This window comes from Lathamus discolor, chromosome 6 (genome assembly GCF_037157495.1).
Source record: "Lathamus discolor isolate bLatDis1 chromosome 6, bLatDis1.hap1, whole genome shotgun sequence".
NCBI classification, from domain to species: domain Eukaryota; kingdom Metazoa; phylum Chordata; class Aves; order Psittaciformes; family Psittacidae; genus Lathamus; species Lathamus discolor.
The window spans coordinates 46,746,871-46,856,333 of NC_088889.1; the positions used below are offsets into that span (position 1 = coordinate 46,746,871).

The following is a 109,463-nucleotide window of genomic DNA, read 5'->3' on the forward strand; positions in this document are numbered from 1 at the left end:
CTGTGAGGCTGTAATTTGGAAGCTCAGTGATCAAGGCCTAGGATGGATTATTCTAAATTGAATTGTATTTGATTCTAGCTTTCACAAATGTTTTCTTACTGGTTACAACTGATTAAGTAATTCTTGCTGTTCGTCTGATCCATTTCTAATTTGAGGAATTCTATTATTGCTGGGTGTAATCATTACATGGACTAGTAACTATTGATACTTGAGCTTTTAACTGATGATTTGAAAATGCAACTTCACCAGAGAAAGGAAACGGGCAAAGGGATTGACCAACAAAATGAGAGGTTAACAAAGAATATTACAAGACCATGTGAAGACCAGATGTGAGAACGTGACTGCATTAAACATGGTTTCATAAAAATTAGAAATCTAGTGTTAGATCTGGGAGAGATCTACCGTAACATCATGGATAGTGCAAAATCTTCTGGTTTTGAACACAAAAAAAAAAAAGATACGTAAGAGGGGCGCTTTTTTTGTTGTTGGTTTTGGGATTTTTCTTGGTTTTTTGGTTTTGACAAGTCAAACTCAATTGTTGGGGTTTATAAATTAAACCCAAAACTGAAGTTAATTCACAGATTATAGTCTGTGGACCACGGATTTAGTGGCCAGTTTCTAAAGAGGTTTCATAAAAATATCCCAAGTAGTCCTTGCAATATAGCAATTAATACTCAGTATTTTGTATTGCTGTTTTTTGAACCTCTTAGCTTACTGTCATGGGTCACTGTGCACTCCTGTTTTAGAATGGAAAGACTCTTCTCTGCAGGGTTATATCATCACTTCCATCGCTGGCAAACACTGACCTATGTAATGTAATTTAATAGCTTGGAAACAGACATCACATGTAACTGGATGAGAACAGAAAATAATCCCATGTTTCAGACCTTTAACTTGAGGTTGGTGAGTGTGTGCATGCACACACAGTGGGATCTGGCTAAGTTCTGTTTGGAGTACTGTGTAATGAGGATGATGTGAAGTATTTGATTTTACCTAGAAACAAAAGAAAGAGACAAGTCAGCTCCTCAAGAAGCTTGTAGCTCTAGGTATCTATGCCCTGAATTCAGAAAATTGGGAATCTTTGAGAAGATGACTTTCACTGACAGAGTAAGCCTCTCAGCCTCAGCTAAGTGTCAATTTGTCAGACTCCAGACACATCTCAGCACCCAGGAACAGTTATTTCATGTTTGGCATTTACTGCTTGCTTTATTGATTTTATTTTTTTTTAAACCATCAACAAAAAACTCTTGCAATTTCTGATTTTGAGTAATATATACAATCATAGAATACTTAGGGTTGGAAAAGACCTTAAGATCACCTAGTTCCAACTCCCCTGTCATGGGCAGGGACACCTTCCACTAGACCAGGTTCAAGCCCTGTCCAACCTGGCCTTGAAAACTGCCAGGGATGGAGCATTCACAGCCTCCCTGGGCAACCCATTCCAGTGCCTCACCACCCTAACAGGAAAGAATTTCCTCCTTATATCCAATCTAAACTTCCTTTGCTTAAGTTTTAACCCATTACCCCTTGTCCTGTCACTACAGTCCCTGATGAAGAGTCCCTCCCCAGCATCCTTATAGGCCCCCTTCAAATACTGGAAAGCTGCTATGAGGTCTCCACGCAGCCTTCTCTTCTCCAGGCTGAACAGCCCCAACTTTCTCAGCCTGTCTTCATACGGGAGGTGCTCCAGTCCCCTGATCATCCTCATGGCCCTCCTCTGGACTTGTTCCAACAGTTCCATGTCCTTTTTATGCTGAGGACACCAGAACTGCACACAATACTCCAGGTGAGGTCTCACAAGAGCAGAGTAGAGGGGCAGGATCACCTCCTTCGACCTGCTGGTCACGCTCCTTTTGATGCAGCCCAGGGTATGGCTAAGCCCAAGATGTATCAGGTTATGATAAGCTGCCCAAAAAGCTCAGTGTTTGGTGGGAGCTAGGTGGAAAGGAAAGAAAAAACAGAAAAGCTCTTTTTCCTTCCCAGGCCTAGATGGTAGATAATCAAATAACTCCTAAATGTAAGCCATTGCACTATGATCTCCTGTCTAAAAAATGAAACGTTTTAGAAGGACATATGTAGCCACTTTCCATGATGATGAGCAAACTTGCAATAAGATAGTTCTGACTTCCATGTACAAGGTGCAGATATTAATGAACTTGCTAACAGGGGAAAATACTAGGAGGGTTCGGATGATAGAACCATACTTAGCGGGATGAACAATAAATAATTTGAAAGAGAAGGAATTGTCCTTTTAAACATAGATCCAGTATTGTTCAATCAAGTCTGTTTCTTCAGTCAGTGCTGTAATTGTAAGCCTGTTGAGATGATTGAGCTTCTTGTTGCATGCAAAACTAGCTTTGAATTATGGGCTAATCTTCCTTACTCCAATATTGCAACCTGCCAGACCCTTTCTGTATGAGCGCTCTCCTACTACTGCATTTGTAGAAAACAAATCCATTTATGTGTATTAAAGATCTCCTCCCCAGTGGAAGAGGTAACTTGCAGTTTTGTATCCCATGTAAACTGCAAGTAGTTTGGTGAATTCATTCTTTCAGATTGAGGCTATGAGACTAATTTCATTACTTCTGAAGTAAAATACATCACTGCTGTCAGCAGCTATCACTGCCCTTTTGCCAGAGGTGACTGTCCCTTCCTACCTGTTATTGTGCTTAGGTGCTTTTCTGAGTTGCTTTAGATGAAGAAGTGTTACAGTGACTTGATTTTTCCTGTGTTTTTCTATAGCTTTTTCATTTGTGTGCCATCTTCAGCTTTCTCTGCCCACATACAGATTTTTTACAGGCTGTGTATTTGATGATTATAGCTGCTGATTACATGTTATAAATGCATAATTAATCATACATTACATTATAAATAGTATTTAAAAGTTGTATTGCAAGGGCCAAAAGAGTGTGCAATATTGTATCTCTCTTGAATATGGTAATGCTGAGACATTTTCTGTTGTGTGAGCATCCAGCCACAGGCTGACCAATCCAAAGAATTGGTTTCTGACTATGAGATGGTTTTACCTTATTTTTTCCTCTGTCTCTTGCTTGTTTGCATACGTCTGTAAGACAGGTACTGGGATGAACTCCCTAGTACATTATAGGGCAACTCTTTCCAAGGGATTGGGGGAAACACACCAAACCCTGAAGCTCCAAACAACTCTTGGTTTGTTCTTACCCTAACAATCACATCAGTAATACAGTTAAATAGTTTCAACAGTTGTTGAAACCAACATGGTGGAACAAATTAGTTTGGAAGGGTTGTCACTGCTGGCTTTCAGCAGTGCTAGAAATGCTGTTGAGTCACCAGCTATGCAGGATCCACTCTTGTTTTCCACGACATTACAGCTCTGTGTTAAAAACACTGGTTATGAAGGAGAGAGGGTTTTTTTCCTTTCAGGGCTACTTGAGTGAGGAAATGACTGTTTCTTCTTCCTTAGGCTTGGTGGTCCCCAGTAAGTTCTTAGAAACCTGGAAACAGGTGGAGGCATGAGATGTGGAAATAGTGATCCTTGAGATGAAAAGGTACAGTGTGGGACAGAAGTTAAATTTTGTGTGTGTAGAATAACAGGAATGGAGAGGGAAGAGCAGAGGAAGAGGAGCATTGCCTGTGCCCCCTTCATAGAATTAACTTCTTCAGGATGAGCTGACAAGTTGCTAGAGTAGTCACAGGGCTTTTGAGCCTCATTGTGTACCCCTTAATAAATACACGAAGTCTGTTATAGTCCAGGTCTTGGCTCTAACATAATAGTCACTGCCTCTGAAATCCACCAACATTTCTCTTTGTACATAGCGCTTCTCTGGGATTTGTACAGATGAATACCTTATTGATTGATATTGGAGGTTGACTGCTCTCCGGACATTTCAATTAACACTGTTCCAAAGTGGCAGTGGTATTCAGAGTTCTAAATAATTTTAGCTTGTGGCAGACTTGCAAAGACATCTCAGCGTTAGCTATGTTAGTAAAATAAACCTGTATTTCTAAAGTCACGGTTGTGAAGAAGTATCCAGAAGGCTTTAGTGCATTTGCAGCTGGTTGCCCAGAGAGGCGGACAGGTCTCCATCCTTGGAAGCGTCTGGAACTCACTTAGACACGTCCCTGAGTAACATGCTCAAACTGGCCCTGCTTTGAGTAGGTAGGGTCGGACAAGGCGATCTCCGGAAGTCACTTACAGCATCAGCAATTCTGTAACTTTTTCTTAATCAAGAAGATTAATATTTTAGAGAAGCAAGAGAGGAGCTCAGAGAAGTGGTGCACGTGATTTTGTACCTGCTAAATCTGCTCTCCAATTCGGAGGCAAATCCTACCATTAATGCTTGGTTATTTCAACTGCCACAGAAGGATTGTCATTTTAGTCATGTCATCGTTATACCTCAGTATTTTTCACTGACAGAATTATTAAAATATGAATATATTTCATGAACAAAGGCTTCAATACAAGCAATAGGTATTCGCATAGTATGAGGTGAGGGGGAAAGCTATCCCAGCTGTTAGTAAGCTTAAAAATATGCACAGGTGTTTGCATAAGGACTGAACAGCTGCTTCACACGCTCTTTGGCACAGAAAATGTTTTCCCAGAGTTGCTAACTAAGATAGTTTAGTAAAAAAAATAAAGTAAATAAACTGGGCCCTCCAAACCTTTTCCAGATTACCAGTCTAGTTTAAAAGCACCTCTGAAACCTGGCTGGAATCCGAGGCAAGCTTCCTGAGCGAAGCCAGGCAAAAATGCCTGGGCAGAGCATACTTTGAAGGCACACACACACATGCTCAGACTGAAGCATCAGCATCAGGGTGGGACTGCAGGGTTAGGACACCCACGTCCAGAGTTAGCAGCTAGCAATGGCTGTGGCTCTGGGACCCTGTACCTACTACAAAATTTACACTGTGCCCAGTCTCCAGAGCCAAAGGATGGGTGGGGAGTTGAGAAGATTGAGTCATTCCCCTTCATGCCTCTCCTAAAAAATCAAAGTAATGTTCCTACAAACAAACATCCATCCTGGTTTTAGACAGACTCTTGTCTCAAGTGGTTAAAGTCAGAATCGATTTTAACTGTGTAATTGCCAGTTCACACTTCTGTTTCTCTCTTACAAAGTTCAGGATAATGAAATAGTCTAAAGCCTCGGTGATTTTTGTGTTTCTAGAAAAGTCAAAATCACCTGAACTGCACTGTTTGCTTGCCAAGTACCTTGGTGTCTATGGATGCCTGCTAGCTCACCTCCAGCCAGTTCTGAAGCGGGAATTGGCTCATCAGCTTACTCAGTAACATGCTGATCATGACTCAAGTCCTTCCTGCACTATCCTTGGTGACTTCATGCTCTCTGTACCTTTTCTCTCCATTGATCTACCAGTCCTTCCAAAAAATGCATATCTATTTACTGAAATCTCTCTTCTCTTTAGACCTGTCACCTCTTTGCTTTCCTCTCTGTCAGCCTGGTATTTCTGAACTGACACAAACATTCATGAGGGGGGCAGCAGTGCTGACCCGCTGACGCTGTTGTTTTGCTATGTACATTAAATGCAGAGCTCATTTCTCGGTAAACACTGCCATGAGGCCTTACATTAAGTGTAAGTAAAGCAGAAGGGGTTTGCCCCAAGAGCAACAAAAAACCCTGTAAAGCAACCCTTCCAGGAGGATGGGAAGGGAGCTGAGGGAAGGTGGGAGTGGTTGTACTTTTCCATGCGATTGCTCCCCGGTCTTGCATTAATATACCTTTGGGCAGGAGGAACGGTCACACAGGCCTCAGCCCTGTCAGCCACTGGAGCTGTAGGACTTGCTCTCACTTCACACCCTGAACTTGTGGCCCATAGGTATCTATTGAAACTCCTTTGCCACAATAGTTATCTCCATGCTCTCTTCAGCTACTCTCCTTCTACCTTTCAATCCTCGAACATACACATTTACATTTAGAGGGAAAAGTAGGATGAGAATTGTAGCGGATTTGTATTGTAGCAGTGTGTTAGGAAAGTCACTATTTTTAGAAGAATTAAAAAAACTAGGGTTAAGAGTAGTTTCAGATCTCTAAACTAACCTTTACAATGTTCTTTGTCCAGTCCAAGTATTTCTAATTGGCTGTGCGTATGCTAAAGCATGATCTAGAAGCAGCCTTTAATATACCCCTAAGGTTTGGGCTTCAGTTGTATCTCAAGCGCAAAGCTACCTGCACTTGACAACTGCTTTTTTCAAGTCCCTGATCCCTTGATGTGTATTTTTTCACACTCTTCCTAAGCACCTGCACATCAAAATCTGCTTTTAATCTTCAGAGGACAGTGCAAAAGCCTTCCCTTTCATGGAGCAGGCAACCTTTACATAACACAGTGGAGGCTTGTTGTGGACCTGGACAGAACACCATATGGGCTTGCTCTTCAATTCACAAGTAGCATTCAGTAAATCAGGGATGGTTTCTATTAACATCATTTATCCACAAATGAACCTTTAGCAAATGCAGGCTTCCTTAGCGGGCTGTTGCTTAAAGAACTGTCCTTTGCAAGATACCAAAGTGATAGAGAGTTATAAATGGTGAAGGTAGATCCTGCTATGCATGTGGACCTCTTCTGGGATTATGTGCCTTCTGAAAAGTTTGCATGTGTGAAAGGTCTCACTTTGTGTAATCAATGATTATATTGTAGAAAAGATCTTTAAGCATGCCTGGTTCAAAACTCTGTGTGTGGTAACTGGATGTAAGAACATTCAAATGAAACTGCTCCCATGTGTTGCAAAGGTCATTTAGGAAAGCTTGACATCAGGAGTGATTCATGTCTGCAAAAACAGAGCGACTGACATACTGTCACAACATCACTTGAGATGAAAGTCTTGGCTGTCAGAACATTTGGTGAATACGCTGCCAGGACTTGGTGGAACTTCGACATCTGTGATGCAGCCCAAGGGGAATTTCAGTTTGCATATTTACACGGATGGTCAGGTGGCACCTCATCAGCTGCAGCCCGTGGTTTTGCAATGATTTTTTTGTCTGTTTTACATGGTGTAGTTAGGGCTTAACTACCCCTCTGACTTGGAAGATCAGCTCTACTTGCAGTAATCCCACCGGCTGCTTACACGTTTGGATAGTCACCAGACCTCAGACAGCTTCTGAAACATGGCTGGTAATAACATGCTAATGTGATTTTTCAGTGAGTTCTTTGCTTCCCTTTCTAGACAGTAAGAAGCTCGTCAAGAACGCATCTACAGCAAGAGCCGAAAGAGGATCATGAAAGGTTGCCAGTTCACTCTTTTCTTGACATGTTACAAAAGTGGAGAAAGCTAGTCAAGAGGAGGTAGGTATCAACAGGTGCTTCTTGGTGTCAGTGGACGTAGCTAGAACACAGAAGTATTCAAAAGCCTGCCATGTCATCATGTATCATCACAATACCTTCTCTGTTTATGATACTGACTGTTAGTGACAGTTGACAGTAATTTGTGATGTCAAATCAGAACTAAAGCAAAGATTCTTCCCAAACGTTGGGGTTTTTTATAGTATCCTCCAAGTGAATTATATGTTGGAATATAGCAACTTATAGTTGTCATAGATATTAGGCATCAAGGATGTAAAATTGCTCAAAATGTTAACCGGGCTTATACACAATGTGGTGAATGCAAGTTATTGCTGAGTGCAGAGTCTTGGTTTCTTCCAAAAATTTAAGCTTGCTGAAGACTTTTCTGGCCTGGAAATATGTCAGTGAGCAAGCAGCAGTTTATCAGTCAGGTAGATAACATTGTAGACAATGTCTTAAAATACCTTACTGACAATATTCTTCAGGTGAAATATGAGGAGTTATTCAGGGCTGATGCTAAACATCAATTGTATAAGGTTGCTTCCAGTTTTTCAAGCCATTAATGGACTAGAATGAGAAAGCTGAGATGGGATTTATGTTGGCAATGCCTCTCCCATCACCAAGTATGTCCCAGAAATGTGAGGTTTTTGGTGGATTTTGTTTGTTTGTTTTGGTTTTGGTAGGTTGGGTGGGTTTTTTGGTGGGGTTTTGGGTTTTCCTTGGTTTGGTTTTGGTTTTTTTCCACTTACTTGTCTGCTTACATAGAGTGTTACTTGAGCAGCAGATGGACATGGTTAAGCTCTTATACTGTTTGCAAGCTGTAGCATTAGAAAGAAATCAACTTTGGGAACATTTGTAGATGTGTCTCCTCTATATGCATGCTGCTTATAGAGTCCTTAGGGTCCTTTTGTCAGGGTCACGGCCAGCTTTTTAGGAGATCTGTTATGAGCTTTGAATCTTTGACAACAAACATCAGACAAGAACATGGTCAATACTATTTGTAGTCTTACAGGTTCCCGCGGTGTGAATTGAAGCCTCCTGATGTTTTTTGTTAGTCTAGTAGTGACAGCGTTACATTGCATCAGGCACCCCAACAATAAAATTGCAATCTTGTGCTAAGATGTACAGACCATGACAGAGTTTTCTACCAACCATCCTCTAGGAGCAAAGAGAAAAAACTTGCCAAAAAAAAAAAAGCACCTCCTAAACAATGGTTCAGGGAAAAGAACGCATATAGCAAGGTTTACAACAATAATGTCCCAAAATTCGGTAGTTATCAGGTTAGAGGGCAGTGCACCTTCAGCTTGTGTTCCCAGCAGAGTAAATTGAGCCTTCCTTTTGAAATTATGAGGTCTGATTAGATGGGCTCCCTGATCTCTCATTCTGTTTTTATACCAGCTTTTCTTCCTGCCTCAGAACTTCCATTGTGACCCCAGCCACCATTTAGTGTTTTCATTAAGTACATTATTAAGCAGTACCTGCACAGCTTCAGGTGCTGCAAGGCTAATCCAGACTCCTACCACTCCCCCTACATATCCTGCTAGGCCAGATGAGAGCTCCCCACATGCTTCCTATGCCACCAAAGCTCCCAAATCTTACTTTAATCTTCAAAAATTGGATCACGACACAACAACCTGGCAAGCAGCACTGTCAATGTGTGACCCTCCTGTGTCACACATTGTATTCCAATGGCCTTGTTGTGCTCTATTTTTAACTCGCTCTCAGACTGTGGTCCCAATTCCACTTTCCCTCTTTGTTTAGTCCAGTACATCCATTCCAGCTGGTAATGGGCCTCTGAGTTTGTCATTGCTCAGTGAATGAACCACATTGACAGTGTTTTTGTAAGTTGCATGGAGAAACTCTGTTGGGCTTTTCCTCCTTTACTCCCTCTGCTGTAAGAATCTTGCATAAATTTTAGTGTCACTTAGTCACACATGAATAAGACTCTTTCAGTGCCATGAAAAAAAGTCAGTTATGAAAACAGCTTTAATTTCCCTTAAATCCAGTAGAAGCTGTATATATTCATTTTATCTCTGGGTCAGCCCTTTAGCTAACAGAACTTCTTATTTAGGTGCTGTTACTGCGCTATACATTTTGAGTGAATACTTTTCTTAAGCAAAACTGTGTAACTGCATGGATTTCAATGTATGGGTTGAGGAATGTCAACAGAGAAACACACTGAATATTTCCAAAATTGCTTTAACCCATAAGTGGTTAATGTTAACATTTGTCTAGTGCCAATAAAGTTAAATTTATATGGCACATAATTTAGGAAATTGAGTAGGCAGAGAGCTGGTGGATGCCTTCTCGGCTAAAAAAACCCTTCACTTTCCGTTAAAACGCTCACACACATTTGTCATAGCAACCTTGAAGGTGGCCATAATGCTAAGCAAAATAAACAGTGCTAGCATAATGTTCACTGTAATAACATGTCTCATGAGCTAGTTCAGTACTCCTTTTTATTACCTTATTTTCATTGCTCATTCACTGTGGTGGAGTTCTGTTTTGTGGTTTAATCATTATGACATCATTTTCCTTTCTTAATTTAAAGCTGCTGCCCTTTTCCTGTCGTTCCATGCCACTTCTTTACTATGTGCACGTATCCCTCTTAACTTGCTTTATTTTTTAATAGTGAGTTCATAGAAGTTCTCTATTAGTTCCCAGTAAAGATAAACGGTTGGATAAGTTTTGGATAAATCTAACTAGACAATGCTTTGTCATTAGAAGGGAAAAAACAAAAGCCACATGAGGAAAAAAAAACCCCACATGAAGGATTAACAGGAAAAGGGCAATACAGTTAACAAAGTATTACAAGACAAAATGCATAGAAAAGTTAATCGAAGTCCATCATAGTCACACCTATGCAAAAAGAAAAAACAACAAAGAAACAAAAAAACAACCCACAAAACAAAAAAAAAACAAAAAAAAACAAAAAAAACCAAAAACCAAACAACCTTAACATTTGGAAGTTTATAGCTAATGTTCATTGAATTTCATAAGTCATGGTCGAAGCACCCAGTATTTTGCACAAATCCTGAGTTTAAAGTAGAAAAACTGTTCTCTATCCCAGTTTTCTTTTATCCCCCTCTTCTCTTCCTTTCATAGATGAAGAAACCCAGGTCAAAGTGAACATGTTTACAGAACAACATACCAGAGATTTCCAGCTGATGGACAATTGCTACTCTATGTGCCTTCCCAGTCACTCCTCATATATATGGCAAAATCCCTGCTGACATTACCTGGGAAAGGCCACCTGCCAGGTTAGGACTGAGGAATAAGGATGCAGGGCTAGCACCCTATTTTACTCCTTTCACCTTTCAATAATTGACATGAATTAAATTACTTGCTTATTTTTAAGCAGCATATAGGTACTGTATGGACACAAAAACATTAAAAATCTATTTCACTCTTTTGCCTAGAAAAAAACATGCTAGTTCATCATACTGGTGGCTATTTTTATCTGGTAACCCCCCTCATCTGAGAGATGGCTCATCTAGAAGAAAAGAAATATTCACTTTTCAAAAACCCTCTGAGTCATATTCACTCAATTCTATGCAAACTTGGGAAAAACGGCAGTTTTAAAAAGGTTTTGTATTGTCCATCCTCTGATATTCTGTCCAAGAATCTGTGTATAAACCTACAAAGACATTATCCTTGTCACGTCCAAAGTACATCTCATACTGTTTATCCACAGTAGTATATTCATGAAAAGGCTATCTCAAGTGATGGAGTCCTCCAGGTTTTAACAAACAGCAAAGAGCCAACAGGATGACCAGAAATCAAATCTAATGATACATTATGTATATTTGCTGTATAAAACCCCAAAGAAAATGTTACAAAACCTTTCCCCCAACTAAAAATATAATCCACAGAAAAGATACTTGCTTTCAGGAGCTTTTCCCAGGTGCTGATGCTTCACCTTCAGTGATGACCAATACAATAGTAAAGTACACCTAAAGCAGCAAAGTTACTACCATTCAACTGTCTGCACTATTATTGCAATGGTTGTGTAGTTTCTCCTTTTGTCACTAATCCCCCCCCCTCCCTGTGCAATGCTGATCTACCTGAATAATGGGGAGGAAACGCCATTAGGCAAAACTCATTTCCTAAGGTCTACCTCCAAGAGTGAGGACTTGTTTGCAAGAGTGCAGGTTGAAAGTCTGAGTCAAACTTGGCTACAGCATGATAGCTTCCTTTAAAACCAAACCAACCAAACAAAAACCTTTCTTACTCCAAATGAAAAGTATATCCTTATAAGCAATATACTATAAATGGAATAGAAGGTATTTACTGGTATTTCTTCAGCAGTACAATGTGACAATTCATTTATGGAATGTGGTTTATTTGAGTATATACACCCTAACCTTTTCATACAATGGTGTTCTGAAGAAAATAATTGATTAGCCAAGAGCTGGTGGGCTAATGCTGTTTGTCTTTATTTTATGGTGTTAATTAGGTTTACTTGATTGTCTGCCATTTACCTCAGACCACAGGATTAACTGAATGCCCTTCATATTAATTCTCTCATCAGATAATTATCATTGCTTTTTCCATGCAGTACTATTACATATAACATTTACTTTAATTTCCTACAAATATTGAATAAAAAGTGTATTCATTATATAATGTATTTACTCTTAGAGTCATGAAGTCATGAACTCATTTTAAGGACTGAGGAAAAGGAGCAAATACAAAATGATTATGGGCAAGACATGCTGTCTGCCTCAGCAGTCAGTTTAATGTCTATCATGGAGAAATGTATTTTCCAATGCCAACCGTGGCACAAGTATTTTTAACTTGCCCTTGCTTACACTGGTTTACATCTGGAGTGACTCACTAAAGTTAGAAAGTAGAAGCCTGGATGAATTCCACAAAGTGAGAAAAGAATTTGGCTGCTGGCATATAAAATTAAAGCTGTTAAACTTCCTTTTGATTCTAGAATTGGTCATTTCTTTATAAATGTTTACTACAGTTGTAGTACCTAGGAAGAAACTTATTTAGTATTTTCAGCTAAAAATGTATGTTCTTCTCCTGAAATATGTATCTCAAGTAAGTGTCTTATTCTGTCAAATACAGCTGTACTGCCTCTGCATTCTCAGTCTTACCAAGTTGCTTCCTTTACAATACTTCCAGGAAGAAAGGATGTGATAGTATTCCCATTTCATGGACAGCCAAGTGTCTCATAGGGATTGTGGGCTAAATTCAGAGCTTGGGTTTTCCCTCAAGTGTCTCTGTAGAGACACATTCAGTAGTCTTATCTGCTTAACATTGAAAAGCACCTGAAGTCACTCAATACCTAATACTTCATTTGTGAAGTTATCTGTTGGACAGACATATAGGTGAATCAAGCTGCAACCATACCAAACAGCTAGCTGCTGGGCAGAGCTCTGCCAAGATTCACAAAACAGAGGTTCCTCATCTTTTTTTTCTGTCCATGATTCTTGATTTACTACCTATACCTGGAGCAGAAATTCTTCGGTGACATGGCCATATGGAGTGGTCCCAATAGTTCTTACTGTCATACTGAGTAAAACCCCTTAGGCTGTGGTTCCCAGGCTTGGTCCCCATCAGCACAGGTGTGATTGCTTCTAGGTGATTCCTCTACCCACCAGGTGCTCCCCTGCATCTCTCTTAAGTATTAAAAAAAAAAACAAACCCAACCAATTTGACTCTTCCTTAGAAGAAAAACAGTGACACTTAGATCCCTGCCTGCCCCTTGATGTCTCCCACTGGATAACCAAGCTACCTCCTGCTCAGATCACTCAATCTTACGAACTTCAACATCTAAGTCTTTTCATGCTTTATGTATAGGCTGTATAGGCTGGGCATTTCAAACAGGACATGTTGCATGTTACAGCTGGTAGCGCACAAAACCTACTTGAAGATTTAAGCACCCCCGTTAACTTGTCTGCAAGAAGACTGACCTGGAAAGTGTGTATGGAGATTACAATGAAAATCAGTTAATTTGTGAAGCAAACTTACTTAATAGTTTGGTTTTTTTACTACCTTATAATCTGATGCAGAAACCCTCCAAGAACAAACCTGAACAGGAAAAAAAAAAAAGTTTGAAAGAAAAGGGGCAAACAGTATGTTTTTAAGTTGATATAATTAAAATTACATAGTTATAATTTTAATTTATAATTAAAATATAATAAAATGTAAATAAAATAAATATAATAAAATGTAATTAAAATAATTATAATTGAATTTAATATACTGTTTCCCCCCAGAATTCCTTTCCATTACACTAAGGGAAGGTTACTAATAATCACTGTCTATAAAACCATTCTATGCACATACACCATATATGTAGATAGTACACAGAGCACCATCTACTGACATACAAAGAGCATGAAATATTCTTCCTAACTCATCTTTACTGCAGCTCATAACTGTTTGTGATTTTAGTTTTGTTACACCCACACTTACGGCAAATAAAAATATGTTGGGAAGTAATCACATGATGTACATAGTAAAATTTAAAGAAAAACCCCAACAAACACATACACACACCCCTCACATACACATAAAAATGAACCTTACTGCATTGGCAAAGAGTAAGACATGCATTTGCAGAGGCCATAATCTCTCATTTATTTTCTCAGTCTGCACAATTTACATCCAAATCCCAGCCTGGATGAATTCCTCTTTCAGGCCATTAGTCTTTGCTTGCTTGTGGGAAGAAACAGAAAGTAATATGTAACAGGGATCACTGTATCTGCCTCTCCTGTTAAACTCAGTTTAAAGGTTTTAGTAGACTTTTTGAGAGCTGCTGATTAAGTACCATTGCTGTCCTTACTTCCCTCAAACAAGAGGAAGTGGTGCATTTCAGAGTTCCTATTCTTCTGGCTTCCACCAGACACACCAAAGTTGAAATTTCATAGAGCTTTTATTGCTGTCACCCTCCAGATAGGACCCTATTTCCCTGAAGTGGCTCAGATAACAACAGTTTGCTGATACAAGATAGTACAGCTATGTGAGAAATACATAAAGCTTTGTGGGATAAATGTTTCTAATGTATTTTTTTCCCCTCCAGTTCTGCAGAAGGAAATGCAGCTCCACAGGAGGAAGGTATGGATGACAAAAGTCTTGGATATGAAAAGGTAGCTGAGTCCTTTATTCTGTGCTGTGTAGTATGTTAATTTAAAACAAAAAACAAAAAAAAACCCAAAGAAAGCAAGAAATCCAGATACTTCTCCCTATCTGTGTAGTTTAGCCACCAGTTACTTGGTGTACCAACTAGCAATGCAAATAGTGAGAAGAGCGGTCACGCACATGTGATGACAGTGTCTTGGTTTCACCCACATTACTCCCTCTTCTTAGTTACAGAGCCCCCAAGTCTTTGAGGAGCAGCCATATGGTTAGGGAGAGGGGAACTGATGCTGCACAGACAGGATCTGGGCTTTTTTTTCCATGCTCTCAGACAGAGATCTCCTTGGGGACATGCTGCACTGGGCCTAGGTGGTTGCATAATTTTGCTTATTTCCTAAGCAATTTTTTGCAAGATCTTTTTCAAAGGCTTGCACAATTTTACTCTTCTTAGCTTATAACCTTATCTTTTGGTTTCTGTCTTAACAGCTCGTGTGAAGGTATGCTATTGGCAAAACCCCATAATTGAGGAAAGGTAGTCTTTTACAACATAGCAAGCATTTTAAAGGATTATACTAATATTAAGAGGATGCACAAAAATCCTGTCAGATTCTTTCTGAAAGAATTGAAAAATCTCTGAGCTTCCTAAGTAGTCCCCAAAGGCACTTAAAAACCAGTAATTTGTGGATGACCCTTCTGATTTCATCTCAGAAACAGTATGTTGAAGTCATCTGAGATTCATGCAATGCAGACATTTGGGGAAAGGAAGAGAAGACTATTCTTAAAGAGCTCCAAGGCTGCTAACAATTAGTGCCATTATACATTACCAGTAAGCTGAGAAGGATATTAGAAGCCTTCTTAGAGTATCAACCATGATGTTAACATTTGAAATTGGACCCCCAAAAGGAGAGCATAAGCAATAAATACGCTAGAAGGCTGAGGAAGAATTTGGCACTGTCAGAATGGGCTGGGTCTAAGCATTTTTCCTGATGGGAAAAAATAGCCATTAGAAAAATGATTGTTGCTATTTATGAACATCAGGTTGCTAAGTGACATCATGTGATGTTCACTGCTTCATCAGCCACCCACAGTTCTCAAGGAATAGCAACAGAGGGGGTGAAAGGGGTGAAAGAAAACCCAAAAAGCTGAGTTACTATTAAAAAAAAAAAGGCCTACAGTTCAAGACAAAACAAAATAAGCTTTTTAAAAATACCTGCTTTCTGTTTCTAGGAGAATCCAGTAGAATTAGGTTAAGAACTTACAAGCACTACATAGGTAAATCATTTGAAAGAGAGAGCCTAAGAACCCAAACCTACCCCCAGCCACAAATATAAGTTAGTGACCTGCTTTTATATATACGTATATATATGTATGTATATGTGGACGTATGTATGTTTGTATTAACTTTTCCATGAGAGGAAGACTGTATGCATTAAAGGCCACATCATACATTTTTTAATTGCTTCTAATGTTGTCAGACTTCAATCATTTGGGCTCAAATGCTTCATGCTCCTTTAATTTACTCAATTTTTTACTAGTTCAGCACTGTCAGCTCAGCTGCTTCACATAGATTAGATTATTTAAGCAACTATCTTGCTGAACCTTGAGCACTTTCCATGCTTCACAGTATCTTGAAATTCATGAGTGGAACTGGGGCAAGGACAGGACTGGGATGGATAGGAGAAAATTTCTGGATCAAAACCCCCAGGAAAGCATGCATGCGAAATTGATGAGCTTGGAGGTAGAAACAGAGAAGACGGAAATGAGACAGCAGACTGGACAATTCTTTTCCTTCTGTTGTCTTGTAAAAAAAAAAACCCTCTGATGTTATGGGTTCAAGGCTGGCATCCAAATCCTCACCACTTCCTATTTTGGATACTCCTTGCGCTCAGGACTTGAGAGGCACGGGAATGAAGCAGCCACGCTCAACCTTTCTAGCCAGTGTATCTTTTTAGCTACTAATATTTAGTAATTTTTTTACTCTTTTCTTTTTTCCTTAATCACCTCTCCCATCACGATTTTTCTTTAATGACTTTTTGAATGCCTTACTCTGGATAATAAGCATTCAATTTTATTGATGCTTTGCTTTAAACTTTAATACTAAAATATAAAAATATCACAAATATATATATACACAGATGCCCCTTAAATGCCCTTCTTCCACCCTCTCACAGCTTTCTGTTGCCTCTCTCCTCTTGAGATTCTTTCAGACATGTTATCCATGAACTCTGACAGTTTTCTCCGATTTCAGTTCTCCTCATCAAAAAGAAGCTGATAGTGAAAAAACAAAACAAAACAAACCCCCAAACACAGAAAATTCACTAAATTGCGGCAAATCCATCAAATATAGAAACAAGTAGTGATTAAAAAAAAAAAAAAAAAAAAAGAGTTGTGAACTGAAAGAGGGAGCTTTTGCAGATCCATATACCTGGCTTCCCCGGGGAGGCAGCCCAGTGCCTGTGGTGCCCTGGAACATACGCTTTCCTGGAGAAACTCTGCAGCCTTCCAGTGTTTTATTGACATAGGTTGTAGGGACTCAGTAGCAGTTTTCTGACCTCAGAGACTCCCTCTCAGGCAACTCACACACCTGGTAACATACCTTCTTCACCGTTTAAATATTCAACATACTTTAATTAATTTGGTGTTTGCATAAGAACTAGCATAAGACTTTTCTCTGTTGTACTTTCTTAAAATGGAAAAAACCAGAATCAAGATCAAAGGGGCACCTATGGCTACATCATACATGAGTACAAAAGATTAAAATAAAAGTTTATGTACATTTATGAGGAGATTAATTTTCAGACAGAAAGCCTAAAAGCGGGAACACTTTGTGCTTGGTTTTTCATTCCTGTAACTCTAATTTTGAGATGAGATTAATAAAGTCACCTTTCAGTGAAACAAGTGAAAAAGAACAGAGAACAGTTGTAATACATGAAGCTCCTAACAGTGAAGCCCCACCACTTAACTTCCAAGAAATAATGTCAGTGTAAATCATGATGTGATGAATGCTTCACTGAAATGATTCATGCCATATGGTCTGAAGAGCAAAATGGGCACAGTTTATTTTTAAAAGAATGAGAAATATGAACTTGGAATATTCATTGCTTTGTCCTGCCAGGCTGAACATTTGCTGTAGCAGTGGCAAGACTTACTGCAGGTCTGTTTGCTCACTTAATATGTTGCACCAGTATGAGGTTTCAGTTTCATTCATAATGGAATAATGTCCACAAAATTATGACCAGTATTGCAAGGCCTCTTCTGCAAACAAATGTTCACAGGGCACCTACAGACTAAATCATCTTCTCACTTTCTCTTTAAAAAATCCATGAGAAACTTCAGAAGTAAATAGTCCTCATGGTGTAAAGACTATCTTGGTAGTGAGAAGACAATTAAATTGAGTCCCTGACAGAGGTGAAAGGTGCCAGTAATACCATGAGTTGCTCAGCTTTCCTTTTGTAAAGCTGCTTATGGTCAACACCTTTCTGGCGATATTGTTTTGTATTAATATATTCAGTGTGCCTTATTCATCTTATTCCAATTCAAGGACAATGAAGAGCCAGTGTCTCCTTAGACAAGTACTGGAAAAGGAGGGCTAGTCAGTATACTACAGTCATTGTGCAAGGTGTTGATGATTGCCCGGTTCTGACCCCTCCTCCACTGTTTGTGCAGATACGTCCCTTGAAAAAGCAGTCTGAGAGCAGTCCACATTCAAGAATTTTCATTCTGCAGAATTTATCACTGTGTATAATGTCTTGAAATAATTCATTTTGGATTGAAAGCCTTGACATCACAACTTCAGGTGGCTTGGTTAGGTCTGTAAGATGTTATAAGGGTGACTTCTAAATCAGATGTTTATGATGGGAGGTCAGCTTCAATTTCAGGAGGGTAGCCCTTAAACTAATGGGCAGAATTCCTGTAGCTAGCATAAATCCACTCAGGTTCAGTGATGTTAGTATACTCATCATTCACATCTACTCCATTTGCAACAGTGATGTAATTTATATATAGATCAATTTTAACTTGCAGTCTGATTCCACAATGATGTAATTAAGTTGATACTGCCTGGGGTGAGTAGTCCCAAATAACCTGTAAATACAAGAAGGATTTTATAGAAGGATTAAAATCAATTTAACATTAGCTTTTAAACAAGTAGAGCTACAGTTGTTTAAATGTCCGCAAGTCTGAAGAGCAGTGCCTATTTTTTTAATAGGTTGAAAGAATGGCTAGTACTTTTTTTGCAGATGGAAGTTGAAAAGGTTTACAGGGTTAATACATTAATTTAAACTGATAAACATCTGTGTAAACAAATTATTTCATTATAACAATTAAACCTGTTATTGATCTGTTTTAAACTCAATATAAGCTTCTTATATCGACTTGAGCATGCATGAAGTGCTGTCTTTTCTCAATCATTTTTAAACTGTGCACATAAAATACAGCATTACACGTAAGCAAGCTTGTGTTAGAGGAAAGCATTTAACAACTCCTCCACTCCTATGTTTCCCTCTAGTGGTCAATTAATTGTCTGCTAAACGTTTCTTAGTACTACAGATCGTACCACTTCTGCACTAAAACAGTCTCCTCATTTGAATTCAAGAGATCCGTTTTTTTTATTCCTGTGCTGAATACGAGAAGGACAAAGCAACTGAATCTTTCAAGATGTGCAGCTAGTATATCTGCGGGAAGTTTTACTTTCCTTACTAGGAGCAGACAAGTTGCATATACCACATACCAGCAAAAGCCTGCTCTGTTGGCAGTGCATACCAGTAGGTGACTGCTCTGCTGCAGAAGGAAGTAGTCCTTCCACCCTTCCACGCCACCCATACTGTCAGGCAGTATGAGAATGCCTGGTGCCCATTTGCAAACCTGGCAATAGGAACACCTCTCCTGCAGTTTTGAATAGCATAACAACATATGACTTGTCATATTCATACAAGTAGTTTGGTAAGTGGCTGACATTTACCTTGGCTTAATGTCAATAGGAAATGGAGTTATGTAGTTTGGGTTTTTGTAAGGTTACAGACAACTTGAAATTGTAGAGATTTAATATGAATTGGCAGAAGATGTGCCCCGCAAATTCCTATCTTCACCTTGCTTTCAACTCAGGGTACTCTTCAGTGTATTTAAGAGAGGTGTAGACAGCAGCAGCTGCATGCTGAATTAATATGCCATTTTGTATCAGTTTGAGTTGATTTAAGTCACTACTAATCCAGTGCTATATTCATTTTCTAACCTTGGCTGTGCATTTCTACTCCTTCCTCATGCCAGCTCCAGGATTTACGTGACTGCTGAGGGAGATGGCTAACTGGCAGACTAGGGAAAAAGAAATCCTGATAAAACCTGAAAAGTGCGAGGGCACTGATGACCTTGTTGAAGCCACATATGCCTTTCTTGTGAAAGTAACAACTGTATGCCAAGACCTCTTCCTTTGGCATTCTTCTTTGTCTATTACAAAGGGCAAATGCAAAGCCTACTCCTGTGGGATTAGTCTGCTACAAAATATTTTCAGCCAGCTTTATCACAATTTTTTTCCTCCCCTGTGGATGGGAAACTCAGGAATGGGCAAGGAGAAAGCTGTGGACTGAATGAACAGTGGATTTGTGAGAAGGTGTTAGGCAACCTGTGTGCATGATCACAACAAAAAATGCCTTTTACCTGTGGTTCTCAAGACACAGTTTGTGAAATCCAAACTTATATAACTTAAATATTGTGTAATTAAAAGAGCGACTGATGCATGTGCTTGGCTATTATATATATGCAACATTATCAAAAGACAGTAGGAGAAATCAACAGTTTATGTATTGTCCTGTGGTACAAATTAGCAAAATACATTTATGGCATGTAGAAAAATTTACTAAGACAGACCCAGGGAATAATGCTGCCACCTACTTGTACCACACAGTAAGTCTTAAATTACCATATTACTTTTCAGGTTTGATAATTGTGTTATGCTAGTTTCACTTCTAGTTGTTCTTAGTTCTTCTTCTTAGCATGCACTGTTGGGTGACATGAAAACTACTCGGTTTCTCAGACAACTGTGCAGTGATGATTCACTGCAGTTAGCATCAAGATGCAACTTCAGAAAAGAGAGGGAAAGAAAAGCGGCTATTTCTATTTCTGCATATCTTGTTTTCTTTACTAATAGGACATCCACATTGCTTAAACAGGAGTAACAGAAAAATTATGTTAACCCGTTTGAAGCAAAAGCCCTTTTGAAGCTCAGTCATATGGAGAAAGACATAGTTAAGAGTTGTGAAAGAAACCACCGAGTTGCTGGCACTGATGTACATCATATGGTCCACATAACCCTATCAGACTTAAAGATGCTCTTCTTTGCACCAACTGCCATAAATAATGTTTTTAATTCCTAGATTTCTGTCTCTGTGTGTGGGAGGATGTCATGGCTGTCCTCATTCCCAATTTTTTTAAAGCTTAGTACTCAATAAAGTCACATCTTCTGCTGAACGGAAATAATTCAAAATAGCTGCTTCAAAAATGGTGGATATTTTGCTTGTTACGAATATCTATGTTGTAATTACTTCTGTCTGATTGCACACCCTTACAGCACTGCATCACAGATTTAGACGCTGGGTTTTCTGAAGGTCTGGATAAGGCAAGATTGGGAAAAAAAAATAAAAAAAATTGAATTTTCCTTCTACTTAATAGGACAGATAGGAGCCTACGGCTGAACCACATGAAATAAGAAACCCTGAGAAACTAATGCTACAGTATGGTTTTAGAAGGGATGTCGGGCATGCTTCACCAGAAGTTGGAGGGAGTAAGGAATAAAACAGAGATAGTCTGGAACCAAACACACACAAAAAAGCTGGCACTAGTGTCTGTCTCTCTCTTAACATTGCTGTCCCTAAGAAAAGCTTGGAAATGATGAGCCAGACATCTCAAAATAGAAGACAAAAGAAAACCAATGCTCAAAGACGTGTTTTGGGAAACCTTCCTTCCAGTTTTCCAATTAATAGGCCTAACAGTACTGAAACTGGAAATCCCTGCAGGCCACAGGACTGAAAAGTGATGTGCTCAGAGAGACACAGTGGGCCATCCCACTCTATGTGCAGCATGCAGTCACACACGGGCAGCAAAGCTGTGTGCTGCTTCCAAGGTCTTCACCACAACAGCCACACCTGGTTGTTCCTCAGGCAGGAGCTGCTGGTCATGTTCACAACGCCCCTACCCCAGCTTCCCTCCGTAATTTATCACAAACACCATAAACAATCTAGATTTTAACCTCAACCACGCTCCGGGAGCTGGTCCCCCGAGCTCAAAATCGCGGCTGCAGGGGCCTCGCAGCCGTGGCCTGCACCACCTCGGGCGGAGTTTCACAGTTCGAAACTCAGAGAGAGACCAGAAACACTGGAGCGGTCCAGGCCCAAAAACCTGCTTGTTTCATCCACGTAAAACCCCCGGCGGTGGGGGGTAGGTGTCGGGTGAGCTTGGGGCCAAAGCCGGAGCGAGCCAACAGGAACAGCCGCAGGGCCAGACCACCCTCGCCAGGGAACGGTGGGCGAGCTAGGGCGCTCCGTGCTGAGGCAAGAATGCAAGGCCCGGCCTCCTGGCAGGTCATCTCCAGCTGCAGGGCTCCCCTCCTGAACAGCCCCGAGGAGGGCCGGGGACAGCCGGGGCCTCCTGCCGGGCCCGGGGCCCCCGGCGGCGGCGGAACGCAAAGCCGGGCTCAGGTTTGCGGGGGGCCGGTTTGAGCCGGGCACAGCGCCGCGCGGTGGGCGGCGGCGAGCCCGAGTCGCGGTGCCGGCATGAAGGAGCTGGCTCCCGCCGTGAAGATGGAATGCGACATTTTGGATGCGCTGGAGGCCCTGGGGTAATCGCGGGGAGCAGCGGCCCCCCTTTTGCGGGGAGGGAGGCCGAGGGGACCCCGCCGCCTCGCCGCTCTGCCGGGCACAGAGCGGGGCCCCGTCGCATCGGGGAGGAGGTCGGGCCCGGGTCGGGGGGCGGAGGGGTGCGGCGTGCGGCAGAGGAGCGGGCTTCGCGTTCCAGCGGGTGCCAGGGGAGGCCCGGTGGCGGCCGTGGCAGGGCCTTTAGCCTCGCCCGGGATCGGGGTCACAGCATCTGCGTTGGGCTTACCCTGGTTGTAATGGGGGTTAGGCGAAGGAAGCGCGTCTGGACGGGTATTTGCTGGGGTGCGGGGGGGGGTTTGAAAGCGGCCGTGTCTGCTCACGGTGGGGCGGTCGGGCCTCCCACTGTCCGCCCGGCTTCAGCCCGCCTTAAAGTGATGCCCCAGGTAGAACAGAGCAGAAACAGTGTAAAACTGAGTTCAGTTTTCTGTTATCGTATTGCCAGTGTTGTTCCAAAAGTACATCACCAAGATAATGTTGTAGGGAAATCTGTTTGACTGAACACTCGAATTCTTGTCTGTTCAGCATGTACTGAGACATGAAACTGTTTTCACGTATACATGATACGTGTGGATGCCTGCCTCCTGTTTTCTGACACACCATTTTGTTCACCACTCATTTATTGGTCTGTTTAAAAAAAAGTCTGTTATTCCTTGATAAAAGTAACTTGAAAAGAGTATTTCCAGTGTAGTTACTAACCAGCTTGTGGTAAAATGGTTTTAAAACATATATATTTTATGGTAAGCTGGTTTCATATCAGTAATGTTTCTCTCTGCAGCTACACTGGTCCTCTGTTGGAGGAGGGAGCCCTGAACAAAGCAGCAGAAAATGGATTGTCTTCACCAGAGTTTTTTGAGCTTTGTGTTTGGTTAGGTTCCCAAATAAAGTCGCTTTGTAATATGGAAGAAAGCATCACTGCAGCAGATGGTGTGTACATTTTAATTTATTAAAGCAGTTTAGTATTTGCTCAGTGGGTTTAGGCCCATATTGTTCAGCTGATGGTGAATTTACAGTGTTGAAGTTTAGCAGATAGAGAAAGGGTAGTCAAACAGGCTTATATTTGCATGGATGTGGCTCATAGTTTAAGTCTTGTGAAGTTTCTTTCAAAAGAAAAAAGGTGCTTGTGGTTTGGGTTTTTTTTTTAGATCTTTGTAAACACGAAAAGTACATTCATGCATCCGTGAGTAGTTGTTTTATGTAATCATATTTTAATGGAATCATTGTTGGAAGAGACCTTAAAGATCATCTAGTTCTAACCCCCTTGCCATGGGCAGGGACACCTTCCACTAGGCCAGCTTGCTCAAAGTCTCATCCAGCCTAGCCTTGAGACTTGCAGGTATTTTGATGGCTTAAATTCCACTGCCTAATATTTTCAGTTACTTGGTCCAGTGCAGTGTTCCTTTCAGCACTGTGTGTGGATACTCGAGTTGCATGTTACAACTACCTGATTTTTTTGAGTACTAGAACTTGGATAAGGTTTGGTATTGATTGTGTTTTCACAAGAAAAGTAGTAAAACTAAAAACAATCACTGGAAATAGTGGGTTTGTGACTCCTAGAAGTTGTTCGTCAGAAAATTAATTACATTGATATACTGCTTTGTGATGTAAGCTGTTCACTTCATAGTGATGTTCAATTGCATCAAAGTCTTCAAAGACTGCTGTGGCATCACCACCTTGTTCAAAGTGTTGCACTTGTTTATTCCCATAGGTGATAAAGATATAGAGAGCTTCCAGCTTGAGATTAGTGGCTTTCTGAGAGAAATGGCTTGTCCATATTCATCACTTGTATCTGGAGACATCAAAGACAGATTAAGAGAAAAAGAAGATTGTCTTAAACTCCTCTGTAAGTTACAAGCATTTTTTATTCCCACTTAGAATACAGTATTGTATGTGCATGCTCTGTTGTTATTCTACAATTACATTAAATATTTTTTATATGTATTTAAGTATATGTGTACAGTTATACAACCTAGCTGAGCATGCGTCAGCTCACTTGTGCAGAAATGGAAAATAGAAAACTATTAGGAAACTATTTTAGTAGAAATTAAACTTTGTGAAGTATGGTTCAATCTACTGAGGCCTCATCCCTCTCCTGATCCAGTTCCAGCTCTGCTGAAACTGAGACCTTGCTTCCTGTGTTTCTGCGAAGTTTCTGGATGTCTTAAAAGGAAATGCTACCTGATCTGAAAGTGCGTGATTGAGAGAAGTAAAGTTTAGGTGTAAGACGGACTTGGACAAAGGAGTAGCTGCAGGAACCAGTGTGATAATACAAAACTAGCCAGGGAACTAGGGGTCTGGTGTCAGAAGTGGGTTAAGCAGTTAAATATGATAGGAAGTCAGGTGAGAGTTAGTTCAAGTAAGGAATGGGAAACTGATACTGACCTGTCCATGGGAGAACTGAGAGTCTCCCTTTTATCGGGGTTGTCTTATAAATGTATAGTTGTATTTGTGTATGAGAATGTGGATGCAGAAATATTCATATGTCTCTAAATCTGCCATTATGATGCTTTTCTCTCTAGTATTTCTAAGTACAGAACTTCAGGCTTTAAAGATACTGCACAGCAAGAAAATGAAAGGCTCTCATTTGGAAAAACACAGTGAAATTTATCAGGAAGTGCAAGCTATTTGCGATGCACTGGGCCTGCCAAACTCCTCATCTTCTGAAATTCCTCCCTTGTTAACCAATGTGGAACAAAAGGTATGGGCTTTTATGTATTCTCTCAATTGTTAAATCGTAAGCATTATCTCTGAAAGCATTCTTCTTTAAGGGCCCAACAGTCTAATCCACAAAAGCCCTATCTGACAAGTGCAAAGGAGTTTTTATTCTGAAAGCCGGTTTAGTGTTTAACTGTTCAGTTTTTGAGGTGAAGTATTTCAGCATTTCTTTGAGTATGTGATGTACCTGGTGAGGCATACTTTGCCATGCAAATTTAAGGCATGAGTTGAAGCAACATAGTTTTCATGTTACCCATTCAAATGGGCTGCAGCAAGCAGAAGACTTTGGGCAATAACTGATTGTGCATTTATATACCTGTAGTTGTTTCTGGGAGATATTTAATGTCCAGAGCTTAAATTTTTGCTTTTTAGCGTATGACCTTCTTACTTGGAGGCATTGACTTGACAGTGCCATTTCCTTAGTTGCAGAAGAGGATGAAAATGCTTGACTTACTGGTGGTCAGAGAATAAGTCAATTTAAGCTTTATTCAACAGGATAGCTTTTTCATTTTTTTCAGGTCCTACCAGTTTCTAATTCATTTCACAGATGCAATCCTTAATCTGACTTCCTCATTGCAGAATGTAAATAGGCTCTTGGGGTGGAATTTATCTTCTCTGTCAGGCAGCTAAAAGTTTTGCTCTTTATTTCTCCCTAGTATTTGTGGAGAGGGTGGGTGACCGATACCCTTTAGGAATTACGGGAGATACATGGAATGAATCTCTCTGTGCTGCTGAGTAAAAATTTTGCATGATTATGCTGCTTTTTTCTTCTTCCTCCTCAGCCAGGGGCAGTTGAATATTTAGAGGTTTGGGGGAGAGGGCCTGTTACTTGCATGGTTTTCTTACATCTGTAGGACTGTAGTGTGACAAGACAGTCTAGATTCATTTATGAAAAGCAAGATGTCTGTTCCTGCACTATTAACTGTGCTTGATCTATTTAGTTCTAATCTTTATATCCATTAAATTTTTTTTAAAGGATGAGGAAACAATTCTAGTACTGTTTTGTGGGGATTAAAATGTCAGGACATCAAGAATTACTATATTTTTATACAGCAGATTTTGAAATAAATATTTTTGTATCAAACAAATCCAGTAACTGTTTTTTTTTTAACTATTTTTAGAGAGTGTGTGAACTTCCAAAGCAATCCCTTAAATATTTTATGCTACCAAGGTCATGGATTATACAGAAGGTCAAATAGTCAAGTATATTTGTCTCCATCTAGCTTTTAATTAGTTTGTTTTTTACAGCTGAGTGTGTGAGAACTTTAAGATGACTTTGCTGTTACAATTTGGTTTTCATTTTTCTGAGTAGGTTTTCACTGCTCTCTTACCTGGACAATCCTTTTGTGATGTTCCCACTACATATGCAAGCTTCTTTCTGGGTTGCGATGGTGTCTTTCTTTAAACTCCTGCTTATCCTTCTTAATCTAGGGCAACTGTTGTGCTTAGGAATGTGGGTTATAGCATAGATTCTCATATCAGTTGTATTCTTATCCTCTGGCAGACAGGGGTATGTCAGAGCTGTTGTGTTCATAGCCCTGTCATCAGTATGTATTCTGCAGCTGTAAGGCAGCTCAGTCTATTTCATCATTATAGTTGTAGGATATGTCCTCAGATTTCTGCTGATGGGAGCAGGGGAGTGGAGTGGAGATTCAGTAATCTGGGTATGACTTTACAGTGTGTCACAAACATGAACGTAGACCAGTTCATCAGTGAAAAGATTCCTCCTTAGACATTACTTGATTAATAAACCTGTTACTGGGTAAAATTACATAGGTATCGTCTTTAACTTGGAGAGAAAGGTTGGAGAAATTTGGGGGCAGTTTCCCAGTCAATAAAGGATTGTTTCATTTAGCTGTCTTGTTTCTTCTAGTTCTGATTTTCACTGATTCTCTTCCATAATTATTTTCTCTAAACTTCCTTTCATTTTTCAGTTTGTGGCATTCAGGAGTATGCAGTGCTGAGTTAGGTCTTTTAATTGTGATCATCTTGTGGTGGCACATGGCCGAATGTGTGGCTTTTTTGTATGTGGAGTCCAGTGTTGTATTTACCTCTTAGCTGCCCTTGCAGCTGAACTTGCAGTAATTCTAATCTCTACACAGTATTCAGCATCACTGGTTTCCAAATTTTCTCTCACTCAATAGCTATAAATTATATTGAGGATTTGTTCTGGCTTTGCTTGTTGTTTTGTTCCAGAAGCCAATCTCATTTTGATAGACTCTTCTCTTCAACTCATTAGAACCTTTGAGTTTATATTGCTGACCTTAATGGTATATGGATAGACACCTCTTGCCTAATAGGACTTTTAATTCATCTGCTGTTTATTCCTTCTCTAGTAATTACTTATTTCTTCATCTCTTGCTGTCATGCTGATCTAACTATATTGCTCCAGGTTTTGATTCTTCAGACACTTATCTAAATTCAAGTATGTTATGTGCTTGGATGCATTGAAATTTTGAAGTAAATTATGAGAGGCATCGTGTACATGCTTCAGTAAAAGCAGAACAAGTTGGCTGCATTTAGAAAACAGACAAGTCAGACAACCATGGAGAAGAGCTGTGCAAAGGAAGTTCCTTCAAGAAAAGGATGTAGAGGTTTCTTGTAATGGGAGAGGAGAATGCAGTGGAGTTTGGAAGGCAGAAAGAGAGAGCACACCTTATCCCCAGTTTTTGAGGGCAAGAACTAATGGAAGAAATATAAGCAATGCTGATTCGGGGTGAATGCAAAGGTCTTAAACGTGATGTTAAATGGAAGCAATCACAGGATTAGGAGAAAGAAGAGAGAGAATGACTGTATACCTGTCATATCTCCTGCCTTTCTTATTAGCACCCATCACCAGAACTTTGTAGCTAAGTCTAGCATTTGGCAACAGAACTCTTAGCTTGCAGTTGTTGCATTTTCTTAGTTGTAGGTACAACACTTAGTAATAAGTAAAATGATTAATTTAACTAGCCCTTCTGCCTGTATGTACTTGATACATTTGCCATGTACATATTTTTCTATGATAACTGGGAAAAGTGGTGTGCCATAAAATATTTTTGTATGGAAGTTAGTCATGCAGTAAAAGTATTCAGGAAATCTTTTTGTCATGGGTAAGCCAGAAGAAGCATATCTGGTTTTATGAGTCTGCTAAAAAAAAATGTGCTGTATTTGATCTTATGAGTAGCAAATTGTGATTACTGCAAGTTGTGCTGGAATAAACAGAAGTATAATTATGTTCTGAGAAGAAATATGTGTTTCGTTTCAGATAAAGGATATTCTCTCCAAAGTTCAAAATAACCACGTGGGGAAGTCACTACTAACAAAACCTCTGAATTCTGAACAAGTGGTAAATAGAAGTCTCTCAATTTCTTTTCTGTATTTAATGGGATGTCAAAATTAATGCTTATGGCCTCATCTGACTTTGTCCATCTTACAGTCAGTGATCTATTGCTAAATATTGATACTAAAATTCAATTGCTAAATACTGATGATGCTAATCAGATACTTCCAGAATTAATGTTATAAACCAGACTTTTTGTGAATTCATCTGCTTTCAAAATATTTTGTATACGCATACCACTGTGGCACTACACAAATGCATCTCGAATTTTATGTAGTTCATAGTGATCATCTGGGGATTGACATCTCAGTTGCTGAGTGGGGTTACCTTTAAATTGACTTCTATAACTTTATAGATTTGAATGTTTGAATTTTTATTATAACACTGCAGGAAAGATTGGAAAAAATCAATGATGCTCTTCGGAGTGAGTACGAATGTCGCCGACGCATGTTAATGAAGAGGCTGGATGTGACAGTACAGTCTTTTGGCTGGTCTGATAGAGCAAAGGTAAGCTTGATGAATTTTTTACTTCCTGTATGTAGGAGTCTGTTGCAGTTCCCCACATCTTCCTACTGAATGGTACATACTGTAAATACACTTCCATTACTGTTGTCTTCTTTCCAACCAGTTTCTCATCAGTGCTTATAACATCCAAGTCCTGGAAGGGGAAGGATTTGACTAGATGGGACAGTCCATCCTTGTGTCTGTTTATAGCTTCACCATTAGAAATTTTAGCATTCTCTGTTGGGACTTCTCACTTTAATAAGTTCACATCTCCCCTTTTCATTTCCTATATACACCCCTCTCCAATCAAGTGAATTGGGAAGGAGCTTCAGCATTTCTCAAGCACATGCAAGAGAAATATAAACACTGGGCCTTAGCATAAACTGGGTGCAAAGAGTCACTGTCCCTAAAGCCAGTGAGATTACAGTTATTGCTACCTGTCTTGGATTCAGATCTACTGGATGGTCATACGACTACTACATACTGCAGATGATCAGTTGAACAGGTTATTTAGGTAGCCGCTCATGAGAAAAGCACGCAATTGTAATCCTTCAGATGACTAAAAATTCTGAACTACTCTGAATTTTCTCTGTTGATATAATTTTAATTGTGATCATTTCATTTGTTTGTAGCACTCTGTATATTAAAAAACTGTCATGATTTAACCAGTTTGATCTTTTTGAGCTATAAATATATGTTGTTTTATTCAAGTGAGTGGGGAGATAGGATACAAAAGGTTTGTAATTTGATGAATATACATGTGGAAGCTGAAGGATGATGTTTTTGCTCATGAGCTGCAAGATCAACTTTCCTTCAAAAGGTTGGTGTAGAAAGCTTAAGATGGATGTTATAAAACTTCAAAAGCTTACTGAAAGTATGGATTGTTACTAGTCTTCCTGGTGTCACAATTTGTCGTTGACACTTGCAGACAGAATTGTTTTCATGAAGCTCACTCAGTATCACTAGAAGACAGGAGTCTGGATGCTGCTGTGCTACTTTGGAATGGCTCATTATTTTCTGCAGGGGTTGTGAATGCTTTTATGCTGCAGGAAAGGAAAAGGAGGACTTTTAGCTCACGGAAGCCAGGACAGGTCCCCATGTGTGTAACTTCCTTATAGCTGTACCAATGCAACTATATATTTTAAAATATAAAGTGTATTTCTGAAATGTAGTTGATGTTAACTCATGACTAACTTAGGTGAAAATTTTAAGTCATTTGGTCTTACTCCATTCAAACAATGTGAAAACCAATGAACACACTTCTGCAATAGAACAACAGTTTAAATTTTTAATGATGATGAAGTAGTAAGATGATTCATTTTCCAATCTTGACTGTTGATGTGAAATGGTATGCAGTTACAGAAATAACCAGGTGAAATATTAGTCCAAAATTACATATGATTTTTAATCTTTTTTCCTTATTGTCAAAATATTTTATTATAACTTCTCCACAAAGGTTTTGGGATTGAAAATATTTTAGCATTGATGCAGTTCATATTTATTTTATTTTTTTTAAGCCAAAAAGCAAATTGTTCTGCTTTTTTAATTTATTTGTTAGCTTGCCTTTTTCCCCACCATTAAATAGGTATTGATACCTTTATCTGCTTTTGATGCTGTGGCGTTCTTTTGTGTGTGCTATAGTTTGGATTTTTTTTTTTTTTTAACTTGTTCAGTCCCTAAGAAGAGGTAAGTTTGCAGACTGAAATGGATCCATAAATGATGTAGTAATTGCCTAGCAAAACAGGCAAGTAAAGGAACAGCACCTGTTGTCTGGTCCTCCAAGATCCAATTTTACTCTCAAGATCACTCTAGATGTCCCCAGAAAGTGAATTTATTTTTCTTTTTTGTTAAACAAATGAAATATCAAGGTATGCTTGGAAAAATCTTGCTTTTTCCCCTTCTCAGTCTTCAGTTTTTCATGGCTTGCACAAGTGTTCTGCTGCATGGATACAATTCATTTTTTTTCTACAAGTTGATCTTTGAAGCTGCTCTGTTCTCATCACATCTAGAAGCTATCTGTTAAATGTGGCTATGTAAAGCTCTTAAGAGGGCAGTTTGTACTCTTACATTTTAGACTTTAGATGTGTTGGAAAACATTAAAAAATCTGATGACAGTGGATAGGAGTAATGGTGTTAATTTCAGCATCAACTAAACATCAGCAGCATTTTTTTGTACAATAGTTTCATGAGTATGAAGGGAATTGGTAACAACTGGCAATATATTTTGTAAGATAACCTAGATTTTCCGGCATTCCACCCTGTGTTCAAATTGAAACTGAGACCAATTCGTGGTTTACAGTACACGTGTTTGTGTGTTTTATGCCTAGCAAATAAGTTGTGTTTTATTTTTATCATTTAGGTAAAAACAGATGATATAGCACGAATTTATCAGCCCAAGCGCTATGCATTATCTCCAAAGTCAACTATTACGTTAGCTCACCTTCTTGCTGCTCGAGAAGATTTGTCAAAGATCATAAGAACAAGTAGTGGATCAACACGAGAAAATACAGTCTGTGCGATCAACAAGGTATGCTTTTTCTTTCTGGGATGTGATAAAAGGACATGGGAGTTTACAGACCTGTCAATAATCATTCTGGAATTACGCTCTTCGCTTAATATTTTCATTTCTTTCTGTAAGATACCTGGTGCTTTAAGAAAGGAAAGTTTGCAGCATTCCACTAACCATTGCGGCAGCATCTTTTCTTATGTTATTTCACATTCAGTCATACCACAGGGTGAAACAGTAGTCTAGATGAGCAGGAGCAGTATGGGGAGGTGTATGTGTGTGCGCGTGTTTGTGTAAATGACCTCTTTGAGTTCAGTGGAACTGCACGCCTCATGCTAAGGATATGTGTCAGTCTTTCTGGTATCAGGTCCTGGGCTACCATTGCCAGGATTATGTCACTCAGTTCATAAACCAGCAGCTTTAGTTTATCAGTATATTATAAATGATAGAAGTTTCTGTGGAAGTGTCATTTTGCTGCAAAGCAAAATTACTTGGTATAGCTACAGTAATAACACTGTACTGCTTTCTTGTGTATGATAAAAGCTGAAGCTTGTGAGTAATGGCATTAGTTTCACCATTCAAATGGTGACTAAGCCTATTTTTATTAATCCTTTACTTACAAAGTTTTCTAAAGTTTTGTGCCTCATTTAGATACCTTTTAATATGTTTTGATCCCAGAAATACTGAAATTTCTTAATTACTGTAGGATCTCAGAGAGAGTTTTGGAGTTTTTTTGAGAGGACTTTAATGGAAGTGCCTAGGACTGACCAGCATATGTAAACATTCATTACACAGAAGGTTTAAGAAATACGGAAACAACAAAAATACCTACATGGATACCTTTTTGTTCTTTAGCTTAATGTTTTGTTTAACTTTGTCCAGTCTCCCTTTTGGTACACTGGGTAATATCCACCAAAGTCAAGATCCCTTTTGTTTTTAATTTTCTTGGAAGTGTTACTTCAGCATGTTACAGACTCTGTGCCAGCCCCTAGTGAGTTGAGTAGTTTCTACCCTAAGGCAAACTGGTGCTCCTTTCAGTGTTGCCTATCAATTTGCCAGTTCATGGTTTTTGCTAGCTGATTAGGTTTGAGCTTGAACTTTGAAATTTAAGTAGAAGAGCTGCATCATAAGGAGTCTTTTCTATATGAATTACATGAATTACATATATCACATATTCATATGCATTACATGAATTATGTATATTGTTTATTGTAATAGTAATACTTCACATGCATGTATTTACTTCATAAATATTTCCCCAAAGTAGTATGAGCTAGCCAGCTGCAGTTACTGCAATTTTACAGGGGCAAAATTGGATCACTTTCAGAGTTCTGTTGTGTTATGGCAAGTTACGAGGACAGGAAATAGGGATTCTGCTGTCAAGTTCCACACCAAGGGGACCATATTTCCTGTAAAGAGCAGGCAGCATGTCTTTGCACATAGAGAAGTACCCTGTGTCTCTTCAAATTATTACTGGGTTTTTTTAAACTAAAAATGACCTGTTTTTCGCTATAGGTTCTGATGGGGAGGGTACCTGACCGTGGGGGCAGACCAACAGAGATTGAACCACCTCCTCCTGAAATGCCTCCTTGGCAAAAGAGACAAGAAGGTGGTGGAAGAGGTGCCTGGGGAGGTGGAGGTGGGGGTGGAAGGGGCAACTGGGGGGGCGGAGGGGGTAGAGGAGGAGGAGGTGGGGGGGGGTTTGGAGGTGGGGGGGGGTTTGGAGGTGGGGGAGGGTTTGGAGGCGGGGGTTTCAGGGGTGGTGGAAGAGGTGGAGGTGGCTTCCAGAGTGGCAGGGGAGGTTATGGTGGCAGGGGAGGCTATGGTGATCCTTATGGCAGCAGAGGAGGGGGAGGATACCGAAGATACTGAAATAGTGTAAATATTAACAGTAATTGGCAAAATATAGTGGTGGTGTTTACTGGTATCAGGAATTTAGATACGTTAACTTCGGTTTAGGTTAGAATTAACATTACACCAACTGATGTTGTCATTGAATTCTTTTAGTTAGCTGAACAGAACTTTTATACTAAACTGTGATGACTAAAGTCCTTTTTTTCGTACTGTTCATATGGTGTTTTTAATGTAATTTTATTTAAAATAAGCCTCAGAAAACTGAATAAAACTTTCTAAACAAACGTTATTTAATGTTCAAGCTTCTCAGATTCTTGCATGTCACATGTCCAGTCCCCTGATCCAAAATTCTGTGTAGAAATATCAAAATAGGACTAAGAACCTGATGGAAACACTTGAAAAACTAGAATGCTGCTTTCAGGCTTTTTGTCTTCATCTTCTTTTCATATGGGACATGTAAATGAATTTTCATGTCAAATGGTGAAATCCTTAAGGCTTTGGTCAAAATTATTCTGTTGGGTTTCTTATTCTTCCAGAATTCACATAAAATAACATTCTGAATTAATACTCTGCAGAAACAAATAAAATCGGGTTGTTTAGTGTGTTAATAACTATATTAGAGAGGTGTAGGTCAGAGCGTGTACCGTAAACTTAAGAAACATGGTGAGTTTTGATAGCGTCTATTTTTATTTTACCCGCTTTCCATTTTATTGGTGTTTCATAAAGATATTTTAAGGTCAGATTGGGCTGGAAACTTCTGCAGGCATCATATCTGGTAAGAGCTCATTTATATTCCTTCTGAATTAGCCTTGAGACATAGAGGCTAAATAAGCTGAGCTTCTTGAGAAGGCTTTTCGTTCTGGTTTGGGGTTTCTTTTCCCCTCTCTTTTGTTTTGTTTGGGGTTTTTGGTTTTTTCCTTCCCCACTTGCTCTGTGTTTGGGAAACTCCAATTGTGCAGCTAATAAGACATCTTATGCAGCAGTTGCCCTTCCTCAGTGACTCTCTTACTCTGCCAACCAATCAGCCTGATAACCTGAAAGAAACTTTGTCTTGATACCATATGGGTGCCTTCTCCCTCACAGACAGTGTTACTCTAGAATAAGGAGTAAACTTTCTTACAATTATGGCTGTAAATACATGTAGGCAAGAATTAAATTTAGAGCTGTCAGTTAAAGAGAAGGACAGTTTCTGTTGTCCAGCATCTTAGATCTCCTCCTCTACTGTGAGGCCACTCCTGAGTACAGAGTGCAACAGGGAGATGATGCCCAAGTATACACTCGTGACAGTATTCAGGGGCATGTTATTATGCAGATATTCAAGAAGGCATCTGGTAAACTTGGGGATGTCTGTTGATTTCATAGCACAGAAACCTTGAGGCACTTTGAGTATGGCTTCTCTGCAGGTTGGCTTAACTGCAGGTTGAACTTTACGATTTCATTCCGCTTTTATGTTCCACAGTTACAAGTTCTTTCTGCCCAAATTTCCTATTGCTGTCCATACCTGGTTTGCGTGACAGATGTTATTTTACCTTCAGGAACATGTGCAGCATGCCCTGTTTCATCAGCAGCTTTATGCTGAATATGAAGCTCTGTTCAAAATCAATTATCTCTTTAAAAAGCCTGTGTCAGATTTTGTTAATAAGCCATCACCAACCTTTTAATTTAAAATTTTAATCTAGATAAATGGCAAAAGTTTCTCTCCATTATTTCCTCTTTGTTCATAGTCTGCTTGAGAATGCTGCTTGTGAAAGGATAGATAAGGACTTACTTACCCATACCTTAGGGTCCAGGCAGGTACCTAACAAAGAAGAGCAGGAGTCTTTCTTGCTTGAACATGTTAGCTTGGATGTGAAACTCTTAAAATAATGGCTTAACTTCAGCCAATTGCTAGCAATACAGTTCCTTTGCCAGTGTTCTACACTCCTTTCTGGCCTATGCCATTGTCAGCCTCTGCAGTCATTATGGAGACACCCCAAAGGTTGTGTTGGAGCACACTACTGGGTTTGTGCTCTTGCGCCTGGTTTTTTGCTGAATGCTCTTCAATAGCTCACAGATTGGTGAACACACCAAGTGAGACTGCTGGCCGTGGAGGTGAAGTGTTAGTCAGCAGAGGAGTGGAGGAAAGAGTTTTTAACAACTGAAGCCTTAATATAAAATTCTATTTGCTCATCCCAATGTAATGTTTTTGCTACAAGTAATTTCTGAACAGCAGTCAAACATTTAGCTTCACCAAGGAAGCATGCTAGGGAAATCAAGTGGCTTATCTACACCTAAAGATTTTGTCAGTCTTAAGATGTGGAGATGGGCTGGCTTTAGTTCAACAGGTGTAATTGTATGTGGATGTGTCTTGGTGCCTTTACACTCATTGGTTTATCCTGTTTGTAGAGGGCAGGGTGGTTCTGAATGAAGTAAACCATCAAGTGAACCAGCTATATGCCTACGTGTAATTCTAACAGTTATTTTAATCCCATATTTCAGTTTTCTTTATGTAGACTATGTAGAAAATGGAAATTTGAATAGGTTGGAGATTCTGTTTTGTTTTTTTAATCTGGCCATTTCAGTCTCTCTTTAAGCAATTCCAAAATGTGAAGCCAGTAGTTGAAAACTAAAGTAAGCACCACCACATTTCATCGAGGTATCCTTTTCTGTCTTCTGGTGTCAGAATGTATGCTTTTAATTTATCAAAAAATGCAATAATACCATGAAATTGATTTAAACCTCTTCTCAAATTTTGTATGTTTTTCTTGGGAAAAAAGTATTTTCAAAAATTCTGTTGTAAACAAAAGATTTTCATATATATGTTTGTGAGCATTTTTGTGTTTATTCACGCATATTTTGTTTGCTCAAGAATTGAAAAATGGGTTGGGGAATTTTTCAGGATTTGAGCCACTTTTGTTAGCAGCTGTAAACACTGAGGAATAAAGTACTCTATTTGAAGTTACTTGCATCCCTTGTGTAGTGTTATTTGGATCCACTGTCATACGTTCCTCTTGTGTTTGTAAGGAAGAAATCTTGCTGGTGATTTACAGTGGTGATGGAACATATTTTTTGTGAGATTGAAAAATTACAGGTATATTTTAATAAAAATGATGAGGCTGTAGATAACAATACAGAAGAATTCCAACTGACAGGACATGTCACAAATACATCCCTATTATACTGGCTGGGATTACTAAGGGGTCTCAGTTAAATTTTGCCTTAGTTAAAAAAAAAACAAAACAAACCGTAAGTCTGTATGATAGTTACTGTTGTCTTTACATAAACTAAGGAAATATCTCAAATTACTTCTGAAGTTTTCTTTTCTGAATTTCTATACTTATGAAGTAAAACACAACTTGGTTTTTATGTGCAAGACTAGAGCAGATTTGCCCATATAAGCAGAAACTGTGTTTTCAGTAGTTAGTCTGCCCTCTATGTCTTCTTCCCTCATCTCCCTCTGATGACTGAAGATAACTGAATGAATGTTCATCTCCCTATGTAAAAATGTATTTTGAGATGATAAGGTATTTTGAGGGTTCCTACAACGTAGAAACTAGCAAGTATTTAGGATGCTACAGTACTGCATGTGCAATAGCCAGTGTTAGCACTGAAGGTGGTTCAGATTTCAAGATACAAACTCAGAGGCATGAAGTGCAATCTTAGTAATTTTTTCTATTATAAATATTAAACTGAAATCTTACAATTTATATAAAATCTTTACAATCTGTACACATTTTCAATCTTCTCAACATTAAACCAGTATTTTTTCAAGTTGCCACAGAGATCAGTTACATCAAAATAACAGATTGCTACTGTAACAAAAACATATTTCAAAAGAAGTTATGTAAGCTGCTTTAAAGGTAGCTGTGTTTAATCTGAATATGAACAGTAGATCTGCTTTTTTAATTGTTATGTTACTCTATTTAACTTTAAACCATCAGAATTCACACTTTATTTAAAAATAAGCAGTAGTTGGAGGGGAGGGCACTTGCATTTCCTTCCTTCCTTCCTGTATGTACATGAAACAGCTGAGCCTGGAGGAATAAAGGTGAGTGCTTCTCATTTAAATTAGCCATGACAAGATAAATGTCAATCCCAGTGTTTGCTAACATGACTTTTAAACAGCACTTAGTACTTTAATCTTTTTTCCTAGATAAAGCAACTTGAAAATTAATACAGATGTGAGTTTTGTTCAGTAGCTTTGTCAGTTTTAGCAGTATCCCTGCATTCAGTTTCTGCTATTACTCTTTCATGCAGCAGAAAGTCCCAAAAGAAAGAAGGGACTACCACTAAGAGAGGGGGAGGAAGAAAACTATAATAAGGGCCTTTGGGCAAACAGGGAACCTGAAGGATCTTTGAGAGCTCTGATGTTCTTCAGGTATCAACTGACTTCTTTGAAGCAGGAAGCCTTCGGCATACATGAAGCACCACGTATGTGTTCTGTAGGACATTTCTGCAAACAGATCCCTTTTAAGTTGTTCAGATTGTTTGTAGGAACAAGATGACAGCACAGCAGAACAGTAAGTTAGCGTTTAAGACTGTACAAATCTATGGTCATAACTTGATTTTCTGTATTAACACAGTAGTCTTTGGGCCAGCGGCTCATGTTTGGGAAATGTCTTTTTAAATAAGAGATTTTGTTCATGATCTCCACCCTCAGCACAGACAAAGTATATACAAATACACACAAATTCTATTAGAATCCAGAGGTTGGACTACAAGCACTCAGCTGCACAACAAGATTTATGAGTCTTGGCTGTTCTTCAGGGGTATTTTCAGAATACATGAAAATACATTCAACTTCTATCTTATCTTGTTTATTTTCATTATTGCAGAAACAAACTTGTACTTGCTAAATGCCTACTGAAATACACCTTACTGTAGTTTCCCTGAATAGAGAACAGAATCAAGAAGCTTACAGAAAACGGGCAAAGCAAGTTTGGAGACCTTGAAGCCATTCTGATTGCTTCATTGATCAAAGTGCAATTCCATGTTAATTATTAATAGTTCAGGTTTAGTGTATGAGGATAAAAGCTGCACGGTCTTCACAGCTGCTTGTTTTTGTCTTACACATGTCCATTATTTACAGTAAAGTAACAGAAAATCCACTACTACTAGTTCCCTCCCTTTGTTTTTACTAACACATGAAGATGCAAGCACAAAAGAAGTTCAAAACAAGAATTTAGACTCACTAAACTGGCAAGTAGTTTCAAATGGACTTTTTTTGTAATAAATAAAGCATTCATATACTTGATAAGGACTATAAATTGTGGATGGAACGTACATTTATACCACTTTGAACACAAAGCACACATGCTATTGTAATAAGTTGACTAAATTTCAATCTATAATGGACTTGTAACTTACAAGTTTTGAGGAGCATTAAGTGGACTAGATAAATGTATTGAAGTCCTAAGTTTCTGATGTTTAAATGTGTGATGACAAATCCCTGTTTGATAACACAAGCAAGTTTTATACAACAGTAAAGTGTACAGATCCTCTTGAGACACAAATGCAATTTTAAAATTGGCTATTCTGACAAGTAGATTTATCACTGACTTGAAAGACCATTTTGTTGTCTCGTAACAATACGTACACTTTGTAGCTTTAAGAAAACTCAGTTACCTCCCTAGCACCTTTTACTATACAAAATTTACACACAAAAGAGCACACTCATCTTGACTCTTTACCTAAAGTGCATATGAAATCTAGGAGAGCAAAAATGGAGAATCCTTTGCTAGAACCATAAGACATTAGGAGCTCTGGAAAACAGTAAATGTTGCCCTGGGATTACTGTACAGTTTCCCTCTTAACATGACCCTTGAGCTTATACTCAACAACAGTGCCCACTTTGACATGAGAGAAAAATAACCAGACAAGAAGTTATCCCTTAAGCCAGATAAGCAGGACTGTGTTCCAAGCCATGGCATGGAACATAAAAGTGGAAACAATATTCAATATAAACTCACTGTTGGCTCATCTATTTTACCTTAACAAAGGTAAGCATTTAAGTAGCAGGACATCTAAATCTGTGAAAGAGGTTTAAAAAACTTGTCAGTCTATCTTAAAGTCTAAGAATCAAATATCATTAGCTTAACTACTTTTTTTAATATTCTTGCTAAACTTTGGAAATAAAGATGACCGTTCATATCATGGTTTAATTGGTTTCAGCCAAAATGATCACTGTTTCTCTTAATGTAATATTTCTACAGTTTTACTTATATACTCAGCTTTATTGAAAGTTTGTTTCTACAAACCTAAATTTGGGCCAAATCTGAGGAGACACAGTCTCAGGAATATCTATCTACTTTGTCCGAACACTTGTAAAGTAAGATGTGCTGCTGGCAGCCAAGTCACTGGGCAATCCATGTTGTCTTAATCATGAACAGAAACTTCAGCAACAATGTCACTCCTCTTAAAAACAAACCCAGAAGAAACTATTTTCATGGAACGGATAATGCTAAATTACTTTAAAAAGTCAAAGAAAGTGGATTTATACATTTGGGAGTGTGTGATTAATAGTCAATGTATTGAGTAAAGAGACTATCTCTGTTTAACATCCTTCAGACTCTCTAGTTCACCTGGTAGAGCAGATTTATCACAACCCCTCCTTCAGTCTTTCTTACATTCTTCCATAGGAGATTTCCTCTCTTGTCTGCTAGGAGCAGTCTCTGTGTTGTAGGTTGTCCACTACATGGTTTCTTCTGTGGATTGTGAGAGATTCAATTGTTTTATGTGCCTGTTCCAGCTGGATCTTTAAACCTTCATTGTGTGCCTTTAAAATATTTCTTTCCTAAACAAAAAAACATAAAGAATGGTATTTTATTTTTAATTTGTCTCAGGACTGTCTGGTTTTATGTTTAGGTTGACTGGCATGAACGTTAAGTTGGTGTAGCTCTTATCAGTGGAATGGAACCAGTAACTTATTTGAATGTTTTCATAGTCACTGGTCTATCCTTTGTGTATACTTTTAGAACTTTCCAGCAGCTGACAGTTATGTCCACAAGCTGCATTTATCCACCCTCCTCTGCTCCTCTCTTAACAGCAGTAATCTAGGAGAAACCAGAACACAGCTCACACTTTTCTGCTCTACTAATGCAGAAACTGATGTACAGTAAGACATTAATTTGTAACATCAGATGCTCTTCAGTAATTGAGATCAGGATCTGCTGAGGGAGCAAGGATAAGTGTAAACTGTGGGACTGACATGAATGGGACATTTTAAAGAACCAGTGCTTACAATTGCATCCACACTTCACATCCTTGTCTATATTGAATGGACTGTTGACTGAAAGAGAAATGGTCTGTACTGGAAAATTCTTGCTAAATGTCTTAATCTCCGTCTTAATAAACCAATCATCTTTTGTAAAAGGTAAGCTCATATTATCAATAGCAAATGATACTTTGAAAGTTATACTGAGCATACAAAGATCAGGCTGTGGTCCTGTTTCTGGACTGTTTTCCTGTTTATCTATCTCAGAATAAAGACAGCAATGATTTAAGTATGAAAATAAATCCGCCTTTGTCCCTCATAGTCATATCTGGATCATTCTCATTGCATTGTTGATACTGTGATAGTTCTCTTTAATCTGTCTGGAAAGGTGTTTTTTTTCTACAAACCTGAATTTGGGCCAAATCTGAGGTGACAGCCTTATGAATAGCTACTTTGTCAGAACACTTGTAGAGTAAGGTGAGCCACAACTGGGCTGATGCAGGTGAAATCTAGCAAGAGGCATCATGTCTGTTCACAGGAAAATATCTTGGTGACTTAAAGTTATCAAAAAAAAGAAAGGATTCACTGTCAGTTGAACAAAAGCAGAGCCTCCCTCCCCGCCCCACCGCCCCCGGCCTTAGATATTCTGTCACTTAGGGGAGCAGAGGCTACCAAAAGCAGGAAGAAACTTAGGACTCTGTTACTTTACAGAATAACATGCTGTCCTAAGGGACTGGATTGTGATCATGTTCTTGCTTATAACTTTTAAGACTGACAGGGATCAGTGTAATCATAACAAGGGCTTCAAAATTTATTCCCTAAGCCCTACACTAGTGCTAAAATTTATGCTTGAAATGAAGCATTACTGGAGTTAAAGTGGCTAAGAATTTATGATGCTATTCATGGATTGTTCTGGAAATTAATTACACTGGAGTAGAGTCACAACTTCCCACTCAGCCACCCTGCCACCCCCCCCCTCCAACCAGAATTTGTTTCATCATGTATGTACCTGCTCAAGTTCCTGGTATGAGGGTTTACAGCTGTGATGCTCCTCCTTCTTTTTCTGGCTGGAGTCCTTGTTTTCCCATTTAACATATGCCTTTTTGCGGCCTAGAATTGGGCTTGGAAATGGGGATGGTGGAGCTAGCTGGAGATAAGGATTTTCTGGCATCTTATGTTCTTTCTTCTCAATCTGCCTACGAGATACATCGGCACCCAGCAGTACAGGATCAGTCTGTGTACCCTCATGAACCACAGATGGTTTCAATCTCACTGAGATTTTCTGAGCTGAGGAACCCATGAGCATAATGGTTCTGTCCTTGCTGTCTTCACTGTGTTCCACTACTTCTCCATTAGGAAATGTAAACAGTCCTTCTTCTTGACCTGTAGGTTATATATGATAAATTGAGTCAAGATCTTATCCCAGGAAAGGAGAAACAGACTCACAGTAATTAAACATGGTTTTAATAAATAAACATATTCTTTTTATATTAATTGCTCTCCAAAATAGGTATCACTGGAAGTTTCTTACCACTGTGTCTCTTGAAAATCTTTGCATGTCTCGGTAACATAAATATGGATCAGCAAGAGGAAAACCAAGTGTACCATCAAGATTAGCTAGAGGAAAGCTTCTAGATGGCTATGGGGTTTTATACAGACCATCAATCTTAGTGATTGGGCTGCAAAATTAAGCCTGGGTGTTAGTTCAGTGTTACCATAACTTGCAACTGTAAGACAAAACTTACCCTCTTCATAAAGGTGAAATAATGAATTTTTTAATTTTACACTGCTTTTGTATAGGTCATCCTAAACTACTTTTACTTGTGCAGTTAAAAGGGGTGGGGGGAAGAACCCACAATGTTAGAAGCAGTGGGCAAAAGATATGATTAAAGGATTTTAACAAGATCTGTTTCAGATAAAGTAACTTCTGTCACTGGGAAGAAAACAAAATAAGACTGCATATTCACACACATGAGGGGAAAGAAAAGAGTCAGTCCAGTAGCTGCTGCAGGCTCTGGGGAATTACATGAGGATATGGATGAACAGATGAGGCTTACACCTTCAACGAAGACCTAAATTCTCATTCTTTGACATGATATAGCCTTGAGAGGTACAGCATTCTGGCACACTGGGTGATATGGGGCAACACACTGCAGCTCAACCTCTCTATAAGCATGACATCCCATGAGATGGTTACTACGCAGTGCTGCAGCCATGGCAGGTGCCGTCTTAGAGATGCATGTGGTCAGTTATCAAGAGAAATTGGCTGCATTGTGCTAATAGAAAGCCTAAGATGGAATCCAGCACTATGAATCTTAAATACAACACAGAAGATGGATATCGAAGTGACAAGAAGTAGATTTGAAGAACATTAGATAAAGGCAGGAGAGAAATTCAAAGCAAGTGAGTATTGAGAGATTTGGAACACAAAATTCAAAACAAAAGTAGCCTGACATCTTAATCAAGGACAGTGTTTTCTCCTTCGGAAGTCTACAAGGTAATACACAGTATGAAAAGTTTATACACCTTTCATGCAAACTTTATACAGATGTAGAAGAAAAGAACAGAGAGTAGATTTCTGACTGAATGAAAGATGGACAGATGAAGAGGAGTAGTAGATTCAGCTGCTGAAGTGGAAAAATTAAATACAATTAGCTCCTGATCTTCCTAGTACACAGATACGTAAGTAAACTGACTTTATAAACTCCACATTACAATCCAAGTCAGAACTGTAACAGTGCAGTGGTCGCTTAATGTGACAACAGTGGTAAAAACTGCTGAGTGTGCTAAGACCAGCTAGTCACAAGACGAGAATCAAAGGAACCTGTCAGCTGTTCAGTTCCTCACATCTAGCTCTCATGAGACAAGATTCAACCAGTTTTTGTGGCATTCGTGCACCACACATTATGTCATGTGACAAGAGATCTCCCAGAAAGGGAGCCTTTCGTTACTCAGACAAGAACTGGAATGGTGTTACTTGGTACAGGCTCACGGCTGGTTGTACTTTATATGTTGATTAAACCCTGAAAGTTAACTAACAAAACCTAAGCTGATGCTGTACAACTCAGCTTTAAAAGGAAAAGGAGCAAAGGAAAGACTATCTAGATCTTTTGATCTTTTTAATGGGATCTTTTCTCACCATGGAATTGCTCTTTGACTCCTACTGGGCAGAGGCTTGAAGCAAGAGCAGATGTTGGGCTGCTGTCCGGAATTGATGTTTTGGGTCTTCGCTTGCACTCTATCACAACCAGGTCTTTGCATTGCTTGTGACAGTTCATTCCACAGTCTATAAACAAAACAGAGTTTACATGATTCGGTGGCTCTGCTGTAGCATCTAAGATCAGTTCTTACACTGTGTTGCCTCCTAAAGAAGCAAGAAAGCTTCTTTGGTGTTCTATACATGTGTTACCTGTAACAGCATACATCTTGTAAACAGACCAATGACATCCCTTTGCTATATACACAGAAAACACCTTTTCATTGTGAAAATACAAAACAGCAACATTCAGTCGCAACAGCATTCTGACTATAGGATTTGCAGAGAAAGCAGATACCTATATGAGGAAGAAAACTCTGCAAAATACATACTGTGTATGTGCTGCACAGTCTTCACAGTGTTGGTGTTTCAGCCCATTGGAATAGAAGGGTCTGTTCCCAAATTTGAATTCAGTGATGTTTTGCAAAGGGTTAAAGCTGTCAGTTATGAGTTCCTTCACCTTTGCATTTCTTCTGGACCATATGTCTGACACACTATTCCTGAATCAGTTTTCTCTCTGAGAGGTCAGATTAAATAGGTCCATAGACATAGCAATGGATCTCTGGATTATCAGATTATTACCATCAATTATAGATCAAAATTAACAAAGTATGAAGTCTTACCTTTGCATCTGTATCCTTGTTTAATGACTCCCCATAGCTGACATTCAAACAAACAGAAAGACTTAGCATTAATATATCTATCTGCACATTGATAATGGATAAAAATCCACGAAAAGCTCCACTCATTTCTAAGATCTGAGCACCTGCAGAATATCTTGGTTTCCTATCGTTTTAATGTTACGGTCAAAATATGAACTATTTACCTCTTTAGCGTAAGATATTTAAGAATATTTTATTTGTTCCTCAATCACAAACAGAATACCTTGACCTAGTCTGTAACGAGTACATCAGCAGACCTGACAGCCCCCAGAGAAGTTGTGGAGCTGGAACAGATGGAAAATTCTATCTCAGCACCCTTGTTTGATCCCAGCTGAACCGGGGATTGGTAGGACAGTCAGTTTTACTAAATCTCTCTTTGTCACAGGCAGGGGGCATGCCATATCTGTACCAGGACATGAGTTCTAACAGCCCCAAGGAGTGGAAGGCTCTGGATTTGGAAGTCTTGTCTGAGACTCTCTGGTGACACAACCAAACACCACAAGGTGGGAGCCATGTTTAAATAGGTAATAGTACTGCAAGAGGAGCATAAAGGGTGCCTTAAATAGCAACACCAGCCAGAAGCCTAGTGTTCCATATAGCTTCACCGGTGTTTTATATAGATCCATTTCTGTATATGACACATAGTGATTATGAGATTTAAAAAAGGCATTATTCCAAGCAGTTTTAACATAATTTACTAAAAAGTAAGCTTACAAATCCAGCACAGTTGTCGCAGAATGTAGGTCTCAAGTAAGTGGTCTCTTGGAAGCTGTGAGCAAAGCCAAGTCCTAATTTGGAATAGATTGAGCTAGCCCTCATAAAGTAGGCTGTTATTTCATCCCTGCTAATCAGACCTTCCCTGAAAATAAACAAGAGAAGCTGTTTGTGAGACACACATTTTCTTAACAGCATAAGGAGAATTAAACATATGTTTCTTCACAATTTAAAATGGAAATAGTTTCACGGGCCAAAACCTGCAGTGATCTCAGTAATCTTGTTGACTGCTCCCAAAGTCTACAGAAACTTATCTACACATTAAAAATGCAGCCTGTAAGGATAAATGAAATATCTGCACATGCGATGCAACCTCAAAACTACTTCATAGAAAATCTCTGAATAATCACTATTGTGTTTTTCCATGCTTCAATATGTTAAGAAAAATGTTCTTAAATTGACCAAAGTATATGTTTGCCAATTCTCTATTTTTGAGGAACACGTTCATTTTAGGAAAGTTCCTTAGTAGTATATACTGAATATCATTAAAATTTTTATTTTTTTTTTCTATTATCAGTTCTTCCTCCTCTATCTGCCTGGTTACAACTTCTGTAAGCTCATACAGGTGACATTCACAACACACTTAGAAAATGGTTTTGTCATATTTTCACTTCTATTTGGGGGTGAAGAGGATGATTTTACCACTGTAATGACACAAATAAAATCTAAACACAAAACCCCCAAAAGCCCTCCAAAAAAACATGCTACAAAGTTGATAAGCAGGACTAGGTACTCACCAGTCCTTAGCCATTACACAAAATGAGAAAGGAAAACTGGCAGCTATCTTCTCAAATTCTTCCTGGGAAATGTATCCATCCTGATCATGGTCATAATTTTTGAAGACAGACTGTGCAAGGTAATATTACAACAGTTTATAAGGAGAACGGACTGAATTACCACTCTAGAAAGTCTCCACAATATTTATGGATTTCCTCTCCCACTATCTATTAAACAGTGCCAACAGTCTAACTGCCTTTTTTGACTGAGATTAAAGAAACACTAGGGTATCTTGATTTGTAGCAAAATGTAGATAAGTCAACATAGGCTGGACTAAACACTTCACTACACAGTCACATCTCTTTTTCAGTTTTGCTTTAAGATCATTATGTCCATGTCTACATATACAACTTGTACTAAATCAATTAGTCTTCTCAGTGGCGATCTCTGCAGCTAAATCAATGTAGCTGTCTGGTTTATTTCATCAGGTGAATGTTATGTGAAAAGTAGTTATATGACAGAATTGTCATGTAGACACCCATTTCCACATTACTGTTTGTCTCTCGCCCTAAGGCAAGGAGCACCCCTAGGCCAAATTTAGAAATGTATTCCAAACCAGCATGTATCAAAGGATACCTAGCAAAATTAGAAGTGTCTAGAAGGAGAAGAGATGAAGCAAGGATGCAAAGACAAAGTCTTTTCCTCTCTCTGTCATTTTCAGAATCAATCACCTGAGTTTACTGAATGATTTCCAGAAAAGCAGGTGACCCATACGAGAGAAGAAGCAATGGCTGCTAGTGGCTAAAGCCACTGAGAGGCCCAGTTTCAGACCAAATAACATGATGTTGGAATCCCTTCTACAGATGGACTCCCTGACTCCTTGGAAGAATGTCACTGGCATTCACACTCCCTGCTGGTTCCTTAGACATTTAAGGAATCTCCTTCCATGCCTCATCAGCCACTGCTGCTATTTACAGCTATGCAGAAATACCTGTTTACGAGGACAGGTGTGCTTACAAACTCAGCACAGCTTTGAATGAGTCCAGTATTTTTTCCCTTCTTTCTACCTCCTCATACCTAGAGATTAAGGCTATGAGTGAAATGTAAGGTAAATGGGCCAACCATACTTACATCAACCATCCTCTGAACATGTTTGCTGATGGTTTTTGGATCAGGTTTTGGTGCTATTCCTGAGGCCCAGTCTGCAACTACTGGTGGTCTGGAAGGTGTCAAAGGCTAGAATAAATTGAATGGAACTTCATTAGTACCACATGGAAAGATTTTCTGGATTACACTTCTGTCATTTGTGACAAATGGCCTCTTGGACCCAACATTATACTTTTGATAATTACATGGCACTTCAGAGTAAGCTCTTCCCTGAACTGTCCAAAACAGTGGCTGTTCCTTCAATTATTACAGTTCACCAATAGCCCTGTAAATTCACAAATTTTTCCATATTTATAAAACAGGAACAAAACTACAATATAACACTCATGGGTTTCATCACTTAAATCACGTAAGAATTCTTCATTTAAAAGAATCAGTAGCAATTGCGCAGATAGAGACATGACATCAGGCTCAACACAAGTAACTTCATTCGTGTTTGTGTTCATATTATAAAACCTGATATGGTGTCAATTCTCCCATATATTCTAGCTTAGGTTTCATTATCAACTAAACAATTTATTCTTTAACAGATTTTGCTCAGTCTATAAAGGTGAAATGTTTTCAATTTAGCATAAAATAAAATTAATGCAAGGGATAAGTTATGTTAATCATTAAATTTATGGTCTTTTTCACTTAGACTCTGTAAAAGCCCTTACAGCAGCTCGGTGACTTCGTGGCTCTCGCGCATATGAAAGCTCATAAATTTCATCTTCTGTGTAGTAAAGATCAAGGGACAGCTGCAATCAAACACAAAATTAGTTTAATTCCAAACCAGTCACTGCCCCTTGATAAACCTGTTCCCAGTGTGCATGAGTGTTTTTTTGAGGGTTTTTAATTTTGGTAGCCCCTAGGAAAAACGCATGTGAGCTGCGCAGGTGTTCACCGTGACTTAAAAGGGGTACATTTCTAAATTCCTGACTGTTATTGCCATTATCTGGAAATCTGTATCATTACACAGCCACAGTCATCAGCACAGGAAGTGACTGTAGGCATAATTAGCAGTCAGTTAATAAGTAACCTGAAAAAACACATTACTCCCATAATATTCAAGTGGTCTGTTGTGCAGCTAAGCACAAAAGCACCATTCCAATGAAACTGTCCCTCAAGTCAAATTCTCAGAAAACTCCTGTTTAAACTTGTCATATTTATCCAAACCAGCTGTGGTTGACTGTATTGAACTAAGAAGTACATGATGAAGATAAAAGATAGGCTTGAATATATTTAGTGAGAACCCTTAGCTCCCAATGGCAATTACATACAGCGAGAAATATTACAGCTGGATATATAAAGGAAATAGAAAAAATCGTCAAATTTATACTTTTGCTTTTGCATATGTCCTGGAAAATAGTATAGCAGATACAAATTTCAAGCTGAGATTAAAGACTGGTAAGATTTTTAACTATTTGCATGAAAACACACGAGACACGATTGAATAGAAAACCCAGACATAAATATGTTACAAGCCTCAATCTATGGCAAGCCCAAAGAAAGTATAAACTTGTTAAGAGAGTCAACACTACTGTAGTCATAGGTATATAAACTAGAAATCAAAATATGCTATTTTAACCAATTAATAACCTTATTTAAATTGCACACATGCAACAACTGCAAACATTACTGTTGTAGTCATAATAGTGAATAATTTTAGATTCTTAGGGAAATAAAAGTAGTTTCTGACACTCAAAAACAAAAGTTCAAATGCTGCTTCAATGAATTTTTGACTTATGTATGGAGTTATTAATACCTCTTCAAACTGATTTGCCTGCTACCAGGAAAGCTGATGACTAAAGGAAACAGAAGGAGAAAGACTGTTGGAAAAATCCAGGAACAAACGGGAAAGTTATGTGCCCTGAAATATTAGCAGATTAGAAGATCCTACTCTGAAATGAAGTATATCTCTTAATTTATATCCTGTCATATATAGCATATATAATAAACATTTCCTTGCCTTATAGAAAGAATTGTAAGCATACTGCTGAACTGGCACTTCTACCATTGCTGCCAGATAAATCAGTATCACTAACTTTTTCCTCTTCTATTATTGTACGTTCCATTGAGGAAAGAAAAATCTTACAATATTACGTATTTATAATTAATAGAATTCTCTACTTAGTCGCTTGAGAGGCATATGAAATTATTTTTTCAATTGAGGTATTTACCTCATCTAACAGACTTACTGTAAGTAAATGAACAAGGTCCATATTAGCCTCCAGGGGAAGTGGCATTTCCTGAAGTTGTATCAGCTCATTTATGTGGTTATACAGAGAGTATAGTTTGTATATGTTAATTTTTTTGTCCTCTAAGTAGTCTGGCATGCCCTCATAAAGTGATATCAAGTCTTTCAGGTGGACCCCAAGTATTGGGATCTTAAAGTTACTGCACTCATTATAGGCACGTCGGTAACTATCATAATTTCTGTATGATGAAAGCAGTTCCGTCATTTCATTAAACACCTAAAAATAAAGCAAAAAAAAAATCAAAATTGGTTACTGGTTTTATTCTGGTCACACAGCACAAAAATTTCCCATGTTATTAATATTAGGTTTACTTGCAATGACTCTTGAAATGCTTTTTAAAGCTTTAGGTTTCAAATGAAATCTAGGTATTTGCCTCACCTAATTTAACTATCTAGAACATATAATAGATAATATTATATATTATAATAATATAATAATATTATAATAATAGATAATATTATAGTATATAATGTGGGAAGAGCAGCATTAATGCTGGTAAAAGAAATAGGATCCTCTCAGATCAAGGGGATGTGTATGTAGATGATGCATAGCACAAGCTCTCTGACCTCCATAAAAGCCATCATCTTCACCTTAAAATGTGGAATGCACTTCTTCAGCTTCCAGGTCAACAGCTGGAATTGCTGGAATTGGAAAGTCTTGGCAGAGAAACCCTACATTGTGATATGGTCCCATCACAGCATGACCAGAACTCCTACTACAGTTCAAGGTGGCACATCTGTGCTTTTAAGAAAACTTATTTTTTCCATGGAAATGAAGAAAAATCAGAATATTTGACTTGTTGTAAAGACTAAATGAATCTCAAGTCTAGCAGTATAAATATTTCCCTTGTGTAAAACCATACAGGTACTGATTCTTAACCTTATAAAATCAATGGACTGATATTTTCTTGTGGAAGTTCCGACTAACCCCTTGATTTTTAACCTTTGCCAACAATTCGTTATTGTTAAATTTTAAAGTGTGTTCTAAAGACACTAATTAAGAGCCTTTATTTACTTGCTTTCTGTTCGTGTTTGTATACAATATGTTGCCATAAAGAAGTTATTCATATGATGGACACATAGGTAGTCCACTTCTTGTAATGACAAAATTTTTAAAACAATACGCTTCTAATATAAGCTTGATAACTGGTTTTTATAGAACATGAGAGCTGCAACAATTATCAGTAGGAGGTCATATTTCTGGTCTATACTTCAGGTATGCACTGTTCATTCAAACTGATTATGCTGTGATCAAAACAGGTTCATTAGATACCTATACAAAATCTTTCAGGCTCTAAACAAGATAAAATAATACAGCATATTAATCTCTGAAGAAGCTATTCCACTGCTAAAAAATATGGTTTTCTTCACAGTTTTAGTAGGAAGTATCTCAAAAAAAATGTATCTGTATTCCACAAGAATTCAAACGGAAATTACAACTGATTCCTAACATCGCACTGTATTGTAACACGTGCATACTAGGACTAAGTTTGCTCACGTCTGAACTAGATAAAATCTGTCCCAGAGAAATCAGATAAATAAAACCAGTCCTTTCAGTTTTAAACTCAAAATGCAGAGCTCTGTGCTAGCATTCATAGACTCGAGAGGGTCAATGTCGCAAGCAATCACAATAGTTTTTTTCCTCAAATGTTCTAGGATCCAATCCTCTGCTTTTGTCTTTGAATGCTATTCTGTACAACTGCAAATAAATGAAAATGCAGCTTGTCGCATCTGAGTATTCAAAGAGAAACTTTAGAGAAGCTATAGAAATTTTGAAGAAAAGTGGGGTTGGAATTGTAGGAGTAACTGGTACCGTAGAGTTGAAATAACAAAGAAAACTCCTCCAAAACCAAAGGAATTCTTTCTTTTTTTTTTTTTTCTCTCCTGGTTTTCTCTCCATCTTGTTCAACGAAATAAGACTGGTTTTTTGTGTGTGCAGCAACAAAAAAAGTTAAAGGCCATCTTTGTAAAACTTAAGAGGAGTGATACCAACCTTAATTACATCATGAGGAACACATGAGCTTGTTTCCTTGAGTCTGGAAATTGAGCTGTGACAGAGACCTCCTATCACTGCCATTAATGTATTGAAGTTTTGCAGCTGGTGGAGCTTCTGTGTTGACACACCCAAAAACACAGTATTATTTTTTAAAGTTCAAGTTGTTCACTACACACATCCAAATTCTACATTTCCTCTACCGTCTTCCTCTAAAGTCTTACAAGTTTTGTGCCAATATGCATTTTGGTAATGAGCTGTGATTTTACTGGGTGCAACATACTTATTCTACTGTTATTAGATATTAATTCTGAAGATACACTAAATCTTCAAAGTACTTCCTCAGTACTTCTCCCTCTTCCCACAGCCCGCCACAACTAGGAAACGCTGCCTATTATCTTCATTATGATTGCAGTTGAATTAGTATGCAAAGATTACCAATAGGACCATATCTCTTCTTCCACCCAGTAAGGCATATCTAGTAGAAATGCTTCTAATTATGGCCAAAGGCATAATAGTGGTTCATGCTTTGGAAAGGGACACAGTCACAGCTTGGAATCTCACTAGCTGATTCAAAAGTAAGACTAGTTTTTCAGTGAAACCAGGTGGGTTATTTTAGAATGAATATGAGAAAGTAATGGTGCCATAATATCTGAATAGCTGATATGAAGCCACAGCATACACAAATGTGCATGCTGTATGTATGAACCAGGAGACCAGTACCAACACTCCCAGCCGACCCTACAGTAGCAGCACGGGAAGAACACCTTAAGGGCTGTATCAGAGAAAGACGAAATAAACATACACATGTCACAGAATCACAGAATCACAGAATCCCAAGGGTTGGAAGGGACCTCAAAAGATCATCTAGTCCAACCCCCCTGCAAGAGCAGGGTAACCTACAGTACATCACACAGGAACTTGTCCAGGCGGGCCTTGAATATCTCCAGTGTAGGAGACTCCACAACCCCCCTGGGCAACCTGTTCCAGTGCTCTGTCACTCTTACAGTAAAGAAGTTCTTCCTGATGTTAACGTGGAACTTCCTATGCTCCAGTTTACACCCATTGCCCCTTGTCCTATCACTGGATATCACTGAAAAAAGCCTAGCTCCATCATCCTGACACCCACCCTTTACATATTTGTAAACATTGATGAGGTCACCCCTCAGTCTCCTCTTCTCCAAGCTAAAGAGACCCAGCTCCCTCAGCCTCTCCTCATAAGGGAGATGTTCCACTCCCTTAATCATCTTTGTGGCTCTGCGCTGGACTCCTTCAAGCAATTCCCTGTCCTTCTTGAACAGAGGGGCCCAGAACTGGACGCAATATTCCAGATGCGGCCTCACCAAGGCTGAGTAGAGGGGGAGGAGAACCTCTCTTGACCTACTAACCACTCCCTTTCTAATGCACCCTAAGATGCCATTTGCCTTCTTGGCCACAAGAGCACATTGCTGGCTCATGGTCATCCTCCTATCCACCAGGACCCCCAGGTCCCTTTCCCCTTCACTACTTTCCAGCAGGTCAACCCCCAACCTGTACTGGTACATGGGGTTGTTCTTCCCCAGATGCAAGACTCTACACTTGCCCTTGTTAAATTTCATCAAGTTTCTCCCCGCCCAACTCTCCAGCCTGTCCAGGTCTCGCTGAATGGCAGCACAGTCCTCTGGTGTGTCAGCCACTCCTCCCAGTTTTGTGTCATCAGCAAACTTGCTGAGGGTGCACTCAGTTCCCTCATCCAGGTCATTGATGAAAATATTAAACAGCACCGGTCCCAGCACCGACCCCTGAGGGACTCCACTAGTCACAGACCTCCAGCTAGATTCTGCGCCATTGACCACAACTCTCTGCCTTCTTCCTTTCAACCAGTTCTCGATCCACCTCACTACTTGATCGTCAAGCCCACACTTCTTTAGCTTATCTATGAGGATGCTGTGGGAGACAGTATCAAATGCCTTACTGAAATCAAGAAAAACCACATCTACCGCTCTACCATCATAAAAGATTTAACTGACCTGTGCAACATGAATGAACTTGATGAACACTTCAGCCCGAAGCTGTGGTGTTGGTCTGCTGAGAACCATTAGCTGCACCCACTGAGAGATACCATTGCAAAGAGCAATTGATCTTTCCATTGTTGGATTCTCCTTCACACAGCTATTCACAATGTAGTTCTGATAATCTGAGAACTTAAAAAAACACCAACCAAACAAACAAACCAAACCAAAACAAAAAAAAACAAACAAAACAAAGAGTGTAAATGAAAACTCGTATACCTCATAATCTGTGTGCAGATAAAGGCCTGCTTTTTAAATGAAATATGCAAGATATATTTTACACCTTAAATATCCACAAGACTGAATTTTCTCCTTGGTCAAAGCTTTGTTCAGTTCAAGGCAGAAGGCTTCAACTAATTGAATTAGCTGAAAGCATCTTTTTTCCCATAATTTGTATCACACCATTTACATCATATGTATCTCAGGAGCCTCGACTCTCATAAAATTTAGGATGATGGCTATCCTCCCAGCTCAGTGGCTCCTTAGATTCACTGAATCTAGGCTTCAACAGGGAAGGTTAAACTGATTTTAAAGTGTAATCTAGTAACTCAGTGATAGTTTAAGGAAATTAAGTGTTCAGTTTACGTATGTAGGTCACACTTCTGAATTAAGCTATACTAATACAAAAAGCAAGCTCAATGAGATTAATATAAAATTTATACAAGACCATTAAGAATGAGGGCTACAGATTTGTTAATATTTTTAATACAGCTTGTGAGATTCTCTTATTTAACCAAAGTGTTCTAAAATTGTTCAGTAGACACCTGTATGTACCAAATAGATTTTTTAAGCCATTCTTACTGGTAAAGTCAAAAAGAAGCAATCATTTGGTTTTGTTGATGCAATGCTTACCCATTCTCTTGATTTATCCAATAACAAGAATACACAAGAATTTGAATCATCAGAAAATGCAACACAGGGTTTATATATCCATTCTCTACTATGATCACTAATACTAACATTTTACCAAAAATTCATAGCTGTAATAGAGACATATTGCTTTCTTAAGGCCATAGGAGTGTGCTGAATGGCACTGATCCTTAAGAAAAGGTCATAAATTGTCAGGCTGCTATTTCTTTTTCCTCTCCCTCTCTCACTTTCTCTCCACTTTTCAATTTTTCCATACATTTAATGAGAACTATTAACATTTTAAAAAGCAGATATGACAGCAGACATCTCTGGATTTGTCCTCTTATTAAATTAATAATAAGTAACAGTAATAAGTAGAGCTGTCTCTGAGATTACATAGTACTTACTTAAAATTACTGTTTGAATTTTGAACCCCAGCCAGATTTGGCTGGATCTTGAAATTTAAGCAACTACTTTATACAGATAGATAATTTTTCAATATCTGACTACATAATTACGGACTTCATAGCAGTTACAGTACAATTATGAAGCAGTTTGATTAGTTTATATTTTGTTCCCAGCAGCTCTCACCTTCAGAAAAGAATTTTTTTTAATGCTGAACAAATTTATATCTAATATCCTACTTAAAGTTTTGAAATAATTTTGGTGTAAGAATTTATTAAGGACAGCTTTAACTAGATGATCTTGAGGTCCTTTCCAACCCTAACTATTCTATGATTCTATGATTCTAAGACTGTTAATGGCAGATATGGTAAAGAAGTCCAGGTACTTCAATAATTCAGGCGTCTGGTATTGCAGTGATTAACTTACGAGTCTCAACAAGAAAACAGAATCCATATTCTTACAAAAGAGTGTAGCCTCCCTGTATTTTGTAACTGTAAGTTAAAATGGTTTCCGAACACCAGTATACCTGCCATTTTTGCTCTGTGAACGCCACTCCCTGCATTTTGGTTTGCTGCAAGATATACGGTGTCTGGAAGGTTTTGCTGTGCTATATATGTTCAGGGGATCAAGTGTTTCTTCCCGACTTTCAAATGACTGAACCAATGAATAGTTATTCCTGTGACTGACAACACACAAGTCATTTGCAGCCTGTCTCCCAGGATATGCTGCCATGTTAGAATAACAAAAGGATTCTGTGGCTTAGCATACCATGAACATATTCTGTAAAAAGTTAATCTATACAGCTATTTATTAATTACATATTATTTTCTGATCTGAGGTCTTGGTAACTCAATTTATACTAAAACATATGCAGGACTCAGCACATGAAATGTGGACAAGTATGTAACTGTTGGAACTCCATGCCACATCTGACACTCTAACTGCAGTCATACTTGTTATGCTCATTAATCATTAATTACTTTTTGTCTGCACAGAGCTTTAAAATGCTAAGAGTTATATAAGCTTTGCATATTATTACTGCCTACAGGCAGCAATCTGTGCATGACTTTGCTTTTATGTCTTTTTGCATTTAACAAAACACGAAGAGTCATGTACTGTCAGCTAAAAAAAAAAAAGACCACTAACACACAACAGTGAAATTTTCCACATTCTGTTGAGAGCCCCTCTCCTGGTGAGACTTCATCTTCAAACTGTGTTTCAAAAAAGAAAGAAAAAAAGCCAAACCCAAACCAACCCAATTTGTAAATAACAAAAACAAACAAAAAACCCTAAAAAACCCACTTTGCTTTCATTGTTGTCATCACACTGACTTTGAAACCACCTTAGAATTTGGTCTCTAATGTTCACTTTTCTTTTCCATCTGTAAACTGTATCGGGTTTGAATAGAAGTAATGCTGTAGCATACAAGGGTGCAAGCCAGGGTGCATGGGGAATTTAGCATCTTATATGCTGCCAACATAGCTGAAAAAACAAAGCAAATGAAAGAAAACATAAATCCTTACAAAAGCAAAAGATAAATCCTTAAAAATCGTTTGTGTACTTGAAAGCTTGTATAATAAAATATTTTAAACCCCCCTTACATTAAAAAAATGTCATTTTCTCAATTGTTTCCTTATTCCTAGTCTTTATTTTGTTATGCACAATACAAAATGGCAAGCAGAGTCCAGTGGACTTCTGTACAGACAGTCCATTAGTCACTGCACAAGAATGCTGCACTGTTTCCTACAGCCACAGGAGGTTAGCATTCTAGGAGAATATTCCAAGTTTCCTTCATCCCATCTCAGCCTGGTTATTGACTTGAGTCAAAGGAGGCTGCTTATTCCTGTGCCAAACACCACTTGTTCTAACAGAAGGGTAATTTGGAAGAAGATCAAATGGTTTACTTCTCTTCCTTCCAACTGACCTTGCCCCAGCTCTGTTCCTCAGTTGCTTAAAAGGTTCACTCTCTCTCTCTCAAATGACTGCAGCAAAAGGGTATGCACTCAGAATAAGTGCTACTGGCCACCTTCAACACTAGTCAAACAAAAAGAATCTGGACACAGGCTCAGTTTGTCCAAGAGCTTGCACCACAGGGTTAATCTTATAATACTACCCCTCTCCCATGTTTTCTATGTTCTTCATATCTTTCTTTAAAATAAGTAAGTACATAAATAAATTTTAAAAATAAAAATCACTTACTGATATTCTTCGGAAAGACTTAAATTCAAGATAGGTAAGGTGGTCTGATAGCTCCTCTGGCTCAAGGTGATCAAAAAGAAGTGAAACTTTACGTTTCTTACTGGTGTTGGTCTTTACACGCTGTGTCAGCTTCCTAGACCAATCCCTAGAATTTCTTTTAGACAAAACAGAATTACCCTGAGTTAGTTTCTGAAGAGCAAAATTTTCGTCTCTCCCTAATACAAAAATATCACTGCTTTCAGTCCTTACTTCAATAAAAAGTGAGTTATTTGAATTTCTAAACAGCTAGTTCCTTTTATACATTTAAGATTGTATGACAAAATACTGTTAGTCTTTATCATACTGAGGTAGCAAGTAAGTACAATACAACTATTATTACTAAACAGCACAAGATTATATATTGCACTTCAAGAACTACTATCCCTAACTTTGTCTTCAGTGAACAGATCCAGTGCTCCTCCATTTAATAATTCTTACAGGTTTCCTTGACGAGCCTCTGAGTATGAACTCTCGCCCTACACTATTCACCCATAGAGTAATGAAAATTCAACTGCATTTGAAAAAGTTAAAAACCTCTTTCATAACCAGATATAAAATGTATGCCAAATTCTGCTCTGCTTTTACCTGTACAAATTGACACAGTTACAGAGCTCCACAGAGCTATCTTAGTAACCTTGATAACAGGGAAGGTTCTCTTCCTAAGAAAGAGCTATATGGTGTATACCTATAGGATTTTTTCTTGTCAGGACAAGTAATCTTCTAACTAAAATCACATAAAATAGAATCAAGAGTTTTACAATGTAATAAACTACATCTTCTCACTTACCTTTGGTGGTAAAAATATAAACACACTTTTTTAACCTCATCTGTTTTAACCCATCAAAATGTATTCTCCTCTCTCCTTGACTTCAAGTGATCCTTCAAAGTCATTAGGCCTCTACAAATTTTCTAGGTTCCCTAGACAGAGTAAAAGTTATCTAGCATAGAGAATCAGCACAAAGTCTACAGTGAAGTTAAATTCAACCTAAGCCATTCTTGAAATATAATCTGTTTCTCTATGTAATATATATATAACATCTATAACGAAGTATAAACTCTTCTGAGGATAGGTAATATACAACCTATAAATTTAACCCACTGTAGGACAATTATGCTGCTATACTGGAGAGACATTATATTTGAATACAGGAAATTCAGAGCAAAAGTTTGTTTTCTGAGCATATTGAGACTTCAGCACTCACATTTGAGTTGTGTCAATTAGACGACAGTGTAACTCCTCACCATTAGCTTTAACCAGTTCTTGAAATTCCTCCATAGTTGTGGATAGTTTAGAGTCCATTTTGAACATAACCCAGAACTCTGTAATCCAATACCTATTGCACATTGAAAATACAGAAACACAAAAATAGAGGTTTTACTCTAACATCAGTAAGGCTGAAAAGTGATCCAGAATCATTTCAAGTGACTGAGTGGAATTACTAAGGAGAATTACCTACTGAATACAATAGTTTGCTGAATACAATAGAATTACCTACTGAATACAATAGCTGCAATATCCCACTTCATTTTTTTAATAGACCTGTACACTAATATTAGACACAATACTACCAATGCTAGCACTGTCACTTTTCACTGATGGTTAAGATACAGGTTCAGTTAAAAACTGTGACCCAACAATTCATGCACTAGCTTCAATGGATGTGCACAAAGCTGGTTGGGTCTTTCTGTGTAAAACCACTAAAGTGAACCTTGAAAAGTTGAAGCAGTATAGCTGTTTGTCCTTTTAATATCAGCTTAACATATGCGAAAGCATTCTTACATACAGCACATGGATAGCTGGAGACTATTACTTATCAAGCAAGAATATTCTTACCTCACAAAATAGCATATCTTTACACACAGCATGGAAGATTTACTTTCTAAAGCATTAAGATAGGTAGAAAACTGTTAAGGAAAACCACATCCACTCACGTATGATATGAAATGTAACATGTACCGTACCTGTAAGCAATAGGAATCATTCTACTGATGACAAATAATACCAGTTTAGGATTTTACACAAGTGTATACACTTGTGGACTTGCAGGACTGTTAGCGAAAGTTTATTGTACATATGACTACTGTGAGTAATACTGATGTATCTGCCCAAGTACTAAGTAGTGTTTAGTGAAACGATTCTGCTTTCTACATGTTTTTTTCTCTGCAACATGCTTCACAATTTCTAATAAAACTCATGCACTTGCACATCTCACTGGAATCTGAAACAGTAATACTAAATTCATCAATTACTGCTTCTATGAAGAAAGCCTTTTCAGTTAATCACAGTTCACTAAAGGTTTTCAAAAAAAGATGCTATTTTCTTTTAAACGCAACCAGTTGTATACAATGGTAGAGAAAAATCTGAAATGCCTCTCTCTGCAAATCTCACCTTTCTAACTACACAACAGTTTTTATTTGACTTGTCATGATAACTGGAAATATTTTTAGTCTATTAACTCTGTAAAGCACATTTTGATATGGTAGCCAATGTCTTTTGAAGACATGGAAATTCCAGTTGGAAAACAGGTTATGCATATCTTGCTTCTTCTGCTGTAGATTACACACATATTTTCAGTGCTAACACATGCAACTTCATGAAAATACCTTTTGAATCCTACCACAATCTGACTGAAATTAATGGAAGCCTAAAACTACCAAAACTGAGGGGACATACCACCCACTATGTAAGCCCCTATGTTAAATGCCTAAATTAAGCTGACTATAGAACCAGTGAGGTCTGAATAAGTTCCCAAATATTTTGAATGGCCCTGAATTGAATGTCTGAATTTAGATGGTTCACAAATCACCCATAACCATCTAAAAATCAGTCACGTAATTCAGGGGATGGAAAATGGTGAAACTGGGACATCTGCAAGGTTTTTCAAAATACAAGAGCCCAGGCTATCTGATCCATTCAAAACTGGTTTTACCTTTCAATGTCTTTACAGGGAGTCTACAATGTCTATACAGAGAGTGAAAATATAAGCTTGCAAAATTACAAGTCTGATAAAAGTCTGAATCACTTCTCTGACTGTAGAAAACATTACTTCTCAGAAACATACAGGCAATTACTTTCTTCCATTTTCAAAGACCATATGAGCATAAATTAAATGCATACTACAGCACAGTTGGAGCTTAGCACACTTTATCTATCACTTGGTTAGAGAAGCAGCAGGATAGTCAAAACCCAACACTACAGTAAAGCTTGGTTGTAAATGATGCTGCTTTTAAAAGCCAGTAAGATACAGAGTCTGGGGAAAGAAAGGATTATCTAAATTAAATTGTATCAAAATTGGCTGGAGATTGGCTGGAGATTGGCTTGTCTGGTCTGCTTCCTGTACCTAGTCTCCTATCTAATTAGGTGTAAACATTCTTTAAAGCTAAGAAGTCAGGTAATCCAATACCTATTGCACATACCTATGCCACACTTATCTTTTTTTTAAAGGCTAGTATTGCAAATATGATCCAGTAGCTTTGTTGTGAAAAATCTAATGAGCCAGAAACACACTTTTATGACTCCAGTCAGTTACCTCAAAATGGGAGGAAATAGGAAGGAAAAGTTTATTATTTATTCCAGTGCGAGTAAGTGATAGTGTGAGTAAGAAATAATATTTGTTGAAAATTTTCATCTCCAGATGATACAATTAGAATATTTTCAAGAATTGCCCTTTTGTTCCTTGTTCTTCCACTTATATGGAGGACAGGAGGAGAGAGAAAGAGATCTGAAACTTAGGCCCAGGTTCACAGGACTTAACTGAGGTGCCTACATTAATCTTACACCTGCTAGATATTATGTCAAAGGCCAGTGGAGGGTGATTTATCCTACTTAAAATCTGAAATGGAGTTTCATCTTTTGTTCTGTGGTTGATAAGCTAATCCCCCCAAAAAATCCCAAACAACCAAACCCCAACCCTAAACAAACCAAAACCACAACCAAAACCTGTGAAGAACAAGTATATTGTTTAAATAATGGAACAGTAATACACCCAAATATTAAATATCCTCTACTTACCCCTTTCAAAATTGTCAAGTTATCTAATATTACCTTAACAGCAGGTGAATATTAAAAAGGATATAGATCAATGAGTTTCTGAAGCATGTCTGCAGAGGAGATGATAAACTGATGCATAGCCAGAATTATCTTTAGCAGCTGGTTGTTTTGATATGCATTTCCTTCTAAATCTGAAAAAAAGAAGGAGTATTCATATTGAAATCTTGGTATAACTCGGTAAAAGAGGCTTTTTCAGAACACTAATTCTCATCAGGCCTGTTCACCTACGCTATTTCAAAAATAGCAGTAACCTACTAACTTAGGAAGTACATCATTTTTCTGATGAGTGCTACATACCACTATTTGGAAGACCCTTACCAAATTTAAATAAATAAACAAATAAATAAAAATAAGCCAAGCAAAAAAGCAAGTGTCAAAAACACTCGAAATACCCAGATAGTTATTTTTAATGATCCCAGCCCAGCAATGCACTTAAATGCTTAGCTTTAGGCAGATGAGTATAACCTTTGAAACAAATTAATGAATTGCAGAGCAAAAGAATTCAGTTACTGATCCATACTAGTCAGTGGCACAGCTGAACTTATCAAACAGAATGGCCATATTCTTAAGTGTTTGTAAGGCTGTTTGTATAGCTGACATATATAACACAGAAGTACGTGCACAGGTTCCATAGAACGCATGGAACGAGATACAATGTATGCAGAAGCCCACAGGTTAACCTATCGATGCTCCCTGTGATGGACCTAAATATCCTAACACATTTCCTCAAACTATGTGTTAACAAGGATATCACTTGAAGAAGGCTTTTAGATGAGATATATCTTAAAGGTCTTGTGGTCTTTTTTTTTCCATATTCAGAAAAGATCAAGGACATCAAGTAGTAAAATGTTTAAAAGTTTTAATTTCTGTAACACAGTAGTGAAAGTATTTGTAAATATTAACAGATGTTTTTCTACACCTGTCATAAGAGAACCAAAGTAGCCTGAATTGGAATTAGACACCCTTGTAAACACAAAAGAAGATTTACCATTTTAAATTATTTTAAATACGCTGTCCTCTGTGAGGACAAATATAATTATCACTTAAACCAACATTAACAGGAACAATATACAGAAGCAATGCACAATAATGTAAAATGGAAGAGGAAGGTGAAGTAGCAGATTTGAAGCATACAAAATGGCATCTAACATGGGGGGAAGGATTTTTAAATTGCACAACATCAAAAAGAACATTAAACTCAGCCCACTTGCAAAACAAGATAATCCCTGTTAGTCATTAAGCAAGAGTTTCCTATGCCCTTCTACAGGAAGGTACCGAATGTGAAGAGAGGACCCCAGAGCCCAGGTCTTTCTTTTTGAACAATAAACTGGATCTTTCATAGAACTAATAAAGCCTGATTTCCTCTAGATCTGTCTCCACTATTCTTCACTACACAATAGTTCTATTATCACAATATGCTTCCCTGAAAGCCTTTTCCTTCTCTTCCCCACAACACTGCCATAACTCCTCACTCACGCTTAAAGCAATACATGCTGTGGTTGAATCCAGGCTGACTGCCAGACAGCAAATCAGATCAGACCACTGCTGGGCTCACACAGCTGCTCCTACACCAATGTGGGCACCAATCTGGATGTATCTCTCCTACTCACGCAATTCCTTGAGATTCATCTCTTTCCATCAAATTTTAATTTAAGATGGCAGACAGGATGACTCTATTTTATGCAGAGTAGATGTAGTTTAGTAGGAAGATGGCTCAGAATGGCCTAGATCCATAGTTTACAAGTTGCTGTGTATCAAACTGTGAAGCCCTGAAAGCAAAGGACGTAGCTGGTATGGGTAACTTCATTCCTCTAGCAAAAATCATAGTCAGTTTGGAGGACACTCAGCACAATAAACAGTCTTGAAACATCTTACTACAGCCAGCCTCTCAGGCAAGACAAATGTAAAAGTCCTGATGAGCAAATTCTGGCAGAGCCTCTGTGGCCATGGAGCACCCAACTCAGCACTATCAAGCCCAGAATAAGAACTTTATGAGAAGCTCCAGGTGATCTTCACGACTTAACACAAGGGACCATTTAGAAATCTACCTTCTGTAGTTACATTTAAATTACACTTAAAGCCTCTTAACTTATACCACAAGTTCTCTGTTTTATAGCATGAACCAAAGTTTATGCATTCCCTGTTTCACATCCTCATACTTACTCAGGCCTGTAGTATTTGGCATTTTGTACTCTTCCAGTGTCTTCAGGAAGAGTAAAATTATTTTAGGCCTTGCACACAGAGGCCTCCATCAATTTGCATCCATTTTACAAAACTTGGTGTTCTGCCAGAACCTCCATCCAACAACTCTTGTTTAATCAGAAAAGCAGTTCAATATATGGTTAACTTGGAAGCCAAATGGTTATGTGCACACATACTACTAAGTATATACAGCTGTAATTAAATCGCCAACTTTTCAGAAGTGCTCAATATAGATCATCTCCAGCTGACAAAGACAGCAAACAATTCACTCTCCTAGCAGTTTTTCCTCTGTGTGTATTCCAAAATCCTCTGCCATTACATAACATAGGTATCACTTGGCACAAAGCTCCAGACTGAATTTCTGTCCTCTTGAAGGTCACTTTTCCGTTTTACCATGATACAGAGAAAAACAGTATGTTCTGTCTACTGTTAGTGATTAGGTCAACACATTTTCTTGCATAATAAAAGTGCATTTAGGCTTCATAACATTGAGACCTAATTATCTCACAACAGAGATAGACTGCATTACGATGACATGCAATTGTTCTGCACACACTAAAGCAGTACTAAGTATTGCGTTACCCATTCTCTCACCAAACTAAAAGGCTCATCTCCACAAAGAAAAACACTGTATTACTGATGGTTTAAAAACAAATTAGAACACTCTGCAGCAAAATAATCTTAAAGTTCCCACTACAGTTCAGCACTGAGCAGCAAGCCTTAATGGAATTGTAGCAGCACATAATTTTACAAACACATGGCATATCAAATATTTAATGTCATCTTCCTGCCCAGCTTTAAAAGGAAGCACTTTTCAAGTGCATGCACCATGATACAGCAAATGCTACTAAAGAGGAAAATATTGAGTCTGATTCCTCTTCTGTTTATATCTCAAAAAGTCATAATTAAAAACAAATCATGGAGTTAAACTGGTAAAAGTCAAGAACAGACTCCAGCTCAGTTTCAGTTTCTGAACTGTCATTGGATCTTTCACATCTCTGACCACTAGGTCTCTTCTTTCTGGAGAGCCAACCTTCTAAACAGCTGTGTGTGAGGAAGTAACACAAGTTATGTTAAACTGCCTCTCTGCAAATGGTGAAGCAAACAAGAGGGCTTTCCTGACTGTGTTGCAAGAGTGTTTCTGAATGCCTTTACAGTACTCTCTTGAACCTCCAGCAGTTTGTTTTAAACCTTTGAGAGTCAGTTTTGTTTCCGTTTGTATACCTGTTTCTAACCACACACCCTGCTGAGCAAAAACCACTAAGTGAATACTAAACAAAGTGGAATGGGTGTGTTTCAGTCAATTTATCTTAAAGAAAACTACAAAATACTGTATAATCCTCAGCTTTGTTTTACTGCAGCAAAACACAACCCACTGGTTACATGCTTTTCCTCATGTAAATGCCCTTATTGTACTAAGTTGGTTTAATAAATATACTCCAAACAAGGCAACAGGAGTTGAATATACTTTTCCAGTATTTAACTACAGGAGTGAAAACATAAAAACATTTAGGGCTAAATATTTTATTATCTATGTTAGTAACTCAAAGACACTAAAAACTACAGTTATAAAACTTCCATTGCACATGAGACTCAGTACACACAAGACTGAGAATATCCTAATCTAGGCCCACTGTCCGCTCTATTGCATGATCCAATTGGTGTCTCCCTGTTATCTGTAATTTAGAAATAAACTGACGTATCACTTGTTTCTAGTGAATAGTTGAAAGAATCAAAGTACTCAAAAGTCAACAAGGCAGGCTTTAAGAACATACTGCCTGCTTTTCACCAAGTGCTGATGGCCACCAAGCCTGTGGTAAACATACTTAAAGAGTATGTTTGATAGACAAGATAATTGTACTGAGACCTTCCCACTCATGAGTGCAATATAAGGCAACAGGAAGATTGCCAAGGATGTCTTAACTGAACCGAATTCTGCAATAAAGTTAGTTTTTCTAGGTCTAAGAGACAGACCTTCATTTCATAAGCATTGTCTTTATTTCATAAGCAGGTTCCAACTTTATCACCTAGTGTACCATTTGAAATGAATCAGAAGTGAATCACAGAGCACTGACATCACGTGATCCGTGACTAAGCTACCAAGAACATTAATAACTTCTAAAACTCCCCTAAGTTTTTCAGTGGTTATCAAAAAGTAGCACCAAAACCTATACAATGCAAGAAAGCATCAAGCACTTGCCAGGAGGTCTTGTGTCGTGGTTTAACCCCAGCTGTCAGCTAAGTACCATGCAGCCACTTGCTCATTCCCTGACCCCCCCAGTGCAACAGGGAGAATTGAAAAAAAAAAAAAGAATTAAGCATGTAGGTTGAGATAATAACAGTTTAATAATAAATTACAATAGAATCTTATCATATAATAATAATGATTTTGGTTTGAAGGGACCTTAGAGATCATCTAGCTCCAACCCCCCTGTCATGGGCAGGGACACCTTCCACTAAGACTAGGTTGCTCGAAGCAGCCTGTTCCAGTGCCTCACCACCCTCACAGTAAAGAATTTCTTCCTCATACCTAATCTAAATCTACCCTCTTTCAGATTAAAGCCGTTCCCCCTTGTCCTATCACTCCATGCGCTTGTAAAAAGCCCTTCTCCAGCGTTCTTGCAGGCCCCCTTTAGGTATTGGAAGGCTGCTATAAAGTGTCCCCAAAGTCTTCTCTTCTTCAGGCTGAATACTACTACTACTACTACTAAATAAATTCATAAATACAGATACTACTAAGAATAATAGTAATGAAATGAGAGATAACAAAAAGAAGGAAATAAAAAGTGAAAAGTCCTTGACTTATCAAATACTACTTAGCAACGAGTAAAACATTGGTGTGTTATTAACTCTATCCCAGCCAAAACAAGGACATCTTGTTAAGTGCAAAGCTGGAAGTCGTGGGTTGATATACTGCTACACTCTAGTGCCACATAGAATTCTTTCAGATTTCTGCAAAGTGGTGTAGTTTTTTTGTTTGTTGTTTGGTTGTTGGTTTTTTTCTGGTGGATTAAAGAAGATGGTGTGGGGATGGTGTTATAAATTTCTGCGAAGATTATTAAAGCAGCATGTGATTTGAAAACTGGGGCAACTGATGATCTTAAGGTCTCAAAGACCTTGATGAAATACACGGACATGTATGAAATATGGAGGTACATGTGGGAGTACATGCTAGGGTTTAGTGACTGAACTGAAACAGCCGTAAGTCAATGTCTCTGCCTCACACGTGAGGTGCAGTACTATGAGAAAACCTTGGAATGGCTAGAGCCAAAGAAAATTGAATGAAATATTTCATGAGTGTTTCATGGACACTTTCTGGAACTTCCCTTCACAAAGAGGAAACACACTGTTCCCCTTCAACTTAAAACTTGTGCAACACATAATAGTCTTCTTACATAAGGCTTATTATTGCTACTTGGAGTTTGATACCCTGTAACGGAGGTAGTAATTTAACTCTCTTCATTAAATTGATCACATTTAGTCAGACTCAGATTAATGAGAAACCACCATCCTGCTCATCAGTTACAACACCATCACTGCGGGTGAACTAGTAGATTCAACTTAAACAAGGGTGTTTAGTTCTCAGGCTGGAAATAGCCTTTATATTTTAACGACACCTGAAAACTCAGTTGATGGCAGAAATAAGGGCTAAGGAGCTAAAGTACTCATTCCCCTGCTCCAATGCAGAATCTCAAAGCCAGTATGCTTCAGAAACAGTTTAATTTGTTGTTGAAGTTCTACAGTGACAAGGATTTCATAGCGTCTGTAGGTGATTTATTCCAGCACTTGAGCATCTCCATCATTAAAGAGTTCCCCTTATGGTCTAATCAAAGACCTCAGGCAACTTGGGCAGCTTAAGCCCATTATGCCTGGCTCCCAGCAGAGAGGAAAAACATTTTTTCTCTTATCAATATATTTTCTCTATGTAAGGATTGCTCCCCTCGTCTCTTTTCTGAGCTAGGAAACACGAAACCTTTTTCCTCAGAAGCTGAGTTTTCTAGATCTCTGGTCAACTTTGATGTCCTTTTCTGAACCCTTGCAGTTTGCACCTTTATGAATCACACCTGAATATCGTAGCCCAGAGGAGGTCTTAGCATCAGAGTTAGAATATTATTTTTAATATCCTGTACATAATGCCTTTAGCTACATGTACATTTTTATATATGTAAGTGAACATATATAATGTATAAATATAGAAAAAAAAAAACAATTAGGCGCACACATCCCTCTCTGCATGCACTTATCTTAGAGCTTCTGCAATGGCACACTATTATTAAACCATTTTCAGTTTTAAAATCCATCTTCACATTGAGATACTTTTCTGCAGAAATGTTGTATAACAAAGACTTTACTATACCGTTTTTACAACTGATTACCCCAAATGCAGATCTTTGTGCATATTCTTAGTGAATTTTTCTTTATTCTAAATAATCATTTTAAAAGCTTAACATCTTTCAGAAATAACGTAACTTAATTACAATGTCCTTACAAAGACGAGGCGCTAATTAGGTAAAAGAATGATTGTTTTAATTTTAGCTGCAGCAGAAAGCAGGTGGAATCTTGAGATCTCCAGCTTACATTTAATTCTATGCAGGATGGTGGTTTTGCCCCTCACGCAACAATAAAGCTATAATGTTTAGTAGAAAGCACAAAAATATTCAGGGAATTGTGCTATAGCTTCTTTTTTTTCCCCCTTTTTTTAAATAAATAAATAGTCTTATTGTCCATATGTGCTTGCAACTATTAAGAGAGTCATACATAAATTTATTTACACAAGTATTTGGTCTTAGGAGTGGAAACTCCAAAGTTAAAATGAGAACAAATCAGTATATTCCAGAGAATCATACTACTTTGTGATCAATCCCTGCACCCATGGAATGCTAAATAAGCCAAGTAAACACAGATGTTGGAAGAAACCCTTTAAACTGGAGGCTTCTCCAAGTTTACTTCCCCCTTCAAACTTCCTACAGAAAGGAGGGAAGGGGGCAGGGGAACCCACTACTGCTCTTCCAAATATTCGTTAACAATGCAGATATATCCAAGACTCACAAGTGACTCTAATATGCATCCAAAAGGATAATAAGACTGCTCAGTATGAGGGTAGGGAACATTAGGGGAGAAAAACCTCAAGGGAAAAAGCCATTACCCTCTCTCAGAAACAGGTTTTTGGAAAACTGTATCTTGCAGAAAGAGCTCTGGGTGGGTAATTCTTTAAAATGAAAACAAGAAGATAAAAGCTCTTGTCAAGAGGAGATGGGATGATTTTCAGAAATTAAAATGTACTTTGAGAGAAACCAGATTAAATGTGGGTGGAAAGCACTCCATTAGCCTTGGAAATTCAGATCAAGTACATAGAACAAGATAAAAAGTTACCACACACACCCCCCCCCCCCATACATTGTTCTACAGCATGTTTAAAATATTGATTTTAGCAAATTTAGATGAGAACTTTTTAATCAAATAGTCTTTTCCTCCAAAGCCTACAAAACATAATTTGAGAGTTCAAGACTTTTACAATGCTTTAAATCATGATACTGAAGCCATGTGCAGCTTTTGAGCTGCAGGCAACTCTTGAATAATTCAAGTGTAATGGCTGGCAACACAGCTGTGCTGGCATAAGTATTGATGGACAAGACAAAGAAGACTCCCAGAACAGAATCAGAAACTTCTAAGGCTTCTATCACGACTGACCACTGAACCCAGCTGCATGCTTAGCACTTAGTCACCTCACAACTGCAGTGTTTTATAATAAGCTTCTAACTGCATGATTGATCCTGGGGCAGCCAGTCAAAAGAACCAAGGAAGCAGGAAGTCAGAGCTAACCAAAGGTTGAAACTGTAACAACTGGCAGACACCAAGCTGCTTTCCTCTCAGAGATGCTGATGTTGAAGACTGCTAGATCCCAGCTCCTGGCCTTAATTTTCATTACTGATGAATACTCCAATATGACTCCTGCTCTAATATTTCTGACTTACTGTTTCAGGCTTCCCTCCCTTATATACCTAAGCTTCCTAGTCTTTTCTCTAACTTCTAGATATATTTCCTGAATTAGTGCTTACAGACTCTCTGGAAAACCAGCTTCTAACGCAGGAGTTGGGGCATGCCTTCCCACACTGCTTCACCAGCAAGTAGGCTGAAGGTGGGCAAGAAGCTGGGAGGGGACACAGCCAGGACAGCTGATTCCAACTGATCAAAGGGATACTCCATATCATATCATATTGTATCATGTCATGCTCAGCAATAAAAAATGGGTGGAAGTTTGCCAGGGCTGCTGTTGCTTGGGAACTGGCTGAGCATCAGTGGGTTGATGATGAGCAATTAAGGTTTTTTACATCACATATTTTTCTTGGTTTTGCTTGGGTTTTGGTTGTTTGGTTTGGTGGTTGGTTTTTTGTTTGTTTTTTTTCTCCTTTAACTTATTAAACTGTCTTTATCTCAACCCACAAGTTTTCTCGTTTTTACCCTTCAGTTCTCTCCCCATTCCCACTGAGGTGGAGGTTAAGTGAGCATCTGTGTGGTGCTTGGCTGATGACCGAAGTTAAACCACAACAGTTCATTCTTAGACCAAAACACCTCCTGTTCACCACGGACCAAAAGAACCAAAGTTTCAGAAAAACCCCACAGCTCATGCCGAACCTAAAACATACCCAATCAGCAGGTAGCACTATCAAGTATCTACATACAGAAGCTTCCCAACTGTTGATTCAAGCCAGCTGCAATATGCCAAATATTCATCGGAGAAACAATCCCACATGTGTTCAAGTGTAAGCTTTATTGGCCCCATTGTACCAGCTGGCCTACTGCAGAGCAGAATCTTACGCCTCCTAAGTACTGTTGCAAGGCACTCCTTAATATTACTAACAAAGGTATTGTCCTGGGTTCAGCAGTAGCAGTTATTTTTCTCCTTCTTAGTAGCTGGTGCAGCACTATGTTTTGACTTTCAGCCTGGGAACAGAGCTGATAACACCGATGTTTTAGTCTGACCAAGGACTTTCTGAGCCTCATGCCCTGCCAGGGAGGAGGGAAAGCCGGGAGGAAGCAGAGAAAGGACACCTGACCCAAACTAGCCAAAGAGGTATTCCATACTACAGCACGTCATGCCCAGGATGTAACGGGGAGTTACCCAGAAGGGCTAGAGCACTGGGGGGTTGGATGAGGTATGGGGTGGTGCTCGGTCGGGTGGGGTTGGGTGAGTTATCAGTCGGCTGGTGGTGAGGTGTTGTATTCTCTTCCCTTGTTATTTCCCTTATCAATATTATTATTGGTGGTAGCAGCAGTGATTTGTGTTATACCTTAGTTACTAAACTGTTCTTATCTCAACCCGTGGGAGTTGCATTCTTTTCAATTCTCCGATCCGTCCCTCCGGGAGTAGGGGGAGGGCAAGAAGCGGGGGAGTGAGAGAGCAACTGCATGATTTATGGCTGACTTTTGTTTAAACCACAACAGGTACCTGATTATTTTCTATGTTATTCAACCTAAACAAGTACTTTTTTTTTTTTTTAATACTTTTTAAAAACACTTCATACTGGAGATCAACATCAAACATAACTGGTTCTCGGGAACAAGAGGGGAAGACAATCTTACCCACACCCAAAGTGAATATTTTGAAGGTGAACCTTTTTTCAAAAAAAAAAAAAAAATGTGAAGGTTAAAAAAGAAAAGAAGCTCCTGACATCTCACACTGCTGTTCTCTGCCAAAGGAGTGCCACATCTCAAAAAAAAAAAAACCATATTCTCTCTTAATGATCTTCCATTACAATAGAGGTGGCACAAGGCACTGAATTTTTCTTAACATGACTTCTATATATACTTGAGTCTTAAAACTGCGGTGTTTGGAGATTCCTGAAGTCATCTCCCATACAATCTTAACAGCTCCCAACAGGTACTCTCTTACCTTTGCCTTTTGCCCTCTTTTGCACTTGCACCTTCTTATCTCAGAAATAGTAGGGAAAAAGGCAGTATCATGTTTAGAAAGCTATCTTAGCTTTTAATCTCCAGCCTGTCCTGCATAACATAAAGACACAGGGAACTATGTAACAGTCTAAGAAAAGCCTGTCTTCAGACTTTTAAGAAAACAATGCAAACATATGTCTTTATACTTGGCAACACACAGCAAAGCACTGAAAGGCTTCACACTAAAGCACACACAATGAAAACAGTTAACACAGAAAGTAAAATGCCTGGGGAAGCTTGAAGGACAAGTGACATTTCTTGCTTCAACTTCATACAAAGATTGAGGTGAAGACTTAAACTCATACATGAATGGAGAATTAATTATTTTCTATTGCTATCTAAGCTTTTTTGCATTGTTAAATAAAACTTATGTTGTTTTTCTGAAGTTAGAGGTATGAAAGTAGAATTTTCTGTCATATCCCCGTGGTAAATGTAAGTAAAAGGAAAACTGCTTTATAAAGCAGGAAGTCTAAGTTTTCTTCTTTTTTTTTTTTTATTACTTATCATTTCCAAAGTCAAGAACTATTGAGAAGACTGAAGTCAAATTAGCTAAATAGAACTTTAAAATTATATGTAAAGATATGTAAAGTTTCTTTTCTTTGGGAAAGTTTTTTCCACAGGCATTGGGTTAAAACAGAAATCTATTTTCATTTTGGTACAATCAAATTAACTTTAATAGGTAGCTAAACAGCACTTAGAATTCGCCAGAGCAGTAACTACTCTTCTGTTCCCACAATGTCATGAATTCTCCAAAGCAGTAACGACTCTTCTGTTCCCACAATGTCATTAATTGATCATTAACGTACTTTCTGTTGCCAAGCAATATTACAGTTTCTGCACTGTATTTGACCAAATTGCACCCAGATTACTTAACACACAATGATCAACAACATTTTAATACAGAACAATACCATGAACTTTAACTACTTACTTAAACTAAAGTTTAACTAACTTTAACTGGGACTGGAGACCTCAACATTCAGCTTCAGGGGTGAGGGGTGGAACCCTGCAAGTTTGTGAAGCATGAGAGAAAAACAAATGACTGTTCAGGCAAACCTAACAGAAAGAAGTAAACAACCAAACCTGCCTTCTGTGGATGTGCATAGGCCTTGAAAGAAGTAACTGTTTTTGAGTCAGAATTCTGTTAGAATTCGGCATATAGTAAATTGGGTAAAAGGACACAGATAAACTCGGTACTTGTACTGTGATTGTTTTAGTAGCTATTGTATGTTTTAACCAGACTGAAAAATTTATTTATATTAAGAGTACAGTAGGTTTTTCTAGATAACTGAAAGGGGGAAAATTGATACAATTTTCAAATTTTCTGTAGTTTAGAGGGAAAAATGGCTATAGTTCTCTTAATGAGAGAACTCTAACTTGCCTGCTTCATTGTTTGTAAAAGGGATGCAATACTTTCTTGGCTCTCAAAGAATTCCTACGACTCAATATGTTTTTTCATGGCATTGATAAAAGAGTTAGCTACAGAAACATTATCTGTTCACAAAACTAGACAGCTCTGCTAATGTAGTTAATTTTTATTCTATAAAATGTTAACTATGATTAACTTGTAAAGTTTTAGGCAGCTAGCACCTAAGAGAAAATCAGCACCAGCACCTTTGACAGATTTCTGATTTCTATCAGAACAATTAATGGCATCTTTCATTCAGATCAGTATGGAAGTGGTTTCCAGAATTTCTAAGGTTTGTTTGCAAACATCTCACTTTACCACACATTGAGGCAACCAGCCAGTTTAGCACCGATCAGACACCACAGAACAACTTATATCACAATTTACTCTTAGAACTACTTGTCCAAGAGCACTACAACCATGAGAAGTTGCAAATTGCAACTAGGTTCACGTAAGTTTTACTTAGAACATTGTTAATCTTTGAGGTTATGACTTTTAACTTCTTTGAAAAGTAGTAGCCATGGGTTTACATCTTTAATTTCTGGGTTTGTATTAAAGACTGACATAGGAGTATAAACAGCTAACTCCACTGCAAACAGTTTACTGTGGCTGAACTTCCACATACAATTATGCCAGATGCTCTGGGAAATGTTTTGTTTGCTTTCTCAAAGCCCTTTACTTACATCTCTTATAAGAAACCAGACACAGGGATACAGCATGGTGACATGCTTTTAAAGAGGCTATTTCATGATATCTTTATTCCATTAAGCACACTCATCTTGTCTAGCAGTAACTGAAGTGCCCGAATTGTAGGATAAGCATAGGTCTTCCGTGTGCTACAGTAAATATGCTTCTAGTACTCTAATGTAAGAGGCTAGAGAGTAAGATCTTGCACTCAAAGCTTAAGGACAGAAATACCTTTGTAACATTAAAATTCTGAGGTCTTAGGGATTTTTCACCTCTCAAATGACCCTCAAATGTTTTTAGGAAGACACAAGTGTTTATATAAAGCATGACCTTCAAGCACACTCTTGGAATTGTTTGTTAGGTAGATCTAAGTAACCTTTAAGGACTTGAGTACAGACAAAGCAGGAAGATAGCGAACTGACATTATTGTCTCTAAATTAGAAAGACTTGGATTGGACGAATGGACCACTCAGTGGGTGAGGAATTGGCTGGATGGTGACACTCAAGAGAGTGTGGTCAACAGCTCAATGTCTAAGTGGAGTTCAGTGGCAAGTGGTGTTCCTCAGGTGTCAGTATTGGGACCAGCACTGTTTAACATCTTTGTTGGTAACATGGACAGGGGGATCGAGTGCACCCTCAGCAGGCTTGCTAACACCCACAAGCTGTGTGGTGCAGTTGACATGCTGTACAGAAGAGATGCCATCCAGAGGAACCTTGACAGGCTGGAGAGGCGGGCCCGTGCAAATCTCATGAAGTTCAACAAGGCCAAGTGCAAAGTCCTACACCTGGGTCAGGGCAATTCCAAGCACAAGTATAGGTTGGGAGGAGACTGGATTGAGAACAGCCCTGAAGAGAAAGTCCTGGGGTAGTTGGTTGATTAGAAGCTTAACAACACTTGAAAGCCAACCATAGGCTCGGCTGCATCAAAAGGAGCATGTCAGCAGGCCGAGAGAGGTGATTCTGTCCCTCTACTCCGCTTTTGTGAGACCCCACCTGGAGTCTGCATTCAACTCCGGGGCCCCAGCACAAGAAGGGACGGCTGGAGTGAGGCTAAAGGATGGCCGCAAAGATAACCAGAGGCCTAGAGCACCTCTCCTATGAAGGCTGAGAGTTGGGCTTACTCAACCTGAAGAAGATAAGGTTCTGGAGAGACCTTAGAGCAGTCTTCCAGGACCTACAGGGGGCCTGCAAGAATGCTGAAGAGGGACTTTATACCACAGCACATAGGGAAAGGACAAAGGATAATGTCTTTAAAGAGAAGTTGTGGAAGCCCCTTCCCTGGAAGTGTTCAAGGCCAGGCTGAATAGGGCTTGGAGCAACCTGGTCTACTGGAAGGTGTTTGTGCCCATGGCAGGAGAGTTGGAACTAAATGATCTTTAAGGTCCCTTCCAACCCAAACCATTCTGTGATTCATCTTACTCATCCTGCATGGAGAACTCATAGCAGACTTCCAGCATTTGAAGGGGACCTACAAGCATGCGAGAGAGGTACTCTGTCAGGGACTGTAGTGGTAGGACAAGGGGTAACGGGTTTAGACTTAAACAGAAAAGTTCAGGCTAGATATAAGGAAGAAGCTCTTTACTGTGAGGATGGTGAGGCATTGGAACAGGTTGCCTAAAAAAGTGATAAATGCTCCATCCCTAGCAGTGCTCAAGGCCAGGTTGGACAGAGCCTTGGGCAACATGGTCTAGTGTGAGGTGCCCCTGCCCATGGCAGAAGGGTCAGAACTAGATGATCTTAAGGTCCTTTCCAACCCAAACCATTCTATGATTCTAACCTGATATAAATTTTCATGGAACTTGAAGAAACCTCCACTTTCAGCACCTCCTTCTCATCATGCTACTGAAACACTGATGTAATGCTGATCTCTCAGATGTGATCATCTACATGACTTACCAGTATCTCATATGACCCTCACTGTCTCTAAAGCACATGCCTATCATTCCTCAGTTGAAGCTTAAAGAAGACCAAATTTGCAAGTGAAAGAGCACACACTCATCATCCCCAAGTAGATGTTTAGATGATTGGGTTAATGAAACTGAAAAAGCATCTGGTCTTTTCTAAAGCAAACAAACAAACAAACAGACAAATAAATAAATCACTCTATACTGTCCACATTCTAGCATCATCACCTACCCAGCACTCTTGTGGACCCACAGACAACATCACCAAGACCCAATCTTTGCCTCTTGCCTGCTTTGCATAGGTTTTGGATTAATTTGGCTGTCTGGACAAAAATTGTCTTTCTACAAAACATCCTGGAATCCATTTACAAGACTGTTGCAAAGCTTAGCCTTCTCATGTCTTGAAAGCCTTGGGTGGCATGGTTTAGTGGGAGGTGTCCCTGCCCATGGCAGGGGGGTTGGAACTAGACGATCTTAAGGTCCTTTCCAACCCTAACTATTCTATGATTCTATGAAATAACTTATGTTCTTCATAGCTGTAAGTTTGTATTAATTCTTAATACTTTCTTGATCAGAACTTCTCATGATATTCTCTGCAAATATGGCAAAAAGCTGCTCACTTGCTTTACACGCCATTGTTGACAGCAGCTTCTCTTACACATTATATGCTTTTCCCAAACTTGTATAATTGAATCCATGAACATAAATTCAGCTGCATTCTTAATGTAGGAATTGTTTGTGTAATTGTACACATACTACAAGTGCAGTATGATCTTAACGTTATGCAGTATATATTCTGAAATGCGATGCATCATCTCTACCTACTGCATATTGCTATCCTTAACCCTAGACAGCAAATGAATCAAGGGCTTTTTCCAGAAAGTAAACTTAAAACATATAAAGGAAATCTGTGTTCATGTCTTACGGGTTTCTGTATTTTTAATGTTGAAATAAAGCTTGCTCAGATCACAACAACTAATTCCTAAAATAATATCCAAAATATTATAGGTCAGCATATGTGAGACTGAATGTGAGACAGAAGATATAACCTCCTGTCTGAACAGAGCTATTACATAGCAATAGCCTTACATTAGCACCATGCATGGAAAGAAACTTGTTCAGTCACTCAGTTTACTACTAATCATTCAGCAACTATGGGGTTTTCCCACCATTTCTCTCCCTACCTCCACCCTTCCTCAAAATCCCAGATTAAAGTTTTTTCCATCTGTTCCTTTATTAGCACAACAATGTGAAGGAACTTTGCACAGTGGTTTTATTGGTAGCTACAAGAACCTTCTTTAAAGAACATTGTTATGTAGGTTATATATAGTTGCAACAGCTGCATTTTACTATTTATTTAAATACTCTACTGGGAAATTCCAACATGGCTTGAAAACATGCATTATGTTAGAAAAGATGCACAGATACAGACACTACTATGAATTGCCCAGTTCTAGACTTCAGCACCACACATCATAATCCTAATAATCAACAGTGAGTTTAAGATTATGTTTGCAGATGCACTACAATTCACTTTGCTAGATCTGTGTACCACCTGTCAAGGTTCAAGAAAACCCTATTTAGTGGACTTATTTAACTGAGGTAAGAAGCCCTTTAAAAAGATTCACATGCATATATAGCTGAATTAGACAGGTCCATTTGTTTTCTTTTGTCACCTTATTCCTTATAACATACAGATGCCCAGGAATCTGAGAACACACAAGCATGTGTATGCTGTTATACAAAGAGTATTAAAAAAGTACTAAAAAAATATTACAATAATTAGCCAACAAAAATCTCCTATTCAGGGTTTCACCCACAGTACTTGAAATCAATCACCATAACAATTTTACTCGATTTTTATATTATATTTATCGTACCTTTTTTCATAAAAATGTGGACACATTAATTTCAGTCAAGTAGTCACAATATTAAAACTGTATGAAGGTCTTACACAAGCTTTAGTTGTCTTATCTGACTCTCAGTGAACCAAAACTTAATCGACATTTGTTTAGGAATTGGGGCTTTATAGAGTCCAGTATGTTCTTTACAATAATTAAATGGACGAGAAAAGAGCTAAAAAGAAGCAAAACATTACTGACAATTACTTGTTTCATCAGCTTTTCTCAGCCATGCATTTCTCTGCACATGCTAGTTTAAAAAAAAAAGCATAAAAATTTCTAATGAATGTGAAACATCAGTCATTGTTTACATGTTTACACAGTATTTATGTGCTTTATCACTAGATCACCACTATATGTTACTATTTACCTATAGATTAATTATTTTAGAGCCTAGTGGGTTTTCAAGTACATTTATTTTCCAAAGACTACTCTGCAGCTAGGACTTTGCCACATATGGTTTGGGAATAGTTTATAGGGCTGAAAGACAGCAATGAACAAAACAGATGTACTACTTACAAGCAAATTATTCACAATCATTTTGAGTGCCTTCAGTACTAATATATTTTAATAATATAAAACACATTTTGTAATTAAAAAAGTTGGAAAAAGAAACTAGGGATGTAGGACTCGGGGAAAAGTCATGCTTGTTCACATGTTAAAGTTCTTATTGTAAAAGGACAGATGGGTAACAGATTAAAAAAGGTATACAGTTGTGAATTTTGTTTGTATTCTTTCTGTTTTGTAGAGAAGCAACTTCAAATACATAGATAATGAAAGAAGCAATCCAATGCTATTTCATTAATCTAATTTAAAAATAGCCCTGCTAATTTCAAGATGTTTTATATAAGCACATAGTTTGCAAACATTTTGAGAATATTACTGCAATACGCGAATACAATGATTATTTGCTAAAGTTTACCAAATTGGTACTTGAAGGAACAACAAAAAAACACACACAGAAGTATAGATGACTGGCGTTTGTCTTATTCTCTCAAGGAAAAGCAGTAGTCAAACTAATCTCTCATATTACACTTATATATACATAAACAGATTCACAGATCTATAAGAATGTGGTCACCTACAGCATAGCAAATTCTCAGTCATGCCTTTCTACTCCACTAATAAATCAATGTAATTCACTATTAAGTGACATAAATGTAGCCAGAATGGTAACAAATTAACAAAATTCTAAAATCATCCAGCCACTCACCAAAAGACTGAATGCAGGTTTCAAGAAGATCTTCCAAAGTGGCCCCTTTGGCTAAGTGCCCCAACGGCACCATTGTGACCTGGGTAAGATGTGAGATGCTAGGACAATGACCGATCTGCTTCAGCTCAAGTGCTGATTCAGGGGCTGTGCTGCATGCTTGGGCAGGTTGCCTAAAAGAAAGCACAATGGTGAAGTAAATACAAGACGATCCAGTGGTAAATTTTACACTGCTTGGGAAAGGAGGAGAGATTTAAAGGGTTATTATCCCCCTGTAGCTAGGCTGCTGAAAGACCTAACCCTCCCACTTAATACGCACACCAAAGAGACTGCTCAGTAAATGACTTCCCCCTCTCCCCCTTCTAAATATGGATTGTAGAGTACACAGTTATAGAGCTCCTTGAATAATTTCAGAATACTTTCAGAAGTACTGGTTCTTTGTTGGGGACTTCTGTTTACATTACAGCATAAGCATAAAACCCCCTCAAACTACGTAACAGGAATATTGCAATGCAGTAATCTACTACCACATATTTGTGTGCCCACCAAAAGCAAAGGTGGAAAAAAAATAACTATAATCAAATAATACACACACTAGCTTTATTCATTTCACTTGGAAAATCACTATTAGGTAACAAAATATCAGTGCAACTTTACAGTGGAGTATTTCACAATTAAAACTAAAACAAATCAAATAAAGCATATTAATTTGCATATGTTCTATACTATTATTTCTTACCAAGTTGTTTTAAAATTGCATGCATGATTAATGTCTTTAATAATAGAGATAAAAGAGACCAAAATAAAGCCCATATCTAGTTTTAAGCTTGTATTTTGATCATATAAAATCTTAAATTTCAAGAATGCGTATGTTTACAGACAGAAGTAAAGGCTGTTCATTGTCTGCATACAAGTTCATAATTCTGCATGAAATAGTAAAGAGGTACGTTTTTATATCAATGAAAAGTGCTGAAACATTTTTGCCTGCAAAGAACAGGAACCACCGCAAAATCTGACTTGAGAATATAACCACACAGTTCACAAAAGGGCAACAACCACTGGTGTTTCAATAAAACGGGTTTATTTCAAGGACAATTTACACTCTACAGTCTCCCTAAGCAAGTGACTCCCGCATCTTTAAGATGCTACCTTCAGCTTTCATACGAATTTTCTTTGAACACTATACTAGACTTCATTAAAAAACAGTCCTGGGAAAAAAAGCAGAGAAATTTATACAGTGTGCGTATCACATACAGAAAAGGAGGGGAAAGACACAAACATTCCCATACAGACACTCCTGGATGAAGCTGGAAATACGCACACCTTATGAAGACCGACTGGACCTTACCTCACCCCAGTCAAGCCTTTTTCCGTCTCATTTGAATACTGAGAAAACCATGAAACTACACGTGATGTCACTCACAACCCAACACAGACCCCAGGCCTCCGTAGTTAAAAAAGTCAGGAAAATGCAGTCCAGATCCCGCAGAAGCAGTGACCATCATGCAGCTCCTCCGTAGTTAAGCTAACAGTGGCTATGCAAAGAATGTTCCCTTCCCCCTTTCTCTAAATTTCCCTCTTAGCTTTGTGATCTGACTTCCTGTTCTCATCTGAAAAGAGCAAGAGCCTGTTCAGCTTTCAGAGTTTTCTTTTTACAAGCTGAAACCCCTCTCTTAGCTTTATTCCAGTGCCTCTTGAACACAGGGCATAGGATCTTAGCAATGCAGTAGTAACGAAGTAGGAGTTACAGCACAAGTTATTTTTAGGTTTTGGCAACAGAGCACAGAAAAAACTAAAGCGTCCACACCCCAAAAAAAGTTTGCAGTAACACTGTGGCCAACTTGGCTGGACTGGACAAGCAAAACTGGGCCGGTGGCACGGCTGGAACTAACGTGTCGTTCATTAGAATGGATCCCCTTGCCTCAGCTGCTTGACATAAAATATAGATTAAAGCTGTGCGGGGGGGGGGAGGGGACACACGACACGAGCACCCTGCATTCCCACTGCACACTAATCGGCGGTGGGGAAGAACCACAAACAAATGATCACCAGCCCCACAAGTGGCACCGGGGCAGGTGGCGTTCCCCCGGCGAGGAGGGTGGGCAGGAGCCTTGCGCCCCGGACCCTCGCTCCGCGCCCCGCCGGCGGTGCCGCAGGTAACAGGAGCCCGAGTGAAGGCCGCGCCGCCCCTCCCGCCCAGCCGTCTCGCCGGGACCGTAAGGTGAGGTTTCTCCCTGCCCGGGCTGACCGACCTGCCCTGCGCACCCCCGTACTCAAAAGGGTAAAGCAACGCCCTCCCCTCACACCCCCTCTCCGTGCTTCTTTCGCTCCTCTTTCCCACCCGGCCCCCACGGAGCCCCAGACGCTCGGACCACCCCCCCCCCCCCCGGAAGCCCCCGCTGGGCAGCACAGCACCAGCGCACCGCGCCCGTGCCCACCGCGCCGGGCGGGCTTATCACACTCCCAGGCACAGCGGTGTGTGACCCCCAGCCCTGCCGCCGGACCGCAGCCCGCCCCGTGGCAGGACACCGTCCCGGGAGAGCGGGAGGCGGCGCCGGGGGAATTAAAGCGCAACTCACTGGGTTTCTCTCCTTTTCCTCAAGGTTCCCATGCCGGTGCCAGCCGCAGCTCCGCCGCCCGGCCGAGTCTGCCCGCAGCGCAGGGAGCGGGGCTGCGCCGGGCGGGGGAGGCCGGGGGGAGCGGCGCGGTCCCGCGCATCGCCTCCTCCAGCCTCGCCGCTCTCCCGCTCCCCGTCTCGCCTCGGGAGGAGCCTGAAAGCAATTCAAGTGGGGCAGCGGCGGCGGCTCCGCCACCCGTGACGAGCGCAGGCGAAGATCTTATCGGCAGAAGGAAGTACTGAGCTACTGGGCTGCTCTTCTCTGAAGCCACCGGATTTACCGGGTACCCAAACACGCTCTCCGGCTCACACCATCCGGCTCTAAAACCGCCGCAACTTTTTCCACAGCACAACTTTGGCCGAGCTGGTCAGTGCAGGGCAGGGAAGGGCAGGGAGAGCCCACTCCCCACGGCGGGATGAGCCATCGGGGCTCACGGGGGCAGAGGACCGCGGCTGCCGGGGCGGGGGGGGGGTTTGCGAATCCCCGACCAAACCGCAGCCTCTGACAGCAGCGGGGTTACGTGGCTGCGGGTGGAGTGATTGGCTGGGTCGCCAACGGAGGGGTGGGGTGTCCGCCGGGGCCCGGCCGACACCTGCCGCGGGGGAGAACAGGACGGAAGACGGTAGACAGCCCCGGGACCCTCAGCGTACAGCCCCGGGACCCTCGGCGTACAGCCCCGGGACCCTCGGCGTACAGCCCCGGGACCCTCGGAGTACAGCCCCGGGGTGGTGCGCGGCGGAGCCTGGCGAGCGGCCGGGCCGACGGAAAGGCGCCCGGGACATTGAGCCCTGCGTCGGCAGGAGCCCGCGGCTGCTCCGCTCCGTGGTATGCTCTGTGTCTGCGGGATGCTGGGGTGGGTGCCGAGAGGTGATAACACCCACGCTGGCAATTACGGTTTTAAAGAGACTGATTATTTGACACCTTACACCGCCCCTCCAGTATGACCGCACAGCAAGGCATAGGGACCCACTAGTTTTCATGGTCCTTTTACTACAGTCACGAGTTCTTTAAAGCTCTTCCAACTCAACATTGACAACTCCTTTACTTCTGAAGAGAAATAACCAGACAAAAAGTCTGAAGGGCGAAACTTGCCCTGTATCCTGAAACTTACGTTTTGATCAAATGGTTTTCTGTTGAGAAATGCACTCCATGGGGAAGTACAAAAGACCTGGGTCACGCGGCACTCCAGGTGCTGCATGTCAACAGCTTATTTTGAGAGCTCAGTTTATGTTCTTAACAATTACTCAGTCATCAGAATGCCACTGGGCCTCACACTGAGATTCAGTTTTCATAAGCTGTTTCTTCAGTTTTAAGACTAACTGGTAAGGTTCAGGTATTCAGAATAATTCCCTGCCAACAGTCAGGGCACATTTCTCTTTAGGTCTCCAAAACGATCAGTTTTCCAAAGGACGCAGCTCACTGGCATTTTCTTAGAGGGAGTGGTAACAGCCATTATCACAGCAGGAGCTGTGTGAACCTGACTTTTGCTTTGCTGAAAACCTCAGGTAAAAGGAAAAACCCCACATACTTCTGTAATCGTATCAGTGATTTAGTAGGTGACGTTCTTCTGGGTAAGTTTTCAGCTCATTCCTAGCACAGAGCTCGAAGGTCGCTGTGGTTTAACAAACACAGCTACATTCATATATATCCAAGAGCACAGGTCATGTAGTCTGTGATATTATCTGTAGCAATTAATGTTGGTAAGCCAGTTTCCTGGCTGAATTATACTTCACAGAAGTGCATCCCAACTATCTTTGCTTTTTCTTTAACACATTTTCCTTGAGCAGTTCATGTGTGTGTATACACACGCAAATAAACTGAGGTTTGACAGAAACAATACACACTATATCTTTGTGGTAAGAAGGAAATCCATATGTAAATCTTACAGTACACAATCTCATGCAAAATTTCAATTGTAACTTGCATGCCCACACAATAGTCTGACATACTGATCCTTCAATATAATGTTCTTCAGATGAAGTGGGTTTCTACTGTAAAGTAGATTTATGCCTGGTTTGTGTCCTCAGAGGATCAGAGATCTGCTCTATGGAAAGGCAAGATATTTATTCTGTTCTCAGTGCTTCAGTCAGTGGGTGATTGCTTTAAAATATAATTTATGATCCAAAGGAGCCATGCTGAGAGAGTTGCAACATGATGGTGGCTAGGATGGAGAATGTGTCATATTACTCCCAAGGGAACATGACCAGCCAGGTGGTTTTATACTGTTGTGCTCAGATTCCTGGAAGATCTTGCAACAATAGTAACTTACAAATTGGATTTTACCATTGGAACCAACTTTCTGCCTCAGTGCAAGCTGATCTTTGAAGTTCTGTTTACTTCAAGATAACGCCTTTCTTTCTCTAAATTAGTGCAAGCCAACAGACCTAGCCTGGCCTTGAAGCAGAGTGAAAATAATTTTCTTAAGCTGTGCTTTTCTATCTGCTTTAAGCTCATTTAATTTGCCATATTTCCTGGGTCTATATTCCTGTTCTTTACAATGGTCCAAGTAGTGGATCTTGTACACAGTGAGTTGCACGCAAAAATTAATCAGGGCAAAAAACCCAACCCAACTAAAAATAATGCACATTCTGCCATACAACGATTCCCCACCCACTCCTATTAGCTCAGGCACTGCCACAACCAAGCAATGGCAAGAGAGCAAGAACACACATTTTCCCAATAGCTGTCGCTTAGATCTGTTTTACATAGATCATTGTAAGATCAAAGCCTGATTTCTAAAGCTATTCGCTGTACTTGTGGGATCATGTATGAGAAGGTTCCTTGGTGCTGATAGAGCATCTGCTAGATGCCGGTGTCAGTAGACAACACTAGGAAGGCGAGCTGAACAATCTAGTTTGGGAAGCAATTCCAGAAAAGGAGGAAAGCTTGTTAACATAACTGGAGAGAAGGACAGCAAATGGAAAGCTATGAAGAGTCACTGTGTGAAAAGTCAACATACGTTATGCAGACTAGGTAGTAATCAGAATCGTTGGGTTTACCAAGTCATCAGTGAGGGCCTGCTAGCAATTGCACATGAAAAAACTGTTTTCATTTGAGTTGTGATTGGGTTGTCAGTAAGGTGCCTCTGAGGTTGCAGCTTTTCTGCAAGAAAACAAAAAATTGATAGCTCCCAGTAGCCAGTACCTCCTTACATTTAAGGGCTGTAGGTTCGTGTACTTTATATGCAAGACATCTTACAAAAGATATTAGCTGTGCTACTAACAGATCTACCTATCCGATCTACCTCTATACTGTCATTTCTTCTCTAAAGGCTGCTTCTGTTAAACCTGTTAATGTGCACTAGTTAGCCTTTTGCTGAACAAGGTGGGAAAGAGACAAGACTAGAAATTATGAACGAGGAAAAGGCAAAGCTTAGGAAATTTGTCAGAACCTTGAGTAGAGCATGGAGTACCTGGGTCTTACTGGTTTTGGATTCTGCCAGAGCATTTCTTAGGTTATTATACCACTCTCAGTGAACACTCAGGCTGATCATTACAGCTACTTGTGAGTCGTTTTTGTTAGTTCAAAAGGTTTGTGGGATGGATTGAATGAGTCCAGTCCTAGCAGTGATCTATATAGGTGTGTTACATGCCACTGCTTGATGGAACATTCATGGTTTTCAGTCTTGGAAATTATAGGCAAGACATAGTCTGTAGTTAAAGGCAATACCTTTTATCAGACCAACTGGCACAGTCAGCAAAAGGCAAGGTTTTGAGTAGACTTGAAGAAGGTTTCTGGAGAGAATCACAGAATCACAAAATGACTGAATTTGGAAGGGACCTCAGGTCCAGCCCCCTGCTCAAAGCATGGCCAGCTGTGGGACCAGACCTGGTTGCTCAGGGCTTTATCCAGTTGGATATTGAAAGCCTCCCAAGTCTGAAGCCTGCATAGCTTCTCTAAGCAACCTGTTGTAATGTTTGACTGCTCTTACGGCTAATAAAAAAAAAATAAAATCCTTATATCTGATCAATATCTTATCTTGTTTTAGTTTATTTGTTGTCTCTCATACTCCTGCCATACGCTGCTGTGATGAACCTGGCTCCTTTTCAATAGCCTTCTCAGAAGTACAGCCAGTCTGTTATTACCTCCCCCCAAGGCCATCTTCTTCCAGGCTGAAAAGGTCCAGTTCCCTCAGCATCTCCTCACAGGGCAACTGCTCCAGCCTCTAATCTCAGTTGCCCTCTGGGGAATTTGTCAATGTTCTTCTTGTATTGGGGAGCCCAGAACTAGACTCAGTTTGGAGTGCTGAGTAGAGATGGTGTAATCAGTTCTCTTGATCTGCTGGCTCTGTGTCTGTGAAGAAAGCCCAGGGTGCTGTTGGCCTTCTCTGCTGTCAGGGCACGCTGCTGGCTCATGTTGCTTGCTGCCTGGCAAGACCTCCACCTTTTTCCCAACAGGTCTGCTATGCAGCCTTCAGTCCCCAGCCTACATTGGTGCAAGGGTCTCTTCCTTCCCAGGTGCAGGACTATGCATTTGTCCTTGCTGAATTTCACAGAAGTTCCTATCAGTTCATTCCTCCATCCTATCTTGATCTCTCTGAATGGCAGCTCTGCCCTAAAGTGTGCTGAATTCTCATTTCGATTTGATGCTGCCTGCAAACTTGAGGAGAGTGTACTGCATCACCTCCCCCAGAGGTGGGAGTTTTAAAAGTGGTGGTAAGAGTGTTAAAATGTGCAGGTCCCAGGATAGACCTCTGTGCTACTTAGTGCCAACTTCCAGTTAGAGTACAACCCATTCCCTCTGAGCCTAACCATTCAAATAGCTTTTTACTAGATGAGTATCAAGTCGTTCACCCATCCATACCTCAATGTCCCAAATTGAATGCAAGAATATTGTAGAAAATTATGTTGAAAGCTTTACTAAACTTTAAAAATAGCAACATCTGGAAATCTCTATACTTTTTCCTGTATTATACCAGTTGGTCTAGTAAAAGGCATTGTCTCTACCTACAGATCTTGTACTGACTGTGTCTTTAAGCTATTGAAGTTACGACAGTGTTATCATGGAGAAGTCCATTGAACAATTGTCTGCTCCAAAATTAAGAGATTCCTGTTTCATTGTGTGTATGGATGTCAATATTGCCTTTAACTATAAAACAAGATGCAATGTTTTCATAGCAACTCTGCTTCAATTCAGATCATAGTATGGATATGTAGTAGGGGCAAATAAGGAGGCATACTGATGGGGGATTGTAGTTTTTAACTGCTTTGGTTACAGAAAGTATATGGCTTGTAGTCAGTAGGGAAAGAAGATTGTAGAAGTACAGGTGTGGTCTGATGGCTGAGATAATTGAAAACTGCTTGTGCATCTTCTGTGGGCTCTCCTAGAGTCCCTTGCCCTTCAAGTAATGATGCTGAAAAGAGCTTTCTGCATATCTGTTGACTGTTCCTCAGGTTTTTGATGCTAAATGGGCATTCTTTTACCTGCAGAAACTGCACAAATCTGAGCATTCACTACTGAAAATTAAATAAAAACATGTACTTTGATCATGCAAATTACTAAGTAATGCTAATTAGATTTTTGGACAGGTCATCATTCTCTCATTTCAAGTACCACATCTTCTGTGGCCTTTCCCTTGTGCCTCTGCTCCCACTTTTTAAATGGGAAAAACAATCTCAGTGTATTTCACAGACGTTTTGTAAAATCTTTTCTTGACTTACAGCTGTGCTGGTGAGAATTTATCCAGTTGCTAAGTAATACTCTGAAAATAATTGTATTTATGCTTGTGAAAGTGCTTGTATATTCCAGTGGTATATACATGAGTGCATGATTTTGCAACCCAAATTAGAGGTTTTGCATTCAGTCCAGGAAATTTGACTCTGATAGATGGATATATACATCAGGTAGTGAATACAGTGCGTCAGTACCTGAGTTCCATCAGTACCCTGATTGGGATTCTGAGCAGAGACAAATCCCCCCAAAATGGCCAAATTCCTCTTCCCTCTTTCTTCTCTTCAGGCAAATCTTGCAAAAGAAGTGAGCCAGTCCAGGACAATTTAGGTATTTTGTAATTTTTAATAACTAAATTTCTTCTTCTGTTTTCACCCTGGACTCCCTAAAGGACTTGAAAGCCACCAGAGAGTCTAAAATTTACTTTAAGAGCTATACCTAAATTTATCATTAATTGTTTGTTCAGATAATTTGCAAGCTGCAGAATGGCAACAGTCGTGCACTGTCAGCTATGTGCAACTGAAACTGTTTGTTAGATTACTTTTTTGGTTGTTTTTAATCTGAAAGACTTTAAATAACAGTGGACTAAAATGAATTGTTCCAGTAAGAAAAACAGTGAATCTTATGTATGTATGTATAAAAACACCAAGCCTGGTACAACAGAAAATGTTATTAGCTAGTGGCACTCTTCTAATTAGAAGCATGTTTTGGTTTGTATGGCTTTGAGGCTCAGTCCTACAAGTAATACTTCAGCTTTTCCATTGATTAAAGGATTTATAGAATCATAGAATAGTTAGGGTTGGAAAGGACCTTAAGATCATCTAGTTCCAACCCCCCTGCCATGGGCAGGGACACCTCACACTAAACCGTGTTACCCAAGGCTCTGTCCAACCTGGCCTTGAACACCACCAGAGGTGGAGTATTCACAGCTTCCCTGGGCAACCGATTCCAGTGCCTCACCACCCTCACAATAAAGAACTTCCTCCTTATATCCAATCTAAACTTCCCCTGTTTAAGTTTGAATCCGTTACCCCTTGTCCTATCACTACAGTCCCTGACGAAGAGTCCCTCCCCAGCATCCCTATAGGCCCCCTTCAGATACTGGAAGGCTGCTATGAGGTCTCCACGCAGCCTTCTCTTCTCCAGGCTGAACAGCCCCAACTTTCTCAGCCTGTCTCCAGCGCCCTGATCATCCTCATGGCCGTCCTCTGGACTTGTTCCAGCAGTCCCATGTCCTTTTTATGTTGAGGACACCAGAACTGCACACAATACTCCAGGTGAGGTCTCACAAGAGCAGAGTAGAGGGGCAGGATCACCTCGTTCGACCTGCTGGTCACACTACTTTTGATGCAGCCCAAGATAAGTTTGGCTTTCTGGACTGCGAGCGCACACTGAAGCCGGCTCATGTTCGACCAGCACCCCCAAGTCCTTCTCCGCAGGGCTGCTCTGAGTCTCTTCTTTCCCAACCTGTAGCTGTGCCTGGGATCGCTCAACCCATGTGTAGGACCTTGCACTTGGCATGGTTAAACTTCATGAGGCTTCTATCAGCCCACCTCACAAGCGTGTTGAGGTCCCTCTGGATGGCATCCCTTCCCTCCAGCATATCAACTGAACCACACAGCTTGGTGTCATCGGCAAACTTGCTGAGGGCGCACTCAATCCCACTGTCCATGTCACTGACAATGATGTTAAACAAGACCGGTCCCAGCACCGATCCCTGAGGGACACCACTCGTTACTGGTCTCCAGCTGGACGTTGAGCCATTGACAACAACCCTTTGTGTGCAGCTGTCCAGACAGTTCTTTATCTACCGAGTGGTCCACCTATCAAATTGATGTCTCTTCAATTTAGAGACAAGGACGTCATGCGGGACAGTGTCAAACGCTTTGCACAAGTCTAGGTAGATGACATCAACTGCTCTACCCCTGTCTATCAGTTCTGTGTTTTCCTATTTAGGAGAATGTTGTAATACAGTAAGCACTGATCATCCACCTGCAAGGATTATCTGCTTACTTTGCATTAATATCCAGCTGTTTCAGAAGTAGCACACAGCAGGTGTATTATGATACTGCAATATGCCATGAAAGGTAATGATACTGCTAACTAAAATCTGTGTTCTGTATCTCTAAAACCAAAAATCACATTTAATTCTGTCATCAGGGAAAGATAAAAGCTTTTATTTACTGCAACTTCTATTTCCCTTCAGTAGTCCAAAAGAAAGCGAAATAGTTTCCTTTCCTTTATGGTCTTTCAGAATTAACATACTTGATTGGTTTTGATTCAGGTCATCAGGATGCTTATGTGTACATGCAATTTACCAACTGATTTTGATAAGAATTGCACAAAAATTAATCTCCTTCCCTTCCTCCTCCCACTCCACCCAAACCTCAGCCATACTGCAATATCTTCTTTCTTAAAATGTATGCATATAAAGTATGCATAGATAAGGTGAAAATCAGCTGTTACCCTTGAAATAACTACTGTCCAGAAACAGTGAGACTCAAAACACAGAAAGGAAAAGCGTAACAATACTACTAAGAACACTTCTTTTAGGTTCACCATCTGATTTAAAAGAATAAAACAGCTACTTAAACAGGATGTAGATAACATCATCCCAAATGTCCCTTTGTAAACATTTTCCAAGGAGACAGTGATTAGCTACTTCCTTTACAGGATAGCTCTTGGTCAGCTGCAAACGGCAAGACACCCTGCACTAGAAATACATTAAGTGTATTGTTTTAACCTTTTACAAGTGGTTTCAAAGATAAATTGTTGTGGCTATAACAGTCCTATTGAAAGTATCACTGGATGAAAGCTTGGCTCACAGGAGTGTGTGTGAGGGTTGTTTAATGTAGTATTTACTTCAAACTTTTCTGTTTAGCAAATAGCAGCTAATATTACAGTACTCCTTCAAGCTGGAAAAAAATGTAGACATGATTTCCACGTGGTTTGTTTCTGACAGAGCTGCTTCAAAATTTCCAAACTGAGTGGGCAAAGTTTAATTTTGCTGCTGCAGTGTTCAAGGCTAGTATTAATGATTTTGCCCTTGATATTTTCAGTGACAACATCAGTGGTAAGGACTGTGTGAAGAAGCAGGAGTGACAGTCGAGGTGAGGAGGAATGAGGAGTAACAGGGGTTTCACAGGATGTGGGTGTGTAGGAAGTGGTGTTTCTCTGCCGTTTCTGGTCTCAACTGCAGGGCAGGAATATTTTCCAAGGGGATTTCACACCAAAGAGCAAGGTTGTGCTGATCTGAACAATGGACTGAGTGCTGAAAAAGTAAGTGGACATGATATGCCACCCAGACATGGCTTATACTCCTCTTCTGCTGAGGGACTCTCTTTCCTTTTGCATTGCTTTAAGGGAAACACTGTTTTCCCATCTCACCAGGTTTGGCTTGCCCCTCTCTGTTTCTCTGCTCAGTACGTGAGTCAGCTGGAGAAGAGAGGAAGTGAGAGGAGAGGGGCGGAAGAGCATCTTCCCTCAAACCCATTCCAGCAACTCAGCAGAGCCCCTGTTGCTTGGGGGATCAGAAGGAAACAGAGCAGGACTGAAAACAAGAGCAGTGTGACTGCCGATAACAGCAGTGGCTGCCAAGGGCTTTCTGTCTTGTTGTTGGTTATACAAGAATTAACAGTAAGTTGACCATTCTTTGAAAGGGAAAAAAAAAAAAAAGTCTTAGCTGTGGGCTGAAGATGGAAAGTTTACCAGCCATATGTATGCATAAAGGGAAAGATTAATCTTTCTAGAACTCACTCCATTTGTCTCTCATGTGTCTCTTGTTCTCAGTTGATTTGTATACTTACGGCTTGACCTGGAGGTTATTTGCTTCACAAGTATTGCAGAAGGGTGGTTGACTGAAGAATTTATTTGATGCCTTTTTGGTTGAACAGAACTGATATTTCATATGATATTTGAAGCTAGTCAGAACAAAAAAAAAAAATTTTTTTTTAAAGCTGTTTACAAAAATTGTTAGACATAGCAATTACTTTGTTGAATTTCTACTTTGTTGCTGAAGAATATCATCAGGGTAAGTCAATGCACTGGCCAATCTCTAGTTCTTACAGTTAATAAGAACAAACGGAGAAAATAACTTGAAGAGGTGGGTGACCAAAATACCAGAAAAGCTGTGCTCAGACTTGTTACAGAATACGTAATACTCCTACATTGATACCATCAGATTTCTACTTACACGAAGGGAATGTAAAACCTTTTCCTCAGTATACTGGATTTAATAGACACTTCGCAATAAACTGTGTTAGCAACAGGTTCAGGCAGATGAATGCAATAAATAAAGTTTTGAGAGAGCAGGGAGATGATCATGGATCACCCTTGTTTGTGGTCCACTGTGGCTAGAAATAAAATGAATATAGGGAAATGACAATTACTTAGACCTAAAATGATGCAAGTTTTCTTGAACTCCTGAGATCTTTTCCTTCTCCCAGTTTTATACCTCCTTACCTTTTCAGCTTTAAAGCAGTGTTTATTGTTTCCTGTTTTAAAGGACTTCTCAGAACAATAATATTGTCAAGCATTACTGTCACTTTTCTGGGTTAGAAGCATTATATACTGCTGGCTTCCATTTTAATCAGGTAGAGTAGCTATAGCAGTACTGAACAGAGTATAATTACAAATATATACCAAAACCAATTCTAAAATGCGGAACAGAGACAGGCTAAAAGTTCATATGCTGATGATTACTCTGGTTTAAAAGAAATCATTATTTGTGAGAAGCTCTTCAAGGGGTAATATATTAAGGGGTTCTTCTAAAGCCCTAACACAAGTACACTGTTAGGTTCAGGAACTTAGTTTCTAATTATAGGTGTCTTTGTGAACATCTAACTTAGAAAACAATGCACAGGTGTCAAGATATGCTGAGCACCTTTAGTGCTAAGATTTCTGGTAGTCAGGCTGCAAGAGGGTTAGGTAGAGTATCCAAAACTTTTTTATAACCTTTTTAAAAAATAAAAACAAACAAACAAACAAAAAAACCTGAAAAAAACCAACCCACCCAAAAACAATAAGGAACCCCCCCAAAAAAAAACAAAACAACAAAAAAAAACCCAACCAAAAACCTACCAAAAAACCCTAGAAGGTTGGGTTGTTTTTTTTTTTTTCCAAAATCATTAGTTTGCAGCTTTTTATTTTGCCCCTTTGATAATCTGTAAAAAAGGGTTAGCAGTAACTTTCTTTAAAACTTTTGAAAGTTTCTAAAATCTAGTGATATAAATACGAAAAGTGAAGTCTTATGACAACCTGAAAATAACACAGTAGTGAGAGCTTGAGATTCTATTTCTGTCTGAAAAGTGGTTGTTTGGGTGTGTTTTCTCTCCTCTTATCTACCTGTCCTATTTCATCACTTCTTTGGAATTTTGAAAGGAAGGGCTGTTAATGTTTGTTCAGGATGACTCACAGGCTACAGAAAAAATTTTGTGTGATATTCCTTTGTCAAATACAAGCACATTTCAAAGTTTGGTTTTAAACTTAATGGTATCTATCTTTAAAAGGGCAGAAAAGACAGAGGAAGAGGAAAAAAACATTGTCAATAAATTGTGTGACTGATGAGTTAGGGTAATTCAACTAGTATTCTAGTATTCTTAGGGTAATTCAACTAGTATTCAACTATTCACCACTAGTATATGGTGGTTGATTTACATTTAAGAATGTGCCAAACACTATTATTTTCAGCATCAGTTACAGAATATTATTTAAGAATGTGGACAAAAAAGTTTAACGCGTGTTTCCATAGGAGAGAGAAATGACAATAAAGAAGGTCCTTCCAGTATCTGAAGGGGCCCTACGAGGATGCTGGAGAGGGACTCTTCATCAGGGACTATAGTAATAGGACAAGTGGTAATGGGTTCAAACTTAAATAGGGGAAGGTCAGGTTAGATATAAGGAAGAAGTTCTTTACTGGGAGGGTGGTGAGATGCTGGAACAGGTTGCCCAAGGAAGCTGTGAATGTCCCATCCCTGGGAGTGTTCAACGCCAGGTTGGACAGGGCCTTGAGCAACTTGTCAGGGGTGATGGAACTAGATGATCTTTAAGGTCCTTTCTATTCCTAGCCATTCTGTGATTCTGTGATTCTAAAGAGAGTTGTCCTTAAATGGACATGTCACATTCTTCCAGTATTCAAGTCACTATTTTACAAGGTGCAAACCATTTGCATTCCGACAGGAAGGCTGTTTAATTGCTTTTGTCTGTCTGTGGTTGTGGCAATGAAAAAAATAGTTCAAACTCCTAAATAAAACAGGTCTGTAGAACACTCAGATTCTTTGACAATATGTGGCAAAAAAATAGATAGTAGCACCCTGTAGAAGTAATCGCTGGTTAAGACTCAGAATCGTATACCTCTTACCTAACTCTTACCTAGCTTTTATGATTTCTCTGGCAGCCAGTGTATTTGTGCACCATTTGTGTAACCAGTGTGCTCTAGTTACTGAGTATTCAGTTTGACCCACCAGTGAGAAGCATTCACATACAGTGCTGACTTTACAACATTGTTCATCACCATTAGAAGTTGGGCAGGTATGCAGATGTGCTAGACCATCTGATTTTCATACAAATTTCTGAGACTATTCTATTCTAATAGTTGTGGTGACGATGCATACAGAAACATACACAGTTTTAATGTTTAACTTAATTTATGCTTCCGTAGTTGTTCACTTGGAGCTGTGTAGTTTGCACAACATGCTTAGGTATATCACACAGGACAGAAAGAGTTATTTAATTTTTTTTTTTTTTTGCTTTTGTTTTCTTGTTTTTATTTTAACTGCCTGTTTCTACGTATATACAGGTCAAGTTAGTATGTGGCCACCTATTCAAGCATTGCTTGTATCCTTCAACACTACTTTCATCATTTACCTCATTCTTGTGTTCCTTGAACTCTAATCCTGGTAGATTTGGAAACATCAGGGGTAAAAGGAAATTCAGGAGGCCACCTCAGCTATTTAACAAGCTTATCTCAATCACCTGCCTTGCTGTTTCATTTTCTGCCATTTATGTGTAGACCAGAACTTTTTTGTTTGGTTTGGGTTTTTTGTTGTTTAGTTTGGTTTGTTGTTGTTGTTTTGGGTTTTTGTTTGTTTGTTTGTATTTTGTTTTATCTGTTGTTCAAATATCTCTCACTTTTTTTTTTCTTAATATTTCATCTGTCTCTGGCTCTCACAAAGCAAATTATTTAGCAAGACAGTTATTCAAAGTTCTCTGCGACTAATTTATGAAATATATTTTAAAAAACAACAAAAATTTCCCACAATCAAAGTCCTTGTGCTATCTTTTGACTGATTAAATACTATGCTTTTTGCAGGCTAAATTCTTTTAATATTTTTGATACTTTGAAGAATCACTTAAAGGAGTCTTTTAATTTGAAGCTTTTTAACTTTGTTAAATTTTTGTCAGTTGTATTTTTTATGTTCCATGGCCATATGGTGTTAATTTTGTCACAATTTTAATTTAGTTAATCACACAGAACCTGAGGCATGTAGGGAACTACCACATTGTCATTTTACTAATGGACAACTGTTCAGCAAGATTGACATCTCAGTCCATAGAGTATTTTGTACTCCAGATTTTTCAGATCCCAGGTAAAATTCTTAATACTCTGACATAGCTGCTTCTTCAGCCTGGTGGCATCTAAAGCTCTGTTTCTGGAAAGGTTAGTAAGCTCCCAGCAGTCAAAATCTATAGGTTGTTTGCTCCTCTGAGTATGTTGCTTGAACAGCTTGATCCAAGGACTACTTAATATTAAATATAACAGAAATGGAACCTAATTTTTCCACTTCCCAAGAAAGTGTTCAAGTAGTTGGCTTTGTTAGTGTTTTGTGCATTCCCTGCAAACACAAGGTTCTTTAATTATTGAATAGGAGAGAGTGAGAGCACTCTTCCCTTTTAGATATCTTACAGCCTGGCATTTAAGACATTTTTCCACTGATACGGGGGAGGCAAGGCTGGAATTTCCGCAGACAGTGGAAAGAACTGAACCTAGGTGTTTTATATAATGAGTACTAGAGCACTGTCTATGAGTAGGAGCATCTCTATGGGGGCTCCTAGCATCTGAGCTATTGCATTTAAATAATTACAAAAAAAGAGCGTTGACTTCTTTGCCCTTTGAAGGCAATCTTGTGGAGAGACTCCAGAACCTCAAGTAAAAGAAGTGCCTCCATTCAGCAAACACCACCTATGCACCCCAGATGATATAATTTAAGGTATCATCTCTCAGAAGGAATTAATATTAACTATGTTAAACTGCTGCCAGCTCAGAATACAGCCTGTTGTCAATAAGTAATTTAAGGTTCTGGATTCTGCTCCAAGGCCAGGCATTCAGAATGGCTTGTTACTGCTCGTAACTGTTAGTCAGTACTGTGTTTCAATGGATCTGAACAGCATGACATGGTCAAGGTCACAAAAGAAATCTGTGGAAGAGCAAAATACTGAATTTAGATGTCAAAAATGCTAACATCTTAACCAAGATCCAGCCTTCCTCTCTCAAATATTTCATCATGAACACATCATAATGCATGCTGTTGACTTCTGCTTCCATCTTTCCTCGATTACATCACTTTCTCACATTGCAGTTGTATTGCTACTGTTTGAAAGTTCCACCCTCTTTAGACATGTAATTCCAGGGGTTGCACAATCAGCTGTATTCGTTGCTATAGCAACCAGAATAAAAACATTCACTAGCCCATTTCACAAAAAAAGCTCTTAGAGTTTCAGGTTCTCTCCTTCCATTTTATGCTTTTGCTGAGTGTATGTGACACAATGGAGCTTGTGTGCTTTGGTTTGGTTGAAAGGTGCTCAGATTAGTGAGGGTGAAAAAATGAATTATATAGGAACTCTTGTTTTAAAAAGGGAAATAAAATTTCCGACCTGCTCAACAGTACTCAAATGAAACATAGGTACACTGTTACCAGCTTCATTCACATGCTGTTGGCAAGGTATCTCACCAGCTAAGAGGAGGAATGGTGCTTGTAAAGGAGCAAATAAGTTATGACATGAGACAGATGCTGAAACTGCATATTCCAATGTTAGAAGTTGAATCAGTTTTCCATGAGCCTCAATGAGGACTCATTTATGCTGATATTTTTGAGTAGACCTTGCCTAATTACACCATTTGAGACCACTAACATAAATAGTCTCAATTATGAACATAGCTTCACCTCAGTTTTCATCTGTTTCCTCCTTCTTCCTTTAAATACAGTAGTGGGGCTTCCTGCTACTACCAGTTTTACCCTCTGAAGTACAGAGGAAAACTGAGCAGTCTTGTGGCTGTTCGTGAAGACAGGATGCCCACAGGCTGAAAGGAGAGGCCCACAGGCTGAAAGGAGAGGCCCACAGGCTGAGAGGAGAGGTCCACAGGCTGAAAGGAGAGCTCCACATGCCATCCAGGCATGGGCAGTTACTCTAGTTCATTGTTTCATTATGAATGATACTTCTGCTTTCTTTCTTTTAGTCTCCAGTTCCTAATGTTGCATTACTTTCATGAGATTCCTTTTTGTTGGATTTAAATTAATACATTTCTTAATATAGAGGAAAACTAAAACCTAATTGAAGAGTAGTTCTGTTAACATCAAAACTAAAGTAGTATGATTTCTGTCATGTGAATTTTCTTTCTCTCAGGCTACAGTCTGGCATCTACAGTTGTCCCTCTGACTTCACAACATTTGTATTACATTACCTTTGAGACCAATACCTTTGAATTGCATTATTTTTGAGACCAATACTTTCTGTCCAATTTTGCTACAGTTTGCCAACAGGTTCAAAAGTTACTACTTGAACACATGTGCAGGCACCCATACACACCCACCGTGATTGCACGAATTTCATTTCCTTAGGAAACCAGAGTGAAAACAAGAGGCAAAACAGAGCGTTCAAAAATGTGTCTCCCAATCCAATGTGCTATCCACATTTTTGCAAATGAAAAAATGGAGTATTTAGTTTCCTCTGTAAGTTCTGCAGGTAAAAAGCAGCCTAATCCACTGCTTATCAGGCTTAAATGCAGGAAATCTTGGTTCCTGTATTTGTAATTAGTCAGTTCTGTAATTTTGGTCAAATTCTCATCTCCCATTTCCCCTTTTGCCTATTTAGACACAGTTCAGTCAGGCAGGAGCAAGCACTTATCTTTACAGTGTTTAGCATGCTGAAGCCCATGAAAGACTCTAAAATTCAATTTCAATACATAGTGCAGTATTCCAGTGGTTGATTGTTGTATAATTAAGCAGAACAGACACAACATTTGAGGACTTCATCCACCGATAGACCAGAAAATAGAGCTGTTCATAGATAACTCTTTGAAATGTTCCTGCAGATCAGAGGGGATTTGTTTATTGACTCTGTGGACAGGTTTAAGTGGTACATCTTCTTCTGGATCATTTAAAAGCAAGAAAAAATACAATCAAATAAATTACTCTTTATGAAGAATTACTAATTTCTCATATTCTTAAGCACTCTGTTTAAGGAGTCTTCTCTTGAGCACTCACTTCTTTGGTTATTTAGAAAATGCAAGCGTCCCAAAAGTTAATATCATCTTTCTTACTATTTCTCCTTTTTCTAAATTGAGAATGAAAACTACATTGAGAAATTCTGTTTAGTTTTGATGTTGTTGGTAGTGCCAGTGCTGATAACTGTAGTAGGTTTTTTTCAGAGAGTTCAAAAGAGCTATAAAATCCTGGCTTGCTCGGTATCTTACTGTAAACAGACCAAGAGATGGGTTCTACGATAAGATAGTAAGCACACACCACACCCTAGATTCAGCTGCATCATAAAAGGTGACAGGTTTTCATTCACAATGCCTCTCTCAGATGCTGTTTACCTCTGCTTTTCTTTCAGCAGAGGCTGAAGTAATGAATTTGTGCCTCAAGTTCAGTGTCTATGAATAAAGGTTCTGAACTTTTAAAAAGCCATCCTTGTCTTAACTGTAACTTTTGTCTCATTTTTGCATGAAAAATATGTGCTGTGCTTTGAACTGTTAGAAGAGTGATCCCACAAAGCCTGTGCCAGTTATGAGGAACAGTCAGTGAAACTTGTTTTAGTTTGGATTAGATGTCCATCATTCTCAGTTTAAGTTAAATCAGTAGCAAGTTTTATATTGACAAAGCCACCTCCTTCCTCCAATTACTTCTAGGTCTCCTTCTTCTGTATAGTGTGTTTACAAAGGCCTGTTTCTCTTTCATGCACTATTCTAGGCATGTCCAATGTTCAGAAACTTCACAGTAATTTTCCTACCTGACTTATAACTAATCAGAATTTGTTCCTGATTCATAAAAGAAATATTAAAGCAAAAAGATTTGGCAAGGTACGACTAGTATACACATCATCTGTTCATGACTGAGTACTAAAGAAACCAAAATTAAGGTCGCATTAACTTATACATTATGCAAATTAGCATGAAACACAGTAGCTAATGTGTACAGTTAGCCTAATGAATACAGGTTAGAATAGGAAGGACAAGAAAATATATTGTCTGTGCTAGGAATGTGAGAACTGACATTTTTGAATGGCTCACTGCTCTTTCCTTTCAACCTCGAACCCTGCTATTGTATAATACATTGAGTACTTCAAGCAAGACTTAAAAAAAGTGCATTTTTACTTTCTACTTAAGCACACATTTCCATCATGTGTTGCTGTAGACTTTGTTATAGGCTATTTACTTAGGCTGCTTAGTTGTTGGCTATTTTGTACTTAGGCTGCTTAGTTGGAGGCTGCACATAGTTGGTGTTCAATCTTGTAATAAATGCAACAGTATTGTCATGAAACAGGACCTACTGAGATCTTTATGTGGAAAGAAATTTTACTTTGGGGCTTAATTTTGTTTCCACTTTTTTTCTCCCTTTTTTTTTTCTCTCTTTATTTTTCTTTTTCAAATGTCTTTTGGTGATCATTGAAGCAGCATATTGTGCAAATTGTTTGCAATAACTACATTACACTTTTTTTGCAAACCTGTGTAAGGCCTCCATATATCAAAGGTCAGAGCTGAAGCATCAGGAAAGGCATGTAAAATATACTACATGTATGCTTTCTGTAACACAGATATATGACACTTGTACCTACACAGATGTACATGGGGTAGAGAAGGCTCTTTCAGATTTGGGCAGGATAAGAGTGATATGATACATGTTTTTAGAACAAATCCTTACAATTGAGATAAGTGAAGTTGCTGTGTAAGAAGCTTCAGATGGTAAATAAGGGGAATGACAACATAGAAAATATTGCTTAACATTGCTTTGAAAAAAAAAAAGCACAGTTATTTATCCTTTCTTATCAGCACATTTAGGAAAAATAATTAATTTACCAAGCTTTGTATATTTATAAAATCTGGCTTGTAGCTTACCGATTCTACCATTCATTAAACATTCATTATTAGACTTACTACATCTCTTAAAATGACTCATGCACTTGTATGTAGAATTTCAATAACATCCTGGTTGCTAGGGTACATGTGATCACTCTGACATAAAATATCTGTTAGAAAGCGATTTTAAAAAATACCTAATGAACAAATCTGCAGGGGTTTTTATTTGATAAATGTTTCTGCCAGTAGTTAATTAGGCAAAGCAGCGCGACATTTTATGCCTTCGAATAAATACTGAGTTGCATTGTAAACCACCCCTAACTGATTATTTTTTTCCATTTTAGTAAACAACTTTTAATTTCTGCTATATGCATGTGATACAGTACTTTCCTGGGTGATTTTCCTTGACTAATTTTTTTCCGTCCTGGCCCACCATCTCAACATGGTTGCTTGCCTGTAACGGGTTTTTATCTTAGTTTCAAGTTTCTCCTATTTTTTTCTGAGAACTAATACAAAAACATTACCTCAAATGTGCATGTGGCTTTTGATATATGCTTTTATGTCTTAATCTGAGAACTACAGGCTTGTTTATATGCATGGCACTGTGTTTATCCCTGCATGAAGCCCAACCTTCTCCAGAATTTCTTGTGGATAGTATGACACAATCTCAGCTTTAAGACCAGAGCTGTCTCTGCCACCTGCTATTAAATTTTAAACTGTGTCCTGGAGAACCCTAAACCTGCAAAGTGATGGGGCCGGCATATGAGGACACCAGAATTCATGCTGTGTATAAAACTAGAGGTGGGTTAAATCACTTGTGTTGTTTTTGTTCTGTTGCAAAATCAAAACAATCAGAAAGTACCTTCATTTTATGACAATCCAAAATACTTGTTTTGGTTTTTTGTTTTTTTCTACTGAAAATATATTATTCTTAGTTTGGATTCACAAAAAAAAAAAAAGAAAAAATCAAAAACAACCAAAAAAAAAAAAGAAACCCTTCCTTGTGAGTCATTAACAATTTTATTCATTTATTCCACAGAACATTTGTGGTTTTCTTTTTTTTTTTTTTTAATTTAGATCAGTAATGAAAAAAAGCAGGATTTTTCAAAATGAAACATTAAAAATATTTTGTCATTTATGAAATGAAAAGTCTTGTTTTAATGATAGCATAGTTTAATGCTCCATATCTCTTAGTATTATGTATCAGATTCAACTAGTGTTTGCAAATGTAGAAAAATGCATTTTTTATTATTAAAAAAAGGCATAGATTTATAGAAATCCTTACATTAATTGGTAGGTAAACATGCATCATTAGACCGTCTTTACCTAAATAAGAACCTATTATCTCTGCAGGACTCCTGCCTAATAACTGTGCATTCTGTGCGCATCACATAATCAATGCTCGCTAATTGTTGGAAGCACTGTATTGCAAGGGAGAAAAATAACAAGTGGCATTGAAAGGGAAGGTGCTGTTATGAGAGTCTGATTACTGGAGCTCTTCAAGGGTCAGTCATTAAACAGTTTAATAATTTCATTAATAAGCTTAGGATGGAGATACAAGTTTGATGATTGAGTTTGCCAATAACAAAAATACATCTGTCGATAGCACAGAAGGCTGCAATACCCAGGAAGACCTGGGTGACTGTAAGGACTGGAATAATATGCAAGGGATGAAATTTAATAGTATGAAGTAGAAGTACTCTTCGAGAGTAATACTGAGAATTTCTGTTAATTTGTGAGCTCACTGACTGGAAACAGCTCTGGTGAGGACAATTACAGTGAGTGGCTGATCACAGAATGATTTATGAGTCACTGGTGTGACATGGCTGTGGAAGACACAAGTGTACTATATGACATTGGTTACCGTAGCATTGGAAAGCAGTTGTGTTATTTGAACTGCAGGAGCTACCATCTCATCTACAATAGTTCTTGTCATCCAAGCTCAAGGAAGAGAAATTCAGAATGAAACAAATGTTATGGAAGCAGGTACTCCGTTTCTCTGCTATATTGCAATGTATCATAAAATCTTTATTCATTTAGCTGAATATATGAAATTTCATTCTGGAGGAAAACAGCACAGGAACAGATAGAAACTTCCCATGAATAAATTCAGATTCAGCATTAGAAGTTTCTGGCAGAATGGTCTGTAAAATCCAGAGTTGGCTGGGTTATGGCTTCTATTATGGGCAAGCAGTTTGGAACATTTAGGAAAATGATTAGATTATGTGGTTGGCCGCAATTGCAGGAAATTAGATTTAGTGACCCATAGCATAATTTAGGTCTGATAGTTGTATGGTCCTTTGAACAGTTTGCTATTTTTGCGGTATTTTGCTAGATTAATTATTTGCAGTTTATTATAATCGGAACTGAATACAGAAAAATTAGCTTCAATTTTACGATTTCTGTTGGGTTTACTTGATTCAGTTTAGTAGATTGAAAGAAAAACTGGTTTATGTTCTATATATGAAATACCAAAGTACTGAGAGTAAAACCCAAAAGTTGAATCAAGTAATGTTGGGTCTCTCAACTAAACTATCTATAATCTGATTTTCCAAGTATTTCGAAATTTATATTCAAATCATACTTATCACTAACTTCTGCTGAGGAAACTCAGCTCTGCTGCAAGCCAGGCCACAGGTGCCCTTTTTTATTTCCTGTATCTTGAGTGATACTTAGATTGAGAAACTGTATGGGAGAGGCATTTTAATATAAAATCCTCTATTATATAATACTAGCTTTAAGCTGGCTAAAAGACTATATTTCTTTTCACTTGATTTGTGCCTAACAAGTAGAGATAGTTATCCGAGCAATGTTTTATCTCAAGGTGACTGTTAAGGGTTGAAAATGAAATGGTATTGATACACAGTTTATGCAAAGGACTTAATTAGACAATGTGGTTGAAGTAGTACCATTTCTTAGCTGCTCTACCAGGCACTGTTATCCTTCTGAGTTTTGGCCTAGGGGATAGCCCCACAGCCTCTAATTCCACTATATAGGGCTTCAGTGGTAAGGCCAGTCTCAGGCATTGTTGTCTTTCTCATGCCTGGACATTCATTATTCCTATGAATTCCAGTTCATGTCCCATGCATCGTACATGTACAGCTGACTGTGGGACTGTGTTTTGAACTGAGCTGGCTAACTCATCTGTCTTATCTGTGCATAGATCTTTCTTTCTAACATAAATCAGTCATGTCCTCTAGTTCACAGAATGACTCAGAAAACTGTTGCTCTGTCTTAACCTAGAAGGGGGACATGCACTATCACTTGAGTCCAGGAACAATCAAACTGAATAGCTCCTCAAGCCACGGTGTCATAGAACAATGACTTCTAGGTATGTCTGTGTTGGGCACTAGAAGTGTGACCATTGCTTGGGGAGATGAAAGAGTTCAATTGTGAATTGCTGCTTGGTAAAAGTTGCTGTAGTCATTTTAAAAGTATCAGATAAAACAAGTTTTAATCAGGGCAGGCAAATCAACACCATCATCTTGGTGAATTTAATAAAGCATTAAAAGATTGATTATATCCACTGGTACTGTGCATAGGTTGATCCTATTATTTAATCTTAGCCTACGGAAGTCTAGAATGTAATTTAACATAGACAATACAATGTATTTTCTCTTCATATTACTCTCACAGATGCTCCATTGTGGTAGCTGAAATTTAGATATACCCCACCAGTGGCAAACAGTGACATGAAGAATTTCAGCCCAGATAGTTGCAGTTTGATAGTTAGAAACAAGAAACAGTAGGTAAGCCTTGTAACACTACAAAATGCTAACCCCATGTATTGCACTTACTGCTCTGCTTAAAAAAAAAAAAAAAAAACAAACAAAACAAAAACAAAAAAAAGGGATTTTTATTTTAGTTTTAAGCTGTGGTTTTACTCTGTCCTTACATGCTCTGCTTTGATTTTGACACAGCCTGTATGAGCACTTCTCAAAACTGTTATATGACAGGTGTCATTAAAGTGCACTTCTGGGAAACCTTTGTGCCTGTCAGGTAGTGATTTTGTAAAATCCGACAAAAAAGAGAGCATCACCAGGTACCAGTTTCTTCTTTACCAGTTTCTTCCCAGTCATGTGCAAGTAGTTTCTGTTTAGTCAGAATTCCTGAACAGTCAGACCAGAACTTTTCTCACACTGTAAGGTGCTGCAGGTTGCAAAGGTGCATTTGAAAAGTGTTTTCTTTCAGATGTTTATTGAAATCTAGACTAGACATTTTTACAAGAAATTTTACAATTGAGAATTATATTTAACTCATTGAACAAGTTAGTTGAGGGAGAAAAGAGAGTAAAGTTCAGTGCTGCATGCATCACTGAGTAGAGAAGACGAAACTGCATTTCTCATTGAAAAAGTTCCAAGGCATTGGTTCAGCTAATGCAAAATTTATCCCGTTAGAAATATTGCTTTGGTTCTGCTTCTCTTCTTTCTTTTCCATGCTCTCCCTCTCCTCTCAGAGTGGTAATTTATTTGCTGTCTTTTAAGAAGTCACAAATGTGTCCCTTGTTATATAAACAAATAAATTATACACTCTTTAAAGAATAAATGGAAACAACAGAAAGGAACTACATGGTCTTTCTGCTGAGGTGGTATGCCGTGTGTGCTTAATGGGAGACTACAGCCTTCTTACCCTGACTATATGGCCAAACAGTCCTGTCCCTTGTAATTTCCATGATTCACTGATTACAGAATCACAGAATCATAGCACTTAGGATTTAAAAATTCAATTGCAAAATCAGCCTTAGCTCTTGCCTGTTGTCTGAAGTAATCATGTGTATTCTGATTTCCACACCAATGTGCACACAAACATTCAGGTGAAAGAGCAGGGATGTGGACCTCTACCTTGCTCTTAGGTGAACACCATACCAATTAAGTGCAACTCTTGTATTTCAGGCCTGTGCATGAGATAACGCACAAGCCTGAGTATTGTTTTCCTGCAGGATCTCAAAAACTAAGACAAGAACAGACTAGATGATACATCCTCCCATTTCAGCTACTTTCACCCTCACAAGGAAAATGTAATGTATGTATTTGTCACAGAAAAACCCTTTTAGTGAGAGCCTAAGTTGCCTTGAATTCAATATTTAATTGTACATTCAAGAGATATTTTCCACGGTATGCCTTTCAGCAACAGTGCAAAGGAGTAATGATTTGGAAGAAGCAATTTTCAGAGATTGCTATAGATAAGTACATAAAGTTTTAGATGTTATCATAAGTGGTTTTGAGCGTTGTAATGGTTGATTTAAGAAGAAGCTGTGTCACTCAGCATTGACCCGAAGAATATATATCCTTAGGCGCTGAAGAGATCTTAAATAGAAGTTCCCTTTACAGGCTGAGTATGTGTTGGAACTAAGAAAAGAACAAAAAGTTCCGTAAGGAAATGGCAAAAGTCATTAGAGAAGGAGTTTTAAAAGGAGACAGTAGTATGCAGCAAAATGATTAGGCATTGCTATATAGAGAAGTATAATATTCAGTTATTAAATGGAACTGACTATGTTTTGAAAACAATAGAACATTCAAAATTTATTTTTCTCACATCTGTTTTTTGCTTTGAATCACTGTTTTAAGGCTGATCAGTGTATTTGCCGAAGAACCAACAACTCATATTTTACTGAGAGAAACAAGTTATTTACAGTAGTAATTTGGATGCATGTTATACTGCAGAGCATATACACCTCATTGGATGGATTCAAATTGACATTTTGCACAGCAGTTGGCCTGTACAAAGAGAAGAATCTCATTCTTTTCTTCAAAACTTTCACGGTTTTGGTCCAGGTTGACTTGTGACTAGTGAGAAGCAAGATTGCGCTGGTCTTCGCAAGACTCTTCCAAGTCATTGGATTGAGTGAATATCATGTCCTTTTGGAAGATCACGTCTTTATCTCATCTTTACCTTGATAAAGAAGCAAGGAATAAAGTTGAACTAGTAATATGGGAACCAGAAGCTGCAACTGCATCGGCCATGCCACATTGAGCAAAACTGGCAAAATCGTTTTTGACTTGGTAGAAAAGGCTAGGAATCAGAGAGAAAGGTATATGAGTATCAGTGTCCACAAGATCAAAAGGTTACCAGTTAAGAATGAGTTCAATGGCACCCAGGAGCCAGAAAGACTTGGTGCTTTTTTGTTGTTTTGGGGATTTGTTTTGGTTTGGTTTTGGTTTGATTTCCTTTTTTTTAATTCTGAAAACAGGTTTTCCTGGGAAACCACCTGTTTGAAGCATGACAATTTTCATTTATATTTCAAGAGAAATTTCCGGTTATATTGCCTTGTGCTAAGTGTATAATATGTATCCCTCAAGCAATATATCTCACACTAATATATAATTTCAGAACTTGGCTAATTCAATTGCACTGTAATGACAGAGAATGATTAAGTTTCAGTTCAAACAACAGCTTTCTTCTTGTTTAAGAGTTTGCAGAACAAGAACTCTCATACTGCAATTTTCTCAGATATGACCTGAAATGAACACATTTCTGAGAGCAGGCACTTATACTCTGACAACACTGGGTGGCATTGTGCAATATGTAACATTATGAAGTATTAGAATATGTATACTCATTTTAAAAAGTTTGTCGTATTCTGCCCTTCCAGCCCTTAGACTGTAAAAGTACTGGGAAGAACTCATATCTAGTTTGGATACATGTATTTGTGCAGCAGTTTTAGCTCCTGAGCACATGGTCTTTATTGCCACTTCTTAATGAATTGTTCATGCCTTTCTGTGTAAGTAGCTCCACTGTGAAGAAGTTTTGAGAAGAAACAGCCTTGGTTATCTTGTTAGACTTGGGTTCATCAGGGTCAGGCGGTAGTGAGGTAAAAGAGGGTTTTGCACTTAGTCATAAGTGATGCTGGAGGCAACTAAAATCATTAGTATAGACTGGCTGTGTGGGGGATTTCATTACCAGCACAGAAGGAGAGATTCACCACCCAAGAATGGTTTCAGAGAAATGCTGCAGGGTGGAAATTCCATTCTGACCTGAACTTTGGACTAAGGGGCTTGTTTCCTATTGGGGAACAAGAAAGAAGAAGGAAAATAAATTTCTGTGCAGAGAAACAACACCAATGTATCAGATAACACAACTAGCCACAGATCTGAACGACATTCCTGATGAGTGAAATTTGTTTTCCTTTCAGTTCTTTGGTGTTTTATAATATCTAGCAAGTAAACTTGTGCAAGAAATGCTACCGAAAACGCACGTTAAGTAGGTTCAGCATAAATTACTGCTTACAGCCAATGACAGAAGGAAAGCACTTTTATGGGGCTGTTCAGACCATCTGTGTCAGAAGTCAAATTGCTGCCCCATTTTAAGTCATCTGAATCTCCTTACAGAAGATTGCCATCTTTTCCCAGTAATACATATAATTTAGGAAGCCTGCTGATCTGTCCAGAAACTTAATGTGGCTGACTATAAAATGGACAGTACTATTAAAATTTCTTTCTGTGAGACCAATAAGCTATAGGTGTGCACTTCACAGGCGTGAAATAATAAAAGCCACTGCATCAATTTTACTCTACTGTATTTATTTGCAATTGCACCTGGTCTTGTACATTCTCTTACTGCTCTCCTCCATATTTATGTTTACATGTCTGAGGATATAAACACATTACCTTATTTCTCCTTTTAAAATCTTACATTACATTAATGATTAACTTTTCTACATAAACCCTTCTCTGCCCTACCCCCACCCAAACAAAGAAGTGGAATTTGGAAATGTAGGATTAGAAATTACTTTCTGAGTCACTCAGTCTAGTTCCCTATTACAGGCAACCATGAAATCTCTTTTATAAAGTAATAAGGTGCCGTCATAGACAGCGAGGTTATTTACCCCCTTATACCTATTGTAAGGCTATTTGGGAACCTTAGTTTCCTGATGGTTGGAATTTTTCTTCAGATTTAAAATCTAAATGTGTTTGTACTGCATATATCTACTTGTGTCTTGACTATCATTACCCTTAATCAAATACTATCTTACTTTATCTCTGAAGGGTTTCTCTAATGCCTTTCTAGACAATTGAATTTATTCTTTTCTTTTTTTCTTTTTTTTTTTTTTTTTGCATAAGCCAACTCTTGTAGTCTCCCCTTGCAATACATTCTTTTCCTCATCCTAGGAGCTCTTTGGATTGTCCTGTCAGCAAAGTATAAATAATTGCAATGGCAGCAAAATTCGAAGGGTAAAAAGGGAAGCTAGCCTTTTTTTTTATCTGTCTAAAAAACAAAGAAACCCACAAAATATTTACACCAGTCTTGCTGACATCCCTTAGTTTTGTAGAAGGATGGATTTTCACAAGAATGGCACGTGTCATTTGTGTTGTATTTTGAGCTTTTAGAAGGAAAGCTGCTATACAAAAGGTATAAAAGGAATTTACTTGTTCTAATGAAACCTCCATGATGAGAAAACTTTTGCAGTAGAACTGAATGAAGACCCTAATTTATTTCTGCTTATTGTACAGTGCACAGATTTTACCTCATCTGACAGAGAACTTCATCTAAGAGTTATGTTTTTCTAGACCAGTAAGGATTATACTGAAGTTCTGCTTCTCCCTGGTTAATATAAACCAACTTACTTGAGTTTAGCGCTATGTTTATGCATGTGAACAACCATATTAGTTCTATAGCAGAAGTTATATAGGTATCAAAAGTTGTGTTATAGCTTCTATAAAATCATGGTTGTATCATATTAAAGTCTACGTTATTTCTTCAAGATTTTGTTCTCTTTAGCTGAAATTGAAATGCTCATATATGTATGTGCCTGTATAAAAATACATATTTATATAAATTTAAAGAACAACTTTTAGGCAGTGTTTTGTCTTAGAGCACTTAGAACACTGCAAAGCCAGAAGGATTTTAATGGAGTTGCTATTGATTTACAAGTTCATTAGGCTTACAATCAATAAGAACCAGAAAAATGCAAGAGTGCTACTAATAATGGATGAGCAGTGTTTTCATTCCCACACCCACAAGTTTTGAAAATCTTAAATGGATGAAATGAGAGCATTTAAAACTTTACACTGGACTTTGCTTTCAGAAGTACCAGTCACTCTGGATATTTCAGTTTTCTCTACGCTTGATTGCCCATTAGTGAAACCATCAGGTATTCTTAGTGCTGACTGTTGCTGTGCATCGGGTCCTAAATATTTTGAAATAATCAGTCAAAATGGCATTTAAATTCGAACAGCTCCTAAAACCCTATGCTATGGCTCTTCTTTCAGTTAAGTACTATTCCAGCCAACTTTATGAAATAGATGTAACTTAGGGACCTGGGTCTTACTGGTCTATAGTCTAAACTATAACACTGACTGTGCTAACCACTGGTGAGATCATTTTCAGCACCTGTAACCCCTTTTTTCTCTCTTGTGGGTGCCTTGTCTTTGTACCGTGTCCCTTGGCAGGTCATGTAATGCTGAAAGAGTAACCCCTGCCTGTGAAGCAGTCATGTCCCAGCTAGGACCGGCAAGCTCTGAAGTTATTTCTACTTGGCTTCCTATGCTCAAGCCCTTCACACACAGACAAGTTTCAGACGTAGACGGGAAGAGACAGGGGCAGCTTTGCAGAGCCACATGACTTCCTTCAGGCTCTGGTATGAAGCAAAATTCCTAGGGACTACATTAAGAGATCATTAATGTGGATGGTCAGAAGGTCTCAGTTAAAGGGAATCCTATTGTATTTTAAAAGTGAAACCCTCATCTACATCACACAGACCTAGCAGCACTTAACACAGTTTGCCTAAATACTTTTAGAAGCTGAATACCTAAGATAATGATGCCGTTCTCTGAAAATGTGGTTTTTTAAGGTGTTAAGCTATTTTCATTCATTAATAGTAATAACTTTAATTATGAAAAAATAGTTTAAATTGGACATTGAATACACTGAACATTTGGCTTTAAAAAATTAGTAGAAAACTAGGAGTCATCATCACCAGACGATAAATAAATAATAAATGTCAGTGAATGTATTTCAGTTAAAAAAAAAAAAAAAGCCACAAAACCAGCCTGCTAAGTACCACAAGTTACCTGTTGCTTTCCTCACACTGTTCTTTTCATTGTCAGTCATGTAATAGACATTATCCTGGCACCATAGGTCTGAATCTTGGTAACTGATTTGAAGAGAGTGGGAAGGATTTTAGTTTTTCAAAAAAGCAGCAGGTGGAAAGTGACTTAGTAAAGATGACAGTTGACTGGAAAAAAAAAGGCAGCTGCCTACTCTTTACCCAAATACATGCTCTTTGGAGCAGCTGAAACTGAAAATTTTGACACTAAACTGTGCAGCTTGCTTTACTTCATGCTATATCATCACATCCAGCAGTATTAACAGCACACATCAACCAGAATATCTTCTCCACAGAACATGCAAAACGTTTACAAGCTGCTCTGCATCAGATATGCTTTAACGCAGTAACTGCTGAAAGTGGAGGACCTCTCAAAATGTACCTTTTGTTCTACAATTAGCTTATGGTTTCTCAGGCAGGAAATCAGCTTCAGGGGTGGTGGTTTTTCTGCAGCTAACATCACCAACGTAGGAAATGTCTGATCTTTGCAGGTTTTCAAATGGATAGCTCTGTTCAGAGTCAATGGAGAAAGTTAAGTATCATCTCTGTAACTACCTGAACATATCTTATAAAGCTATAAATAAATGGATGTAGAAATTACTAAAATGAGAATTTCTTCACATTCCAATATTTTTATGTTGTCTTGAAAGCTTGTGTATTTATGAAAGATCAAAGCCAAATGAAAGGAATAACATGCTTATGTAATAATACGCTAATAACTTTGTTTCCTCTAAAACATGAACAAGGGAGGTTTTGCTTGTGTAAAGACTGCATGATATAGGTTATTTACAGAAGTATCTGACTGATATAGGGAAGAGCATCTAATCTGAAAAGGGGAAGAGCAGTCCTGCAGCT

At 38.8% G+C, this 109,463-nt stretch overlaps 2 protein-coding genes and 1 long non-coding RNA gene across 6 annotated transcripts; 1 reads left to right on the forward strand and 2 right to left on the reverse strand.

The window, feature by feature from the left end:
• Positions 1–17,399: 17,399 nt before the first annotated feature.
• Positions 17,400–22,566, reverse strand: LOC136017896 (uncharacterized). Its single transcript, XR_010614145.1, has 2 exons — positions 22,456–22,566; positions 17,400–18,447 (listed from the first exon to the last, which is right to left on the reverse strand). It is a non-coding gene; the product is annotated as an uncharacterized LOC136017896 (long non-coding RNA).
• FAM98B (family with sequence similarity 98 member B) lies at positions 21,943–36,068 on the forward strand. Its single transcript, XM_065686619.1, has 8 exons — positions 21,943–22,192; positions 23,005–23,153; positions 23,935–24,069; positions 24,746–24,924; positions 28,189–28,269; positions 28,654–28,770; positions 31,127–31,294; positions 32,789–36,068. The coding sequence occupies exons 1-8, from the start codon at positions 22,128–22,130 to the stop codon at positions 33,143–33,145; spliced, it is 1,251 nt and encodes a 416-aa protein (XP_065542691.1). The 5' UTR covers positions 21,943–22,127; the 3' UTR covers positions 33,146–36,068.
• Positions 36,069–36,758: 690 nt separating this feature from the next.
• On the reverse strand, positions 36,759–81,070 carry RASGRP1 (RAS guanyl releasing protein 1). 4 transcript variants are annotated; one of them, XR_010614142.1, is made up of 18 exons: positions 80,563–81,070; positions 77,987–78,156; positions 60,744–60,849; positions 58,502–58,564; positions 57,870–58,001; positions 56,629–56,782; positions 53,134–53,307; positions 51,125–51,241; positions 49,073–49,348; positions 47,552–47,632; positions 46,860–46,964; positions 45,749–45,858; positions 44,952–45,096; positions 44,199–44,235; positions 43,459–43,605; positions 41,329–41,702; positions 40,727–40,873; positions 39,813–39,899 (listed from the first exon to the last, which is right to left on the reverse strand). XR_010614142.1 is itself a non-coding variant. In XM_065686617.1 (17 exons), the coding sequence occupies exons 1-17, from the start codon at positions 80,592–80,594 to the stop codon at positions 39,765–39,767; spliced, it is 2,358 nt and encodes a 785-aa protein (XP_065542689.1). In that variant the 5' UTR covers positions 80,595–81,068; the 3' UTR covers positions 36,759–39,764. The 4 variants fall into 4 exon arrangements, 2 of the variants coding, with proteins under 2 accessions (XP_065542689.1, XP_065542690.1); XR_010614143.1 differs by having other exon boundaries at positions 40,727–40,847; positions 80,563–81,069; XM_065686617.1 differs by lacking the exon at positions 40,727–40,873 and having other exon boundaries at positions 36,759–39,899; positions 80,563–81,068.
• Between the last annotated feature and the right edge of the window lie 28,393 nt (positions 81,071–109,463).

Bases quoted from the DNA above. Each gene is read 5' to 3' on its own strand.
- FAM98B (XM_065686619.1), top strand. From the start codon at position 22,128: ATGAAGGAGCTGGCTCCCGCCGTGAAGATGGAATGCGACATTTTGGAT. The intron at 23,154-23,934 runs GTGTGTACATTT...TTATTCCCATAG, and splicing joins AAGCATCACTGCAGCAGATG to GTGATAAAGATATAGAGAGC. The intron at 28,771-31,126 runs GTAAGCTTGATG...TTTATCATTTAG, and splicing joins GCTGGTCTGATAGAGCAAAG to GTAAAAACAGATGATATAGC.
- RASGRP1 (XM_065686617.1), bottom strand. From the start codon at position 80,594: ATGGGAACCTTGAGGAAAAGGAGAGAAACCCA. The intron at 49,349-51,124 runs GTTGGTATCACT...CTTTATTTTTAG, and splicing joins TTCCTCATGATGTAATTAAG to GTGTTTAATGAAATGACGGA. The intron at 46,965-47,551 runs GTAAGGGCTTTT...AATTTATTCTAG, and splicing joins CACGAAGTCACCGAGCTGCT to CCTTTGACACCTTCCAGACC.